We start from the raw sequence: 135,905 nt of genomic DNA on the forward strand, positions 1-135,905 counted from the left end.
TGAACAATGAGAACACTTGGACACAGGAAGGGGAACATCACACACCGGGGTCTGTTGTGGGGAGAGGGGAGGAATAGCATTAGGAGATATACTTAATGTAAATGACGAGTTAATGGGTACAGCACACCAATATGGCACATGTATACATATGTAACAAACCTGCATGTTGTGCACATGTACCCTAGAACTTAAAGTATAATAGAAAAAAAAAAAAGAGTCTCCAGGAGATCTCCAGGAGATCTTACTATGTTGGCCACTTTGGTCTCAAACTCCTGACCTCAAGCGAGCCTCCTGCCTCAGCCTCCCAAAGTGTTGACATTACAGGCATGAGCCACTGCACCCAGCCCCAGCTGCTTCACGTTTATGTTAATACTTGGTATTGTCTTTTTAATTTCCATTTGCTGGTGGGTATAAAATGCTATAATATTGGAGCTTTAGTTCACAGCTTCATGAGTTTTTTACTGGCCTCTTTGGCCCATATTGAATTATTATCTGTGAGTTCCCATGGCACTTATCATCTGTGCTACTGACTACTTTTAGTTGTATGTGATATTCTGATGCCATTGAATTATTTCAAGAGTATCTCCCACATCTCCAGATGGGCTGTACCTTCTAGAAGGGAATATTTGTCTCTTATTGTTTACTGTCTGGAGTGCTTAGCCAAGCACTGGGCCCAAATTGATTGCTTCAGACCAGAGCTAAAAACTGCAAGGTTAGACCTTCTGAATTAGAAGTGTACTCATTTTTGTTAAGTCCACAAAGATTAAAAAATTCCAAAATGTAGATGGGTGCATTCACATGACTTTATCGAAGATGAGCAAAAACATTCCCTAAATATCCTGCTGGCTTTTATTTTTTCTAGTGTAAAAAGATGAGTATTGTTGAAATACATCTCCTTGTCTTCATGGCTTTTGCAAAGTTTGACTCTATACATTGCATCAGTTATCCAGTGTACATGACCAAGGTTAAATGGTTCTTGGTGCTTTATTTGTCTTAGTTTTTGTGGCTAGCTTGTGTGGTGCTCCTTAAACTGGTCTTTGGTGAACATCTCTTATTTGTGATAAAGCAACAATGCCATCAATCAGTTCTTTAACAATTGTGTTGTGCCAAAACATTTCCTTGGTTCTGCAAAAAGAAAGCGATAGGTCAATTACATATTGATGGAAATGAAGTAAATTGATAAAGCATTTCTCTTTAATCAAAAGTAACACAGCTCTCTTACTGGGTGCTTATTAACTTTTCTACCTACTTTCAACAGTGAGAAAGATAGGCATATAAATCTCATTGATTTTAATCTTTGCTTTTCTAAAGCTTCACAAATTTGGAGTGATTTTGATAAAATTCAGTCAGAATTATAGTTAATACTTTATGTTAGCTACATGTTTGCATATATTTTTCCTTCTAGACTGTAAATTCTCCAAGACAGGGACCACATCTTTGTATCTCCAACACCTAATGCAGGTGTTTATTAAAGGCATAGCATGATCTACAACCACATCAGTAGCACAGATGAATTGCGCACACACCATGTTGAAAGAAGCCAGACATGAAAAAGAACATACGGCATGATTCAGGGTTTGAATCCTAACTCTTCCCAAGTTACTGTATAACTTGAGAAAATTATAGTGTCCTTATCTGTAAACTGGGGATAATAATAGTACTCACTTCATAAAGTGTTGAGAGGATGAGAAATGGGAATGAGATTATCACTTGGAATTTTGGAACTTCAAAGGGTTTGATCCTGGATCATTCTGTCCCAGATGAGCTTTGTGATCATGGGTGAGCTATTTAACCTCACTGAACTTCAGTTTCCTTATCTATGCAATGGGGATTATGCCCCATCTACAGAATTGCTGTAGGAATTATGTTTACATAGTGGGTGCTCCATAAATGGTAGTTGCCTTTGTTATCATTGTTATAATACACCAAGTCCTATGTAGAGAGGCATTGCAATGATATAGGCAAGAAAGTGGCATACGGTGAAATCATAGTGAAATTAGCTCAACAAACGATGAAGGGTTTGAATCCTTCTAGGAATGCCAATTAATTCTCAGACATAGAGAAGGAAGTGACATCAATAACAATAGCAAACAGATTCACAATCCTTCTCCCTCCCTCCCTCTCTTCCTCCCTCCCTCCCTCCCTCCTCTCTCTCTCTCTTTCTTCTTCCTTCCTTCCTTCCTTCCTTCCTTCCTTCCTTCCTTCCTTCCTTCCTTCCTTCCTTCCTTCCTTCCTTCTTTTCTTTCCTTTTCTTTCTTTCTTTCTTTCTTTCTTTCTTTCTTTCTTTCTTTCTTTCTTTCTTTCTTTCTTTCTTTCTTTCTTTCTTTCCTTCTTTCTTTCTTTCTTTCCTTCTTTCTTTCTTTCTTTTTTCTTTCTTCTTTCTTTCCTTCTCTCTCTCTCTCTCTCTCTCTCTCTCTCTCTCTCTTCTTTCAATGGAGTCTCGCTCTGTCACTCAGGCTGGAGTGCAGTGGTGTGATCTCAGCTCACTGCAACCTCCGCCTCCAGAGTTCAAATGATTTTCCTGCCTCAGCCTCCCGAATAGCTGGGATTACAGTTGTGCGCCACTATGCCCAGCTAGTTTTTGTATTTTTGATAGAGACGGGGTTTCACTATGTTGGTCAGGCTGGTCTCCAACTCCTGACCTCAGGTGATCCACTCACCTTGGCCTCCCAAAGTGTTGGGATTACAGGCATCAGCCACCACGCTTGGCCCACAATCCATTTCATACAATTAAGTTCAAGTAAAAACTGAAAGGAAAAATAAAGAAAACTCTATAGCAAAGGCCATAACCTTTCCTACTGCAAGCCATAAGAACAAAGGCATCATTTTACATCATGGCTCCAGTGCACCTATAATCCCAGCTGCTTGGGAGGCTGAGGCACGAGAATCGCTTGGACCTCAGAGGCAGTGGTTGTAGTGAGCAGAGATTGCACCACTGGGTGACAGAGTGAGACCCTGTCTCAAAAATACATATATACACACATACATACATACATACCACACACACACACACACACATACATAAATAAATGGATCACAGCCTGCAGCTTGAAAAACACTGCCTTAAACTAATCTACAAGTTGAAAACTTCTTGTTTAATTTTAACTTTTTGTCTTCAATCATGCATCTTTATTCAGTCTATCTCCTTTGCTTCTTCACCTCCTTTGACCTTTCAAGGAAAATATGGATTAAAATGTCTCTCCACATTTTGATTTTGAGGTGAACGATGTTGAAGGGAAGCCATTTAAATGTGATATAGCAATAGCTTCTAAGACATTTATTATTGTTTATTTAGGCGTAAGTTGAAAGAAAAAAATGACAGTGCTATTTTGATAAATGTCTCAGTAAAAGTATTCCACAACCAGAGTCTTGATTTTGTATGACTCTAACTGTTTAATACAAACATTGGAGTCATATAAAAACAACGCTTTTAGACTTTGGAATATGCTGTTCCTCTGAAGAAAATGAAATAGAATAATAGAAAACTTGTATTTAAAACTTATCCTTGATTTTATTTCCTCTTTTTGATCCAGTTTCAAACTTATGACTGACAAGAAAAATAGGATAGTCTTATACTCTGGTTTTGATTGCTGTAGGTATCGTAAAAATTGTAATATCTGAGATTTTTTTTAAAAAGCTCTATGTTGAAGTCATTGAATTTTAGCTTTTTCTGTGTTTTATTTGTTCTGTTTTTGAATTACACCACCCCAAATGACTATTTAGCATCTCATATGTTGGATATAATATACTTGTTTCCATAGGCGGTCTGGCAGAACAACAGTGCCGCCTAAATTTCAATTCAGGTGGGCAAACATTTGTGGAGCACCTTGTCGCCAGTAGTAATGCATGGACTGGGGCCTGGGTTCATAAACTGAGGCCTTGGTCAGTGCTTTCCTAGAGCTGGAATGGGACCTCGAAAATTGTCCTTACTGGTGGCTCACACCTGTAATCCCAGCACTTTGGGAGGCCAAGGCGGGTGGATCACTTGAGGTCAGGAGTTTGAGACCACCCTGGCCAACATGGTGGAACCCCGCCTCTACTAAAAATACAAAAAATCAGCTGGGTGTGGTAGTGTGCACCTTTGGTTCCAGCTACTTGGGAGGGACCCTACTTGGGAGGCTGAGGCACAAGAATCACTTGAACCCGGGAGGCAGAGGTTATAGTGAGCGGAGATCACACCACTGCACTCCAGCCTGGGTGACAGAGTAAGACTCTGTCTAAAAAAAATTAAAAAAAAAAATTATCCTTACTGAATGAACCCTGTTGAGGTAGTTCAGCCCTGGTTGTATGTCCTTGTTGTGGTTAAAAAGGTAAATAGGAGTCATTGAGACCTATACGTGCCCCAGTCCTAACCACTCTCCTTCTTTACCACATCCACAGCCTTTTGCACGCCAGTTTGCCCCGTGAGCAGGCAGTGGTTGGTCTCAGCTTCATTCTCCAGGCACGCCTTGACCTTCAGCAGCTGTGTTTAGCCTGGCTCTGGCCCTTGGTCTTGCGACGCCCTTGAAGGAGCTGGGTCTCCAGGCACTAACCTCTATCTGAGGCTGGCGCTTGGCCTTTGATTCAGTCAGCTTGGCTTTGAGGGCTGTTTTCTGAGAGTGGAGTGAAGTTTTCCCAAGAGAAGAGATGAAATAAAGAGTCATTTGGGTAGATTAGCATCAGAAAGTTTTCCTGTTCACTCTGCAGGAAGGGAATATACACTGGATGGATGTTACTGTCTCATCTTCTAACTTCTTCTCTTTCAGGTAAAACAGAGGTAATCTACACAGATGCCGTGTTTTAAGACGGTGAGGTTTTGATTGAACCAGAAGGAGAGTATCTCAGGCTGCCTGTCTTGTGTACCTAGTGCATCCCTATGGTGAAGGAAAATCCTCCTTTCTTAAGGTAGAACAGTGATTTTCAGGCAATTTTGTGCCTCCCTTCCACCCTCATTTGGCAATATCTGGAGACATTTTTGGCTGACATAATAAGAGGGAGGCATACTACTGGTACCTACTAGGGAGAGGCCATAAACTTCCTGCCACCCGCAGGACAGCTCTCCAGGAATTATCCAACCGAAAATGTCTATAGTGCCAAGGTTGAGACACTCTGCCTTAAAACCTGACATTTGGATGTTATGCATTTCAAAAGTTTCAGGAAACTGCTTGAATTAGGGTGAATCTGATCTAATTTTAATTCCCTGTAACATTAATTCTGCCACTCTGAATTTTTTTTTTTTTAAATTCAAACAATTTCTATTTGCAGAGTCATAGATTTTAGAGCTAGACGATAGGTACCTTAGTAATCACCAACTCCCCTGCTTTGCAGAAAAAAATGAGGCTTAGAGAGAGATACTTTTAGAGGAATGACTTATCTAAGGTTACACGGTGAGCTTTGAGACAACCCGAGACTGAGGCTCAGGCCTACCAGGTCAATGAAAAATACAGCAACTTCCTTATGTATGATTAGTTTAATCAAAGTTTCCCTATGGCTAAAGTGTAATTCTCAGAAGATAAAGACACTGCTGCTATCCACGTTCCTATTTTGCTGCTCCTGAAACATTGGACACTTAATACATTCTTATGAACGCTCCTATTTTTAAGTACAAGTGAAAAATTTATTTTAAAAGTGACACATTGTTATTCAAGTTTATTTATTTATTTATTCTTTGAGACAGAGTCTTGCTCTGTTGCCCAGGCTGGAGTGCATTGGCGCAATCTCAGTTCACTGCAACCTCCACCTCCTGGGTTCAAGCGATTTTCCTGCCTCAGCCTCCCGAGTAGCTGGGATTACAGGCATCACCACCATACCCAGGTCATTTTTGTGTTTTTAGTAGAGACAGGGTTTTGCCATGGTGGTCAGGCTGTTCTTGAACTCCCGACCTCAGGTGATCTGCCCGCCTCGGCCTCCCAAAGTGCTGGGATTATAGACGTGAGCCATAGCGCCCAGCCTGTTATTCACGTTTAAATGTATTAAATCTCCTTAAAAAGGAGCACATATACTTCTCGATATTTAATGAAATCCTAGCTGACCTACATGCAGGAATTTAATCTAGATTAATTCTTTTAAGCTTTCAGTCGGGAGCCCTGCCTAATCACCTACCTGCAGAGAGAAACAGTGATCTCATTCTGAACGTGGGCCAACATTTCCCTAACAGCAAGTTTATGCTGACATTTGCGGTATCTCAGCTAATTCAGTGGCTGTGGTGTTTGCAAAGTAGGGCCCGACATGTGCAGTTAATCATTTTGTTTCAGGTGTTTTTAATGGAAACATACATTAAATGGAAAATTTCCTGCCCAAGTTACTAATTGGAAAAGCCCAAGATTTTGGCTTTTTCTTAAGAGTCCTAAAAAAACCCCTTTATTAGGGAATATCATGTTTTGGAAACATATTGCTGAGAATTTATGTGAAATCGTGCAGTTGTTTGTGTGGGCAATTGGTTTATGGTGTTTTCACCCAGGGAAATATTTTTTTTTTTTTTTTTGAGATGGAGTTTTGCTCTTGTTGGCCAGGCTAGAGTGCAGTGGCGTGATCTTGGCTCACTGCAGCCTCTGCCTCCCAGGTTCAAGCAATTCTCCTGCCTCAGCCTCTCGAGTAGCTGGGATTACAGGTATGCACCACCATGTCCGGCTAATTTTGTATTTTTTTAGTAGAAATGGGGTGTCTCCATGTTGGTCAGGCTGGTCTCAAGCTCCTGACCTCAGGTGATCTGCCCGCCTCGGCTTCCCAAAGTGCTGGGATTAAAGGCGTGAGCCACCGCGCTGGGCCCCATCCAGCGAGAGATTTTCTTGTACCAAGTCTACTGTAGACTGTAGTTCAATCTCCAGGGCCTACAATGCTGGCTCCTGTACATTCGTCTCAGTCTTAGCCGAATTGGGTGCAGCAGCGGCAACCTGCTGTTGCCGCACTCTTCTCTGAAATACCAAAATAAAAACAGAGTCATTTATCAGCGAAGCGAAGTTGTCCTAGATTTCCTGACCTTGGCTGTGTTTTTTGTTTACTTCATTGTTGAATCTAATTTCAGCATCTTGGTGATCGTGGTTGGCCATGGCTTCATAGTGCATTCTCATGTCATGAGGAGCAGTGTTAGAACAGCTCCAGGTGGGCTGACCCGTTCCACCCGCAACTCGGAGCCTGCAACAGCTGGCCGGCCTTTAATTTCCGGAACTGGAAACAACCCTCGCTCAAGGAATTCAGCCATTATGGTAAGAGAATAACTTCATTTATTAGAATTTTCCTTCACCTCATCAGACTCAAATTGAAGGCAGGAATTATGTAAGAAAGAGGAAAGTTACGATGTGGTGTATGGGCACATACCTCTTCCTGGTTCTTTTTGAGATGAGTGAACTCCTCTGCCAGAGTTTCAATCTGCATTTCTAGATCATCTTGGACAAAGTCACGTCATTCCGGACTTGGTGCAGACTGTTGATGTCAGCCTGACGCTATAGTGCAGGGTCAGTTCCATCTCAAATCTGGAAAAAGTTTCTAATGCTTTCAGTGGTCATTAGGTTTGTATTATTAATATCCGGCTGCATTTTAAATATTTCATTAAATATTATTATAGAAATGCCAGTTTTTCTGTTCCTCACTTATTGTTAATATAATTTGCTATTAACTTTCCCCATTTTTGGCGGTATGATGGCACTCCATATAAAATGCTGCAAGCTTTGGGGAAGAACCTTTTTAGCATTTTTATTTCTTGGAACACAGTGACCATACGCTGTTGGCCTCTTGTGTGTTGGGGCCTTCTACACACACATAAAGTAGGGAGTTAAATTAAAGAATCCTGGTTTAATTTAACACATGCTGGTTCTTTTCAGAAACCTCACTTGAAATATACCTAACTAGAAATTCTTACTTATGAAACAAAATTAAGTAGTGGTTCCTTTGGACATAGAATCATCACAGCATTCTTGTAAATAATGTGCTTCCCTGAGGTTTTTAACTAAAATATTTTTCTATTTTTAGGATTCTATCATTTCTAAGAAGAAAAATATTCTTTTATAACTGTGATTCCAGTGTAAAAAGAAGCATGGCTTCACATAGTGTTTTATTTATTCATTTATTTATTTATTTGTTTGTTTATTTATTTATTTATTTATTTATTTATTGAGACGGAGTTTCGCTCTTGTTGCCCAGGCTAGAGTTCGATGGTGCGGTCTCAGGTGCAGTCTCAGCTCGCTGCAACCTCTGTCTTCCGGATTCAAGTGATTCTCCTGTCTCAGCCTCCCGAGTAGCTGGGATTACAGGTGTAGGCCACCATGCCCGGCTAAGTTTTGTATTTTCAGTAGAGATGGGGTTTCATCATATTGGTCAGTCTGGTCTCAAACTCCTGACCTCAGGTGATCCACGTGCCTCGGCCTCCCAAAGTGGGATTATAGGCGTGAGCCACCATGCCTGGCCTTACCTAGTGCTTATCTCCATAGCTTATGTTTTCCATCATGCTGCTAAGGGTAACTATATCACACTTTTGTCTGAAGTCCACAGCTGCTAGTTTTATGCTGATGGTCTGTAGCATGAGGTTGCATTGTCAGTGTTTGCATCTGAAATCTGGAAACACAGGACACAAAAAGTTGTGTTTGATACACTCGCATTCTGAACCTCTGTATGCTGGTGTTGAGGCATGTCAGTTTCAGGTCTTCCAAATAAATTTTATATGTATATGGTCCTTTAATGGAAAATAGCATATACCTCTGCTTTTGAGAATAAAAGAACTGTAAGAAATTTAGTTTACTTTTTCTTAAGTATTTTGGAAACTTTCTAGAATTGTTTCCATAAAATGAACTATACAAAAGTAAACAAATTAGGAAAAAAAATAGCTAAAAAGTATATTCTGTTACTTGTTAAATTTCTTCCTTAATCTGCCAAATTGAGAAAAGTACAGGTATATGTGGAGGATGTTGCCAATCTTTTCAAATTTTGTCATTTTTAGTGTGTTTTTTTTTTTTGTCTACAAAATGTCTTACCTTTTTTTTAAGTTCTGTAATTATCTGGTAATACTTCTTGTTGTCCTGTTTTTCTCCTTGATCATTAGCCCGGGCTCAAATTTCTTATTCCATGCTTTGATTTTATATTCAAGTGTACTCTCTGCCTGCACCACAGTTGAGACCTTGTCCAGGTAAACTGTGACATGGTCATCTAGATTTTACATTGTATCCTTCTTCTTACCAGAGAAGATCCCACCCACCTCCCCCCAAGTTGGTAGAAAATCTCCACCTGAGTCACATTTCTGCCTGTAATTCTTTCTTTCCAATGAGCAGTATCTAATTGCCATAGAGCAGATTTTGGGGCAGAGTATGTCTCGATGGAAGAAATTAACTCTACAAAGCCCAACAGAGAGAGTGGTAAGGGAGTCATCAATTAGTAATTCCTCTTATAGTTTATAATGTGGCTGTTTCATCTCTGATATAATTGTTTTAAATATTTTTAATGACATCTGTAATACTGTTATTATTTTGTTAATTATTTGTTAAACTCAATAGACTGTCTTTTTATTAAAAGGCACAGAAAATGCCTTTAGGTATTTATTTCATATTGGAGGGACAAAGCAGATAATATTTACATGATATCAGTCCAGTTAAACTTGTATTTTCCCTTATGGAATTTCTGCATAAAGGAAAATACCTTTTTATAGGCACAATGCTTATAACACAAAGTCCTTTGGAATGATATGATAAATATTACTTATTTTCAGATGAAGTTATTTGAAACCAATTTTAGGGAGAAACCAATTTCTGGAGAAGTAATAGAAACCAATTTCTGGAAGGGGCAGATCCTTAATTTCTGTATCCTCTATATTACATATTTGAAGTATTTAAGAATAAAATTTAGGAAAATAATATGAAAATAAATGACATTCTTCTATTTTTTTTCTTGAATTTGATTGATTCTAAGAAAATAAAAATTTAAATTTATTAAAGCCTGCTTGGAATTTTGAAATAACTAATTATATCTAACTTTTTCCCCTTATCTTATGAAAGTATATGACCTCTCCCCTGCCCAGGAGAGTTGAAGAGGAATGGAGGAACTAACATAATAGAGTTTTGTGGGTGGATTTAATATTAAATAGCAAACTTGTACGTTTCTCCAGGTTCTTGTATACCTCTGCAGTGGGTGTGTCTTGCTCCTTTTGCAGTTTCTTTTGTAATCATGGGGAAAAAAACCCCAAAAACATGATTTCTTTTCTTTTCTTTTTTTTTTTTTGAGACGGAATCTCGTGCTGTTGCCCAGGCTGGAGTGCAATGGAGCGATCTCGGCTCACTGTAACCTCTGCCTCCCAAGTTCTCCTGCCTCAGCCTTCCTAGTAGCTGGGCCAGCAGACGCCCGCCACCATGCCCGAGTAATTTTTGTATTTTTAGTAGAGGTGGAGTTTCAGCATGTTGGCCAGACTGGTCTCGAACTCCTGACCTCAGGTGATCCGCCCATCTTGGCCTCCCAAAGTGCTGGGTTACAGGAGTGGGCCACTGCACCTGGCCCCCCATGATTTCTATAGTACCAAATTCATTTTTCTTCATGTTTGTTGTCAGTGCAGTGAGATAAACCCAGAGGTTGATGGAGGATGTTTCTATCTATCTTTCATCAATCAATCAATCTTTAATGAAAGCTGTTAGACAATAGTTTTTGGTAAAAACAAACATGGTGTGAGTTGATGTTCTCTCTCTGAATGGCTTTTGCTTCATTTTACTTTAATAGAGAGTCTGAGTTTATCCCTATGGCTTCGGACATCCTAGTCATTAAGTAAGAAAACATTTTTTAACACTTCTGTTAAAATTGAAACAACTTAACACTTATTCTTAGAAAAAATATTCAAATGACAAATTTAGGAAACTTACATATCAAGCTGATATTGTTATCGGCAAGTGTGGGGCTATTGGTGGATGCTACTTGTATTTTAGTTCTGTTGCTTTTGTTTTTTTAATGATACAAAATATATTTAATATGTTAAATGAGAGAATAGGAAATGTATTTAAAGATCTTTCAGGCTGACATAATGACCTCAAATAAGTAAGATAGAAAAACTTTGGTAAAATAAGTGAATAAAAAAATGAAGTTCTGTGAATTAACAAAAGAAAACATCAGATGAAGAATAAAGTTTCTCTGCCAAAGTTCCAGCTCAACAGAGCTGTGGATGTGATGTGGCTGCTGCTGTTAGACAATATTAAAAAATTTACAAAGCCCAGAGGTCATCTTCCCCCAACTCTTGGCCCTTCTGTTTAGTTTTGCATGTCATATCCTAGAGGGAATATTTAATAGCAAATACGTTAACTACATCCAAAACACCTGGCCCATATAATGAAGAGTATGGAAACAATGCCAGATGAAGCATGGCTAAAGAAATTAGGATTTTTGTCTAGAAAAGAGGAGACATGATGATCATTTGAAAATAGCTCTAAAGGGCTACACCAGAATCAAAGAGCTGGAAGTTACACAGGGAGACAGATTTGGAAACGAAGACATTTCTAACATTACACCTGTTCTTAAATGAAATAGACTGCCTTACAAAGTCATGATCTTTCCAAGTTCCAGGCACCTTCAGCCAGAGACTGAAGACCAAGAATAATCTTTGAGGGATAATCTCTGTTCTGGGTGGGAGGCTGGTATAAAAGTCACCACCCAACTCTTTAAAATTCTGGGAATTTTATGTTGCTATGTTTGTAATAGAAATCATAAGCCATGATATTGAATCTTCACGGAAAATTTGGGTGTGGAACAACCAGTGGGGAAAGCAAAGTTACCTCATCTTGAATCGGTGTAACAAAGCCCTCATTTGCATAAAAACCATCATGGAGATTTAAAAGTCTAGTGTCTTGGTCTTAGGCAAACAAATAAAAAATCACATGAAGCAATTTATTTAAAATTAATAAAGATCATACGAAGCAATTTATTTACAGATAGCTGCAAGCTAAAAGCAGCGTGTGTGTCTAAAGATGAAAGTGTTAGAATTAATTAACAAAAGTTGTGATAGTTGTGATAAAACTCTTTCCACAGGTCAGTAAATTCTGGGCATTAATCATTTCAGTTTTGAATTGCACAAGTAGAGGTTTTTCAAGGATGAGAGATGATGAGAGATGATGCTTGGAAATGTGATTACATTTCTCCAAATACATGTGCTAACTTTTTAATAAAATTCTTTGCAGAGGATCACCTCCCCACCTTATTGTTATAAAAATTTTAGAATGGTTCTTGCTTAGAATTACATATCATATGTACTTTCTGCACATAAAAAGTTGGTTTTTGGCCAGGCATGGTGGCTCATGCCTGTGATGTTAGCACTTTGGGAGGCTGAGGTGGGAGGATCACTTCAGGCCAGGAGTTGGAGACCAGCCTGGGCAACATATTGAAACCCTGTCTCTATTTTTATTTTTTAAAAATTGGTTTTCAATGAAATAGTTTCCTCAATGAAATTGCTACCACTGTGAGATTATGAAGCTCATTTCGAGATGCTCCTGTCCTGCTTAGGAAGCTGGTCTTCCCCTGGTTTTGCCCTTAACTTGAAATCCAGTTTCAGTTTTAGTGACCACAGGGGCACGTGATAGCTTGCTTTCTATCTGAACTCAGACCAATAGGTATCTTTTTTGGTTCTTCTGGTCTCCAACATCAACAGATTTCTCCTGTAGACAGATAGAAAACTGTTCTGGAAATTTTTGAAGCCTCCCTGTTTACTTTAGTTGAGGGAGAAGCGGTTTTGGAAAAATGAAAAAAAAAAAAATAGCACTTTTGGGGGGTACTTCTCACAGAAATAGGCCTCTCCGTGAGTTTAGGATATGAAACTACAGAACTTCACTTATTTTGGTAGAGTAGAATTCTAGTTCATGGAATTAGGAGATGGGGCTTTAACTTATAACTTTTCCACTTGCTTGCCATGTGCCTTTAAATAAATGACCTCTCTCAGCTTCATTTTCTTCATCTGTAACATGAAAGCGGTAATACCTACATCAGAGAGTTTGTGGATTAAGTGAAATAAAATATAAACATAGATACAAAGTATTTATATACATAACATGTGCTTACGAAATATAAATTCCTTTTCCCCTCTTATTTTTTCTCATTTGGATTGCTCAAAAAATTATTATGCTTGACATCACTTATTATAGAAACATCTATATAGGTTAATTATAGACATTAATTTATTGTAATGCTTTTACATCACAAGTGGAACCACATACAGTACACTCTCTCTAATTTTTTTTTCTTTTTGAGACCAGGTCTCACTCTGTCACCCAGGCTGGAGTGCAGCCGTGCCATCACAGCTCACAGCAGCCTCAATCTCCTTGGCTCAAGTGATTCTCCTGCCTTAGCCTCCTGAGTAACTGGGACTACAGGCACATGCCACCAGTCCCAGCTAATTTTTGTATTTTTTTGTTGAGATGGGATCCCACTATGTTACTCAGGCTGGTCTCAAACTCCCGGGCTCAAGTGATCCGCCCACCTCAGCCTCCCAAAATGCTGAGATTATAGGTGTGAGCCATTCCTGTAATCCCAGCAAAACCCTATCTCTACAAAAAATGCAAAAATTAGCTGGGCATGGTGGAGCACACCTGTAGTCCCAGCTACTCAGGGGGCTCAGGTGGGAGGATCACTTGAGCTCAGGAGGTCTGGGCAGCAGTGAGCGGTGATCGCGCCACTGCACTGCAGCCTGGGTGACTGAGGCACGCCATGCACATCCTATCACAATTTTGTTATAAGCTCGCATGTACCTTCATGTTCCTTGTGGTTCTGTCAGCAAATCACTTCATCATGCCCCCTCTCTGGAAATCCAAGCTTTGTATGCAGGATACCTCCGGGCTTGTCCTTTACCTGCTATTTAAGTGCTAACTTTAAAAAAAAGTGGTTGAACTATTAACATTTGCTTCTTTCGTGCCTCATCATTTCATATTGACATTGATATTACAAATGAGTACTTTGTTTTCAGAAGGGCTTGATCAATATTTTCTGTTACCCAAGTGTCATATCTCAGCCACTGAAAAGTTTTTAAAGTGGTTTGTTACTTGCAGTATTTTGTTCCTTGAGGAGGTTGTGTGGATAATATTACTTGAGCTTCGTTTTGGGTGGTTTGTATTCACCAGTTTGTCTCCTCCTGGGTGAACACTGTCTAATTCCATGAAGTCGTCCAGCAAGTTTAGGCCACTTTTCTTAGAGTTTCAAATACTTTACTGGTTTCCTCTGAGCTGCCTGCTGTGAACCTTGTTTCTTGTTTCTAATCTCTGTGAGGATGGATGCCACATCGACCATTCTCATCATTCTTGTGTATACTTCCCTGAGGTCAGAAAGAAAAAACAACCTTGTGAATCTCTGGATCAAAAGTCAATGGGTGAAAACCCATGTGCGAGGCTGGGCGCAGTGGCTCACGCCCGCCCGTAATCCCAGCGCTTTGGGAGGCTGAGGTGCGCGGATTATGAGGTCAGGAGTTCGAGACCAGCCTGGCCAACATGGTGAAACCCCGTCTCTACTAAAAATACAAAAATTAGCCGGGCATGGTGGTGGGTGCCTGAAATCCCAGCTACTCAGGAGGCTGACGCAGGAGAACTGCTTGAACCTGGGAGGTGGAGGCAAGATCGCACCACTGCACTCCAGCTTGGGCAATCAGAGAGACTCTGTCTCAAAAAAAAAAAAAAAAAAAAGAAAAGAAAGAAAGACCACGTAAATGTGGGCATGAGCTCTCTCTTCTAACAGTAAATCCACTCTCAGAAAAAATAAACATGTTCCTCTCATTCAAAAGTTGAGGCTGGGTGCAGTCGCTCATGCCTATAACCCCAGCACTTTGAGGAAGGCCGAGGTGGGAGGACTGCTTGAGCCCAGGAATTTGAGAACAGCCTGGGCAACATAGTGAAACTCCATCTCTACAAAAAATAAACAAAATTAGCTGGGACTTGGTTGCCTGCAGCTACTCAGGAGGCTGAGGTGGGAGGATTGCTTGAGCCCAGGAGGTTGAGACTGCACGTGAACCAAGATGGCACCACTACACTCCAGCCTGGGCAACAGAGCGAGACCCTGTAACAAAACAAAACAAAAAATTGCCTCGAGAGCTGAACTTGAGGGTCTCACAATAAACATATTCCTATTATAGAGTTTCACAATGATTTTAAGGCAAGTAATAATATATGAACACCGTGTCCTTAACTTTTTATTCGGCACTCTAAATAAGTTTTATGATCCAAAATGGTTCAATAGTTTCAGTTTTCAAAATTGAACATGCCCTTAATAACACATTCTACTGTGTCTCAGTGTTCTGGTGTCTATGATGGGGCGTTTTCTATATTTGTGAACAATCATTCGGTACAAACGCAGCATCGTAACGCATGCCAAGGAAGAACAGAGTGAAGCTTTTCACCTCGAAATGATTTTCGGAGTAGCCCCATACTTTTGCCTTGACATGAAGATAATACTAGCCATGAACATAGGTCTCAGGTGGCCAAAATCCACAGCTCGAAGGTTAGGCTTGAGAAGACCCACAGAGAGCGGCTTCACTGATGGGGCCGGGATGGCTTAGCTTCTGCAGGCTGCTTACACCGGATTTCCATTTCTGCCCTTGAGCTATGAATCCAGGTTGGATGAACTGGTCCGTACTGTTAGTGTTTCAGTGGAGAAGAAGCGTTCAGGGTTTTATTTATTGTAATGATTTGATGGTGGAAAACGGCTTTGACTTGAGCAACTTAACATTGCTCTTTTTCTTTGAGTAGTGGTTTAATGTTTATTCTGTGGTTAGCTATGAACCTTATTCTGTGGTTAGCTATTTAAGCAGAAGTCATAACGTACCCAGAGGTTCATTTTATGTTTTATTCGATGCGCCCGGAAGATGAAAAACTACCTGTTTTGATGATAGGTTTGATATGCTCATACAGTTCTTAATTGGTTTTATATTGGAAGATACATGTTCAGGTTTGTCCTTTTATAACTTTACATTTGGCTTTTTAGGCCACATCCTATGTTCTTTCCTTGAGGACTGGCTTGTAGGGTTGATTCTCTAATTTGTGATATGGGCATTTAAATTCCTTGATTGAGAAAGCCCATAGCCATCCTGGGTTGGTGCTATGCCTGGTTCTTCCTGGGGCCCGTACCACCTCCCACACAATCTTAACAGGTTTCATCATCCCACACAAGACAAGACAAAGCCATGTGGCCCCAGGGATACTGTAGAAATGAAAGAATAGGACTATGACCACCAATGGGGTATAAGATCTTAGCAGCGGGGAGTGGGGAAAAGAAATACCAGCTTGGCGAAGTGGCCGGTTTTGGCTAAAGATGTGGCTAGATTTGGCAGGGGAACAAGTGCCTGAGGATCTCTTCTCTTTGGGGCTTTCAAGGTTTCAGCAAATCAGATGCCATATCACACAGCCAATCTTGTTTCCCAAGACTCTTTATTTGACCACTGTCCTAAATGTCCTGTAAACACACGTCTGATTCCTATGTCACTTCTGATGCAGATTGTGAAATCAAGTCTTTACTATTAACAGCTTTTTATTGCTTGCTGTCTTCTTCGTGTTTTAGCTTTTCTTCTCTGCTGAAATATGAGCTTTTTGAAGTAGGAGGGAGATTATGAGTTTCTTTTTTATCTTATAAAATATCGAGTTCAGTGATGGACATATATAAACTAGACATTAATTATAAGTTGATTATTAAAATAATCGCATCCTTCTTTGTGGGCTAAGCTGTTGACACTGTAGTCTAATTTCAGCTATTGTGCCACTGAGTTCTTGTGCAATACCATTAAAAAATGCCCACATTAAAAAAATGGCTATAATCTGAATTGCATAAAGAAGGTAATGTGATACCCTACCTTGTTTTAACCTGATTGTCTCTCTTAGCTGAGAGAGCTGGACAGACACCATTTTTGTTTTTTCACTTGCAGCCCCCCTCCCTTAAAGGCATAACTAGTGCAAACTGACTCCAAGCACATCCAGGAATGCACTTACTGATAAATATTGAGGCAAGCTAAATCAGCAGTTCCTGGGGACGTACTTGGGGGATGGTACCCAAAGCCCCTGCATTATCTCTTTGTGATAGTTTGAGCCTCTGCACCTGGAACTGTTTACTTTTCTGTAACTGTTTCTGTAACCAATTAATCTTTGTTAATTGGTTTGCCTGTTTCTGCTCCTGTAAAAATTGCTTCAGCTAAACTCCCCTCCCCTATTTAGACCACAGTATAAAAAGAAATCTAGCCCCTTCTTCGGGGCCGAGAGAATTTTGAGCTCCAGCCATCTCTCGGTCGCTGGCAATAAAAAGACTCCTGAATTAGTCTCAGAGTGTGGCTTTTCTCTATAACTCGCTTGGTTACAACAGGAAGATATAAACAATGAACTGATGTTAGTAATATAGTCATGCAGCTAGATCATCAATGATAGCTTCCTTCCTAGGTAAAATACTTTTTTAAAAAGTAAGTAATAATCAAATTAATTTGCAAAAGTAAATTTATTGAAGCAAAGAAACAATTAGAGCAAAGTTGTTAATTCAGCTATTTCAAGAGCATTCTAATGAGGAAAGAAGAAGATGCAGAAAAATTGGCTAGTCATCCATTTCTGGACTGAAGCTTTTCCTGAAATTATCCAGAAATATGCCTAGATTGATGCCATTTCTTCACTTGTGTCCTTGATTTTTTTTTTCTTTGAAAGACACTCTTGTTGATCTGGAAGTTCCTTATTTAACTTGCACCTCAGAAACACTGCTGACTTGAGACGAGACAACCTTGCCATCCACCAACTCCTCTATGATGGTCTTAGTCACTCTAGTCTTGCTTGAATCTGAAAATCATGGGATTGCAATGTCAGTCTGGCAACTATCACAGAAACACAGAGCAAGAGAAATGCAATCATATGCATTCAACGTGTTCTCTCTGGGTAAGATTATGTAAACAATAGCAGACACTTTTAATATGACAAGCAAAGTATGCCTTTACTTTTAAATTACAGAATTATCATCAACATTAAAAAAAATGTCTACCTCGTCCTTGACCAGAACAACTTCCAGATCTTGAGTCACCAGATACCAGATCCCTGGATCCCATGTTTGTGGATCCTGAGTTTCTACCATCAAATTCTGCAAAACTAGAACCACTGGAGAAAAAAAAAGAATTGTTTTCCTTTGCAGTTTGCAAAGGCAGGAGAAACCCTCCACCCCGGGGATTCCTCAAGATGAAGCTTTGGATGTGTTTTAATTGGATTGTGTCTGTTACTTTCTTGTTCAGTCTTGCACTCCTGGGCTCAAATGATCCTTCTGTCTCAGCCTCCCCAGTATCTGGGATTACAGGTGTGCACCACCATGCCCAGCTATTTTTTTTTTTTTGAGACAGGGTCTCGCTCTGTCACCCAGGCTAGAGTACAGTGGCATGATTACAGCTCACTGCGGCCTCAACCTCCTGGGTTCAAGTGATCCTCCCGCCTCAGTCCCCTGAGTAGCTGGGACTACAGGTGTGCACCACCACGCCTGGCTAATTTTTGTATTTTTAGTAGAGACAGGGTTTCACCATATTGGCCAGGCTGGTCTCGAACTCCTGACCTCATGTGATCTGCCTGCCTTGGCCTCCCAAAGTGCTGAGATTACAGGCACGAGCCACTGCGCCAGCCTTCAGCTAATTTTTTAAATATTATTTTTTGTAGAGACGGGGTTTTGCTTTGTTGCCCAAGCTGGTCTTGGACTCCTGGGCTCACGTGATTCTCCCACCTCAGCCTCCCAAAGTGCTGGGATTACAGGCCTGAGCCACTGCACCCAGCTTGTGTCTGTTATTTTATTGCTCTCTCTATATACAAGTCTACCCCCTGAGTCTCATTTTGGTTTTCTAAAATAAATTCACTAAGGTATGCATTTTAGTTTGTTCACGACTTTGGTTTACCCTCCCTCTCCATCGAGCAGGCGGCGGTAGGTCTCGATCTCCATCTCCAGGCGTGTCTTGATGTCCAGCAGTTGCTCGTACTCTGCGTTCTGGCATTTAGTCTCACCCCGGATCTGGCAGATCTCCTCCTCCAGGGCACTGACCTGTGTTTGAATTTCTGACAGCTGAGCCACGTAGCCAGCTTCTGTGTCAGCCAGGGTTCCTTCCAGGGAGCTTTTCTAAGAGAAAAAGCAAATAAAAAATTCATGATGAAAATAAATCATTGGATGATTTTTTAAAAATGCAATTTTATGTGGCACTAGAAGTGTAGCTTTGCCATATAACCTATATTGTTATATCATTGCTTCTTCAATTTTGGTTGGCACTTCTTTTTAAACTAAATCTTTTATGTGAAATAGAGTACATTAACTTTTAATGCTTTCTATAATCATAATGCAGTTCTCCTTAACACCGCCTTTTTTATGTGCCTAGTGAACCTCTTGGCAAAGAAAGAAAATTGCACTTGCCTAACTCCCTGTTGGAAAATGTGAAAAGCTATTTGCACATACCATGGCCAGTTGGGACTGAAGCTCAATTTCCAGGGCTTGCAGGGTACGTTTCAGTTCTGTTATCTCATTCTTGGCAGAACTGGCTGCCCCAGCATCAGTGGAGATTTGTGCTTGTAGTGATGCACTCTAAATACAAATATAATGCAGCTGTTGTAGGCTGGTGAACGGAGCAGAAGCGGCTTGTGTGTGGCTACTGGCTTGGGTTCTCAGCAGAGAGGATGTACCTGCTTATTGAACTGCTCCTCAGCTTCTCGGCGGTTTTGCTCAGCCAGCTCCTCGTACTGCGCCCTCATGTCATTCAGTAATTTGGTCAGGTCGGTCCCCGGAGCAGCATTCATTTCTACAGTCACCTCCCCTCCAGAGCTTCCTTGCATACTCTTCATTTCCTAGCATGAAGGAAAAAAGACCATCGTGATGCAAATAGAAAAGCGATGACTTCCCAGGCCGGGCGTGGTGGCTCACGCCTGTAATCCTAGCACTTTGGGAGGCCGAGGTGGGCGCATCACGAGGTCAGGAGATCGAGACCATCCTGGCTAACGCGGTGAAATCCCGTCTCTACTAAACATCCAAAAAAAAAAAAAAGAAAAGCGATGATTTCCTAAAATGTGCCTAGACAACAATTTGGAAATAGGACACTGAAAGGAAAAAAAAAAAATCAAATCTAGATAGAATTTACTCATGATTATTTTTGTTTCCTGGTCATAGTGTGTGGGAAATTCACTTAGATAAAATTGAGTTTATTTTCCTTTTTTTTTTTTTTTTGAGACGGAGTCTTGCTCTGTCGCCCAGGCTGGAGTGCAGTGGCTTGATCTCGGCTCACTGCAACCTCCGCCTCCCCAGTTCAAGCGATTCTCCTGCCTTAGCCTCCTGAGTAGCTAGGATTGCAGGCACAACAGCTGGGCATCATCACACCCCGCTAATTTTTGTATTTTTAGTAGAGACGGGGTTTCACCATTTTGGTCAGGCTGGTCTCAAACTCCTGACCTTGTGATCTGCCTGCCTTGGCCTCCCAAAGTGCTGGGATTACAGGCATGAGCCACTGTGCCCGGCCTATTTTACTTTTTTAGAGACACACTATCTCTCTGTTGCTCAGGCTGGAATCCAGTGGCATGATCATAGCTCACTGTGGCCTCCAACTCCTGGGCTCGAGGGATCCCCCTGCCTCAGCCTCCAGAGTAGCTGAGACTACAGGCATGAGCCACTGCACCCAGCCAATTTTATTTGTATAGAATGCATGTGGGGAGAAATATGTTAGCGGGAGTTATTCATTTATGTAGAACATGTTCCTACCTCCTCGTGGTTCTTCTTCAGGTAGGCCAGCTCCTCGGTGAGACTCTCAATCTGCATCTCCAGGTCAGAGCGGGTCATAGTCAGGTCATCCAGGACTTTCCGCAGGCCATTGATGTCAGCCTCCACGGTCTGCCGGAGACACAGCTCGTTCTCATACCTGGAAGGGACAGCAGTAAGGCAAAAAGTACTGTAAGCTCACCTGGCCGTGTTTCAAAGAGTACCTTCCGTTCTTACATATTGAAAAACTTCTCACCTGTGGGCATTTTCATAAATAAAGGTTACTAAGTTTTCTCTTGGGAAATTTTCCCTTATAAAGAAAAATACCAGTGTAATATTAATTCTAATCATGTCTAACTTTTTTTTTTTTTTTTTTTTTTTGAGACGGAGTCTCGCTCTGTCGCCCAGGCTGGAGTGCAGTGGCCGGATCTCAGCTCACTGCAAGCTCCGCCTCCCGGGTTCACGCCATTCTTCTGCCTCAGCCTCCTGAGTAGCTGGGACCACAGGCGCCCACCACCTCGCCCGGCTAGTTTTTTTTTTTTGTATTTTTTTAGTAGAGACGGGGTTTCACCGTATTAGCCAGGATGGTCTCGATCTCCTGACCTCGTGATCCGCCCGTCTCGGCCTCCCAAAGTGCTGGGATTACAGGCTTGAGCCACCGCGCCCGGCCAAACATTTTTTATAATAAAATTCTCGCTCTAAATTTGCCTCCTTCTTTTTTCTTTTTCTTTTTGATGAAATAATGGTCTAAAGTTTACCCTTGGGATGTTTGTAAATTTAGGTCATGATCTTCTAGTGTGTGTGTGTGTATATATATATGTATATTTATAAAATGAAATAAAATTTATTTTTTTCCCCATTACCCTTGTTTTCAAGTCTTTATGTTTCTTACTTCAATCTGAAGTCATCAGCAGCCAATCTGGCATTGTCAATCTGCAAAATGATCCCAGCATTTTCAACAGTGGCAGCAATGTTCTAAAAAAAGATGTTAATAGTAAGTGAATCACGAATGATTTTTACCTTGTGTCTGCATGCCTACCTGTAAGGGTAGATGTTGCCTGTGTTATTAGCTCTTTTTGTGTGTGTGTGTGTGTGTGTAGAGATAGAGTCTCGCTCTGTTGCCCAGGCTGGAGTGCAGTGGCGAGATCTCGGCTCAACTGCAATCTCTGCCTCCCAGGTTCAAGTGATTCTTGCGCCTCAGCCTCCTGATTAGCTGGGATTATAGGTGCGTGCCACTATGCCCAGCTAATTTTTTTTGTATGTGTATTTTTAGTAGACATGGGATTTCACCATGTTGGCCAGGCTGATCTCAAATTCCTGACCTCAAGTGATTTGCCGGCCTGAGCCTCCCAAAGTGCTAGGATTACAGGTGTGAGCCACAGTGCCTGGCCTGTGTTATTAGCTCTTAAAGGTGACTTGCTTTGCAAACTTACTTAGTAATGACACCTGTATATCTGGGGCTGGTATATTTAGGACTACAACTTTCTGCAAAAAATAACCGTTTGCACATTTATTGGACTAGGCATAGGAACCTGTTTTACAGGATATAGCCTTCTGCATATTTCTGCTACTTTGTTAGATTATCTCATGCACTTTTTCAGGAAATAGTGCAAAAATTGTATTTCGCTTCCAAAAAAGTCTTTAAAAATTTATTTCCCATACAAAAGGGGCTAAACATTTTAGATTCTACTACATTCTTATGTAATGTTTGCACCAGATTTTCTAGGAAGAAAAATCATCCTAAAGAATATTTAAATCTAGTAAGACAATAAAATATGTCAGTCTGTCAGAATTCATCATAAATAATTAAACTAATGTTGACTCACTGCTGTCATTCTTATATATAAATGATAATTAGCTGCCTGGTATTGTAGAAGTTTTCCTCTTATGTAGAAATACTGAAACTGAGATGGAAACAGAAAATTAATGTCACATAAAGTATTATAATAATTAAGACACATCAGGTCCCACTTTGCATGTGTAACAAGCAAATATGTTTTCAAATAATTTCTTAACTTAAAATTTTCATTATAGTACATGATCCGAAAAGAAGTGAAAGATCCACAAATACTAGAAACTCAGGCACAGATAGAGTCTCACCTGGTTTCTGAGCTCTTCAATTATTGAATAGTATTTGCTATAATCTCTTCCAGATCCACCATCTCCAGACCCAGGCCCGTATTTGTCATACCACTCCTTGATTTTGTTCTCCAGATCAGTGTTAGCCTCCTCCAGGGCTCTGACCTTGTCTAGGTAATTGGCCAAGCGGTCATTGAGGTTCTGCATGGTTTGCTTTTCCCCTCCAGAGAAAAGCCCCCCATTGCCAACACCACCTCCCATACCACCACCATAGCTGTAGAAGCCTCCACTGCTGAATCCAGAACTCCCACAGAATCCAGAACCCCTGCCAAATCCAGAGACCCCGCCAAAGCTAGAACCCCCACCAAATCCTGCCCCAGAGCCTGAAGCTCCCCCAAAACCACCCCCTACTGAGCAGCTACCAAAGCCCCCTCCAAAGCTGCCCCTGAAAGCACTGCTAGACCCCCCACTCAGGCCACAGCCGCCGGTTCCTCCTCGGAAGCCCCGGGCCGAGCTGCCCCCCAGACCACATCTGCTTCCACCACTGAAGCTGCTTCCAGCAGCAGACACCCTGGCTGAGCTGCTGCCTCCAGCCCTGGAGGAGGAGACACGAGTCGAGCGAGACATCGTGCTCCTGCAAACGTGAGCTTGTCCAGGCGAATAGGAGAGGTGATGACAAACGATGTATTCAAGGCTGCCTTTTTGGCCTATATATACACACTTTGAGGGTGTTCCTTTTCTCTGTCACTTCTTAATCCTTGTTACAGTTTTGGTAATCCGTAATTGGATAATTTCTTTTTCTTGAACACTTCTCTGAAGTTAGGTCAGAGCCCTGAGGCATTTACTATACCCATAAAAAAAAAGAATAAGGTGGAGCAAAACAAAAAAATTTTCAGAATTACAGTTTTAATCTTTCAGAGGTTTTGATGACTGGTAACTTTTCTCTGGAAGTGTAGTTCTATTAAATTTGCTTCATGATTTCACATTTGCAGAGAATATCTCCAGGTTAACAAATGTAATCGAAATACTTAATATGATGAGAATAAAAATTTCCCATCAATCATGTAACTTTTTTATTCGTATTGTTCTCAAAAGTTGAAATTAGCTTTCACATCAGCAATAATTTCAGATTTGATTAAGCATCCATCTCTTTGATTATTTCAATCAGCATGTTTTTTAAGGTTGTTGAAGTTTGTGATTTTAAGTTATTGCTTTCTTTTTTTTTGTATTTTGTACAACATACAAAAAGCATATAAGTTGTAAAAATTATGTTTTTATATAGTTCATAAGAAAAACATAAATAATGGTTTTCCAGGCAAGTATTATTAGATCTCAGCAACATGTTTATTCAAGTAGCTAACGTCTAAGAAAAACTGAAAAGTTTTTAGGCAGATCATTTAAATGTGCTTTTCTTTCTGATTGAATTCTAGTCTGATAAAAAGAGAGTAACTTCCTTTTTGAGTCACATTTCAAGAAATGAAGAGATGATGCTGATACTTCCTGCCTTCATTTTAAAGATAAAAGAGGATTTGTATCTACTTCTGATAACTAGTGTTACAATTGGAGTGATTTTATAGATTCTGAACCCTCCTGAGTTCCCTTTGTGCTTCATGGTTTTTTTGTCCCTTTGTACTTTAGACTGTTTCCATTCATGTCTTCCAGTCACTTCACTGGTTTAATAGTGTCTTTTTGAAAGACAGATACTGTATAATTCCAGTACTATGAGGTGCCTAGAGTAGTCAAATTCATAGAGACAGAAAGTAGAATGGGAGTTGCCAGTGGTTGAAGGGTTGGGGATAGACAGTTGTTGCTTACTGGGCATAGAATTTAGTTTTGCAATATGAAAAGAGTTTGGGACATTGGCTGCACAACAATGTCAGTGCATTCAAGACTACTGAACTGTAAACTTATAAATGATTAAGATGATGTTTATGTTATATGTATTTTACCACCATTTAAAAAAAGTCTTAAAAAACAGATGCTTCCAGAAATACTTGGTATCCTCCTTAGCTTCAAACTTAAGTAGCTGACTTTTGTTTATTTAAGAATTTTTTCCTTATTTTGCCAGTCTCTGTTAAACTATGTGCATACCTTAATCTTTATATTCAATCATTTGTTAAACAATGTTCTCCTTTTAATTCTTCCTTAAATTGTATTTGATTGGGACACGTGATTAAATAAGTGATGATTCCCTTTACCATGTAGCTCTTATGTGGCTTTTGTGCTCTCCCTGTACTGTTTTCACAGGAGTGTGATGTTACTCTTCTTCATATTTAAGGTGACATGTCTCCAAGGGGTACAAAGTGTACAAACTTTTAAATTGTTAAGCTGGGAGTAATTTTTATAACGCCCTTCTAAAGTAGCTAAAAAATGCACCACACATAATGTGTTGGTCATCCTGCCTCGCCCATCCCTAAAGCTATGAAACCAAAGAAACCTAAACCCTAATGATTAAATGGTATGCAAATACTGGCAATGGGAGGAACAGTCACAGAGTTTTTCTCCCTTTTAAAACTGTGAAATGTAATCTTTCCATTTTCATAAAGACTTGCATTTGGCTGAGAGCACGTTTAAATCCCAGTTCCTTGGGAGGCTGAAGCAGGAGAATTGCTTGAAGCCGTGATTGGGCCACTGCACTACAGCCTGGGCAACAGTGTGAGACTCCATCTCAAAAAAAAAAAAAAAAAAAAAAAAAAAAAGAGAGAGAGAGAGACAGATTGAATCTTAGGTGTGTCTGGGCTCCCAGTTCAAATTTTGAATAGTTTGTGATTAGAAGTTTATTTTTACCTGTAAAGAATCATATAAAAGCTATATTTCCTTATAGAATACGATTTCAGTAATAAGTGCAGAATGATTTGCAGATAATAACCATCAATTTGTGTGTGTGTGTGTGTGTGTGTGGGATAGATTACTAGTATTTAAATATTTTTCGGATTAATATATTGCGGGTTTTTAGACTAGTAGGAAAACCAAATACTGAAATGCATGGCCTATGGCTCCTGATGGATCTTTACAGACTTGAGAAGAGAACTTGGGGATTCTATCTTCTGTTCATTCGAGAAAATATTCTGTTGTGTGTTTTTCAGGTAGAAGCATCAGATCAGAGTAGTTAAGGGAAGTTGCTGGGTTTAGAGTATTTGTTGAATGTTGACAAAACTTTCTGTGGCAGACAGTAAAAAAGAAGGGAAAGTATATATTTAAAAAAATTTTAACTTTTAACTTTTGTGGGTGCATAGTAGGTATATAGATTTATGGGGTACATGAGATATTTTGATATAGGTGTACATATCCCATCAGGGTAAATGGGTACCCATCACCTCAAGCACTTATCCTTTGTGTTACAAACATTCCAATTATACTATTTTTTAGTTATTATAAATTATACAAGTAAATTATTATTGATTATAGTCACTCTGTTATGCTATGAGATACTAGGTCTTATTCATTTTTTCTAACTATTTTTTGTACCCATCAAGCGTCCTCACTTTCCCCTCCTCCCCCATTTCCCTTCCTAGCGTCTGATAATCATCATTCTACTCTCTATCTTCATGAGTTCAATTGTTTTAATTTTTAGCTCCCACAAGTAAGTGAGAATACGCAGTTTGTCTTTCTGTGCTTGGCTTATTTCACTTAACATAATGACCTCCGGTTTCATCTACGTTGTTGCAAATGACAGGATCTCATTCTTTTCATGCCTGAATAGTACTCCATTGTGTATATGTGCCACTTTTTTTTTTTTTTTTAGACAGGTTTCACTCTTGTCGCCCAGACTTGAGTGCAATGGCGCGATCTCAGCTCACTGCAACCTCCACCTCCCGTGTTCAAGCTGCCTCAGCTCCTGCCTCAGCTCCCCGAGTAGCTGGGATTATAGGCGCCCACCATCACTCCAAGCTAATTTTTGTATTTTTAGTAGAGACGGGGTTTCATCACATTGGCCAGGCTGATCTTGAACTCCTGACCTCATGATCCGCCTCCTTGGCTTCCCAAAGTGCTGGGATTACAGGCGTGAGCCACCGCGCCTCGACTGTGCCACTTTTTCTTTATCCATTCTACTGTCGACGGACGCTTAGGTTGCTTCTAAATCTTGGCTATTGTGAATAGTGCTGTAATAAGCATGGGAGTGCAGATATCTCTTTAATACACCAATTTTCTTTCTTTTGGACACATTGGAAAGTATAGATTTAATGTGTGAACAGTCTCTTTGCAATGCCTTTGCAATGACAGATAGTAGATAGACAGTAAATATTCCTTGAATTAGTAAGAACTAACATGGCCTGATTGTCTTCATGAACAACTTGGGTCACTGATTACTTTAGTTCTTTACTATGTGTTGTGTTTTGTTTTCTTAATCTTTATGCTCGGCTTCTGGGTTAGTGATTCTCAGCGTGTGCTGGTGGAGAGCGGGGCTTGGCAGTTAAGAGGATATGTTGTTTGGGAAGAGGGTAGAAAGATCAGGCAAGAGTCAACCGGGGACCTTGCTGTAGGGAATCATTGTTTGGGCCAGCTTCCAGCTGGTGCCTGCTGTAGGCACCGCCAGGCTCAACTACTTGGAAAAGAAAAAAGGTTTTGCAATAATAACATGACCAAGAACTCACTCCAGTAGATCTAGCACCACCCATGGATGGATTGGGTGTGCCATTGTCACACCCCAGAAATCCACCAATTCTGTGGCTGTTTCTCTTCCTGCACCACTTTCTCTCCTTCCCCATCACCCTCATCCATTCTTTCTCTTCCTGGTTTCACTTAAATGCGTCTATTTGAAGGCTTTCTCTTCTCCACCAGGAAGCATCTGCTTGGTCATGCCATTTTGCCAAATTTTCTTCTGGGAGAAAAATCACCTGGCTTTGTTCTTGTATGTGAGTGCTTTCAAATCTCTAAATAACTCAATTCTCTATGTTTCCTGAAGATCATTCTGTGAGTTTATGGAGAGTTAAGATAATGGGTGAGCGACTTAGTGGGGGTTGGGATGCTTTGTCCTCCAGGGTCCACAGTCAAGACAGTTTGAAGTAAGCACAGTTTTCAAGGATTGACTCTGCTTAAAAAGTCCTTTTGTGCCTTTCTTCATACCAGACAGACAGTAGTCATCTCTTCAGAGAATCCAAAAGCATGAACAACCCGGATCATAACTTGAGCAGTAGGGCCCAGCCCCCGTGCCTCTTGCCAATGCTAAGTCCATACACTGGGCCTTCCTGCTCTGTCTCTTCAAGCTTGACCCCTCAACCTCCTGCTGCCCTCTGATGTCAGAGAAGCTGCAAATCTTTGGTCAAGGAATCCAGGGCTTAAATAGTAGCTTCACAGCAAAAGAATGGCATGGTATTTTATATAAGATCATATTGTATATGATGGTATTTTATATGATAGGCTCAGAAGAGAGCTTCATCAGTCTCATGTCTCTTGTCCTCTCTCCACCAGAACTATAACACAACATTTGAGAACAGTTGATGTCTCTCGACCAAGCTACCGTGTCCTCATCTGTAAAATTATTATATTGGTCTATCCACTTTTCAGGTTCCCTTCCAGCTCTAATTTTTAGCAATCCAGTAATTAAATGTATTACTTCTCTGATTTAGAAAGTGTTTTATATTATAATTAGGAGGGATTTTCTTTTTTTCTCTTCTTTTCCATTTTTTTTTTTCTTTTTTTGAGACAGAGTTTCGCTCGTGTTGCCCAGGCTGGAGTACAATGGCATGATCTTGACTCACTGTAACCTCTGCCTCCTGGGTTCAAGTAATTCTCCTGTCTCAGCCTCCTGAGTAGCTGGGACTACAGGCATGCACCACCACGCCCGGCTAATTTTGTATTTTTAGTAGAGACGGGGTTTCTCCATGTTGGTCAGGCTGGTCTGGAACTCCCGACTTCAGGTGATCTGCCTGCCTCGGCCTCCCAAAATGCTGGGATTACAGGCGTGAGCCACTGCACCCAGCCAGGAGGGATTTTCTTTATTAGAGCATTAGCTGCAAAAGTTCACTGCTTATACTTGAGGACTGGGTAAAGTGGAAATTGTGCCTAGAGATCTCCTTAACTGGCCTGTATGTGTCTACTCCAAGGAAAGCTCTCATAAAGGCACCCAACTGAGGAAAGCGATACTCGCCTAGAAATTCTTTCAAGACAATGTTCTTGATCAGAGTTACAATTAGAACTAAACAATAAAAAAGACAACCAGAAAAATCTTTGTGTGTTGATACCTTCTCTTAGATAACTGTGGTATAAAGGGAAATATATATTAATGATGAGAGTGTCTTTTGAATACTGATGAAATGGCTTGTGGCCTCTCAATGGCTTCAGGATGAGGACTGGTCTCCAGAGGACCAAGGCTTGATTAGAAGCTTAGAACTTTCAGCCACATCTCCTAATCTTTGGGGAGGGAAGAGGGGCTGGGTATTGAGTTAATCACAAATAGCCAGACTCATGTCTATGTCATGAAACCTACATAACCCTTAAGTCAGGGGTCCCCAGTCCCTGGGAATTGTATGAAGGAACCGGGCCACACAGCCAGAGGTGAGTGGAGGCTGCGCAAGTATTTCCGTCTGAGCTCCACCTCCTGTCAGATCAGCAGTGGCATTAGATTCTCATAGGAGCATGAACCCTATTGTGAACCGCGCTTGTGAGGGATCTAGGTTGTGGGCTCCTTATGAGAATCTAAATGCCTGATAATCTGTCACTGTCTCCCATCACCCCCAGATGGGACTGTCTAGTTTCAGGAAAACAAACTCAGGGCTCCCACTGATTCTATGTTATGGTGAGTTGTATAATTATTTCATTTTATATTACAATGTAATAATGATAATAGAAATAAAGTACGTAATAAATGTAATGTGCTTGAATCGTCCCAAAACCATTCCGCCCACCTGGTCTATGGAAAAATTGTTTTCCACAAAACCAGAGCCTGGTGCCAAAAAGGTTGGGGACTACTGCTTTAAATAATGGGGCTTCGAAAGCTTCTGGGTTGATGAACATGTGGAGGTACTGGGAGTATGGCATGTGCAGAGAGGGCATGGAAGTTCTGTGCCTGTTCCTCCATATCCTGCCCTATTTATCCTTTCCATTTAACTGCTCTTGAGTTGGATCCTTTATAATAAACTGGTAATAGTAGGCAAAATGTTTTCCTGAATCCCATGAGCCATTCTAGAAATTATCCAAACTGAAGTGGGGAAAATTGTGGAAACCCCAAACTTTGTAGCAAATTAGAGGTGTGGGTAACCTGGTGTACAAATCTGTTCTTGCACTGCTATAAATAAATAAATAAATACCTGAAACTGGGTAATCTATAAAGAAATTGGCTCACAGTTCTGTAGGGCATACAGGAAGCATGATGCTGGCATCTGCTTTGCTTCTGGGGAGGCCTCAGGAAACTTATAATGATGGCAGAAGGCAAAGGAGAAGCAGACATGTCTTATATGGCCGGAGCAGGAGCAAGAGAGAGAGTGAGGAGATTCCACACACTTCTAAACAACCAGATCTCACAAAAACTCATTCACTGTCACAAACACAGTACCAAGGTGGGGATGGTGTTAAACCATGAGAAGTGGCCCCCATGATTCAATCACCTCCCACCAGGCCCCACTTCCAGCATTGGGGATTACATTTCAACATGATATTTGGTGGGGACACAGATCCAAACCACATCATCTGGAGACCTGATACTTGTGACTAGCATCTACAGTGAGAGCAGTCTTGTGAGACAGAGCTTTTCAACTTGCAGAGTCTAACACTAATTCCAGATAGTTAGTGTCAGAATTGAATTGAATGTTAGGATACACACCTGGGTATCACAGGAAAAAAAGAGGCCTTTTATGACTGTTGGACCAAATATGACAAACCAGAAAGTAGTGAAAAAGTCCAGGCATGGTGGCTCATGCCTGTAATCCCAGTCCTTTGGGAGGCCAAGGCAGGAGGATCGCTTGAGCCTATGAATTTGAAGCTGCAGTGAGCTATGATTGTGCCACCGCACTCCACTCTGGGTTACAGAGCAAGACCACATCTCTTAAAAAAAAAAAAAAAAAAAAAAAAACGTAAAAAGAAAAGCACTTCATACCTGGTCTTTTGGGATATAGCTAACTTTGAACAATAAAGAAAATTTATAGCTTCTAATGGCTGCATTGTTACAAAAGAAAGACCACAGATGAAGAAATTTAGTATAAAAATTTCTTTTAAAGAACAGCAAGATAAACTAAAAATTATAAAAATAAATTGTAAAAATAAATGCTGAAATTATTCAAACAGAAAAGAAAAAAATACATAAATACGTTGAAAAGCTGATCCTTTTAGAGATCGATTAAATAGACAACCTCTTCATGAGCCTGGTTAGGAAAAGAGAGAGAGGTCCAAAACACACAAGGTTGGAAGTGGGAAGGAGACATAACTGGGTATAGAACAGATTAAAATAATTATAAGAGAATACCACATATAAGGCAATGGCAACACTCTTGGAGACTTCTCTGGTAGTTAGTCAAATTATTACTACCCAGTGGGTCATCTCTGTGCTCATCAGACCAGTCCTGGCAAGACTCACCCCAGGCACAGTGACAGGGACAGGCTGGGGTGCTCAGCCTACCTGCAGTGGCCCTGGGGCTTGGTGGGAGAGAAGGGGCACAGGGCTTACCCTAGGAGGAGAGGGCCCTGGAGAAGCCATGGCAAAACTGTGACTGGGGTTGGGCAGAGCTGATCAGAGTCTGCGGATTTGAGCTGGGCATAAGAGGCTGTGGGATTAGGACACAGGGGACATCCATATTGTTACCAGAACGTGGAGAAGAGCCAGTAGGAATACTGTCTATGAAGCCAGATCCTTCCAGAAAGGGAGAAAAGGAACAGGACTCAGTTGTGATGTGGAGGCTGACTAGATGGAGTGAGGAGAAGGTCCCAGCAAGCAGTTGTGCTTCTCTTTTGGTGCCTGTACCCTAGAGGGAGACGGAGAAACCAGGTGCCCAGGAAACCTTGGTTGAAGGGTGCCAGGTAAGCCCGTGTCCTTCCCACAGTGGCATTCAACAGCAAGTCCAGGACCTACCATTACCTTTCTGTGTGTAGAGTGGACACAAGCACATATTTCTAACGAGGACTAATGGATGATCTTTAGGTACAAACTTGTGACCCATTCATTGGAGGTGACTAGATGTTTCTAGAAGTACTTTTGATGTGACTGATCTTGGAGCAAGGCCTCAAATCACACCTTATTCTGTTCTTTTTATGTATGCAAATTTTACCACTTTTCAAGGGCTATCTCTTCTGGAACACTCCAATCCTTAATTTACCAGTTTTTCCTTCTCCCCGCATAATTTTTTTTTCTTATTATTCTTACAGTTTCTACCACATTACTTATCGCTTGGTCCTTCTTGTATTTTTCTTTGACAATAAAAAAGGAGAGGCCGGGCGTGGTGGCTCGCGCCTGTAATCCCAGCACTTTGGGAGGCCGAGGTGGGTGGATCATGAGGTCAGGAGATCGAGACCATCCTGGCTAACACGGTGAAACCCCGTCTCTACTGAAAATACAAAAAATTAGCTTGGTGTGGTGTCACGTGCCTGTAGTCCCAGCTACTCGGGAGGCTGAGGCAGGAGAATTGCTTGAACTGGGGAGGTGGAGGTTGCAGTGAGCTGAGATCTTGCCACTGCACTCCAGCCTGGGCGACAGAGTGAGACACCATCTCAAACAAAACAAAACAAAACAAAACAAAACGGAGAGTATTCATTTAAAAAAATTTAAACATACAGATGGTTTATCTTTAAAGATTTTTAAATTTTACAAGTTCTACAGTTTATTTCAGAAAAATAAGAAAATGTATGTAAACAAGCAGCAGGAAATAAAGATCACTCATAATTTCACTATCCCAAAATAGTCACTGTTAACATTTGGATGTATATTGGTTTTGCTTTTTTTTAAAACAAAAAGAAAAGTAAGTACAGTGATATGGTTTGGGCCTGTGTCCCTATCCAAATCTCACGGTGAAATGTAATCCCTGATGCTGAAGGTGGGGCCTGGTAGAAGGTGATTGGATCATTGCGCGGGGGGCAGTTTCTCACAGTTTAACACCATCCCTCCCCCAGGTGCTGTTACTATGATAGTGAGTTCTTGTGAAATGTGATTGTTTAAAGGTGTGTGGCACCTCCCTGCCCCCTCTCCCTCCCATTCTGGTCATGTGAGACATACCAGCTTCCCCTCCACCTTCTGCCATGATTGTAAGTTTTCTGAGGATTCTCCAGAAGCAGGAGCTGCTATGCTTCCTGCACAGCCTGCAGAACCGTAAGCCAATTAAACCTTTTTTCTTTACAAATTAGCCAGTCTCGGATATTTCTTTACAGCAGTGTGAGAACAGACTAACACATACAGTGTTAATATACGTGTAATTATGTTCTTATAAAAGCGAATCATACTGTACATATTGTCTTAAAACTCTGGTTTTTATTTCTCAATAGACCATTGACATCTTTTTAGGTCAATACATGAACTTGAACATTCTTAGTGGCTGTGTGACCGTCCTTTGATGGACTTTGATGGGTGTTTCATAACTTAGCCTATTGATTCTTCATTGTTGAATATTTTATTATAGCTAACTTTTCACTATAATAAACAGCTGAGAGGAGTACACATATATTAATAATTAATTATGTAAGAATAAATTCCTAGAAATGAAACTGCTGGCTCTAAGGATATGCTCTTTTCTTAAAAAGGCTTTTGATACCTGTTGCTGAATTGTTTTCTTAAAGGTTTTGCTAGTTTACACTCCATCCAGCAAGGTATTAGTGACTTTTCCCTACACCCTGGCTAAAATAGGTATTTATTGTTATTAAACAAATTGGGCCTGTTTTGATGCTGAACATGGCATCTCATTATTTTAATTTGCCTTTCTTTGATTACAAGAGATGTTGGACATCATCACTTTTTAATGTTTGTTGGCGATTCGTATTTTATGAATTTCTTGTGTGTATCATGTATCCATTTCTTACTGATAGGGTTGTCTCTGTTCCTGAGTTTATATATTGGGGACATCAGCTCTTGGATGGCTGTATATGACAAGTGCAGTGAAAACCCTGGGTACCATGTGGCATTGCTGAAAATCTAGACTTAAAGTGATCGGCTGTTGGCTTCCATTCTACATGCAGCCCCAAAGAGGGTAGGCTAAAGTTCTTATCCTCTGGAGTGTTGGGGGGGATATATGGCAGGTGGGCAGGCGGATGGGGTGGCTAGGGAGAAGATGGGGGAATGGGGAGGCTGAGGATGAGTCAGGGCAACTGAACAGGCTGCCCATTCCTGGAACTGCTGCTTTCTTGGAAATCTGCAAATCCCCAAATCCTCTTGATTTTAGACAGATAAGACAGCAGACAGCAGGTGGTGCCAAACTGCAGCTAGGGCATAGTGATTTAAATCGTGCGGTCCACATCTGGACTCTGTGGTCTGGCTGCACAAGCTTTCCTTGGTGTTGGAGTAGGTTTTCACCATACTTCACTAAATTTATTTTTTCTTTTGCTTCTTATTTCACATTATTTTCTTGATATAAATCTGTCCTCCTTTCCCTTCACGATGTTTTTGTTTTTGATGAAACAAGCCATCACCCTTCCCCAAATACATAATTAAAAAAATTTAAAGTCTGTAACAGTTTATTTTCTTCTGCAATGTCTGTAGAATTTATTTTGGTGTGTGTGATATAACTATTCAACACCCTCCTTAGCCTCATCCCCATCCTGGCTTCCACCCCTTAGTTAGCTAGTTATTTCAGCAGCCTTTGTTGAATGATCTACTTGTCCACAACTGATGTGAAAATGTCATTCTTACATACAGATGGGCCTTTTTCTGGGGTGTTCATGCCTGTGTCAGTGGCACATTGTTGTAATCGCTGTAAATAATACTTTTTTTTTTTTTTAAACTTGTGTTTCCTGGAAACAGACTCTGAGACGGAGAGATGTGTGCAGAAGTTTGTTAGGGAGTTCTTTTGTAAGATACACCTGTCAGCAGATGGGGATGACTGGAATGGGCATAGAGAGGGGCCAATGCAATGCTGTTTTAATGAAGGCTTCTGCTGATCCTTTGGGGGGCCGTGGATGGGGCTGGTCCTTCAGAGTTGTTCTAATTTGAGACAGGGGGGCCAGAACTTTGTATCCCCTATGAGCCAGTTACGGTCCCACGGGCGCTCTCCTGAAGGGGCATAATCCTGGGGAAAGCACAACCCTGTGAAGGTAGCTGTTAGCAGCCCATACGCCAGCAGCTGGAGCTGGATGCATCTGCGCTGGGGAGTATCCACACTTCTTGAATGTTTTGCTATCTGAAAGCTCAAGTCATTCCTCATCATCCCTCTTGCATTTTTTTTATTTTTATTTTTTTGAGACAGGGTCTCACTCTGTTGCCCAGGCTGGCGTGCCGTGGTGCCATCTCAGCTCACTGCAGCCTCGACCTCCTGGGTTCAAGCGATTTCCCCACCTCAGCTTCCCAAGTAGCTGGAATCACAGGCATGCACCACTATGCCCAGTGCCTGGCTAATTTGCCCAGGCAGGTCTCAAACTTCTGGGCTCAAGTGATCTTCCCACCTTGGCCTTTCAAAGTGTTGAGATTTCAGGTGTGAGCCACCGCACCCAGCCCTGATTCCTCTTTTTGAAAACACATGAAGTCTTCATTTTCGTTTGTATTAACATTGTCTTTACAGGTAGACGGTAGGTTTTTAAGGCCCGGCACCATCTTAATATGTGTGTATTTTTGACACAAGAAAGCTGGAAAACTGCAACCCTATCAGGTATTTCATAATTTTTTTTGGGATGGTTTTGGACTACATGAAATAATGGATTTCAAGAGTCAGTGTGAAACTACAGTGAGATACCACTGAATATCCCCTAGGATTGCTGTAATTTAAAAAATAATTAACAAGTGTTGGTGAGGATGTGAAGAAATTGGAACCCTCCTACACTGCTGTTGGAAATGTAAAATAGTGCGGCCACTCTGGAAAATAGTCGGGTGGTTCCTCAAAAGTTAAACACAGGGCTAAGATATGACCCAACCGTTCCACTCTCAGGTATAGTCCCGGTAGACACGAAAACATACGTCTACACAAAAATTTGTGAGTGAATGTTCATAGCAGCATTATTCATAATAGCCAAATATCATAAATAACCTAAATGCTCATCATCCGGTGAATGGATAAGTAAAATATGGTATATCCATACACTGGAACATTATTCAGCAATAAAAAAGAATGAAGTACGGATATTGTAATATGGGTGAATGTTGAAGACATCTTGCCAAGTGAAAGAAGCCAAACACAAAGACCACGTATCATGTCATATGATTCCATTTATGTGAAAAGTCTAGAATAGGCAAATATATAGGAGAGAAGATGCATTACTGGTTGCCTAAGGCTGGGGGTGGGGGTTTGTTGGGCGAAAATGAGGACTGACTGCTCATGGATATGGGATTTCTTTTTGAGGTGGTAAAACTGTTCTAAAGTTGATTGAGGTGATAATTGTACCATCAGTGAATGTGCTGCAAACCATTGAATTGTGCACTTTAAATGTGTGAGTGGGGCTGGGTGTGGTGGCTTACGCCTGTAATCTCAGCACTTTGGGAGGCCAGGCAGGTGGATCACTTGAGGTCAGGAGTTCGAGACCAGCCTGGCCAACATGGCGAAACCCCGTCTGTTCTAACAATACAAAAAAAAATTAGCCGGGCGTGGTGGTGTGCTCCTGTAATCCCAGCTTTTTAGGAGGCTGAGGCAGGAGAATAGCTTGAACCCAGGAGGTGGAGGTTGCAGTGAGCTGAGATTGTGCCACTGCACTCTAGTCTGGGTGACACAGTGAGACTCCATCTCAAAAAAAAAAAAAAAAGTGTGAATGTGATGGTATAGGAATTGTATCTCAATAAAGCTGTTATAAAACAAATCAGTGTGAAACAAAAGGACAAAGATTCATGTAGTTGATTTGCAACAGGAAGAAAGTTTATTGACACAGAATGATTAAGAAGGAAAACACATTTTGCAGTTTAAAGACAAAACCAAACCAATAAGACAAAAGAATCTGAAAAACAATTACAGGAGCAGCTGCAGCTCTGTGGCTGTAGGTTTGCTGCAGTGCTTCACCACGCCTTTGTTAGGTGTCATCATTTACATCCTGGGGACAGGACTCAGCTGCCTGCATCTCACTCTTGAATTTTACATCAGAAACATTGTTGACTTGAGATGAAATTAGTTGGTCATTATCCGTCACCAGCCTGGTTCCTCTGCTTTTATGTGAATCTAAAAGAGAAACAGGGAGAGTTTTAGAACTGGAAATGTAAAGGTTGGTTCACAAGTCATGCTTTAAAGTGAATTATTGTAGCCCAGATTTCTGGGGGTAAGGAAAGCACACTTTATTCATGATGGATGCTCACTAAGTAAGCAGGAAGTATTACTTTAAAAAGCGACTCTTCCCCCTGATTGAGCTGTGCTGAGTCTTCCTCTGGAGTCCACAGAGAATGATCCTTTAGATGCAGCTTCTCTGGCCTCGGAACTATTGACAAATAAAAGAAATGGTTGTTATCAGTTACTTCTCTTTGGCCAAAAACTCTAAAGAAGCAGACATATTTTCTTTCTAAGTGGAACAAGTGTTGGTGAGGATGTGAAGAAGTTGGAACCCTCCTACACTGCTGGTAGGAATGCAAAATAGTGGAGCCACTGTGGAAAATAGTCTGGCAGGTCCTCAAAGGTTAAATACAGGGCTGACATATGACCCAGCCATTCCACTCTAAGGTATATACCCAGTAGAAATGGAAACATATGCCCACACAAAAGTTGTATGTGAATGCTGGCATTATTAACAATGCCAGCTGGGCATTATTAATAGCATGCTGGGTGAATGGCTCATATCTGCAATCCAAGCACTTTGGGAGGCTGAGGCAGGAGGATTACGTGAGACCGGGAGTTTGAGAACAGCCTGGGCACCATGGTAAGACTATGTCTGTACCAAAAGTAAAAAAAATTAGACCGGACACGGTGGCTCACGCCTGTAATCCCGGAACTTTGGGAGGCCGAGGTGGGTGGATCGTGAGGTCAAGAGATCGAGACCATCCTGGCCAACATGGTGAAACTCTGTCTCTACTAAAAATACAAAAATTAGCCAGGCATGGTGGCGGGTGCCTGTAGTCCCAGCTACTCAGGAGGCTAAGGCAGGAGAATCACTTGAACACAGGAGGAAGAGGTTGCAGTGAGCCGAGATTGCTCCACTGCACTCCAGCCTGGTGACAGAGCGAGACTCCGTCTCAAAAAAAAAAAAAAAAAAAAAAAACACACACACACAAAAATTAGCCAGGCATGGTGGTTCACGTTTGTAGTCCCCATACTCAGGAGGCTGATGTGGGAGGATCATTTGGGTCTAGGAGGTAGAAGCTGCAGTGAGCTGTAATCACACCACTGCACTCTAGCATGGGCAACAGAGTGAGACCCTGTCTCAGAAATGACTGCAGTTATCTAGGAGATACAAAAAAACTAATGAACACTTTAAAGAATAACATGTAATTTATTATTTGCATTTAATTATCAAGATATAGTTGCAGGAAAATTGTAAAGGAACTAACGCCCAGTGTGAATTACATTCTAAATAAATCTAGAGTGATACCATGGAAAGTTGTGTTTTTTTTCTTTTCTTTTTTCTACTAGCTTCTCAGATTGTACTTGATTTGAAACTTGCTAAGACTGTAAATCTCAGTCTCTGAATCAAATTTCTTCATTTTTAAGAAAGTGATTTTAACAACAAAATCAAGTTTATCGGTGACTCACCCTCCCTCTCCACCGAGCAAGCGGTGGTAGGTCTCGATCTCCACCTCCGGGTGTGTCTTGATGTCCAGCAGTTGCGCATAGTCTGTGTTCTGGTATTCAGTCTCGCCCCAGATCTGGCAGATCTGCTCCTCCAGGAGGCTGATATGCATCTTAGTTTCTGACAGCTGAGCCAAGTAGCCAACTTCTGTGTCAGCCAGGGTTCCTTCTAGGGAACTTTGCTACAAACACACATGAAAATTGAAGCTTTGTCAGAATAACTCCTCGGTATTCAACATAATGAATTCTGAAACATATATTTTGTATGGTGAGGGTGTCTCCAAATGAACCACTTAATAGAGATTTACCTTTGATAATTAATACCCAGTAATAGTAATGATAGCAAATATTAATCAGAGAGTGCTACTGTAACTATATAGCAGTTCCTACTCACTATTAGGCACCGTTCGAAGTATTTTATAAATATTGACTCATTTAATTCTCATAACAACCTTATGAGATAGGTACTATTATTTACAAAAGCCAGCGTTTTGCCAGCATGCTTCAGTGTCTGCGAAACTATTTTTTAAAACTATAGAAGAAAATTGAGTGAGTGCCCCCCTTTCCCACCTACCATGGCCAAGACAGACTGCAGTTCATGGTGGAGGCACTGGAGGACTCGTTTCAGCTCCATTATCTCACTCTTGGCCGAGCTAACTGCTTCAGCATCCGTGGAGATCTGTGTCTGCAGGGATGCACTTTGCAAGCATGAAATCAACAAAGTACAGTGAAATCAAAGAAGCTATAATTACTCTGCCTGACTTTCTATCTTCTCTCACTTTGCCAGGTTAAGGTTCGGGTTAGGATTAGGGTTGAGCTACCTGCTTGTTCAACCAGTCCTCGGCCTCCCTAAGGTTTTGCTCAGCCAGTTCCTCTTACTATTGCCTCATGCAGTCCAGCCGCTTGGTTAGATCTGCCCCTGGGGCCGAGTTCATTTCTACAGTCACGTCCCCACTGGACTGTCTCTGCAAAGTGCTCCTTTCTTGGTGGAGAGGAAACGCAAAAGTCACAGTAGCAAAGATCCTTTGAGGTTGGGGACCTTGCTGAATGGTGATGGGAAGTCCCTTGATGGGTTTCTTTCTCCCACCTCCTTGGGGTTGTTCTTGAGATAAGGCAGGTCTTCTGCTAGGCTTTCGGACTGTATTTTAAGGTCTCATGTGGTCACATTCAGCTCACTGAGTACTTTTTGCGGGCCATTTACATAGGCTTCAACCGACTGGCATAGACAGAGCTTGTTTTCATACGTTAGGAGATCTTTGGAATATGATAGATGAATTAGATTAACTACTTTGAGAAGCTTTATTTTAAAAAGGACTTGCCTACTGACATCCAGCTCAAGTTGAAATTCTTTCAAAATATTTAAACAAAGACTATGAAATCATTTTTATTTCTTAATTAATTCATTAATTAATTTCGAAAAGGAGTCTTGCTCTGTCCCCCAGGCTGGAGTGCAATGGCATGATCTCGGCTCACTGCAACCTCCACCTCCTGGGTTCAAGTGATTCTCCTGCCTCAGCCTCCCAGATAGCTGGGATTATAGGTGCCTGCCACCATGCCTGGCTAATTTTTTGTATTTTTAGTAGAGATGAGGTTTCGCCATGTTGGCCAGACTGGTCTCAGGTGACCTCCTGACCTCAGGTGATCCATCCTCCTCAGCCTCCCAAAGTGCTGGGATTACAGGTGTGAGCTACCCTGCCTGGCCTGAAATCATTTTTCAAAATTCCAATTTTGGAATCTCTTGTCATTAAATACACATTAAAATTGGCCTTTTTTCCTTCAGTGTAGATATTTTATACTAATATATTTATCTGATACTTGAATCTAATTGCCTTTGTATACATTTTATGTTAAAAGTAAAAACGTAAGTCTTATTTTTTGTCATGGTAACAATTGATATTTTGAAACAAACTCACTTCATTTTGAAGTCATCTGCTGCAAGTCCAGCTTTGTCAATTGGGGAAGTCACGCTGGCATTATTAATCGTGGCTGCAATGATCTAGGAGACGCAGTAAAACTAATGAACATTTTAATGAGTAACATGTCATTACTGATTTACCTTTGACTGTCAAGATATAGTTGCAGAAAAATTTTTTAGTAACTAATGTCCAGTGTGAATTACATTCTAAATAAATCTAGAGTGACATCATGGAACGTTTCTTGTTTCTTTTCTCTCTCTTTTTACCAAATATATATCTGAAACATTCTATGGAACAATTGAGCAAAAAATAAAAGAACAATTTCATATTGTCCTAAAATTTAATAAATAAGTACAAAAGAGGTACTGTCACTGAGTTTCTCACCTGGTTCCTGGGATCTTCAATTATTGGATAGTATTTACTGCAATCTCTTCTAGATCCACTGTCTCCAGACCCAGGCCCAAATTTGTCATACCACTCCTTGATTTTGTGTTGGCCTCCTCCAGGGCTCTGACATTGTCTAGGTAATTGGCTAGACCGTCACCGAGGTTCTGCATGGTTTGCTTTTCCCCTCCAGGGAAAAGCCCTCCATTGCCACCACCACCTCCCGTACGACCACCATACTGCAGAAGCCTCCACTAGCACCACCACCTAATCCAGAACTCCCGCAGAATCCAGAGATCCTGCTGAAGCTAGAACCACCTCCTACAGAGCGGTTATCAAATCCCCCACTAAAGCTACCTCCAAAGCCACTACTAGGCCTCCCCACTCAGGCCATAGCTGCCGGCTCCTCTTTGGAAGCCCTGGACAGTGCCGCCCCCCAGACCACATCTGCCTCTACTGCTGAAGCTGCTTCCACCAGCAGATAGTCTGGCCAAGCTGCTGCCTCCAGCCCTGGAGGAGCAGACACGGGGAGAGTAAGACATGATGCTCCTGCAAACGTTGAGCTTATCTAGGTGTGAGAGATGGAAGTGAAAAGTGTACTGATTTGGACTCCTTTGGTCTTTATGTACACAGTTTTTATGGCATTCATTTCATTTGGCTCTGTCCTTGTTTCACGTTTCCAACCCATTCTTGGTTAATTTATTTTGAGTTAACCTCTCCCTACTGGGCCAATTAATATTTGCAAAATTGGGTAAACATGGAGTAAGATTATATTTGTTATTATTTCATTAGAATTCATTAGTGCTACACAATCCATTATTTCCTGGCAATCATTTTTTCACCTCCCTAGACTTCTGTAGTTGGCAAATCGTACATTTCTCTAGGTCCCTTAAACTCATACATACTTCCTTTGTAATTCTGGGAAGATCATTAAACCAGGTTCTAATGTTAGTCACAATTCAAATACTCAGGAGTGATTTGTCAGGAAATATTTCTCTCTTTTTTAATCCAATAATAATGATGAGTAGCTTCATATTCCCTTCACAATTTTTGGGAACAAATTGAGTGTTGTAACTATTCTTGCAGAAAGAAAGCCTGACTTTCCAATTTATGAGGATTGGCTTGGAGAGCACACATTGTTGATAAGGGTGGGGTTGTTAGTAAAGTGTCATTGGATTATTCTACGCAAGACTTTTGCGCAATAATAATGTTTCTTTTTAGCCTCCTGATTCAACAGTCAAAGCAATTGTTCTTCTTACTTAAGTCCATTAGTTTTGGCCTATCCCTAAGGATTTTAAAAACATCATTCTGATCTTGTAGCCATAGTTTTCATTAAAAAAATTCAAAGATAAGAGCCCACTTTCCTCATTAATTATGGATGTCTACAATATTTTATTTTACTCTGAAGAGGTAAGCCTATAATACTTAACTCTGCCAGCTACATAGGTGAAAAGGTGATTTCAATGTTTTAAATGGAATACTATAGAAAACTGAATTTATTGAGGTGGATAGCAAGTGCCTACACTATGTGTGTCTTGGGCATTCCTGCATATAGTGATGGAGGGACCCAGCAACCCTGTGTGGTAGGCACGTCTTCTCTCCCTCTCTCTCTCTTTTTACATCTATTTTCAGTTTTTAGGTGGTCTTTTCCAATGTGTAGAGTTTAATATAATCCACATGCTGACAACTCCCACATGTATATCACCAGTCCAGATTTCTCCTGGAAATCCAGATTGGCAAATGCAGCTACCTACTTGACATTAACACTTGGGTTACGTAATCAGCATCTTAAACTCAACGTGTCCGATAATGAGCTCCTAAAATTTTGTCCCCTCCTCTTCAACTCAATAGCTCCTGTGGTCTTCCCCATCTGGGTTAATGACAGCTCTATCCTCTAGCTGCTTAGGCCAAAAACTTGGTGTTGTCATCGTCTCTGGTCAGGAGTACTGCAGTAGCCTCCTCCTTCTTCTTTTTTAGATGGAGTCTGGTTCTGTCGCCCAGGCTGGAGTACATGGAGTGATCTTGGCTCACTGCAATCTCTGCCTCCTGGGTTCAAGCGATTCTCCTGCCTCAGCCTCCCAAGTAGCTGGGATTACAGACATGTGCCACCATCCCCGGCTAATTTTTGTATTTTTGGTAGAGATGAGGTTTCACCACGTTGACCAGGCTGATCTTGAACGCTTGGCCTTGGGTGATCTGCCCGCCTTGGCCTCCCAAAGTGCTGGGATTATAGGCATGAGCCACTGCGCCTGGCTATAGTAGCCTTCTAACTTACCTGTCTGCCCTTGACCTTGCCCCCAAGCTCCTTTCAACACAGCAGAGTGAGCCCGCCTGAAAGCCATGCAACTCTGTAAAACTTACTAGAGGCTTCCCATCTCGCGCAGAATAAAAGCCCAAGTTCTCGCTATACGACATGTGTTGTCTGGCCTCCAGTGTCTCCGATATCAGCTCCTACCTCTCTTGCCCTCCTCGCTCATTCAACACTAGTTCCTCAAGCACTCCAGGTCTCGAGGCCTTTGTGTTTGCTTTGCCTGGAAAGCTCTTCCCTCAGATACCTGCAGGGTTTAGCTCCCTCATTTCCTTCGGGTCTTTACTCAAGTCCACTTTGGAATAGTAAGGGCTTTCCAAGAGAATGTATCTAAAATTCTGCCCTCAGTCTTCTGCTAGTTCACATCTCCCTGATATTTAACATTCCCCTTTCATACTTTTTCTCTTTGACATTTATCAGTAACCCACTATATCTTTCATTTATTTATCTTGTCCGTTGTCTTCCCCAGCCTACACTAGAATGTAAGCTCTAAGCACTTTTTGGGGTTCTGCTTTGTTTACCCAAGAATCCCCAGTACCAAGAACAGTGACTTGCATGTAGTAGGTGCTCAACATACATTTTTTTGAGTGAGTGAATGAATGATTAATTAAGTAGAAGCTGTGACAGACACAGAGATGACAGCCATACAGATGCTCAGATCTCCTTTCAAGAAAGGACTCACTGCCAGCTGCGAGGGTTATTCATTCCTGTGGGGTTCCCTGATCCCTATTCTTGCAACTGACCCTGGCTGATATGGTTTGGCTGTGTCCCCACCCAAATGTCATCTTGAATTATAGTTCCCATATTCCCCACGTGTCACGGGAGGGACTTAGTGGGAGGTGATTTAATCATGGGGGCTGTTACCCTCGTGCTGTTCTTGTGATGGTGAGTGAGTTCTCATGAGATCTGATGATTTTATGTGAGGCTTTCCCCCACTTTTGCTCAGCACTTCTTGCTGCCGCCATGTGAAGAAGGACATGTTTGCTTCCCATGCCACAAAGATTGTAAGTTTCCTGAGGTCTCCCCAGCCATGCTGAACTGTGAGTCAGTTAAATCTCTTTCCTTTATAAATTACCCAATCTCAGGTATGTCTTTATTAGCAGGGCGAGAGTGGACCAATACACTGGCTAATGACTCAGCAAGACAGTGGTAGCCAAGGGCATCCTCCTCTTGGGGTGGCCACCAGCCAGTGTCTGACTAAGGGGTTTGGACAGGGCCTAGCCATTTGTCCAACACAAGGCTTCACTAACACTTGATATATCATCAGGGGCCACTGGACCCAATTTAATTTTTGACTGTCTTTTTAAAGCAGTTCTAACTATTTGTAAGGACTGATATTTTGTGACTTATATTCTTATTAGTCTTCCAAAGAACAAAGAGAAAATTTACTTATTTTTTAAAAAATAGGATAAAGTTTATTGTATCTTATAATTGTCATAAAGATTCACTGGATCCTTTCATAAATATAAGACACATTTATGAGATCTTAATGGTTTTACTTTTTCTGTATCTTGAAACATTTTGCTATTTCATTATCCTAAAAGTTATTTCATCTTCACTAATCAGTTACTCCTAACTATGCTAAAAAAGGCTAAAATAAGAAAATGAAAGAATTATGGAATCACCTGGTAGGATGATACAACAATGAAATAAATAATCATTATTCCATCATCAGTTTTCTCAATGCATTGCCCAAAGTATTATATCACTTTTCAAGAAGGTATAAGGAAAGTATGGTGATACCAGCTTTGAGCCTCTGTCTTTTTTTTTTTAAATTATAATTGAACAATATTGAAAATTTAGTTTTAGATTTTCTGCCCATAATGGCAGAGAAGAAAACTGAGGAATATGTTTGACAATTATTAGAAAAATCAGAAAATGATGCAAAGGAGAAATAGCACTTTAGACTCTAAAGAGAATGGTGAAGTTGATTGCTTAAGCAGATCTTGGACTATGAATGTCCAGATGATGATATTCTAGAATGATTTTCTCTATATCAAGATTTGAAGAGTAATTTATTTATGGTTTGACTGTGTCCCCACCCAAATCCTTATCTTGAATTGTGGCTCCCATAATCCCCACATGTCATGGGAAGGACCTGGTAGGAGGTAATTGAATCATGGGGGCAATTTTTTCCCTTGCTGTTCTTGTGATGGTGAATAAATCTCATGAGATCTGAGGGTTTGATAAAGGGCAGTTCCTCTGTACACTCTCCCTTGTCTGCCTCCACTTAAGATGTGCCTTTTCTCCTCCTTCACCTTCCACCATGATTGTGAGGCTTCCCCAGCCATGAGGAACTGTGAGTCCATTAAACCTCTTTTTAAAAATAAATTACCCAGTCTCTGGTATGTCTTTATTAGCTTGAGAACAGACTCATACATCATCTATACTCATTCAACAGAAAGAATTTCATCATACAATATTTTTCCACAAGTTCCTGGGCCATTCCATTTTGCTGAAAGAAGGTGGGCAGCATTCTTTCATTTTTTATGATGTTTGTTACCAAAATGTATGAGGTATCGTTTGTAAGTGCACAGGTGATAAAGGCAGGTGTGTATACAAAGGTTGATTGAGAGGAAACAGGTAATGTAGAAATAAAAAATATATTGATTATACAATTGATGTTTATAAATATAAAAGTGAAAATGTTTTGCAATTATGGAGCAAAGAGGGTGGCTCATCTCTTAAAAAATCTTGTGAGCTATCAAAGTTCTCAAACTTATCGCATTTTGTTGCTGCTAGTGCAAGAGTTGAAAGTGATGATGAGCTAGAACCTATTACAGATGCATTTGAAATCTGGAATCCATAAATACAGAATCGGTATATTCCAGGGGCATGTGTGACATGCATTCAAAGGATGTTGCCTATTTTAGGTATATATACTTCCAAAACCACAAAATTATAGAATAAACATTTGGGTTTTCTATGTTTTAGTTTATATTAACATTTTAAATAAATTTGTTTTGTGCTATCTTTTAAATCTTCTGTATGTTATTTGTAAAAGTCACTTGAAATTATAAAAAAATAAAATGGGCCTATCTGATGCAGTTGATAAATGGTGATGACTTATTTCTGGGGCATGCAAGGGGCTAATGGGCAATCTTTGCTCCAGAACTCTCATGGGGCTGACGGAGACTTTGGTCTGCATCAGTCTGCTAACTATCCCCCAAAAGACTAAAAGCCTGCCCGGTCTTTGCTTTCTCCCTTTTCCTTTCTTAAGTATTACTTTCAGTCCTCAAACTCAGTCTCAGCATTTACTTCCTGAGAGCCAACCTGCAACAAAACTCCAAGAAATAAAGTGACTTCCCCAGGGCCAGATATCTGGGCCAGATTCCCTCCCCCTTCCCTTCTCTTCTTTCATTCTTTCTTTTTCTTTCTCCCTTTCTTTCTCTCTCTCTCTCTCTCTTCTTATGAGTCTATGCACTCGTACTATTTGCAGAAGTCTGCCCAGATTTGGGATCAGAACTAGTAGAGTCCTCTAGTGGTAGAACTCTACTAGTTACCATGAAGTCTTAAGCTAGAAACTTGGATTTCTTGAACCATAGTTTTTTCACCTGTAAAATTAAGGATACAAGTTCCTGCCCTACAAATGGCATAGGATTATCACATCAAACGTGAGAGCGCACAAGTGCTCTGTAAATTGTAATTCCATATTCACACATAAGGTTTGATCATTTTTATTGTGGTTTTCTTGCATTTGTACTGTATTATTTATTCCATAAGACCATATATTTCTAAACCAGGAGGTCAGCTTAACTTCATCTATTGAAAGGCCCGTCGTAGTCCTCACCATTTTTCTACGTACACTTGGTGTTCCATTTGATGTCTTTTCTAAGGGGTTTATCTTTGAAAATTTTATATATAATTATTTACAAAAGACGATGTAGACCCTATCTATGGCTCCTTTCTGATTTAAGTTTGAGGTTGTAATCAGCTGCTCTCACATACCTTAGCTATTAGGATTGTAGTTCAGTGTCATGGGTATGAAGAATGCATTTTTCAGTTTCAAGATCTCATATCTTGCTGCTTCAGTGGAGAACTGAGCTGGCCGTGACTCACTCTGAGCTATAACATCCTGGCAAAACAGAGCTCTGAAATATACCCCTACTTTATTTACATATATATATATACACACACACATATATATTTAGCCACTCTATTAATTGAACTATTCTTTAGCTTCTTTATAGTTTTGCTTGACAAAAATATCGTGTTATGGTTATCAACATTCAAATGTTAAGACTGGTCGGTGGCTGGGGCAGCATTCCTTACAGTAATTATACGACTACTAGACAATTCTTCAATCTCATTGCCTAATCAAAAGCAACAGAAAATATTACATTAAAACAGAAAAAATCTATACTTCTATTTTCTCTGATTTTTTTTTTTTCTGTTGTTAAAACAAACCCTGAAGAAAATGATTGTTTTGGAGGAGAGGTGGAAAAGCATTGAGGTGTGATTCCCTTCTGTGGTGATTCACTTTCTTCAGTTTGGTTTCATGTTCATTTCCAGGCCAGCAGTTGTGAAAGTTTTCAGGGCATTGCCTGTGTCATTGACCTCCATTTTGCACTTTAGATAAACCCTGTTTTGACGCTGGTGTTTTTGAAAAGTGGTTAAAATTGTTTAAAATAAAAATATTTTCCCAAATATTTTCTATTAAATTACATGTTTTTTTTCCCCTGATATCAAGTCGAGTAACTTCAAGCAAATTTAGTGAAGTTCTCTACCACCTAGAAAGGGATGAAGAACTTAAAGGAATTTAGATGAATTCCTTCCTTTTAAAATTCAAAAATCTTAATTTTAAAAAGTCTTAACTCAGAGTAGTGGTTTCTTTAAGAACTCAAACAAGTTAGTGATATTGCTTGAACAAAGATCCATGACACCTGCGCTTTTATTTGTTTACTGACAAGATGAAGATTATTCTTCCTTACATGGCTTTGTAGATTTTGTGTTGTATCCAAAGAGGAAGTTGTATTAAAATATCTGAATAAACTGGAATCACATCTTCCTGCTATAACATACAGATTTTAAAGATTAAAGATGGAAATGTTGATAGCTTCAGAATAATTTATTTTGGACAAGGATACATTTAATACCTATTTTCTTTATTGCTCACATTGTATATTGTGTAACAAGGTAATATGAATATTTCAAACTCACTGTGCTGTTTTTGATGAACATAGCAGTTAAAAGTTGGTGCTATTGCTTCATTCATTTACAGTTTGTCTATCACTCCATTATTCTGCTTATTTATTATTCTCTTATTATTCAATTTATTATTCTATTCATTTATCAATTATTCTATATAGTTATTTTATTATTGTTATTATATATTATATATAATATATATATATAATATATATATTTTGAGACAGGGTCTGGCTCTGTTACCCAGGCTAGAGTGTTGTGGAGTGATCTTGGTTTACTGCAACTCTGCCTCCTGGGCTCAAGAGATCCTCCCACTTTGTCCTCCCTAGTAGCTGGGACCACGGGCGTGCACCACCACACCTGGCTAATTTTTGTGTTTTCTGTAGAGATGGGGTTTCATCACCAGCCCAGGCTGGTTATTTATCTTCTATTTTACATATCAATAATAAATCAACTTTTATCAATTATTTAATATTTATCGAGCATCTTGCAAAAACGTTCTGCTAAGCCTTGGGAATAAAACTAACAAGTAATAGTCCCTGCTCTTAAAGAATTTCATATATAAGCCTGGTCAATATCGAGACCTTTTCTCTATAAAAAGAAATTTAAAAGTTAGCTGGGCATAGTGGTGCATACCTGTAATCCTGGCAACTCAGGAGGCTGAGGCGGGAGGATCACCTGTGTCCAGGAGTTTGAGGTTATGGTGAGGTGTGATTGTGCCACTACATTCTAGCCTGGGAGACAGAGCCAGGAGTGGGGAAAAACCCTTCATGTATAATTTTTGTTGTATTTTATATAATCACAGCAAGTCTTCTCTTACATATTCTTCACCATGTTCAGCAACTGTCTGAAAAATAATTTACATTTTTTTTTTTTTTTTGCCTACTGAGAAACAGTAGAGAGAGATTATTAATTGTCCAAGTGTTGACCTAGAGACAGACTCTGGGTTGCAGATGGCTGATTTATCATCTTCCCTTGTTGACAAATAGCTGCCCTAGTTACAGACCCAGTTTCCATGTGTCTTGGTACCAGAAACTCACTTTGCCGTTCACTACCTACTTCCACTCCACCTTCTGCCACAGGCTTGCAACCATATCCTGCTGCCCAGTAGAACCCAGATTCTCTCCCCAGCTTGCTGCTGAAGTTTTGTGCTGCTGCTTTGCTGCTAAAACCAAAACCCCATCTGTCATCTGCTGCTAAAAAGTTGTGTTATCTCCGTAAGGCCCAATCACCCAAATTCCTTTCCACCACCAAACCGTGGAGACCAGTGTAGGAGACGCTGTAGAGGAGCACATCTATGTTTCTGCCATTGACTGCTCCAATGTTCTAGAGTGTTAACATCATAAGTGGGGCACCTATTCCATCTTAAATTCGACAAATGCTATTAAGCACTTCCTCTCTGACAAGTACTGAGCTGGGAGCCAGGGATAGCACTTTGATAGATGAGTAGAATTTCAGCTACATGTGGTTTAAATAGGGTATTGTGGAATTTTATAACTATACCATTGCTTCTGTGGAGAACTATATCAGTTCTAAAAGGTCAGCATGGCATGGCAGCTAAAAAATCCTGGAGCCACATTTTTGTACTTCTAGCTCCCCACTAATTATTTGGCTATTTACTAGCTGTGTGACCTTCAGCACGTAACATAACATCTCTGTGCCTTCATTTTCTCATCTGTAAATTGAAGACAATAGCTCCTGCTTCATAAAATTATCACATGGATTAAATAAGTTATGTATGTAAAGGACCGGGAGTAATTCCTGGCATACAGGAAGTGTGAAATGTATTATTAAATGAAAACATTTATTAACAACTCTTGGAATACAGCCTTCTTTTAGATTGAGAACTGCTTTTGTTTTTAATGACAAATGGATGTAATCAATAACCATTATGGCTATTTATAAGATTTTAATCACTAGCAGCTGTTAACTTCAAAAATAGAAAGCAAGATTATGTATATGTTGCAATGCATTTTTTTTTTTTCAAATTTTAAAAGCCCCTCCAAACCATTGCATCTAATAAAGAGGCTGAAGAGTGTAGGTTTTTTTTGCTTGACTCGTCAATTCTTCAATTAGTGGATAATATTTGCTGTAATTTTTGGCCGGACCAAATCCCTGCTGACTTTGTTGAGTGAGCTGCTTGTTTAATACTGTACCCTGGTAAGAAAGGGTTTCCCAGACCATCTGTTCTTCATGTGGGAAAAGCCCACTGTTGTAGAAGTTGGCCTTTACATCTCGACATTACCTAAACTGCAGGTCTGTTCATCATCATGGAAACCTACACCACCTACACCACTATCCCTAATCTGCCTCAAGTGCCACTTTTCAAAAATATGTCCTAATGATTTATCAGATTAAACACGTTGGCTCCTTTAAATAAGACATCATTTTCTTGTCTAATCTCTTCTGCTATCAATGCTTTTGCATTTCTATATCACTTTTGCAGTTTTCAACTACATTTGTATGTGTCATTGTAACTGAATACTTATTAGAGCTGTGAGAGGCAGTGAGGGCATTTTACAGAGAAGGAAACTGAGGCTCAAAAGTGATGTTTTCCTCTATGCAATACAATCTGTTACTGCAAGAATTAGGATTAGAATCTGAGTCTCTTGATTCCCAGCCAACACTCATTTTCCTACCTAAAGTCCCCTGAGATCCTGAGCTTATGGTTGCCACCTTTGCTGTTAGTCTCTGAGGGTGTGTCATCGACCACCCATTTACCTTGAGGAGATGCTAGGCTGAAAGGTGTACACACCTGCAGAGATGAAGTTTATGGGAGAACACGGTTCTCCCAGTTTTTATGATTCCTTACATATGAAATTCAGTGTTCCCCCATAAGTTCTGTTCCTTTGTAGTGATTTAAAAGTTATCACCACATATTTTACATTTCATAATATTTCATTTTTGGGGGGAAAGAAAGAACCTCTTTGTGTGTGTTTGTGTGTTAACTGTGACACAGGCAGATATAGCAATTTGGTTTTATAACATTAAAATTTTAATCCTTTTTAATGAGGAATATTTTCTTACTTTTTACTCTAATTTCACCAACTTTGTTTCAGATCTTCCTTGTGAGACAAGTTTGGTGAATATTATAATTAAACAAAACTTCCCATGAAATCTACCAATTTTCCTGACTCTGAGAATCACACTTGTTTCAATAACCAAGAGGTATTCTGTCCTTGTCTTGGTGAATTCTCCTTAGTGAAGTGAATATATTTTATTTTCTCTTCATTGGCATTAACCAGTGGCATAAAATTAAACATTTGTGGTTTGCATTGAAGAAAAGACGTGACATCTGTTAGTTTGTTGCTATGCCTGCCCATGTGTTTTGAAAACATTTTCTATAAAAATTGCTTTTTGTGGAATAACTTTCAAGGGGTTCAGTTTTTTGAAATCCATGCCAAATTCCTGGGGTAGTGTGTTGAGTGGGAAAAACACTGGACTAGTAGTTTGTAGACCTGAGTTCAAATTCTGTACTTTCACTAAATTGCTTGTGACCCAGGACGAAACAGGTAACATCTCTCATCTGGATCTTGATCTATAAATGATCATCGTACTTCTTGTAAGCGTTTTGTGAAGATCAACTTGTACTTTTTGTCTGCATATTAAAATTCTAAAGTAATATATAAACATAAAGTATAATCACTATTAAATTAATTGCCAGTGTTTGTTTTCTTAAGTTCTATCTCTAGACTTTAAGAAAAATCTATATTGTAGGTGAAGAGGAAGCGAAGAGTGGGTTTTACATCTTGGAAGGTAAATTTTTATGTTAGATTTAAGGGAGTACCCATTTGTAATTTCTTCTTGCATTTCTGGGTCTAGAGACTTAATTGTGGCAACAGATTGAAAATCCTACCTTCTGATATGTTTGAAACATGCCTATTTGTATTGCTTGAATTTCCCACTTTTGCTTTAATCACCTGGAAAATGGTTTCAGTGAATGTAAGTTTTTTCTTAAGCTTGCCCTGATTCAATTATTTCTTACACAAAAACTTCATCCTTCTTCTATAGTCAAAGCTTCCGAACACTGTTAGATCCCTCTGAGCCTGAGTGGAGATTTAGGTACTCTCAGGGGTAATTGTCCTTATTTTCTGCTGAGGTGACATCTGTGGAAAGATCTCAAGTCTTTTCTGCAATTGGGCTTTGCATATATGCATGTGCTGAAGATTGGCAGGAACCCAGCAGATGCTAAACATTAAAGAAGGTCTGTAAGAGAGAGCTCTTTTTTTTTTTTTTTTTTTTTTCTTTTCTTTTGAGATGGAGTGTTGCTCTGTCACTCAGGCTGGAGTGCAGTGGTGCAATCTCGGCTCACTGCAGTATCCGCTCCCAGGTTCAAGCAATTCTCCTGCCTCAGCCTCCCCAGCAGCTGAGATTATAGGTACCTGCCACCAGGCCCAGCTAATTTTTGTATTTTTAGTAGAGACAGGGTTTCACTGTGTTGGCCAGGCTGGTCTCGATCTCCTGACCTTGTGATCCACCCTCCTCGGCCTCCCAAAGTGCTGGGATTACAGGCGTGAGCCACCATGTCCAGCTATTTTATTTATTTATTTATTTTTTTAGACTGAGTCATGCTCTGTTACCCAGGCTGGATGCAGTGGCATGATCTCAGCTCACTGCAACCTCTGCCTCCTTGGTTCAGGCAATTCTCCTGCCTCAGCCTCCTGAGTAACTGGGATTCCAGGTGCCTGCCACTGTGCCAACTAATTTTTGTGCTTTTAGTGGAGATGGGGTTTCACTATGTTGGCCGGGCTGGTCTTGAACCCCTGACCTCAGGTGATCTGCCTGCCTTGGCCTCCCAAAGTGCTGGGATTACAGGCATGAGTCACCACGCCCAGCCCGAGAGAACTCATTTTAAGGAAAGATGGACTCCATTATGAGCTCTATGTGATGACAGAGCCTAGATGTCCAAGGATGTGGAGGGATTTAGTGTGGGGTGATTATGCATGCTGGCAGTTGGGGGTAGGACTTGTAGGGGATGAATATGCTGAAGTGAAACTCTGTACTATCTTGGGGCTCTGCACAGGAGACCTCTTTTGCAGGAAAGGGTTAACTCGGCAGGCTTGGGGTGTTCAGGTCTTGCACATACCAAAGAAAGGCTTAGCCCTTACCCAGCTCTTGGGGAAAAAGCTCTCAGCTTTGGAATATTCTGCCCGATAGGAGTGTCTTTGTATACCTGGGGCTTTAGGCCACAGCAGAGAGTTTTGGCCAACAGTGTGACTTACAGTGGGGTACTTGGGCTACGCTGTATCAGTTTGACTTCTGGAGGGGCTGGAGACTGAGTCACTGAGGTGAATCAGGTGGGCGTCCCATGCCTAAGTGGCTGACCCCCAATAAAAACTCTGGACACCAAGGTTTGGGTGAGCCTGTCTGGTTGACATTACTATGTATGCATTGCCACCCATCATTTCTGGGAGAATGAAGTGCTGTTTTTACTGATTCCATGTGAAACAACAATTGGAAGCTTATGCCTCATCTCTCCTGGACATGGCCCTATGTGCCATGCCTTTGCTGATTTTAATGTGTATCCCTTCACTGTAATAAACCATAACCATGAGTATAACAGTTTTTCTGAGATCTGTGAGTCCTTCTAGTGAATCATTGAAATTGAGGATGGTCTTGGGGGCCCCAACACACCCCTACAGAGTGGAGCTCGGAGAAAAGGTAGAAGGGTGTTTCTGTTCTCCCTTTTTGGATAGAAACTTGCAAGTAATTGTAGCATATCGTGAGACTTGAGAGTATCAGTGGCCTAGTGCAGAGCATTACATTATAGTGGAAAAGGCTGGTAGCCAGAGGTTCTGTATGTAGTTTTTTATAGGTGGCAGTTGAATAACTAGAACAATTAAACTAGTGCATCAATGTTAAGAAGACTTCACAGATACCCGTAAATTGGTGGGGAGTGAGGACTTTTGGTTATGTTTCAGTTACTAAATCCTCTAGGTAATTTACAAATTATAGCCATGCTCTCTTAGGTATGTAAATATACCTCTTTCCATATTAAGCAGAATGCCCTCAAGAACCAAGGTGGTTACATTTTTCTTCCCTTTTTGGAAAGCTTTCAATTACTTCCTGCCTTTGACACTAGTTCAGGCATGTTAACCATCTTGCCACATAGAACCTCCCATCTGAGCAGGAAGGTTTAGGCTGCAATGAGCGCCATGTTCCTGCAGGTATAAATATCACAGAGGACAGGATTAGGAACAGTGCTCTCTGTGTGTTCTTTGTAGACTTGCCATTTTGGCACCACAGTCATTGGAACTAGGCCATTTTCTCCTTAATATATATTTTTTAATTGACTGATTTATTCAACACATTGTCTGAGTCTTACGGTAAAGTAGGGAGAATTGTCAGTCACCTTTAGGAGGATTGATGAGGCTGGGCGTGATGGCTCATGCCTGTCCCAGCACTTTGGGAAGTTAAGGAGGGAGGATTGCTTGAGCTCAGAGATTTGAGACCAGATAAGGCAACATAGTGAGACCCCATCTCTACAAAAATAAATAAATGAATAAATAAATAAGAGAATTGATAAGATGAAATCTCTCATTCTGCCTCTGAATCAACTGCTTCTCATGGGGCATTAGTTTCCTCAAGGGGAAATGACATGGACTAGTTTCTAAGCTCTCTTATAGCTTTAAAGTTCTCTGATAACATATAATTAATTTTTAAATTTTTATTTTTTCTTCGCCATAGTAGCTACCTTGACTGAGGGTTTAATATGAACCAGGCACTCTCCTAAGTGCATAGATTAGATATTTAATCATCACACCAACTCTCTGAATAGGTGTTACTATTATTATCACCATTTTACAGGTGAGGAAATTGAGAGACAGGGCAATTAGATAACTTGCCCGAGGAAACACAGCTAGAAAGGGATGAAAAAAGTTTTAAATCCAGAAAATTCGAGGCTTATTCCCTCAACCACTTTTCATTGTTAGCTTTCTCTGACAACTAAGGGACTATATTTTCTTTAGCTTGATATGTTCCTTTGATTCATTAATAAAATGAATTAGAGGAAAAGGTCCCAGCCATGGTGCTCTGACCTTCTCACCGAGGCTGGAACCACTCAGCTCTAGTCTGAATCCTCATAGGACTACCTAGGAACTGCTCCTGATCACGTTCTCATGCCCTGGAAACTGATCACCGGGAATGGTGGGAACAGTTCTATGTACAACCACTAGGCCATTCCTGAGGCTACAAATGGTTTGTAAGGTTTTCTAAGATGTGGATAAGAAAGATTTTCTAAGATGTGGATAAGAAAAAAACAAAGGAAAATGAATAAAACCAGGTGTGATATCCCAAATAGTTAACAATTATATGGCCTGGGCATGGATGAGTCAGAATGAATACCAGCAGCTGGTAAGTCTGGACTGGGGGGCGGGTCCTGGACCCCCTGCTGTGCCTGGCATGTTTGGTTATGGTGTGCAGCGGGTCATGGGCAAGCCCTGTGGCCATCATTGAGGCCATTCAGGGGGCCTCTGGGCAGTGGCTACTTATCAGCCCTATGAGCTATTTTGGTATTATATTATATTATATTACTTATTTATTTATTTAGAGACAGGGTCTCAATCTGTTGCCCAGGCTGGAGTGCTGTGCTCACTGCAACCTCGACCTCCCAGGTTCAAGCAATCCTCCTGCCTCAGCCCCTCACATAACTGGGAAGACAGGAGTGCACCACCACTCCTGGCTTATTTTCTGTACTTTTTGTAGAGACAGGATTTTGCCGTATTGCCCAGGTCGATCTCAAACTATTGAGCTCAAGCAATATGCCCACCTTGGTCTCCCAAAGTACTAGGATCACAGGCGTGAGCCACTGTGACTGGCCAATTTTGGCATTTTAATGACTTGTGCCGGCACCTTTGTGGCCCTTGTAACTTTGTAAAAATTAGAAGGACATACCTCCTTTCCTGGGCCCTCAACTTGGAGCATGGAGTGTAGGCTGGGCACCTTAGTGCAGGGAGTAACCTGCCAAACCTCACAGGAGACCTTTGTAATAAATATTCTCAGTTGAGAGTGGAAAGCGAAGTGCGTATCAGAGCTTCTGGTAGGGCTGGGATGCTGTTTCTACATTTACCCCAAAAAGCCATACATTCAGCTGAGCTGCTTTATATCATGATTGGCGATGGTCATTCTTTTTCAGTTTGGCCATGTCACTACAGAATGACTTCTTGTTATGATACAGATTATGGCTGAAAATTTTTGCCTATATTATCTCGGGAAAACTACTGTATAATCTGCCCCTTTTCCCTGATTGATTATCTGATTGTCTTTAATAGATGCCTTTGGATATTTATTAAGCTAGGCATGGTACAGGGTACAGTGGTCCTAGTTTATTTTGGTACTGAAGAGCTTAAATAATTAATTATTTAAATTCCTTTTAGCGTGAATCTGAATAAAGTCTGTAGTTTAGTTGATAGTACAGTACGAGTGTTAATTCTTAGTTTTGACAAAAGTGCTGTAGTTACATAAGATATTAATATTAGAAGATACTGGGTAAAGAATATGTAGTAATTCTCTACTGTCTTTGCAACTATTATGTAAATCTAAAATTATTTCAAAATAAAAGGTTTTAAGAAAAAACAAAACAAAAATTAAATTCCTTTTAGGCCTTAGGTGCTGCTTCAAATTAGTTTTGGTACAACTTGAGTCGTATCATTCATTCATTCAGCTCTGAGTCTAGTACTGTGCTAGGTGGTAAGGATTTGAAGATGATAGAAACAGCGCCTGTTTGCAAGAGCTTACATTGGGCCAAATCATGAGGGAATGGATAAACAGGCAATTCCAACACAGAGTGAAGATAGGGTCCATAGGTGCTATAGGATGGGTGTTCTGGGAGGAGCCCCCACAGGCGGATGAGCAGAAACCTTCACAAACAGCCCATGCTTCCACTGTATCATGCGTAGGTTACCACAAGAATCCCCTGCACCCACTCCAGCCTTCCTGCATTCTCTGCACCGCAAGTGGAGTGGTTTTTCCAGAATCATGGCACTCTGGGGTCTGAACATACCCATGGCTTCCCGTTGAACTTTGAATGAAGTCCAGGTTCCTCCACGGCCTCATCTGATCCTCCCTCTTCTTTGCTCGCTCTGCTCCGGCCACTCTGACCATGCTTCTGTTTGTGGGATGTGCCGGCCTTTTTCCTGCCATGCTGGGATCTGTGTGCAAGCTGCCTGCAGAGCTTCTTGTGATGGATTCTTTCGCATCATTTGGGCCTCATCTCAAACGTCACACCTCTGAGAAGTCTTCAGTGACCACCCTCTTCAAAGGAGCCACCCCACTCCTGTATTGGTCATGTTTTAAATTTTCTGTATTTTATGATGTTTGAATACCTTAAAAACTTGCTGACTGGGGACAGAATGCCCCTCCCTGTGCCCTCCCTGTGCTAGCCAATTTTTAGAGATAGCAAAGGGTTCAGTCAGGAGCACGTCTGTCTTACACAAACAAGCCAATCCTGAGTCTAGAGCTCCAGCCATCTCGTTACCTAATTCACACACCAAGCCATATTTCCCCTGCCCTACATCACCCCAGGGGCAGGTGCCAGGCACCTAATAGACCAAAGCACACTGGAGTTAATTCAAACCAACCCATCTTAAGCTGCCTACTGTACCCTGCCTTGGTGCTCCCATGGAAACCCCAATAAAGACTCTGGCCTAGGCTCTTCCTCCACATTCCTTTCTGCCTCCTGGCCCACACCGATGCTCCCCACATGGTCGTGCACAGAATGACATGCTTCCTCCTCTGGGAAACATAAGTAATACAAATCTTTAATGGCACCTGCCCCTCTGTGTTGTCACTCAGTTGTGCCTCTAAATTAATCCCTGGTATCATCTTAATACACAAGCTCCATGAAAGCAGGGGCCAGTTTGTCTGGATTCCCCTAGATTCACGCTCCCCTAGGATTGCAGTGGGAACTGTATTGATATCTGTTGACTGAGCTAATGGATAACAGACACCAGTCATCCTTTGCTCAAACTGACATGTCCACATTTTTCTTCAAAGATTAAAGGAGAAATGGAACTGCGTTGGAATTATTCCACACAAAAACTATGAATACACAGTTTTTAGTTAATATTTGTAAGTATTCTCCAAGAGGCAGAGTGATAGGTGTTTTAAAAGAACAAATCAGAAATGTTCACAGAGATAAAGGTGAAGACTATGAAATATCAATTTCAATGCTATCCTCTACCTTCTCTTAGATTATCCCTATAACTAAATATACATCCACCATTTGGGCAGTTTTATTACCTGTACAGGTAGGTCTATATGGATATAACTTTAAGCTTAAGTAAGGACAGATGCAATATTGTAAGATTTGGTTTCCCTATGAAGTAAGACTTTATCTGTTAAGACATTAATGTAAATACCTGAAAATCTCATAATTGCTGTGAACCGAGAATTAGCAATGACAGTAACTGCAGTGGCAGATGGAAGAGAAACAGCTTTGCTAGGGAGCCGTGAAGACACACTGGCTACACTGTGTTAGTAGAAGCTCTGGAAACATCTCAGGAAAGTTGTTTGCTTTCTGTAACAAAATAATTATTCTATTTCAAAAATCACATTCCAAATGAAGTAGTTCTATTACTGAGTAAGAGTCTTATTTTTGAGAACATTCTTGATTATTGTTATTAAATGGATGGGAACAGTGGCACAGAACCCAAGGGTGATGAAACCAACGAAGTGTTTTCTATTTGGCAGGGAATGTCTTTTATGCACACGTTTGTTGGGGCTGCATTGTTTTTTCTGGGAACTCAGGACAAACAATGCAAACAAAATCTCCTGACTTACCTTACCTCTGCTCCCTCCTGGGTTCCTCTGATCCTCTTTTTATTATTTTTTATTTTTTTTTGACAGGGTCTTGCTCTACCGCCCAAGCTGGAGTGCAGTGATGTGATCATAGCTCACTGCTCTGGGGCTCAAGTGGCCCTCCCACCCCACCTTCCCTAGTAGCTGGGACTATAGGCACTCCACACAATGCCTGGCTAATTTTTTTTTTTTTTTAAGTAGAAATGAGGTCTTGCTATGTGGCCCAGGCTCGTCTAGAACTCCTTAGTTCAAGCCATCCTTCCGCCTCAGCCTCTCAAAATGCTGGGATTACAGGTGTAAGCCACCGCTTCTGTCCTAACCCTATTTTCTAATTCATCTCTATCTGCATCCTTATCCACTGCTCAGTGTATTCCTGATCTCTGGCTTCCATCATCTGCAGAGCTCTTCATTCTGATAGACTTTCAAGGTATCAATGGTTACCTCTCTCCTATGCAATCCAAAACCTCCCCTCCTGCTCCAATTCTTTCTCTTAGAAAATTGACTGTTCTCACCTTCGCGCTTGTGTTCTAAGCAAAACTCACCACCTTTCCATTCCACTGACATCCCTTTTCAGTTTGCTACATCTCTCAATAGCGTCATTATTTTCTAGTCATTCAGTCATTTTCTTTACTTAAAATATTGTTATCATTTTTGTCATTTGTTTAAAAATTTTTCATTGTATAGTTTCCTGCATGCAAAAAATTTAGACATTGTGTAGTTTAAATAATAAATAATAGTAAAGCATACCAGTATCTTAGAGACCCTGCTGTTTCTCCCCAGTGATATCTCCCCTATTACTGCTCAGATGTCATTACTATCCTGAGTTTTCTTTATTACTTGCTGTGACATCGTAAGAAATATATAGTTGGTATTTGTCCCTATTTCCTGGCACAGAGCTTCTAAAATCCTTGTAATTTCCCGAGTGATGGAAGCATCTTTTCTTGTCCTGACACAGAGCTCCTAAATCCTTTGAAATTTCCTGTGTGCTAGGAGCATCTTTGGTTCTAATGAGATGACTCTTGGTGGGCCCCTAAGTGGTTTTAGGATGAGGGCTGGCTGTCAGAAAGGCCAAACCTTGATGAGAAGCCTAGACATTTCAGCCCTAACTCTTCCCCCCTGTCCAGAGAGGGGACAGAGATTGAAGACTGAGTTAATAATTGATTAAGCTTACATGATGAAACCTCAATAAAAGCTTCTAAATGAGGGGGTTCAGAGAGTTTCTGGATTGGTGAACACATTGAGGTGCTGGGAGGTGGCCCACCCGGAGAGGGCATGGAAGCTCCATGTTCCTCGTCCCCGACCTTGCCCTGGGCATCTCTTGCCTTCAGCTGTTCTTGAGTTGTATCCTTTATAGTAAACCCACAATAGTAAGTGAAGCACTTATTTGAGTTCTGTGAGTCATTCTAGAGAATTATTAAACTTTGCAGAGGGGGATGTTGTGAGAACCCTGAATTTGTAGCCATGTCAGACAGAAGTGTGGGTAACCTGGGGGCCTGATACTTGTGGCTGGTATCTGAAGTGAGGACAGTCTTGTGGGACTGAGCCTTTAGACATGTGGAGTCTGACACTAACTCCAGTGTGTTAGCGTTAGAATTGAATTGAATTGTAGGACACTGAGTTGGTGTCAGAAGGGAAGAAAACCTTTCAACTGCCTTTACAAAAAGTTTTGCTATCTACATATGCACCTCTATACAATGTCTTGTTTAGTTTTTGTATTTGGAACTTTATACAAGTGGAATCTGCCCTATGCACTATGCTGGGACTTGCTTCCTTTGTTTGGCTTTATGTTTCTGTAACTCATCATTGTTGATGTGTGTGGCAGTTGTAGGTTGGATTCTCTGGGAAGCAGAGTCAGAGCTGAGTTTAGTGTGCAGGGTGGTTATTAAAGATTGCCCTGGGATCAATACCTGTAGAAAGGGAGAAGGAAGCAGGATTGGGAACAGGTAGAAAGTGAGCTTCCATTAGGAGCTCTGGAGCTCAGTACTGTCCTGAGTGGGGCCAAGATGACCAGGCCTTTATACTGCTGTATCAATCATTCATTGGATGTAGGGTGTGAACTCAGGTGAGGTGACACTGCAGCTGAAGCAACCCCTGAGGGGCTGATGGCTGAGGACTGCCTGCCGCCAATACCTACGCAGCTGGGATAAAAAGCTCTCTATTGGAAGCCTGCTGGATCTGGGTAGCCAGTGGGATCACAGCATCACCACAGGGTTTATAGTCCATTATTTTCCACTGTTGGATAGCATTTTTTGGTATAGACTTCACTTTATTTATCCATCCTACCATTGATGGCTAGTATTTGGGTTTTTCCTAGTTTTTTACTACTATGAACAATGTTGTATGAACATTCTTGGACATGTCTCCTGGTGCACCTGTGTAAGGGTCTTTCCAAGTTCTAGACCTCCTTAATCTGTTTGGTCTGCTGTAACAAAATACCATACACTAGGTGCTTATAAACAACAGAGATTTATTTCCCACAGTTCTGGGGGCTGGGAAGTTCAAGATCAAAGTGCTGGCAACTTTGATGTCTGGTCAGAGTCTACTTCCTGGTTCATAGATGTCACCTTCTGTGCCATGTAACACTGTGTCCTCACAAGGTGGAAGGGCAAGGGAGTTCTCTGGGTCTCTTTTTTAAGGATGCCACTCTCAATCATGAGGGCTTCACCCTTATGACCTAATCACTTCCCAAAGACCCCACCTCCTCATGCCATCACCTAGACTTCCACATAGAAATTTTGGAAGATCGTAAATATTCAACCCACTGCACAGAATATGCACATATCCAAGTTGGTTAGGTGAAACCAAATTTTCAAAGTTCAGAGTTACAACCCTACAAGAGTATGAGTTTTCATTGCTCCACATACTCATCTATATTTGCTACAGGAAGACTTTTTGATACTTGCCAAATTGGACAGTGTGAAATGGAAGCTAGCTGTGATTTTTAATGTGCATTTCTCTGGTTACTAATAAGATTGAATATATTTCATGTTTATTGAATGTATGGATTTCCTCTTCGGTGAGGAGCTTGTTCAAATTTTTGTGCCATTTTTAATAGGGCTGTCTCCTTTTATCCTTTATCCTCTTTTACACTTCTCTTAATTTTATCTATGTATCTATCCATCTATCTACTTACCTACCTACCTAGTATTTTTCTCTCTGTGCTGAAGTCTGGATAATTTCCTCAGTCTACTTTGTAGTTTACTAATTCTCTCTCCCACTGTGTCTAATCTACTATTGGCTCTAAACATTGATATTTTAAATGTTATTTCTTACATTTGTTATATCTAGAAGTTTATATTTGGTTCTTTTCAAATATCCTTAACCATTCTTTATAGTGTTTTGGATTCTGCTCATATTTTTAAAGTTTTATTTTTAAAAGTATTTTGATCATTTTTATGCTCTGTATTTTAAAATTGTTTCTATTGGCTCTTGCTCATGGTATCTTGTTTAGCAATTTCTGATTATCAACAGTTAATTTCCCTTAAAATTTTTATTTATGAGAATCATTTGAGGCTTGGGTTGATAGTGGGTCTATCTAAAGAGAATTTGCATTTGCTTCTGTTAGGCCCCCAGGGAGGTACCAGTGGTTAGGAACCCTCTTAAAGTAAATTCCCAGCTTAAATTTATTTTCATGCAGCAAGATAGTGTGGATTTTGGCTATAACCCTATCCAAAGTTTGGCTTGTAACCATACATTCTCAGAGTTAATTTTCCCTCTTCCCTTTATGCCAGTGGTTGAGACAGGGAACTTTCTTTGCAATTCTCTGGCAGGGAGGTGAGTTTGTTTCTAGGTCATGCTTATATTACATGTGTGGCTTTTGGGGGCTAACACCTATCAGGAAGGGTCTCTGTTTATACTCCCCATCTTAGGCAGGTGCTACATTTTATCTCTTGTTCTTCATACTCTGTGGGGTCATAAACACTGAAGTCCAAGTTCACAGCTTCAACAAATGCCTCAAAGTGCAAGCCATCTTCAGATTTCTCCTTTTCTCTCTGGGTTCCTCCCTTCACATAGTGTTTGGTCAGGGTTTTCCTTGTTATTACAGCTCGTTAATTTGAAATCCTAATTAGGGAAAGGGAGTCAGGCTGGTGGGGGCAGGAAAAAGCAAAAAGATAAAGCAGATAAGCTACAAGTCTGCCTTTCTTCATGGTCCGGGACATACAGCCCTCCTGCAAAAAATAACTCACAATCTTCCTGCACCCAACTATCACCAGACATCTGCAAGTTAGCTCACTACAAGCTTTGCATTATCAATACTAAACAAAGCCCTCTTCAACAGACAGCATAAACACCATCCTATAAAATCTCCAGCAAGCCTTTCTTTCTTTGCAGTCAGCTTCTCTTCTTCTGATCCTGCTTGTTGCCTTCTCGCAATGTATTTTCCTACTTTCTCTAATAAATCTGCCTTTTTTTTTTGAGTTTTTTTTTGAAACAAACTCTTGCTCTGTCATCCATGGTGGAGTGTAGTGGTGTGATCTTGGCTCACTGAAAGCTCCACCTCTGGTTCAAGTGATTCTCCTGCCTCAGCCTCCTGAGTAGCTGGGACTACAGGCACTTGCCACCATGCCCGGCTAATTTTTGTATTTTTAGTAGAGATGGGGTTTTGCCATTTAGGCCAGGGTGATCTCAAACTCCTGACCTCCAGTAATCCATCTGCCTCAGCCTCCCAGGGGAGGGATTAAGGGCTTGAATCACCGTGCCCAGCCAAGTCTGCCTTTCTTTATCTACTACTCTCTTGGTAAATTCTTTTACCCCTGTGCCACCAGCCCCATCGTTGTTTCCTCATAAAAATTATTGTTATTTTTTAAAATTTTGAAACAGAGTCTCCTAGGTTCAAGCGATTCTCCTGCCTCAGCCTCCTGAGTAGCTGGGATTGCAGGCATGCACCACCATGCCCAGCTAATTTTTGTATTTTTAGTAGAGACAGGGTTTTGCCATGTTGGCCAGGCTGGTCTCGAACTCCTGACCTCAGGTGATCCACCCATCTTAGCCTCCCAAAGTGTTGGGATTACAGGCGTGAGCCACTGTGCCTGGCCAATTAATGCTTTAAAAAAGATTTTAAAAGGATTTTATCCAGCATTTTTAGTTGCTTCCAGTAGGAGAACCAGTTGAAACCAAGTGTCCTGTATCATCTCTTGATTCTCATTTTTACCCCTGTGACTATTCCTACTGATTGTTCTTCATAGATTTGCATTCCTCTACCTACTCCTTAAATGTTGATATTCCCATTTTAGAACATGACCCCACTTCTTTTTTATTTTACATATGTACATTTGTCACATTCATTCTCTTTAATATACTTTTTCCTTCAGTAAAGCTTACCAACTCTCTACTCTCTAATGGAGATAACTGGTAGTTCATCCCAAATGAAGACTGGCTTCTGGCGAGACATCCCAGGCCCCTCACCTTGGAGGACACAGGGACACAGGACTTTAGCCTTCCCAGCGAGCCTATTATGTTCCCTTTCTCCCTTCAGGGACCCGTCCATGTCTCTCTACTTTTCTCCTCTGCTGTCAGAGAAATACGAAAGGTCACTCAGGGGGCCCAGAGTCTCCTCATTCAGGCCAAGACTTTCACTCTTTAAAAACTCATCATAGGAACAATCACTGGGGACCAAGTTTGTGCAAGGCACAGGTTTTGCTGTATGATGAGAGGCTGGTCAAAGATGTGTAGCATAAGCTCTCCTTTCTTTAAAAAAAATAGCTTACAGACTAGTTAGGGAGAGGGAGACACCTGACTCATCGCAGCCGTGACCTTTTATAGTTTCAATTACCAACTTTAGTCTTACATGTTTCCAATATAAAATACTTCTTCTGGTTTTAGATGTGTATATTTATTCATTTATTGAGCATATATTTAATATGTACCTACCATATGCCAGAAACTGTCTGGTTACTGGGGATATGATGTTGAACAAAATGGGCCATATCCTTGCCTTAGAAAGCTTACATTCCAGTGCAGGGGAAGGAACAACAAATAAGAAATAAAATAAATAAACAAGATAATTTCAGGTGCTGATGAAGGTTCTGAAGGAAGTAAGTCAGTGTGAGGTACTAGTGACTTCTGCTGGAGTGGTCAGGGACAGCTCTTCTGACGGGAAAGATCAAAAGGAATTAGCCATGAGAAGATCTGGGGAAGAGCGTTTCAGGCAGGGGGCACAGCTAGTACAGAGGCTGTGAGGCAGGAATGAGCTTGCTGTATCCAAGGAATCAGAGGAGGGCAATATTGTTAGTGCTGCGGGGGAGGTGAAGACATAAGATATGAATAGAGAGATAAGCAGAACCAGGTCACATCGGGCTCTGGAGGCTATAGAAAAATATTTAAATTTAGTCCTAGGTACATCAGGAATCCACTGGAGTATGTTTTTTTTTTTTTTGAATCAGGGTCTCACTCTGTCACCCAGGCCCCAGGCTAAGGTGCAATCACTGTTCTCTGCAGCTTCAACCTCCTGGGCTCAAGCAATCCCACTGGAGGATTTTAAGAAAGGTAGTGATGTATTCATCTTTCTCTCTGTCTGTGTATATAAAGGGATTAACCATTGTGTGTGTGTGTGTGTGTGTGTTTTTAAAGTCATCTTTGTTAGAATACAATCAGTGATGTGCTGGCAAATGTGTAATAACCAGGTTTCAGAGGAGGAAGAATTTCTGATTTGTAGGGTTTGCCAATTTCTGCAAAAGTGTGAATACCTTCTCCATTGCTGACATCAAGCTACCAAGTGATATCACTAAATGGAGGGTCAGGAAGAGATGTGCAGAAGAGGCTGTCATGAGATGGTAACAGTTCTAGCACACAACAGGGTGTATTACAAACTTATATTAAAATTCACCTTTTTAAGTTGTTCAGGTCTATGAATTGTGACATACATAGCTGTGTAAGGATTTACATTGAGAATCGTTGCTCTAGTGAATAAGTGTATTAGTCCATTTTCATGCTGCTGATGAAGACTGGGAAGAAAAAGAGGTTTAACTGGACTTACAGTTCCACATAATTGGGAGGCCTCAAATCATGGCGGGAGACGAAAGGCACCTCTTACATGGCAAGAGAAAAATGAGGAATATGCAAAAGCGGAAACCGCTGATAAAACCATCAGATCTTGTGAGACTTATTCACTACCATGAGAACAGTATGGGGGAAAATGCCCCCGTGATTCCAATTATCTCCCACCGGGTCCCTCCCAGAACATGTGGGAATTATGGGAGTACAATTCAAAATGAGATTTCGGTGGGACACAGAGCCAAACCGTATCATTGAGGGAGGATTTGCTGATAGGTGGGGAAGAGTGGTATAAATTGCTTCAGCACTTAGACGATTACAACATATCTTTTTTTAAGTGGAATTTTCTCTGAGATTGTAATATTTTTGTTTCACATAATCTAATGGGGAACATAATTAGGCCTGTGGCTAAGATTGTATCAGAAGCAGGCAATACAAATAATTCAGGGATAATTACAACACACTTAAAAGACTCTTCTTTTCTGCTTTCTATTTTCACATAGAGGCTGAAACCCATTTTTTTGAATAGATTATAATATGGACAATCCATCCATACAGTATAGAGGGTCAACTAAATATCTAGAGGTAATATCTGATCTGAGGAAATTATGTTTTTAATTAATCTAATTTATTTCCCTTTAGTAGAGATAAATCTGTTGGTCAAGAGAGTTATCAACATCAGCTACAACTTTGTAGTAGAAGTGGATGGCTCTATTCCTATAATTTGGGTTCTAAACTAAAACTTTTGCTGTAACCTCTATTACATTTGGAATACTGTTTAAAATATATATCCAAAAGGAAAATGAGATTGAACATTAATCATTATAAATATTGAGTATTAAAAATACATATTAGCATCTATCAAATGCTTATCCCATAAGTGCACTTTGCAATAACTTATTTCTTTAATCTTTACAATAACCATTTGAAAGAACTACTTTTATTATCCCCATTTACAGATGAAGAACAGGAAATATATACATTTTAGTTATTATTAAAGGGAATAGGCTTCTTAGTATGTCAAAGTATGGCAGATTGGGGATTTAAATAAAAGTACTTTTATTCTTTCTGAATTTGTCTCAGTTTGAATGATAGGGCAAGCCTGATGAAAATCTATGAGGAAACCTATTATTTTAAAAGAGTTCTTATATAAATAAAAGCTGTTACGTGTTCACATATTTATACTGCACACATAAACATTCTAAAGACAATATCACCAATGATAACTTGCTAAAGAAGAGGTTTATTGAATACAAAGAATTGACAACAGATTTCTGTAGGATAATCAAATGAATCATCGGATTTGTGTGTGGCATTCTTCCAGATGAATGGGGAGATGCTGTTATTGATTGCCCAGAAAGAGAAAACAACAGAAAGACAACAGGACAGACGTTTTTCTTAGACATGCACATTTTTCTGGACAGATACAGAATGCCTTTTCTTCTCAGGGGGCATGTGGTGTACATTCTCTGCTGCATCTCAGATTAGTTGCTTTGAGATTTCTCTTCCAGGGAGTGGAGTCTGGTGGTCAGTATTTTGCTGCGTTGGTCTACCTCCTCAAGAACTTTCTTAACCACTATGGCTTTGGCTGAGTCTGAAAGTTAAAAATTAAAAGGAGATTTTATAGAGTTAAAAATGAATAAAACATTGTATCATTTAAAGGAATAACAGTATTTGCATATAGAATGAACTATGCACCAAACACAAATACTTAGACTCATGTTTGGTGAATAATTTTGATTATTTGGTTAGGAAAAAACATGGTGACATGTTATTTTGTTTAAAATTAGCACACATCACTGACATTAGATATCTAGCACATATGGTGTCTGCTACAAATCTTTATTGTGTGTATTCTTACCAAGCTATGGTAATATAAGAACAATCAAGCTATGCATTAAAAATGAAGTAGTTGGGTATATATACTCAAAGGAATAGAAAGCATTCTACCATAAAGACACATGCATGTGAATGTTTATCGCAGCACTATTCACAATAGCAAGGACAAAGAATCAACCTAAATGCCCGTCAGTGACAGAGTGGATAAAGCCATAAGCACCATGGAATATTATGCAGCCATGAAAAAGAAGAAGATCATGTCTTTTGCAGGAACATGGATAGAGCTGGAGGCTATCATTCTTAGCAAACTGACGCAGGAATAGAAAACCAAACACCACATGTTCTCACTTATAAGTGGGAGCTAAATGATAAGGACTTATGAACACAAAGAAGGAAACAACAGATACTTGGTTCTACTTGAGGGGGAAAGGTGGGAGGAGGAAGAAGAGCAGAGATGATAATTATTGGGTACTGGGCTTAATTTCTGGATGATCAAATAATATGTGCAACAAACCTCCATGACATGTGTGTACCTATGTAACAAACCTTTCAATGTACTCCCAAACCTAAAATAAAAGTTGAGAAAATTTAAAAAGTAGGATAGCATAACAACAGATTTCATTTTAATTACCTTTGACTTGGCTTCCCACATTTCCAGATCCATGATCTTTAGACTTGTAACCTCCAGACTTACAGGCTCTGTGAAAACATCACAAAAGAGGGTGATTTAGAGAGAACCCCATCAATTCTAGGTTCACCATATGGTTTTCTTTAGCTCTTTGGTAGTTTCAACTGTGTAACCCAGTATTTGATTTGTAGTGTTTGCCGATTTCTGTAGAGGTATGAATACCTTCTCCATTGCTGATATCAAGTTACCAAGTGACATCACTAAGTGAGGAGTTAGGAAGAGACGTGCGGAAGAGGCTGTCATGAGATGCTAACAGCAGTTCTGGCATGCCACTGGATGTGTTTATACAACTTAGGTTGAAATTCTCCCTTTTAAGTTTTGCAGGTTTATGAATTGTGACAAATGTATTTAGCTGTGTAACGATTTACATGTGGAAGCATCACTCTAGTCAATGAGGGAGGGTTTGATGATAGGTGGGGAATAGCGGTGTAGATCGCTTCAGCAGTTAGACAATTACAAGATACTTTTTCTAAGTGGGGTTTTCTCTGAGATTGTAATGTTTTTGTTCTACTTCAGTGTTAAGAAGTGATTTTTTTCTTGTATGATTCCTTTTATATTAACATCAAGAATGGATAAAATAGTAACTGCCAAGGGAAGTGGAGCACAGAAGAACTTTCTGGGGTGATGAAATGCTCTTCGTTGTGAATTCAGGAAGCTTCCTGTTCCTAACAACCCTGAGCTCTAGACTCCCAGACTTGTGCCCATGGGACTTCATCAGCGCTATGAAGACAGGATTCTGTGAGTGATGAGCTCCAGAAACCATTTCCAGAGTCAGAATCCTGGTCCACATATTGAAACTCCAATTAGTTTCCCGTTTATTCTTTTCACTCTAGAAGTGATATTTTCAATGTTCATACCTTAAACTTGGTGCCTGCCGCATATTGGTTTGTTAAGATGTTAATTTGTATTTTGGCAGTTGAGTATGTATTATATTTAATATTTGGTATTCATGATAATAAATGCATGCAGCCAAATTATGTCCACTTTTCCAGTGGAAAGTGGGATCTAACTTGCAAGCAGATTTCAGTATATTACGCCATCCATGCAAATTGTTTTACCTACCCATCATCTCCTCCTATAAGGAGACAGTAGGTCTCAATTTCTTTTTCCAGGTGGAGCTTGATGTCCAGGAGCTGCTCATACTCGAGCTTCTGGCCCTCGGTCTCGGTTCTGACCTGGTGCAGCTGCTCCTCCAGGGCCCCGATCTGAGCCTGGATCTGCGCCAGCTGCGCACAGTAATTGCTCTCGGTCTCCGTCAAGGAGCACTCCAGGGAGCGTTTCTGTCAGGAAGCAATAAAGAGAACCTGAGATGGATATGCAGATACGCAGGGATTTGTTTGATACATGATTTTCTCCTGTTGTTAACTTTACATATAATTGTTTTAGATTTCACATGGACACATAGTTAAGACTGTGATACTGCCTGAAAATGAGCAAATCCTTCTTTTTGGTAGAATAGACCTAAAGACATTCGTGTTGTTTTAGCTGTCAGCTATACAATCCTATTCTTTCCTTATGTTTTAAGACAATTATAAAAATATATATTTCAATATTGTTAAGGTTTTTAAAACCAGCTGGCAAGTATCTAACATGATGACCTGGGGGATGGTAAAAAATTGTTCTTTTCATACCGTGGCTAAGAGAGACTGAAGTTCAATCTCCAGGGTTTGAAGAGTGCGCTTCATTTCAGTCAGCTCGTTCCGGGCTGAGGTTGTGGCTCCGACATCCTCAGAAATCTGCTGCTGCAGGGAGGCGCTCTGAAATGACATAAGTGAAGGAGCAAATCTTAGTTTCGTGAATATCAGTAACAGGCAAAGGGATTGTTTTCCGGAGGAGAGTCACCTTCTCGTTGAACCAGGCCTCTGCATCCCTGCGGTTCTGCTCTGCAAGGGCTTCGTACTCAGCTCGCATGTTGTTCAGTAGAACTGTGAGGTCCACCCCGGGAGCTGCGTTCATCTCCACGTTCACGTTGCCTCCAGCTGCGCACTGCAGAACTTGCATTTCCTAGAGGCAGAAAAGTGTTCAGCTCAACTGCAGGGATCTCATGGAAGGTCTAGAAGCTTAGCTTTGGAAGGGCACTTAGAGTTTGTCTGGTTTTCCCCAGGCTGTGCATTGACCCCCTCCCACCACATTTGATATTTCCTGTCCTGTTGACCTAATTCTCAAAGACGGTGAACTCACTACCTCATGAACTAGGCTGTTTCATTCTGGAAGAGTTTTAATTGTTCCAGAGTTCTATATTATAGTGAGCCAAACTCCTGTTCTTATAACTTAAACTCATCAGTTTCAGTTCTGCTACTCAGAATGAGTCTTAATTCCTTTTCCAAATGAAAATTTTAAACATTTAAAATGAATGGTCCTCCGTTGCTTATTCTATTCTCCACCTTTGTGCACTGGTCTTCATTTCATTAGAGGCCAGCTTTGATGCAGTCTTAACTCAGCTACACCCTGAACACAGCCATGAACATGGTTGAAGGGCTGAGTTTGAATAATTCTGAACAATCGAAATGATGATAAGTAAATAAATGTGTGTGTGTGCATGTGTGTGTGTGTGTGTATGTGTGTACCCCTCAGGGACGAACATCATCCTCTAAAGAATCCCAGCTGTCTATTAAGTCTATACAGGGACATTACAGTATCATGTTGGACTTTGGAGTCACACAAATCTCTCTGTAAATTTTGGTTCTGCCCTATAGTGGCTGGTGAGTTTGGGAAAGTTGCTTAACCTCTTTAAGTTTCTATTTGCTTACCTGAAAATTGAGGGTAATTAAATATCCTTCCCGAGTTGTTAAAAGAAATCAAAGAACTAATAATAATAATGACTCTATGATACTACCTTGCACATAAATGCCAAATGAATGCTGGTTATTATGATTATTATCATCGTGGAAGCTGGAATTTATTTTGCAGCCAAAGTCTACATGTTACCCTGTCTGAACTGCAAGCTGTTAGAATGTGTGAGTCAGTTCTAAGATTGTGAATGGCAGGCATCACAGCGAAGACTGTGTGTGCTGGAATACCACCCATCAACTTCTGTCTCCTGCAGAAACTCTCCTCCCCATTCATGAATTGGTCTTAATGATGGTAACTAAGGCTTTCATTCCTTCCTGCAGTGAGCCCCTCAGCTAATCCAGCTTTCCTTCCTCCTGGTTGACCCTATGTCTTCCCGATCTACAGATGTGGCTTTTACTTCTGAGGATTTAGTGAAAACTTCCTGGTTCAAGCATGAAAAAAAAAGATTATATATATATATATATATTTGCCTATGTGCGTGTGTGTGTGTATATATATATCTATAGGGTTGCCTGTAAGTGAGGCACTACAAAAATCAAAAATCAATTGCTTTTAATTCATCAAAAATGGATTAAACACCATGGGCTGTAACTATACTTGAATCCACGTTGGCAAATCAATGTTATTCAAGTAGTTTTATTTATAAGACAGCCTCATGACTAATCAAGTAGGATTCTTAGCTTGATCTTCTGTTTTAAGCATTTGGCTTGACCATAGAAGTCTTTTGGCTATTTAAAATATCAAATTTATTTTCAAAGGATAAAGATTTTTTCCCTTTTGGAAAACAGCACCTCTGAAAGCAATCCCAAAGATGTAATTGCTGCAATATAAAATTTGGAACTTAACTTCCAACAGTGACCGCTTCGGAAGTTTATGATTAAGTATAAATTCTGGTGTAATAGCTTAATTTCATTCTCATTATTTTTACAGCCATACCTATAAAGAATACGTACTAGTGTTACGTTTGTATACTTAATGCATGTATGAAGTAAATGTTTTAGTGTTTTAAATCTGCCACTGTCATAGAGAAATTTAGATCTAGTTTTCCAGTTTAAGGATGTCCTTAAAGTACATTTATTTTATATTTATTTTATCTAATTCGATGTAATCTCCTAAGCAGATCATTTTAACTTAGCTATAATTACATAGCCAAACACTCCTCTTATAACCCTGATTGGTCTGGAAAACATGATTCCTTTATTTTTTCCCATAGGAAACTTGATGAGAGAGCAAGGGTGAATCTGTACAAAGAATTCGACTCTTGAAGAGACAGCTCAGCCCTCATGTCTGTCTGACAATGTGTCTTCAGCACCAACTTTTTATATGAGAGGTTGTGTACATCATTATCTCCTGTCAGGTACACAGTGTCTGCAAAGGGATAGCAAAATGTAGATGACCAGCTCTTACCTCTTTATGGTTCTTTTTGAGGTAAGTCATCTCCTCACTCAGGGTTTCGTACTGAATCTCCAGATCTGTTCTGCACAGGGTTATTTCATCCAAAACTCTTCGTAACCCATTGACATCAGCCTCTACACTCTGGTGAAGAGCCAGCTCATTTTCGTACCTTAAAGAGTGTTAATGATTTCCTAATTTGTCACATGGTTGGAGACATAGTCACCGATCAATGACAAATGCTAGAATTCCGGAATTTTGAAGATTTGGCCACAAGAGGCATTTTCAAAACTTGTTGCATAATAATAATTATTATTGTTTCTACTTTGCAGTATTTGACAGAAAAAGAACTAGTTTTAATAAAAGAACAGTTCACGCTTTGTATTTAATAGTCAAAGCATAAAAAGGTAATAACATCCTGTTTATGTGAAATTCAAGTGTGTTATAGTTTTGGAATAAGAGTTGCAAATTTGATGTAATGCTTTGCATGAATTGCCATGAATTCATTTCACTCTGGCAGTCTACTTACTTGAGTCTGAAATCATCGGCTGTAAGCCTGGCATTATCGATCTGCAGAACAGCATTAGCGTTGCTGGTGGTGGAAGCGATGATCTAGAAATGGGAATTTGACTTTTATCATGAACTAAACCAACTGAATCTACTTAATGCTTATTTCCAATGCTAAATTGGAATTCTCTTTAAGAAATCACAAGTAGGTGGGTGTGGTGGAAGGCGCCTGTAATCCCAGCTACTCGGGAGGCTGAGGCAGGAGAATCTCTTGAACCCAGGAGGTGGAGGTTGCAGTGAGCTGAGATCCTGCCATTGCACTCCAGCCTGGGCAGCAAGAGCAAAACTCCTTCTCAAAAAAAAAAAAAAAAAAAACACAAGTAGGAACGATAAATGTTTTTAGAATTTAATAAAGAAAGGAAAACAAAATTTAGAAATAAAGGTACATGAAAATGATTGTGAAGTATGATTTCTTACCTGGTTTTTAAGGTCATCAATTATCGGGAAATATCTGCTATAGTCATGATCAAGACCACGGCAAGAGCCGGGCCCAAATTTCTCATACCAGCCCTTGATCTTCTGCTCCAGGTCAGCGTTGGCCTCCTCCAGAGCACGCACGTTGTCCAGGTAGGATGCCAGGCGGTCATTGAGGTTCTGCATGGTCACTTTCTCATTGCCAGAAAGGAGCCCCCCCTCATTCACAGTGAAGCCAGCACAGGGATTGCCTCCCGCTGCATTTCCTCCCGATGAGCTGCCTCCGAGGGCACAAGAGAAGCTACTTCCAATCCCCGAAATGCCACAAGCATTTCCAGCCCCAAAGCTGGTTCCCCCACCAGAGAGTCTGAGTGATCCTGTGGTGGGATGAGGACAGGACCTCCTGGAGGCACTGGAAAGTCGAAGAGACATGGTATCAGGGCAGACACGTTGCAGAGCTGTATTCGTGAAAGCTAGAATGGAGTCCCTTCTTGTCTAAATGGTTCTGTTTGCCTTTTTATAGGCAAGTCCCAAGTGTGTTCTGAATGAGATTCTGCCTACATAGAGTAAAACATGGCTTGCCAGTCTCAGCAAGTTGGCATAATTGGGTGATTTTTTCTAATTAGTAACTCACTTTGCTGGGCTCATTCCTGTAGGAGGGCAGTTGCCCTCAGGTCGGTGGTAATCTGAGAAATGGGTCTGGGTGGAGCAATGTCAGGTTCATTATTACATTTTTAAATGTTGGGTGAGTCATTCTTCACTTCCATCCTTAGAAGATAAACCTCATCAGCTCATTACTGAATAGAAATTTGGCATCATGGTTTTGGGCTATTATGCCAAGGCAGGCTGTGATGTTTCTGAGACTTCTTCTGCTTTTATTGTCACAAGTTTTTCTACGTAAGTAGAGAATAGAACTGTAATCATTATTTCCCCAACCTGGTTCTTCAACCAATAGGTGTTTGCTTTTATTTTTAAATTCCTCTTGCCACTGTTTCCCATGGGAAGTTAACTTCCATTCTGGCTGACATGAGCATCATATTTTGTTGACACTTATGACTGGAGAGAGTTGCCTTATCTTATCCATTTTGGTAATTACGAGCACACCCCTAATTGGTGTTATGTTTTGTGGGAGTTTGGAAAGACATTAACTTATTTCCTGACCCTGCAAAATCTGAAGCAAACCTAGAAGGAACTATTTCTTCTGTCTTAATTTACTGTGGTTTAGCTCAGGTGAAAGTCATCAGTAAGGTATTTAGTGGGCGGGAATTCACATATATTTACTAAAAACTCTACCTATTATGGAAATATAAAATATTGACAAACAAGGCCGGGCGTGGTGGCTCACGACTGTAATCCCAGCACTTTGGGAGACTAAGGCAGGTGGATCACTTGAGGTCAGGCATTTGAGACCAGCCTCACCAACATGGTGAAACCCCGTTTCTACTAAAAAATACAAAAATTGGCCAGGCATCATGGCGAGGCACCTGCAATCCCAGCTACTTGGGAGGCCGAGGCAAGAGAATCTATTGAACCTGGGAGGCAGAGGTTACAGTGAGCTGAGATTGTGTCACTGCACTCCAGCTGGGGTGACAGAATGAGACTCTGTCTTAAAAATTTTTTTTGACAAATAAAAATTGTATATATTAATGGTGTACAACATGATTTTTTAATATATGAATATATTGTGTACCAAATCAAGCTAATTGACATATCTATTATCTCACATACCTATTTTGTGGTAAGAACATTTAAAATCTACTTTCTTATTGTTATTAACTATAGTCACCATATTGTAGAATAGTTATCCTCAACTTATTTCTCCTACTTAAATGAAATTTTGTATTCTTTGACCAAAATTTCCCTAGCGCACTTCCCTGATGATTAGTGATGTTGAGCACCTTTTCATAAACCTACTGGCTATTCGTATGTCTTTTGAGAAGTGTCTTCTTTTTTTCTTTTTTCTTTTTTTTTTTTTTTTTGAGACGAGTCTCGCTCTGTTGCCCAGGCTGGAGTGCAGTGGTGCGATCTGGGCTCACTGCAAGCTCCGCCTCCCGGGTTCATGCCGTTCTCCTGCCTCAGCCTCCCGAGTAGCTGGGACTACAGGCGCCTGCCACCAAGCCCGGCTAATTTCTTTTTGTATTTTTACTAGAGACAGGGTTTCACTGTGTTAGCCAGGATGGTCTCGATCTCCTGACCTTGTGATCCACCCGCCTCGGCCTCCCAAAGTGCTGGGATTACAGGCATGAGCCACTGCACCCAGCCGAGAAATGTCTGTTTAATCACATTCTTTTCTTGTTACTGAGTTGCTTGAATTACTTATATATTTTGGATATTAAGCCTTGATCAGATGTATGGTTCACAGCATTTCATCCAACAGGTTCATCTATGTTGTCACAAATGACAGAATTTCCCTTTGTAAAGGCTGAATAGTATTCCGTTGGGTATATATACTATATTTTCTTTATTACTTCTTTTGTTGATGGATGTTTAGGTTGAATCCCTGTCTTGGCTATTGTGAATCATGCTACAATGTGCATGGAATGCAGATATCTCCTTGACATACTGATTTCATTTCCTTTAAATACTCAGTAGTGGGATTTTTGGGTCACATGGTAGTTCCACTTTTAATTTTTTGAGGAATCGCTGTACTGCTTTCCATAATGGCTGCATTGATTTACATTTCCACTAACAGCGTACAAGGATTTTCTTTCTCCACTTTCTTACTAACACTTGTTATTCCTTGCCATTTTCATAATAGCCATTCTAGCAGGTGTGAGGTGATATCTCAGTGTGTTTTTCATTTGCATTTCATTCATGATTAGTAGTGTTGAGCATTTTTTCCATATACCTGTTGGCCATTTATATGTCTTCTTTTAAGAAATGCCTTTTAAATTGGATTGTTTTTGTTATTGTTGTTGAGTTGCTTGAGTTTCTTATATATTTTGGGTATTAGTCCTGTGTCACATGTGTGCTTCACAATATTTTCTCCCAATCCGAGAGTTATCTCTTCATTCTGTTAATTATTTCGTTTGCTATGTAGAAGCTTTTTAGTTTAATGTAATCCCATTTATGTAGTTTTTCTTTTGTTGCCTGTGTATTTAGGGTCATATGAAAAAATTTTTGCCCAGACTAATGTCAAGAAGTTTTCCCACTGTGTTTTCTTCTAGTAGTTTTACAGTTTCATGTGTTGTGCTTACCTGCTTAATACATTTTGAGTGGATTCTTGTATATAGGGTGAGATAAAGGTCCAATTTCATTTTTCTGAAATATAGTTTCCCCAGCACCATTTACTAAAAATACTGTTCTTTCCCCATTTTGTGTTCCTGGCACCTTTGTTTGAAAACCATTTTGCTGTAAATGCATAGATTTATTTCTGGGCTGTTTATTCTGTCTCATTGGTCTATATGTCACTTTTTGTGCCAGTGTTGTGATGTTTTGATTACTATGGATTTGTAGTAGATTTTGAGATCAGATAGTGTGATGCTTCCAACTGTTCTTTTTGCTCAAGATTGCTTTGGCTATTCAGGATCTTTTGTGGTTCTATATGAATTTTAGAATTCATGTTTTTTTCTCTTTTTGTGAAAATGCCATTGGAATTTTTATAGGAATTACATTGAATCTGTATATCACTTTGGGTAATATAAACATTTTAACAATATTAATTCTTCCAATCAATGAACATGGCATATCTTTCCATTTATTTTTGTCCTCATCAATTTATTTCATCAATGTTTTATAGTTTCACTTATTTCTCTTCTGATCCTTGGTATTTTCTCCTTCTACCAACTTTGGGCTTAGGTTGTTCTTCTTTTTTTCTAGTTCCTTCATGTGTAATGGTAGGTTATTTCTTTTTTTTTAATGTAGGTATTTATTGTTATAAACTGCCCTCTTAAAACTGCTTCTGCTACATCCCATAAATTTTGTCATATGTCTCCATCTTCATTTGTCTCTAGACAGTTTTTGATTTCCCTTTTGATTTCTTCTTTGTTCCACTGGTTGTTCAGGAACATATTGTTTAATTTTCACATATTTGTGAACTTTCCAAATTTCCTCCTGTTATTGATTTCTAATTTCATACTATTGTGGAGAAAAAATACTTGATGTAATTTTAATCTGAAGTTTGTTAAGACCTGTTTGTGACTTAACATGTAATCTGTCATGGAGACTGTTCTGTGTGTGCTTGAGAAGAATGTGTATTCTGCTCTTGTTTGATACAATGTTCTATATACGTCTGTTAGGTCCACTTGGTCTAAAGTGTAGTTTAAGTCTAATCTTTCCTCACTAATTTTCTGTCTGGACGATTGATCCATTGTTGAAACTGTAGTCCCGAAGTCCCCTACTATTGTTGTATTGTTGTCTATTGCTCCCTTCATATCTGTTAATAATTGCTTTATAAAGGTGCTCTGATGTTGGGTGCATATTTATTTACAATTGTTATATCCTCTTGATGAATTGTCTTCTTTATCATTACATAATGACTTTCTTTCTTTTTATAGTTTTTGACTTAAAGTCTATTTTTCTCTGATATAAATATAGGTACCTTTGCTCTTTTTTGTTTCTATTTGCGTGGAATATCTTTTTCCATCCCTCACTTTTAGTCTATGTGTGTCCTTAAAGCTGAAGTGAGTCTCTTGTAGACAGCATATAGATTTTGTGTATGTGTGTGTGTTTGTTTGCCTTTTTAATACCCTTAACTATTCTGTGTCATTTGATTGGAGAATGTAATCCATTTATATTCAAGGTAATTATTGATAGGTAAGGACTTACTACTACCATTTTGTTGTTTTCCAGTTGTTTTGTAGATCCTTTGTTTCTTTTTTCCTCTCTTGCTGTCTGCCTTTGTGATTTGACAACTTTCTGTAGTGGTATGCTTTGATTCCTTTCTCTTTCTTTTTTTGTGTATCTACTATAGATTTTTGCTTTGTGGTTATCATGAGACTTACACTGAACATGTTAGAACAGGTTATTTTAAGCTGATAACTTCAATCACATTAAAAAATTTACAGTTTTACTACTCCTCCATCTACTTTTTTGATGTCATAATTTATATCGTTTTATATGTATATTCCTTAACAAATTATTGTACCTACAGTTAGTTTTAATAGTTTGGTCTTTTAACCTTTATACCAGATAAAAGTGATTTGTACACCACCATTACAGTAGTATATTCTGAATTTGTATATTCACCTTTAACAGTGAGGTTTTTTTTTTTTACTTTCATATGTTTTCATGTTGTTAATTAGAGTTCCTTTGTTTCAACTCATTGACCTATCTTTATCATTTCTTATAAGGGAGGCAATGAACTCCCTGAGCTTTTGTTTGTCTGGGAATATCTCCTTAATTTCTGAAGCACAGACTTTTCTGGGTATGATATTCTTGGTTGGCAGGTTTTTTTCTTTCAGCACTTGAATGTATTATCCTACTCTCCTGACTTGCAAAGTTTCTATTGAGAAGTCTGTTGATAGCCTCATAGGGGTTCCATTGTATGTAATGAGTCTCTTATCTCTTGCTGCTTTCAAGATTCTTTCTGCCTTTTGACAATTTTTAAAAAATTTTACTTTAAGTTCTGGGATACATGTGCAGAATGTGCAGGTTTGTTACATAGGTATACATGTGCCATGGTGGTTTGCTGCACCTATCAACCTGTCATCTAGGTTTTAAGCCCTGCATGAATTAATGTGCCTCATAGTGTTTGTTTTTGGGTTGATCTTGCTTGGGATCCTTTGAATTTCATGAATCTATATGTCCATATCCCTCCCAAGATTTGGGATGTATTTCTTTACATAAGCTTTCTTTCCTTTTCTCTCTCTCTTTCCTCCTTCTGAAACCCTCATAATGTATATATTTGTATGCTTGGTGGGATAGAATAGATCCTTTATGCCTTCTTTACTCTTTTTTATTATTTAAACATTTTTGTTCCTCTAATTGGGTAATTTAAAATGCCCTGTCTTTCAGCTTGCTAATTCTTTCTTCTGCATGATAGAGTCTGCTTTTGAAGCTTTCTACTGAATTTTTCAGTTTTGTCATTGTATTCTTCAGGTCCAGGATTTCTGTTTGTTTTATTTATGGTTTCTATTTTTAAAATTAAACTTCTCATCTTGTTTATGCATTGTTTTCCTAATTTCATTTAGTTATTTATCTACATCTTTTGCATCTTATTAAGCTTCTTTAAGATAATTATTTTGAATTTTCTTTCAGGCAATTTGTAGATCTCCCTTTCTTTGGGGTCGGTTACCAGATCCTTATTAGTTTACTTTGGAGGTGTCATTCTTGCCTTATTCTTCATATTATTCATGGAGTCTTGCATTGGTATCTGTGCGTTTGAAGGTACAATACCTCTTACTCTGTCACCCAGGCTGGAGTGCAGTGGTATGATCTCAGCTCACTGCAATCTCTGGTTCCTAGGCTCAAGTGATCCTTCCACCTCAGCCTCCTGAGTAACTGGAATGATAGGCATGTGCCATCATGCCCAGCTAATTTTTATATGTTTCGTGGAGATGGGGTTTTGCCATATTACCCAGGCTGGTCTTGAACTCCTGAGCTCAAGCCATCCACCCACCTCAGCCTCCCAAAGTGCTGGGATTACAGGTGAAAGCCACCACACCTGGCCTTCTTTAAATCTTTATAGACTGTTTTTGGCAGTTTAAGGCCTTCTTCTATTAGGTTCCTGTGCTGATGGGATTGTGGTCAAATGGGGTTGGAGCTGGATCACATGGCTATTGCTGAGTCCACAGTGGGGTCTATAGTTGGTAGGTCTGTTACCAGGGGCTCTAGTAGCTGTGGATTCTGTGTAATCTCTGGGTTGACTGGACTGTCTGTAGAACCTTAGTCCATAGAGCTGGCACTGGAATGAGAGTCCATTTCAAGATCTGTAGATGATGGGCCTGTTACCAGGTGTGTGGGTGGGTGTGTCTTCTGTGTCTCTGGAAAGTTTCCCTGTGGATCACTGAGTGAGACCCTGGGTATGTAGTGCTGCTCAAGTCCATGGCTGAGACGAGTTAGAACTGAGTTTTGGGGCTGCTTTAGAGCCTGTAGCTGAGACTGAGCTCTTCAGACCTGTCTTTGGGGTCACAGATGGGTATGTTTTCTGGTGGGTCCCTGGGCAGGCAGGCTTGCTCTCAGACCACAATTGATAGAGGCTGGTGCTGAATTACAGGGCCATTTCAAGATCCACAGCAGGACCAAGGTCAGTGGGTTAGATTATAGGAGCACTGATGAGCTTGTCTATCTCCAGGTCTCATGTGGGCAGCACTGCTCTCAAGCCACAGATGAGAGGAGCTGGGACTGCTTTTCAGGGCCATTTCAGGATCTTCTGTGGGACCCAGGTCAGCTGGGCTGCCTGTGGATCTCAGATGAGAGTGCCTCCCTCTGGATTCCTGGGCAGGTAGAACTTCTATCTGGCCACAGCTGAGAAGGGCTAGGGCCCAGATTCAGGTTTGTTTTAGGGATGCTGTAAAATTGAGATTGGCAAGCCTGTCCTGAGGACACAGAAGGGTGTTTCTCCCAGCAGGTCTCTGACAAGGCAGAAGTGCCTAGTCTGCAGCTGAGAGGGGCTGGAGTTGAGATTTAGAGCTATTTAGGGATCTGTTGTGGGACCAAGATTGGCAAGCCTGCTCTGCACACTCAGATGGACATGTCTCCCTGTGGGTCCTTGTGGAAGCAGGACTCATCTCATGCTATAGCTGACAGGGGCAGGGGATGAGTTAGAGGATATTTTTAGGATGTATAGCTGAGACAGAGGTTGGTGGGCCTGTCTTCTGATGTACTAGTGTGCATGACTTCTCTTTGACAAATGGTTTTGGCAGCAGGACCAACACAAAATGGGGTTGTAGCCAAGCTTGCAAGGATATGGGGCAGTTTCTAGGCCTGGAGATGGGACCATGATCAGTAAGTACCAACTGGGTGTGGGTCTATCCTGTAAAAATGATACTCCTAGATCTTGGGCTCTACCAGGGCTTTATAAACTCCTACCTGAATCCCAAGGCTCCTATAAAGGTACTTTTGTCTGTTGATGACTCTTACAAAATTATTGTTGCTTTGGGACATATGAGCAGGGGATCTCCTATTCCACCATCTTGCTAATGTCATTTCTGTTTTATGACTCTTTTAAATACGTAGATCCATGGATCATTTAGAAGTATGTCATTTAATTTCTGAGTGTTGAGAGATTTTTCTTTTCACTTTGTGTTATTAATTTCTGATTTGATTCCATTATGATCAGAGAACATATTCTGTATAATTTCAATTCTTATAAATTTTTAAAGGTTTATTATATGACCTAAGACATGGTCTATGTTCCATTGGTGTATGAGAAAAATGTGTTTTCTGCTCTTATTGAGTGCAGTGTTCTATAAATGTCAATTAAATTCTGTGGTTTGGTGGTGGTGTTCAGTTCCTCTATTCATCATCATTAATTTTCTGCCTAGTAGTTCTATCAATTGCTGAGAATTGGGCATTGAATTTCCCAACTGTAATTTTGGATTTGCCTCTTTCTTCTTTCTACTCCATTAGTTTTTGCCTCATGTATTTGAAAGCTTAGTGGTTTAGCGTATTTAGAGTTGCTGTATCTTTTTAAGGACCTCTTTATTATTATATAATATCACTTTTTATCTCTAGTAACATTCTTTGCTTTAAAGTCCACTTTGAAATTAATTCGGTCACTCCTGATTTTTTTATTAATGTTTGCATAATATAGCTTTTTCTATCCTTTTACTTTCAGCCTACCTGTGTCACTATGTTTGAAGTGAATTTCTTGTAGATAGCATATTGTTAGGTTGTGTCCTAGAGAAACGCATGCAGTCATGTACTAGGTAACATGTAAGGGATATTTATAGTAGTAGTATTCATAATAGTTTCAGATTGTAAACCATTCCAGAATAGAATGCATAACATTGTGGCAAATATTTTAAAAGTGCTGCCAATCTGGTGGGTGTGTGATAGTATTTCATGTGGTTTTAATTTGTATTTTTTCTGGTTAATATGGGGCTGAGCACTTTTTAGAAATTTAATGACAATTTGAAATTTCTGTCAACATATTGAAGATATTGTTCTATTGTCTCCTGCCTTCCACTGTTCCTGTTGAGAAGTCACTGTGCATTCTCACTGTCACTCATTTGAAAGTAATCATTATTTTCCCTTATGGCTGATTTTTAAGATCTTTTGTTTGTGATTTTGTGGTTTTATTATGATTTTTCTACATGTGGGTTTCTTTTTATCTTTAGTTTCACAATTGGTAGCTCACAAATAAGGATGTCCCATAAAATTTTTGGGACTTGTCAAGTGTTGGTGACAGCTTTTCACCTTTTACATTTTTTTTTGCTAATACTATCTTTTTGGAAACAAAGCTAAGTACTCAAACTTTCCAGCCTTCATTTCAAGAAGTATGGTTGATTCATCAACAGCATGTATTTTGGAGTCATGAGTTATGCTTGTATTAGGTGCAAATCAGTCTTATGTAGATAGGCAAATCTATTTAAGTAGAAAGAGTGGATATAGAAAAATGGAAGTTAGCCCGGTTGTTCTTGGAAAGAATAGGACCTCTGTTGGGAATAAGAAAGAGCGAATATTACTGGCAGCACAAGAGAAAGAGAGTCAACACTGTGTTTGTAAAATGGTGAGTTAAGCAAGTGTCTTGAGAGAGCTGATAATGTGATTTTACTCCTTTAATTCCTGGGGGATAGAGCCTCTGAGTGACCTTACCAGTCAGAATGAGAGAGTAATGAAGCATAGTGACGGAAACTGTAGCAGAAGGGAGGGGGCATCTAGTAACCAGGACTTAATAAATATGGGGACAGAGAAGGGAGGTGCTGGGAGAGGAGCTGGAGGTGGGTAACTAGCAGATAGGAAAAGACTGTACACATACTGCAGGCATGCTGTAGGCTTTCTGTAGGGATGCTGTAGGTATCTGTAGGCATAATGTAGATATACTGCAGGCATACTGTAGGCATCTTTCAGCATACTGTAGGAATACTGTAGGCGTGCTATACACTGTAGAATGCAGCAGGCATACTGTAGGCATAGATACTTGAGGGATTTGTAGTCAGGTTACAAGCATGCTTGTTTCATGTTACAAGCAGGCCACTGCACTGAAAGCCATACTCCTGGCTTTCATTGTATCATTGATAGTCATGCACATAAAAGTCTGCCTGATTGTGGTCCCTCTTGGGTGGCAGTGGAATCTTAGTGTGAAAACAGTGAATTCCTATGCTTATTTTTGTTCTGATCAATGGAACTCAAATCACCATGGCAGAGAAGGAGATCTGGATTTGCATCTAAGCCCCGGTACACGTCAGCTGTGTAGCCCTGGAGAAATTCCTTAATCTCTGAGACTCTGCTGTCCTCATATATAATATAAAGATGATAAAACACCTACCTCATAAGCATTTATGAAAATTAAATTGGTTAATGCATGTAAAGTGAGTTAAAACACACTCAGTAAATTTAAGATATTGTCACTATAGTTCTGCAATTGAAAGTGCTTCTAAACAGACTTAATCTAACTCCATACCATTGAAATATAGCCTTTGTCATCATGGTTGGCACCATTCATCACAAGAAGACCCTGACAAAGGTAACTTTCAGCTGTATCTACCTCTCCAGAAAGCATCATTAGGCTAAGGTCAACTACCTTATGTGGAAGCAGGAAATAATGGTGACCAAGCTTATATCTGAGACTTGTAGAATGCAACCTCACAGGGTTTAGCACCCTGAAATGGTGCAGTTCAGTCTTCATGGGCCATTTTGAATCCCACATTGTCTGTATGCCAGTTGATTAAAACCCTTCAATGATGCTCTGCCATGCAAGTTGGAAATCTAGGTGGTTACAGAGGTCACTGCCTCATTCCACCCCAGCTAAAAAACACCTCTTTAGCCTAGAACTTTGCTGCTTTCCAATCCCAGCGGCACTTTCCAAAACAATTTAGTAAGGATGTCAGGCAGAATTTCGTGTGCAGGAGGATATGAGCAAGATTTAGAACCACCCCAGGCTTGAGTTCTAAATTTGCTTAGTCATCACCATGGTAGGGGCAGAGAGATGCATGTGCTGGAAAATGGAAAAATAGCTTTCCAGGTTCAGATTTTACAACAAACACTTGCTGATCACCCAGGCGAGGTATTGTAAGGGTAAACAAGTCCTAGTGATCAGTGGGTATTATCTCCTTATTTTATGTTCATAGACGCTCAAACCCAAAAAGATCAAGTTATTCACATGGTTAACCAGGGACAGATTTGGGACCAGACATTAGTGCTAGTGCTCTTGACACCTTATTCTGTTATTAATTGAGGTAACTGTGACTATGAAATGAAACACATTATTTTATTAGCAGGTCCTTAGTATTGTCACATTGGGATCAACTTTAGAAATTAATAAGAACCAGATATTTAAAAATAACTTGCAACAGAAGAATTTTTAATGAAATGTCAAAAAAGACCCCCAAAATAAAACAAAAATTAGGGACAGAGCAGGATTTTTCTTCTCTGGAAAAGGATTACATGCATAGAACGTGAGAAAAGGAAGAGAAGGAGAACAAATTCTAGCCCTTTTATCTTTAAGAACAGAAATGAATAATTCCCTTAGGTTATTTAATCAGTAGGGTTTTTGCAAAGGCAGGCTTTCTTTCTGTCTTTCTCTCCCTTTTTTTTTTTTTTAATAAGTTTTCCTCCTTATGGTGCTTTAGAAGGTACTCGTTGCTCTACTGTAATGTTGCTTATTTTAGAGGACTTTTCTTCAACTGAGTGAACTCTCAGTGAAAGGACACTGCCTATTTGATCCAGTTCCTCAACCACTGTTTTGACAATAGTTTCTTTTGCTGAGTCTGAAATAAAATAAATAAAACGTTAGTGGTCATTTTTTAACAGGTTGAAAAATATTTAGCCATAACAGGTATGCTTTTGTTTGTTTGTTTGTTTTTTGAGGAGTCTCACTCTGTCACCCAGGCTGGAGTGCAGTGACATGATCTTGGCTCACTGCAGCCTCTCCCTCCCAGGTTCAAGCGATTCTGCTGCCTCAGCCTCCCAAGTGGCTGGGATTACAGGCGCCTGCCACCACGCCTGGCTAATTTTTGTATTTTTAGTAGAGATGCAGTTTCACCCTGTTGACAAGGCTGGTCTCAAACTCCTGACCTCAAGTGATCCACCTGCCTTGGCCTCCCAAAATGCTGGGATTACAGGCATGAGCCACCGCACCTTTTAAAAAATGTTTGCTTTTTTAAAATGTTTTTTGCAAGTCTGCAGTAAATTGATATATAATACTGTGTTTGAAGTCAGTGTTTAGCAAGAACCAGGACTATCTCTCTTATATTTGCCACTGTTTTTAGAGCAATGGGTGTTTGAAAACATAAATTAAACATGAATTAAAACAATCTAAGTATCAGGCAGTAAAGGCTGGCTGCAAGTAATGTCTTCTTTTAAATACCAGCTTGCCCTATTTTTGTGGTTTAAGATAAGTAGCTCTTTTATCAAAGTATTGAAACTATGAAAGATAATACATTCCGGGTAAGAAATATGTTGTGGGATTAATTCCTCACTCAGTCATTTCATAATTTGACCACATCTGTTGTTCTACAGGAATATAAAATACAAATGTTAAGAACTATAATAATGACCCCTCATGCCTTTATTCACCACAAGTAAACTTAAAAACAAATTTTATTTAGTTAACAAATAAATAACTTAGTTAACACAATTGATGGAGTTTAAGGAGTTACACCAGGTAAGAAAACCATCTATACCTTTGCCTTGATTTCCAGAATTCACAGGCCTGCATCCTTTTGATTTGTAACATGTGGATTTGCTTTTTCTGTGAAGAGAAGAGTAAATTATTGCATTTTTTTCTTTCCTTAGTGAGCTTGTAAATACCTCTAAATTGGAAATAAGCATTTTGGAATTCTAGTTTCAACAAGATTCAAATTCCTCATATACTTAAGGGACACTAGTAAGCTTTTCATGACTTCAACATAGTGAAAGAAGAGATGAAATGGATGTTTATGAATAGAAATTTTCTCATGACCAGATATCACCTCTTTCATCTAGCAATGTTTCTCACTCTGACTTTTCAATCAGCTGGCCAATGAATGTGTTTGGAGTGCCTACCGTGAAGAAAGTGTTGCTGGGCTAGGTGCTGCAGAAAATATAGGACCAAAACACAGTTTTTACGGTTGGAAAAAATTATACACATGCTAAAAATTACCTATAACTTGAAAAGTGCTGTAAATTAAGTGAAAAGTGAGTGGTATAATGAGTGCTTTGTTCTGAGGAGGGAGCAATCACTGTTGGGTTCCTGTGAGAATAGGCTGCAGAAGGCTGATGGGCCTTGTAGTGTGCAAGACGTTACCTCCTCACTATGCGGCCATAGGCAAGCATTTAGTAATAGGCAGTGATTACCAGATACCTTTTCTGTGTATGCCACTGTCACAAATACCTTTTCTGTGTATGCTACGTAGGGAGACATTATGGTTAAGACTTGTTACAAGTATGGTTTTGGCGTTATCGCAATTTCACCAACGAGGAAACTGCATTTGAAAAGGTTAAACAATGCGCTTGTAATTCACCCAGTATTTGATTCACAGCTAGGGCTGCAATTCCAGGGCTGTTGCTATTGACTAAGAAACTATGGTGCTTCTCCAATTAATTCTTCCTATGTCTTCATCGCTCACCTTTAATACAAGGTACATGTGGGGTAACTAGTGAAGTGATAAGAAAAGAGAGTGAGTTATTTATAAGAAATGTGCTTACACACTAAATCACAGAAAGCAAGTTTCCCCTTGAATTGGAGTACTGGAATTGTTAAATATTCTATACTTAAATGACCTTTATATTATTATACATACAAATATTTTTACATACATAGAAATTTGATTTTCAAATTTCTGCATGTTTTTAATTTCACTTGGCTGCAATAATATACATTCCTGAGGATAAATATATGTGATCTCTAGGAAATTCTAGGATGCAATATTGGCATACCTATACTGTGAGAAAACCTAGTTGATGGGAGACTTTTTTTTTTTTTTCTGCAAGTTAATATTTACCTTTCTTCTCCATCTAGTAAGTTGCAATAAATTTCAATTTCTTTTTCTAAAAAGATTTTTACATCAAGAAGCTGTTCATACTCCAGCTTCTGGCCTTCTGTTTCTGTTCGAATCTGTTGCAGTTGTTCCTCCATCACCCCGATCTGATCCTGAATTTGCTGGAGTTGATTGCAGTAATTTTCTTCAGTCTCAGCCAAGGAGCATTCATAGGAATGTTTCTGAAAGACAAACAAAGCAAAGCTTCATTGTGTAAAAGAGAAATGGCATGGACATTTTACATTATTTTATTTACTTTTTTGAGATGGTATCTTGCTCTGTCACCCAGGCTGAGTGCAGTGGCACGATCTTGGCTCACTGCAACCTCTCTTCTTAGGTTCAAGTGATTCTCCTGCCTCAGCCTCCTGAGTATGTGGGATTACAGGTGCCCACCACCACACCCAGCTAATTTTAATATTTTTAGTAGAGATGGGGTTTCACCATGTTGGCCAGGCTGGTCTTGAACTCCTGACCTCAAGTGAGCCACCTGCCTTGGCCTCCCAAAGTGCTGGGATTACAGGCATGAGCCACTGTGCTTGACCAGCATGATCATATTTTAAATATTCTCAAGGTAGAAATAATTATTTGTATAAGGTCTGAATATTTTTAATTGAAAATCAACATTTGCAAGATTTTAAAAAAATTCCTCTATTGTAAAAAGGCATTTTTCAAGTTTTGGAATTGGTGAATTTAGGGACAGAATTCTTGATATTTAATATATTTTATACTTTTAGTCATATGTAAATGGTTATACGTACTTGGTGTTATATACATTTTTATATCTGTATTGACTTATACATATTCACACATAGATTCAATTCAATGGTGATTCCTACATACCACAGCCATGAGGGACTGAAGTTCTATTTCCAGGGTTTGCAGGTTGCGTTTCACTTCGGTCAGCTCATTTCTGGCTGCTGTGGCTGCTCCCTCATCATTGGAAATCTGTTGTTGCAGCGTTGCACTCTGAAGTGTAGTTGTCGAAAGGGTTAGTGACCGGCCTGATTGTCTCCTGAGCAAGCCCTTTGTAATTTGCCATAGACCTACCCTCTCGTTGAACCAGGCTTCAGCATCTTTGCAGTTCTGCTCAGCCAAGGCCTCATACTCAGCCCTCATGTTGTTTAACAGGAGAGTTAGGTCCACTCCTGGGGTTGCATTCATCTCCACGTTCACATTCCCCCCAGCTGTACACTGCAAGACTTCCATCTCCTAGAAAAGGGATTGGTATTCATCCTCAGTGGAGGATTTTGATTGATGTTCATGCCCTGCTATGAAATGAACAGTGGACTTGAAGAAGGAAATTAGACACTATATGAAGCCACTCTGCAGGCTTCCTTACCTCCTCGTGATTTTTTTTGAGGTAGGTCAATTCCTCACTGAGGGTCTCACATTGTATCTCCAGGTCGGTTGTACAGAGGGTCAGCTCATCCAACACTCTGCGAAGACCACTGGTGTCAGCCTCAACACTGTGGTGCAGAGCCAGCTCATTTTCATACCTGAAAGATTAGTAAGGCACCTGGGAGTTGTCATCATAGGCAGGTGCAAAGCACAACTTTTAAAGGCATTTCATATGCTGAAAGACATGATGTTCTCTACATGCTTCTGAAGCTTCTTGCAATGGCAAACTGCTAAAATGGTTTGAGATACCTAACAATTCATGAATTGTATTTTGGGGATGTTATTTCTTCAGAGTTGATTTTTGTCATCCAATGCGCTTAACAATTAAATACAATATTGCTAGATTTTAGATTTAAAAAAATGTAATAGCTCTTTTTTGTTGTTGTTTGCTTTTGAGATAGTCTCACTCTGTCACCCAGGCTGAAGTGCAGTGGCCCCATCTCAGCTCACTCAACCTCCGCCTTCCAGGTTCAAGTGGATTCTCATGTCTCAGCCTCCCGAGTAGCTGGGATTACAGGAGTGCGCCACCATGCCTGACTATGTTTTTGTGTGTATACTTTTAGTAGAGACGGGGTCTTCCCATGTTGGCCAGGCTGGTCTTGAACTCCTGACCTCAAGTGATCCGCCTGTCTTGGCCTCCCAAGGTGCTGGGGTTACAGGCATGAGCTACTGTATCCAACCATGATAGCTCTTTTTATAAGGGTGTATTTAATTCAATATCTTTATTTATCTAGTCTGGCTTTAGAAAAACATTTTGGTTTTCAAAGCAAAATATATATTCCTTAATCCAACTGTAATATTTTAACTTTTATTCATATAATTAATTAGTTTGTTTTCACCTACTTCAGCCTGAAGTCATCTGCGGTCAGTCTGGCATTGTCATTTTGTAGAACAATGCTGGCGTTGCAGGTGGTTGCAGAAATAATCTAAATAGGGAAGATTATGAAAAATGTTGATTACCAAAAGTCAAAGGAGGCTCCAGATTTCAGTGTGATTTTATATCTTCTTAATCTGTCAAACATCTGTTTTAGTATCTTTTTTCTATGTTAAAGAAATCTGGATTTTCTTCAGATAATAAGCATCCAGAGCTTAAGTGCCACATAGGTACTTTTATTACTTTTGATAAAAGTTTGTATGATGAAACTTAAGTGCCACATAGGTACTTTTATTACTTTTGATAAAAATGGTATGAGCTAAGATATATTTGTAGAAAAACAAAGTGATATATTTGTAGAAAAACAAAGTGAATATATCTGTTTTGAAATGATTTCTTTTTCATTATTTAATTCTACAAGATTTTATTGCCAGGTACTGCACTTAGCACTGGAAATACCGAGTGAACAAATCCTGTATCACATAAATTTGTTAAACACATTTTATATTTTCTCTTCTTTAAATTATCCAGACACAAAGTCTGTAGTAAAAGTATGCAAATCCCTATTTCTTACCTGCCTTTTAAGATCTTCAATGACTGAGAAGTATCTGCTATAGTCATGATTGTGTCCCCGGAAAGAGCCAGGCTCACATTTCTCATACCAGCCCTTGATCTTCTGCTCCAGGTCTGCGTTGGCCTCCTCCAGAGCACGCACATGGTCCAGGTAGGATGCCAGGCGGTCATTGAGATTCTGCATGGTCACCTTTTCATTCCCAGAGAGGAGGCTGTGCTCATTGCCAAGAAAACCAGTACAGGCACCACTTCCCAACCCTCCACCACTACTGCAGAAGCTTCCTCCAGAAGAGATGCCCCCAAGAGTACAAGAAAAGCTGCTTCCTGCTCCCGACCCAACACACACATTTCCAGCCACAAAGCCTGTTCCTCCACCGGACAGCCTACCAGACCCAGTTCGCGAGCAGATCCGCCTGGATCCACCAGAAAGTCGAAAAGACATGGCGGCAGCACAGACGGGCAACCCCTTGCCAAAGAGAGGAGCAAAGCCAGAGTTCACCTTCCACACACGTTAGCTCCCTTGGCCTTTTATAGGATTCACTGGGTCATTTCAGTCTTGACTATGCCAGTCTGTAATAAAATTTACTTGCATCCTAATTGTTGTTTTTCACAATTGGGTGATTTTTAACAGCGTCCAGTCTGTAGGTGGAAAGGTGCCCCAAGGATATTTTTTATATATAAAAATGGTGCCAGGTGAAGTAAAACTAAATCATAGCCTCAAAGGCCAAAATTAAATATGACTAAATATGCATCTTTTTGACCACTGGACTATTAATAGAATCTAGAGTCTCCCCGTCACATATAACAAAGAATTAATAATTCCAATGAGAAATGTCTCCTACTTTTGTCCTGTTAATGCTCATAGAGTATTTCTAGTATTCCCACTTCGTTGAGTGCCTCCTTTCTTCCTTTCTTTGTTTCTTTTATTTTTCTTTTTTCCTTTTTTTAAGAGATGTGGTCTCGCTATGTTTCCCAGGCTGGTCTTGAACTCCTGGCCTCCAGTGATCCTCAGCCTCGGATCCTCAGCCTCACCCAGCTCAGCCTCCTGTAGCCAGCATTACAGGTGTAAGCCACTGCACTGGGTGTCTGGGTGTGTGTTTTCTTTCTTCCTGACACCAGAGAATCTCAGCATCTATTGATCTTTTGGTAGTGGGAGATTTTAAAAGAAATCTACCATTTCTTGAATTGAGAACTGAAGTAACAGAAATCCTGCAGTCTTGCTTATTATTAATTTCAATATAATTCATGAATATGTCATCGTGGTGGAGAATTATTTTGATTGAGATTTCTTGGTTCAGTCCAGGCAGGAGTAGGATATCAATTCAACTAAGAGTCTCCAAATTGTTCACTTCCCTACCCCTAAATAGTGTTTACTGTCTTTTAGTTTAAATGTATGTATTTAAGACATTAGGAATTATTTTGAGAAGTGAGCATCATATTGATTAGCAAGGAGTAAAATATATAAGGAGGGAGGTATTTTCATCATTACCTAGAAAACCAGTACTTATGGTACCCTAGAGAGAAGATAAGTTATCACAGGGAAGTACTCTTTATTCTCTTGCCTTGATGCCCTGGAAAGTTATCCAGGGTTGGATCATTTCCCTACTGGGCAAATGAAAATAATAGTATCGAACAGTCTCAAATGAATGTTGAGCAGTTCCAATCATGAATGACTGTAAGACAGTTTGAAAGGCACAAACATTTTTAAATGTTAATTGTTTAAATTATTATAATAAAGTGGACATATCAGACAGGGTAAAGTCTCTATCACCCATAATGATACAAATTGATTGGTTAACTAATTATGGGTTTAGTTTTGAAACAGTAATTTTTTTCTGAATGATATTTTTCAATGTTGTGGATACTGAATACTTTGGAAAACATCCAACATTATTGTCACTAAAACGTATATAACATTTAGTGGACTGCATGGATTTTCTAAATCAAAAATATTTAAAAATAAATAATAAATACAAAGCTATAACTGGACCATCAGCTTAGGTTTAAAACAGTGCATAATAACCTAGATACAGTTCCTATTTAGAGACTTTTTACTGATTTTGTTGTGACCTGGTCAAATTTTTAATCTTTTGCTCATTTTTCCCAGAAATAAAACAAGAAAAACAGAGAACATTGTCAGTTTAATGGTTTATAAAGCTTGAGTTTCTTAGATGAGTTATTATGAGATTTCAAAGTATTATTAACATAATCTATTTATCTCTAGATACTTTACAAATACAAATTATCTTTTGTGAAATAAGTTAAACACATATTATTAGGACCATTTCGGAGATGAGTTGTCTCTGAAGCTAAGTGACCACAAAGCATTTCCGTATCAAAGCAGGACTGGAATGCATGATGCTTAACTCCCTCTTGAAACGTTGTCACCTATTTACTCATGTGAGTAGGTCCCTTAAGTTATTTTAATCATAGATTTTCCTCTAAACTAATACTTATTTTTAAAATGTAGGTATGCTCTAGTTCTTTCTGGAAGTGGAGGATAGATTTAACAAATTCTCTGGACCACTTCAGTCTATACATTTTTTCCCTGAGATGGATTATTTTATTCATGGCAAAAAAGTGGTATTTGGATGTATATAATTGATCATTTCTTAATAATCTACTAGGTAGTAGAACATTACATGATGTGCATACGTATTTTAGGTATTCAAAATGAATCGAATTAAGCTTTATGCAGTATTGCTGTCTCCTTATTTCAGGATAAAGTTTTTCATTACATTATCTTATTCTGATGATCATATGCTAATTTTCCCCCAATAGATTTATTGTTTAGTTTCAAGTACGCTGTTGTTTAAAATTCACATTCTATATTTCTGTTAGATAACCGTTTTTCTTGAACTTGAATGAGGTTTGTTTTGTCACTAGATTCCTAGTTTTTGGTTTTGTTTTGTTTTTGTTTTTTTTTCTGAGAATCAGATTCTGGTATACTAAGTCCTTCCACAAAATGGCTTCCCTCGTTTGGTTTGGGAAGAAGGAGATACTGATGTCTCTGCTAATGTCAGACCGACTGGAATGAGCATGCACGTAGTTTATCCCTTCTCTTGCTAGAAGGAAAGTAGAGTCATAAGGTTCTCACTAGCATGGTATTATGTCGTGGTGAGCACCAGACTCTGAGCCATTCTGTGTGGTTTACACATTTCAGCACTTCCTGTTATAAGCTGTGTGATCTTAGGCAAATTACTCAACCAGTCTCTGCCTCAGTTTCCTTATCTGTAAAACGAGGACGATAACAGTACCTACCTCATAGGGTTGTCGTGAGGAATAAATGATGCTTAGAACAGAGTCTAGCACCTAGTAAGTGCTGGTTATCAATTGTTATTGACTCTTCCTGGAAGTCATATTTAAAGGTCTTGAATATCGGCCTGGTTTTAGCAGAAAGAATTTATTCCCTGAGTTATGGTGAGTTGGTGGTCAGGCGTCTCAAATACTGTGAAATCTGAGCTAAGTATTCAGTGGCTGACGCCTGTAATCCCAGCACTTTGGGAGGCCGATGCAGGCGGATCACGAGGTCAGGGGATGGAGACCATCCTGGCTAACACAGTGAAACCCCGTCTCTACTGAAAATACAAAAAAATTAGCTGGGCCTGGTGGTGGACGCCTGTAACCCCAGCTACTCGGGAAGCTGAGGCAGGAGAATGGCGTGAACCGGAAGGCGGAGCTTGCAGTGAGCCAAGATGGCGCCACTGCACTCCAGCCTGGACAACAGAGTGAGACTAACTCAAAAAAAAAAATAAATTAATTAAAGACTTTTTAGTATTACGGTTTACTCTTAAGTGTTGTACATTCTACAGGTTTGGAAAATGTATAATGACATGTATCCATTCTTATGGTATTATCCAGAGTATTTTCACAGCCTTAAAAATCCTCTGTGTTCTGCCTGTTCATCCCTCTCCTTCAATTTCTAGCAGCCACTGATCTTTTTACTATCTCCATAGTTTCGCCTTGTACAGAATGTCATATAGTTGGGGTCATACAGTATGCAGCCTTTTCAGAGTGGCTTCTTTCACTTAGTAATATACATTTAAGTTTCCTCTGTGTCTTTTCATGGCTTGATAGCTCATCGCTTTTTAGCACTGAATAACATTCTATTGTCTAGTTGTACCACAGTTTATTTATCCATTCGCCTACTCAAGGACATCTTAGTTGCTTCCAAGTTTTGCCATTATGAATAAAGCTGCTCTAAACATCTGTGCGCAGGTTTTTGTATGAATGTAAGTTTTCAACTCTTACGTGGTAGGATGTTTCCTTTTCCTAATTTTGATATGAGTGTATATGATGCGAGGACTGGTTAATTAAAAAGTTAAGTGAGAGGGTATCTGCCTTACATTCACCTAGGTATTACTACATGATTGTGGGAAACAGAGGAGGAAAGACGGCTCGAAAGTGACTATGTTTCAACTGGACTGAACCAATTCTACAGAGTTCAGTAACAGGATACTGGTTCCAGAGAAAAACGGGCTGTTTTTGTTATGGGATTGGTGAGGGGGAGCCAAATCTCTCACCCACAAATAAACCTCTGGAGGGTTTTCTGCTGAGTTTAACCTCCTCCCACTCCCAGCCTTGAAATAGGTTCATTAATGGTAGGTGCTGAAATTATTGCACTAAAACTTACATTTGACTTGAGAGCCACATGGCTCTGCAGTCTTGGATGGCAAAAATGAAGTAGAGAACTTGTGAATTCCTACCCTTATGGTGGAGTGATCAAGATTATGAATTAGATACCCGCTGGAATTCTCCTCTTACCCTTATCCTCATAGCTCTCTTTTTCCCCTTCTACCTTCAAATATCACCACTTATAGCCTTTCCTTTATGTTTAAGGTTGTTTCTGATTCTTCGGTTTCTTATTTCTATGTCTATGAGCATATTGACCTCAGGGACTGGATCTTATTAACTGTTTTATCCTCGTTATCTGGCATATAGTGTGTGCTCAGTAAGTACTTTTCGTACTGAGACAAGGGAGACAAAATTTTACAGAGAAGTGAAAAAGACTCCAACTAGTTTTCATGTTAAACTTACTTCCAACTTGTGAAGACCATTGAATTAAACAGAAGAAATTAAAGACAAAATTCAGCTCCCATTGGAAGGTGTATCTAAAATGCAAAGATTGGCTAGAACCAGGGAAGATGACTTGCAACAGGAAGAACTTTTATTGAAACACCACCATAGAGAAAAAGCCAAAGAAATGGTACTATTCTAAAAATAACTTGTCTTAATTCATTGGAAGAAAAGCAGAAAAATAAGGGGACCCTTATTTAGGAAACGAGTTTCATTTTGGTATTTTAATTTGGGGGCCATTGTTTCTCAGAGGCGGGAGTTCAGGAAGGCACCCTCTGTTCATTCTTGTTGTTGACTTTGGTGGCTTTCTCTTCCACGGTGTGAACTCTGGATGAGAGAACTTTGCCACGAGGATCTATTTCTTCAACAACTGTTTTGACAATGGTGGTTTTAGATGAATCTAAAATGCCACATATAAACTGTTAGAATTTATCAAATTCATAAATAGGAAATAACTCATCATTTGAAACACATACAAAGGAACACTGAATGCCTAACGCAGCTTTTGTTTACCTTTTGTCTGATTTCCTGGGCCTCCATAGCCTTTTGATTTAGAACACGAGCTGTAAAAGTATAGAGCACTTATATGAATCATTTCATTCTGTTTTACTGAGGAAACTGAAAAATAATGATTTAAGGTGGGAATTCACTGCATTCTGAAATAACACTAAAAGAGTGTTATCTCCATGTGATCTAGCTCATTAGATATTTTGTAATTGATTTCAAATAATCTTTAGTAACCTTAGAAATGAATTGTTATCTCAATGACAGCAATACTGACCCATCTTCTCCATCTATCAGGAGGCAGTAGGTCTCAATTTCTTTTTCCAGGTGGACCTTGACGTCGAGGAGCTGCTCATACTCGAGCTTCTGGCCCTCGGTCTCGGTTCTGACCTGGTGCAGCTGCTCCTCCAGGGCCCCGATCTGAGCCTGGATCTGCGCCAGCTGCGCACAGTAATTGCTCTCGGTCTCCGTCAAGGAGCCCTCCAGGGAGTGTTTCTGTAGTTTGGTAAGACATGGTTTAATAGAAAAGGTCACAGTGTTTTAGAATAAGTCAAAGCATTTAAGAGATAATTAAGATAATTATCCTTACATCACACAAATAATTACATTTACCCAAAAGATTCTATTTGTTCAATATTAATTATTGCCTTTATTAAATGTCATATTACTTTTTGATTTGAGAATGACACAGCTGCTGCTGAATGCCCCTCAGATGCCCAGGTGTGCTAAAAAAAATGAAATTTTCTCTTCATAGGGCACAAACGAAAAGATCCCTCCCCTGCACCAATGTAGCCTGTGCTTGTAGAGTTTGGCACAATTTGCCACTTTCCACACAACTGGAAGTCCGCCTACACTTTGCTACTCATATCTAGCCATGTGACAGTCTTGGCTCATGAGGACTGTAGCTTTCTATTAAAAAGTCATCCTGCAGTGAACTGCATAAACGTTCCATGAGTAGAATAAACCACAGAAAAGAATTACCTTCTTAGGCTTTAAATAGAGTAGTTCAGTTCATTGGCTTGTGAATCTGAATGGGTTTATAGAGATACTCAGAGGGAACACTCACTGCAATTTTACATGGAATGAAGATGAGCGTGTCTTATCCTTTCACCTGCAAGTATTTTTTATATAAAGCCTTGATTTTATGTACATTCATAGCTTCATCTGTGGATAAACTCTGGTGGTTTACTAGCCATAGTGGGAAAAGTATCGACTTGGGAGCTAGAAAATTAGGAGAGAACTTCTGGATGCCTTCGTTACCCAACTGTGGGACTGTGGGAATTGCTTAACTTCGTCGAATCTCAGAGTCCTCTTTTGGAAATAATGACATGAGTTATAACATCTGCCCTGCCCTGTGCCCCGGGGTTGTTGTGGACTCACATGTGGGTGGAAGTGCTGGGTAAACGCTTAATGAAAGCAGTTATGATTATCATTACACATGTTTAGTTTTATAGTCAGTCTTCATGCCTCTACTTTGCCTCTGTTTATGCCGCTTAAAAGGAACTTGTAAGTGCTCTTGATTGAGTGGTCAGAAGGAATGCTAGATGAAGTTGGGAGTGGCGCAAATGTATTTTTACTCTCTTTAAGCAGTAGGATTTTTTCTTCTTTTTCTTTTTAAATGGACACATAAGAATTGTACATATTTACGGGGTTCCATAATTATATTTCAAAACACACATTGTGTAGTGATAGAATCAGGGCAATTAGCATATCCAAGGTCCCAAACATTTTTTTTTTGTGTGTGTTGGGAACATTCAAAATCCTCTCTTTGAACTATTTGAAATTATAGAATAAGTTATTCTTAACTATAGTCATCCTCAGTACTATAGAACACTTGAACTGATTCTTCCTATTCTGCTGTAATTTTGTATCCTTTAACCAACCTCTTCCTATCCCCCCATCCCCTTCCCAGGCTCTAGTAAGGATTATCCCACTCTCTAATTCTATGAGATCAACCTTTTTGGCTTCCACATATGAGAGTTTTTTGATATTTTGACTTAGGATAGAAGATTCAAAGTCAAAACTATTTTCTTTTTCCAGTATCTTGATTGTATTTGCTAATTTCTAATATTTCATAATTATTAGCATCCAGCTATACTTTGTAGGCAAAGAGGATTGTCATGTGCAAAATGCAAATGTGTCTTATGTCAAGCACTGTAATTAATGGCTAAAAACTAAAATATGTAATTATGTTGGAAGAAAATTACCTTCGATTTTTTTTTTCTCAATTTCTAAAGCAAATGTGTTTTGTAACTTTTCGCTTACCGTTGCTAAGAGGGACTGAAGTTCAATCTCAAGGGTTTGAAGAGTGCGTTTCATTTCGGTAAGCTCATTCCGGGCTGAGGTGGTGGCGCCAGCGTCGTCAGAGATCTGCTGCTGCAGCGAGGCGCTCTGGAACGGCAGGGGCGGCGTTAGGGTGCTGCTGGCTGCTTCTGCGCCCGGCGCCCACGGAGCGCACCCAAGCATGGTTTTACCTTCTCGTTGAACCAGGCCTCCGCGTCCCTGCGGTTCTGCTCGGCAAGGGCTTCGTACTCAGCTCGCATGTTGTTCAGCAGAACCGTGAGGTCTACCCCAGGGGCCGCGTTCATCTCCACGTTCACGTTGCCTCCAGCCGCGCACTGCAGAGCTTTCATTTCCTGAAAGATATTTGTTTAACGGAATTAGGATCTGAATATTTTATTTATTTTATTTTTTGAGTTAGGGTCTCGCTCTGATGCCTAGGCTGGAATGCAGTGGTGCGATTATGGCTCACGGCAGCCTCGAACTCCTGGCCTCAAGCGATCCTCCAGTCTGGGTCTCCTACAGTGTTGGGATTATAGGCGTGAGCCACCGCGTCCGGCCTGAATATTTTTAAAGGAGCCAGATGGACAAGATCTATAAGGTTAGAAACTTTTTGGGAGGTTTGTTTCTTTTGAGAGGATGAACAGAAGCATCTTAAACAATCTAAGCCTTATGGAGAAACTGACAGTTTCCTTCTTGAACGTTAATTTAATATATTCTATTTATCATCTGAAATTAATTTTAAAATTTGGGAGGGAGGAGATTGTGAGAGCCAGCCGGGTGGAGCTTCTACCTCCTCATGATTCTTCTTGAGGTAAGCGAGCTCCTCACTGAGAGTTTCCAGCTGGATCTCCAGGTCCGTTCTGCACAAGGTCAACTCATCCAGGACTCTGCGCAAACCGTTGATATCCGCCTCAACGCTCTGGTGAAGTGCCAGCTCATTTTCAAACCTTAGAAAAGTATTTGAAAGTTTCATGATTAGTCGTTAGACATGGCACATCACAACTCGAACTAAGCTTTGAGCTAAAACTACTAAGATAATACTTAAAACTTCAGTGAGGTCACCTATCACGCCACAAATACATTTCATTGAAGCAAGAGAATGGGAAGAGCCAAAATTCTTTCTCATATGACTTTGACATTCATTTTTTGTTAGTCCCCGAATTTCCCAGGTAAAATATGTTGCTCAGCTAGTTACTCATTCTAATATGCATTTTGTTTAAAACAAATACATGAATAAACAAGAACAAAGACTTGAGCCAACCTCAAATAACTTAGAAGAATAAAGGAGAAAAAATGCTTAGACAACTTTGTTTTTCCTATTTATCTTCAGCCCTACTTACTTTAGTCTGAAGTCATCAGCTGTTAGTCTTGCATTATCATTTTGCAGGACAACATGGGCATTACTGGTAGTTGCAGAAATTATCTGACAAAAGAAAAGTTAGTTAAGATTGAGGAAATATTTAAGACGCATTTCAAAGTTCCTTGAAATGAAATTACCTATGAAATTACAGTGATATTTTTGGCATCTGTCTCTAATAATCAGATGATTCTTTTGAAGATGGGTAGTTTAAGTATGGTCTCTCTCACTCTCTTTTTTTCTTGAGACCGAGTCTTGCTTTATTGCCCAGGCTGGACTGCAGTGGCATGATCTCGGCTCACTGCAACCTCCACCTCCCGGATTCAAGTGATTCTCCTGCCTCAGCCTCCCAGATAGCTGGGATTACAGGCACGTGCCACCACACTGGGCTAATTTTTGTCGTTTTAGTAGAAACAGGGTTTCACCATGTTGGCCAGGCATGACCACTGTGCCTGGCCAGGTGTGGTCTCTTTTATTCCCCACCCCAAGCATTAAAAAAAGCTCTTTCTGTGGGAAAGCCTATAAATATATAGCTGGAGACACTGGGCAGCTTTTGATATTTTAATATTACCAAAAGCATACACACTACACACATACCTAATACCACATGATGGATGTGCCATGTTCAAATATTAGAATTTACTAGAAATTATTTTTAGTATTGAAAATGAAGTCCTAAAATTTAGAAGCTGAGGGCAAAGCCCCGTTATTGTGATACGTTTGTGCATCTGTGAGTGGCTGAACACTCTCCGGAGTGCTAACACTCACGCCATGGCGTTTCTTACCTGGTTCTTAAGTTCGTCAATAATTGGGAAGTATCTGCTGTAATCATGATCAAGACCACGGCAAGAACCCGGTCCAAATTTCTCATACCACCCCTTGATCTTCTGCTCCAAGTCGGCGTTGGCCTCCTCTAAGGCTCGAACATTCTCCAGGTAGGAGGCCAAGCGGTCGTTGAGGTTCTGCATGGTCACCTTCTCATTGCCAGAGAGGAGGCCATGCTCATTCCCTGTGAAGGCAGCACAGGAAGCACTTCCCCCGCCCAGACCTCCGCCATAGCCTCCTGCAGATGAGCTGCCCCCAAAAGCACAAGAGAAGCCACTTCCAATGCCTGGCACACTGCATGTGTTTCCGGCCCCAAAGCCTGCTCCCCCACTAGAGAGCCTCACAGAGCCAGCGCCCCCGCAAGAGCCAAGTCTCCTCGAGGTAGAAGAAAAGCGCACAGACATGGTGTCCAGGCTGGAGTGTTTGTTTCTGCGGTGTTGCTCTGATGGTGAACGTCCTACTCAAACAGCTTGGTTTGCCTTTATATACACATTATTAGGGTGTTTCTTGATGAGCTTTGCTCATAGCCAAGTGATGTTTGCCAGCTCATTGTGAATTATCCATAATGGGGTGATTTTTTTTAATGAATGGCTTTACCGTACTGTGTCCATTTCTGTAGGTGGATAGTTATCGTGGAGTTATTTGTTATCTCTGGAGTTGGACAGGGTGGAGTATTATCAGGATTATTATAGTGATGCATTTCAAATGTAGTATGAGTAACCCTTCCTGTCTTCCGGGCTTCAGGAATGTATAATACCTATAAGAATAAACAAGTACGATAGACAGATTTCTCTTTCCCTTACCCAAATCAGCATTGTGCTTTCTTCAGCAATGAAGTATCATAGTCATAGTTTTCTATCAGATATGTTGAAAATAATTTCAAGACCGTGTGTCCATAGTACCAGAAGAAGGAGGGGAGGTCCTAAAGGAAAACAGAGGCATTAAAGGGAATCTTCTTTGGAGACCGAAAGTGTTCCTTTGATCCTTATCCTTCCTGAATTACCATTTCACCTGTACTGGTTTTCTGTCTAAGTTCCATTGCTAACCAGGTTAGGTAAAGGAATTGGTCCCCTCCTCGGGCCTCAGTTTCCACATCTGTAAAGTGAAGAGTCTAGACTGTGGCGTCTGTGTTCCCTTTCTATCTCTAGATCGCTCATATTTCTGCATTCCTTCTGTTGGCTGTCCGTTTCCATAGCACTTTTCTGCATTGCTTCTTGTACTTTTCACCTCTTACTTATTTCTGAATTGTGGTCCCACCATTTTACTGAAATTAACCTCTCAAACATCACTGCACATCTCTAATCATCATTTATTTTATTTATTCTCCTATACTCTCTTGGTTACATTCAGTACTGACAACCTCAGTCTGATGAGTCTGATCGAGTTTCAGACAGCTGCTTTCTGAGAATTTTTCTACATCTCATGTTGTTCCCCTTTTCTCTTCCACTTATGGCTCCTGCGCCCTGCCTTTGTCATTTCTTATAGTTTTGTGCTTGGTATTTACGACTCTCTCTCCTTTTTTTTTTTTTTTTCTAGACAGGGTCTCGCTTTGTCCCCCAGGCCGGAGTGCAATGACATGATCAGAGCTCACTGCAGCCTCAACCTCCCAGGCTCAAGTGATCCTCCCACCTCAGCCTACCAAATATCCGGGACTACAGGCACATGCCACCATGCCTGGCTGATCTGTGTATTTTTTTGTAGAGATGGGGTTTGCTGTGTTGTCTAGGCTGGTCTTGAGTGCCTGGGCTTGACAGATGCTCCCACCTTGGCCTCCCAAAGTACTGGGATTATAGGCAGGAGCCACCTCACTGTCTTAATGTAGATTTTCCCTCACTGACTTGTCCGTTCTGTTTTACTACTTCCCTCTTTCCCATCTCTTTCCCTTTGTTCATGTTTTTCTTTCCACCTGGTTTTCTTCTTCAGACTAAAAATTATAACAAATCATTTGAGATCTTGCATTTGCCAAGAATGATTGACATCACTTTCAATTACCTAGATTGAAAATCAAGTTGGCAAAAATTTAAATTTTCATGACTTAATAAATGAGCTTGCAGAAAAAAAGCCAGAAAGATTTGTCAATCAATTTAATACATTAATAAAGTATTATGGTTTATTGTTTTACATAAAACTAGGACACCAAAACATTATTTCTTTGCTGTTTATAGTTTATGCAGTTATAAATGTGTCCTCATTACCTCATTACATGTTATAAATAATAAGACATTTTTAAAAGAAAAAGATTTATATTTTAGTATTTCTTTTTTTTTTTTTTTTTTTGAGATGGAGTCTCGCTCTGTCACCCAGGCTGGAGTGGGCTAATTTTTGTATTTTTAGTAGAGATGGGTTTTCGTCATGTTGGCCAGGCTGGTCTCGAACTCCTGACCTCAGAACACCCACCTTGGTCTCCCAAAGTGTTGGGGTTATAGGCTTGAGTCACCATGCTGGGCCTGTTTTAATATTTCTAACTGAACTTTTTTCCTGACTTTTCAAGAGGAGACCTCACATTTTCATTTTGCACGGGGCCTTGAAATTATGTAGCCAGCCCGAATTGTTGGGTCTCTCTGAGGAAGCTGAAGAATCTTAGAGAAAATACCTCCAGATAGAAATGTTTGAGTGTTCTCCCCAAAAGGGAGCTCACCATACAACCACTCTGGAAGGATACTTCACGCAAAAGTTCCGAGTGTTTAAGGTCTTACTCAAAATGAACATATTTTAAAATATCACCATGTGTTAAAGAACACTTCAGCAAGAAAGACAGAGACTCAAACAAACAGAAAATAGTACTCAGGGGAAACAGAGATAATGAAGAACATTGAAGAAAACTTTAAAAAAGAAACTACCTATAATTATTACTTTCAGAAGTAACAAAAATACTGTATATTTCAAACATGGATAGAACATCATTATAATTGAACAGGAAGCACATAAAAGACCTCTTAGAATTAAAAACTAACTCCCAAAATAAAACTTCAATAGATGAATTGGAAAATAAATTTTTAAAAAACTCCCCAAAATTAGAACAAAAAGATAAAAAGATAAATATGTGAGCCTTGAAAGACCCAATCTCTCTCTTTCTCTTTTTTTTGTTTTGTTTTGAGACTAAGTCTTGCTCTGTCACCCAGGCTCGAGTGCAGTGGTACGATCTCAGCTCACTGGAAACTCGGCCTCCCGAGTTCAAGCAATTCTCCTACCTTAGCCTCCCAAGTAGCTGGGATTACAGGCACGTGCCACCATGCCTGGCTAATTTTTGTATTTTTAGTAGAGATGGGGTTTCACCATGTTGGTCAGGCTGGTCTTGAACGCCTGACCTCAAGTGATCCGCCCACCTCAGCCCCCCAAAGTGCTGGGATTACAGGTGTGAGCCACCGTGCCTGGTGTAAAGAGCCAGTCTCTTAAGATGAGTCCTGAGCAGCTAACTGGGCCTAAATTCAAATTAAAACCAAGCAACCTCCTGTTTATGCCACCTGAACCAAATAATAGACTGTAACCTACATGGATTAATCAGAAGTCTGCATGCCCTGACTAATAAGAGCTAAGTAAGCAAACATCGACCGATCAGAACTAAGTAAATTTCAATCCTGCATTTTGCATAAGCAGACCTAAGTGGGAACCTGGGTGGGAACTTTCTCTAAAAGACAAATTCCCTCCCTTTGTTCTCTGGAACACACCTTCATTTTATACCAAAGGCTGTGTCTCACCAGCTTACTAGCTGTTTGCTGGAATGAAGTCTCTGTCCTTGAATTTTCTGCTCAGAGAACTTTTGTTCACAGATGAAAGAAAAGATTAGAAAATGAGAGACTTGGTCAAAGAAGAACAACGTCAAATAGGTCTTCTGGAAAGAGACCTACTTATTATTTTATAATCATATTTTCTGAAATACTACTCAGAACTAAACAACTGAGCTTCTAAATTCGAAGAGACCACCAAGAAACATGAATGATAAATGAAAAACAACCACAGTGAGGCGCATCCACAGGATCTTTCAGAGAACCATGGCTGGGGGCAGGGGCGAAAAACAAACACTTAAAATGTCAGGAGCAAAGCCAACACATATTCAATTTTAGGAAAGCCATTGTTCCATTGAAGAATGCTTTCAAAATACGAACCCAGCCCAGGTGCAGTAGCTCACACCTGTAATCCCAGCACTCTGGGAGGCCGAGGGGGCTGGATCACTTGAGATCAGGAGTTCAAAACCAGCCTGGCCAACATGGTGAAACCCCGTCTCCACTAAAAATACAAAAATTACCTGGGTGTGGTGGTGCATGCCCGTAATCTCAGTTATTTGGGAGGCTGAGGCAGGAGAATCCTTGAACCCAGGAGGCGGAGGTTGCAGTGAGCTGTGATCATACCACTGTACTCCAGCCTGGCTGACAGAGCGAGACTCTGTCTCTTAAACGGAAAAAAAAAAAAAAAAAAAGTGAACCCAAAATGATATCCAACCTTTTATTTCTAATCCTTTCCTAAGGTTTGTCACCTCGTTTCTAAGTTTTTTTTTTTCTAATTGTGACTTATGTAGAGAAGCAAAATTCTCTACTTTCACAACCACAAGTGAGGGTGGAATAAAAATCTTTTCAGACGTGAAAGGTCTCAAAAAAGTTATCTCCTTTGCACATTTTGTTGGGAACCCGCGAGGGAGAAAAACATGAAAAAGGAAAACTTAGGTTCCTGGAAATGGAGCTCCAATGTGAGCGCACTGAGTGAGTGTTCCCACATGACAGCTGGGTAGCAGGCTTAAAAAACAGATAGCCCATATTGCGTAGGAGGACAGGAGAGTCTGAAAGTGAGGTCTTCATGGGAATAGATGAAAATGATTGCTTGGTAGTTTTAATTGCGTAAGAAAGTGGCATGAGAGATAAAGATACGGAGAAAACAGGGTTAAACTAGTTAGAAAATTGTTCTAACTTTAACTCTAAACTAGGGGTCCTCCATGAATTCAGAAGGGAATGGAACAGCCTACATCCTGTGAATTCTCAAAACTGACCAGCCATGGTTCCCTCCTGGGACAGCAACCCACGACGAGGAGAAACTGCTGGGGGAAGAATCAAAATTATTCAGGAGAGGGTCATAGACAGGAAGGAAAGAGAAGGTCTAGATACAAGTGGGGGAGGGAAAAAAAGATAGGAAATTTCAGAAATCAATCCAATGTATTTTTGAATCCTAGATAAAAGCAAGAGAAAAGGGAACTCTGTGAAGTTAGTAAAGCTATTTGGAATTATACTTTATTATTATTATTAATTTTTGAGATGAAGTCTCACTCTATTGCCCAGGCTGGAATGCAGTGGCACAGTCTTGGCTCACTGCAACCTCGCCTCCTAGTTTCAAGTGATTCTCCTGCCTCAGTCTCCCGAGTAACTGGGATTACAGGTGTGCACCACCACGCCTGGCTATTTTTGTATTTTTAGTGGAGAGGGATTTCACCATGTTGGCCAGGCTGGTCAACTCTTGACCTCAAATGATCCACCTGCTTCGGCTTCTGAAAGTGTTGGGATTACAGGTGTGAGCCACCATGCCCAGCCTAGAATGATACTTCAGTCTAGAAGTTAAGGAACATGAATTGGCAATAAAACCAAGCAAAAGAAAAGGATTGAAGTAAAATCCCAAGAAATGTGAATACAAGATAATAAGGGTGAGGAGTTGATAGTGTCCCCATAGAAAATGAAAGCATACCAGAAAGAAATGCCTACAAAACTGAGTAAGATACAACCCACCATTTCAAAGTGACTTAAAATCGCTAAAAATGACAAAAGAAAAAAAATCCCCATAAACCAGAATTAGAAAATCTTAGAAATGAGATGACAAACCTTAGCAAATGATTAGAAATAAAAGGAAAAAAAACTAATTAAGGTACAATCACAGAAAATGAGAAATTTAGGGGAATCAGTCCCCAGAAGAAAGACATAGTCTGGAAATAATCTTAAATAAAATATTAGCAAATATAATTCAATAATATATTAAATAGCGTAAAATATCTCAAGGAAGTTATTTACCAGAAATGAGAATGACTCAATATTATGTGGAGCAGATAAAAGTGTCCTATGACAGAAACCATATGATCACCTTAAAAGTACTAGAAGAAAACGTGGGTCCCAGCAATTGTAAAACTCAGAACCTAAGATGGAAATTTTTATAAATATGACAATGAATTATACATTCCTATATGATGACAAAAATCAAAAGAAAAATAGAAATGTCAAAACATTTGCTACAGCCAGTAACAAGTGGCAATTTATTTCCCTTGCAAAAAGCTCCCATAAATCTTGGGGTTTTGTTAAAAGAAGGAATAGCAGCATGTAGTTTTTGCTTTAACAACCACTCAAGCACAGTGGTTGCTTTCCTTTTCCTTCAGATGGAGACTGATTTTTGGGAAGTACTTTCAGTGTAGAAACCCACTTCAGCAAAAAGCAAGGTGAAGCTTCAAGGACTGGAGAAGAACAGGTAACCATTAGCAGAATGCGTAAAGAACTCAGGAGCCCTAGAATTCTGCCCAGCAAAGGAAAACAGTGAACCAAAGACCATAGTCAATTTTTACACGCCTAGGAAGGAAGGACAGATTTAAGACCCAAAAGACTGAGGGCAGGATGTTTCCTTCCATTCTGTGGACTCAACAGAACTTAAAGCAGGCTTATCCGGAATTTAATTTTACTCCCATTCCTTTGCTGAATAGATGCACAGGGAATTCTGGTTTATTTTTTTCAACAAGAAGCGGTGAATTTATAGTTATCTTTTCAAGTCAACAGTCCCCTCACCACAAAGTGTAGTGTGCACTTTCTGTGCTGTAATGGGCCTTGCCTTGGAAAGCAGGCCACCATGAAGACAGTTAAAAAGAAAAATCAATGTGTCATGAGCATACGTGATAAGCAGATCTGGCGTCATGGGCACAAAGCCTGTGCAGTTGCACAAGGCCTCATGTTCAGAAAGGCCCCACATTTGGATTAATGCTCTCCCATTACCATCTTGAAAATCTTAGTTTCAAGATGGTAGCAGAACTTTGTCTTTTTAGCCTGTCTCTTGTTAGTGAATTCTGATGGGACTATGGGGCATACAAGTGAGCAGAGAAGTACACCAAATATGTTTGCCTGCAGGTGCTCCTTACTGTCTCAGGGGCATATGCCCGTGTGCCCAACATTCTGGTGGATCCACAATGTGCAGGAGTCTAACAAAACCCAAAGCAACTACAAGGTGAGTATATTGTGTCTATGACTGAGTAATCGCAATTTCTATCGAACCCAAGAAACCAGGCTTTCCATTCAAACCAGAACTTGCTCTCTGAGTATAGAAAGAAGACACTGGTCTTCTAAAAAAATGTGAATGACCAAGGAACTCTATCATGTGCTTTTTTTTTTTGAAACAGCATCTTGCTGTGTCATCCAGTCTGAAGTGCAGTGGCGCCATCTTGGCTCACTGCAGCTGCCACCTCCTGGGTTCAAGTGATTCTCGTGCCTCAGCCTCCTGAGTAGCTGGGATTACAGGCATGTGCCACCAAGCCCTGGTAATTTTTGTATTTTTAGTAGAAATGGGGTTTCTCCATGTTGACCTTGCTGGTCTCGAACTCCTGACCTCAGGTAATCCACCCGCCTTGGACTCCCAGGGATTACAAGAGTGAGCCACCACGCCTGGACTATCATATAGTTTTTTGTGCTGCTTTCCTGCTTGCCTGTGTTGCCGACTGCTTAAGTGGAAAATGATGATATAGAAAGGTCAAACAACCTGTAGTTCCTTTTCCTTTTAGTCTTCTTACTCATTGGTAAACCAAAGGTAGAGAATGCTGGTAGAAGGTGGGTATATACAGAAGTGAAATAAAAACACTTTGAGTTTGTTTTGTGCAGTGTTTCCACTGTTTTGGTAGGAACAATATACATATACATGTATGAGCTACAAATTATGAATTGTGTGACCTTGGGGATTCTGTATACAAGTTAAATGTTCTTATGCTTGGATTTCAATATAAAACGAATGGTAACATTTATGCCAATAACTTAAAATTTTAATTTTTCTTTATGATATGGTTTGGCTCTGTGCCCCCACCCAAATCTCACCTTGAATTGTAATCCCCACGTGTCAAGAGAGGAAAGTGATTGGATTATGGGGGTGGTTTCCCCATGGTGTTCTCTGAGATAGTGTGAATTCTCACGACATCTGATGGTTTTATAAATGGTAGTTTTTCTTGCGCCCTCATACACTCTCTGTTTCCTGCCGCTATGTGAAGAAGGTCTTTGCTTCCCTTCACCTTCTGCCATGACTGTAAGTTTACTGAGGCCTCCCCAGCCATATGGAACTATGAGTCAATTAAACCTCTTTTCTTTATAAATTACCCAGTCTCAGGTAGTTTCTTTATAGCAGTGTGAGAACGGACTAATATACTTTACTTAGAAGAAAACTAAATAGCAAAAAAAAAAAAAAGAGAGGAAAGAAAACAACAACAGAAAACCCCAAATCAAAACAACAAAATCCAGGACAAGTTGAAAACATAAATGTGGATGCAAGGAAACAGCTTGATATTTTAGTGCCTTTGGGTGATACATTTTGCCTGATTGTTGAATAAGGAATCCCATAATTTCCTTTGGCACTAGGTCCTGAAAATTATGTAGCTGGCCCTGAACATTGTACATTTGGAAATTATTTCTCTGTGAATTTCTAGTATTTGCTTCATTTGATGGCTTTTGGCTGAAGATTTTGTGAATATCTCATTTTTCACCACTTCTCTGAATCCCATGTGACTGGAGGGTTATGAGACAGAATTCCTTCTCTTGCTGGAGATTTTCACTGGAATCAGGCCATATACCAGAGAAATAAAGGAGCTGCTTTCCATTTAGGCAGTTTAATACTTGTTGGGAATTCCTACCATACATTTTGATCCAGAAAGGTATAAATAGTCATAATCACAAGAATCATGATGTTCATCAGCCTCACGGGGCTTCACGTTTGAGAACAGGTGTTGGTGGGTTAAATTTGGCCTGCTATGTGTTTTTGTACAGACTGTGAGCTAGGAATGGTTTTACATTTTTAAATGGTTGAAAAAAGTTAAGAATAATATTCCATGACAGGTAAAAATATTTACAGTTCAAATTTCAGTGTTAATAAATTAAGTTTTGTTGGAACACAGTCATGTTCATTCATTCATTTATTGTCTATGGCTGAGGTTTGTAGTTGAAATAGAGACTGTATGGCCTGCCATGCCTAAAATATTTACTATCTGAGTCTTCACAAAAAAAGCTTCTGACCCCTGTTCTAGGAAAAGTGTCACTGACACAAGCCGTATTGCTGTGGAGTTTTCTGGAGATTATCCTGTTTAGACGAGGAATGATATCCTGGGTATTGTGAAAAGAAGAGTTTGAGAGAGGCTCTTGGTAAAATACCAGGAATGCGTCATCTAGTGGTGAGACTTTTCAGTCACAGGAGAATTTCTGAATTTTTTGATTATTTGCCCACATAGACATGGTGTGATTTAAAGATTATGCCTAGTGAATGTTTAATATTCAAATGCCATGTGGCGGTATTGACTATTATTTAAAACAACAGTGAAAGGCAATTAAAATATATTCCACAAATGTTTCTCTATGAATTAGACAGAGAAAAAAATCACAAATAATTATTTATTAGTCATCAGTGAATGGAAATGAATGCACATCAACTTTTTTATTTATTGGAAACAAACACCCAACATCCTGTAAAACTAAGAAAACAGATATTTTTGCTAAGTAACTTATCTTTAAAAGTAAAAAGTGTGTATATTCTCTCTGATATTTAGAATAACACAATTGTATAGGATCCTTTCCCAAATTATTCTTTTATCTAAAATGACAGCTAGAAAGGAACCCTTTGTTCTGTCTTGCCATTGGTCATTTTAGATGTCTTTTCTTCAATGGAGTGAATCCTTGATGAAAGAACTTTACCACGCTGATCTATCTCTTCAACCACTGTCTTTACCAGTGTGGTTTTGGATAAATCTAGAAATAAAACATAAGAATACATATATTCAACCAAAAAGATTACGTGACAATTCCACTGCTAGTTCAATATAATATATTATGCATATTTTTGATTGAGGGAGTAAGTGTATATTTATAATAATAGCTTGGGATAGTTTTAGGCACTTAATACTTCCCATTCAGAACAGTTTAGTTAAAGTTACTTAAATATTGACTACGGTTGTAGTGTGTGACTACCATTAACGTAAAAGTATTGCTCTGATAGAAATAGAACTAGAGGGCTGGTGTGGAGGCTCACGCCTGTAATCCTAGCACTTTGGGAGGCCAAGGTGGGCAGATCACTTGAGGTCAGGAGTTTGAGACCAGCCTGGCCAACATGGTGAAACTCTGTCTCTATTAAATATGTAAAAAACTAGCCGGGCATGGTGGTGGGTGCTTGTAATCCCAGCTGCTCAGGAGGCTAAGGCAGGAGAATCGCTTGAACCCAGGAGGTGGAGGTTGCAGTGAGCTGAGTTCGCACCATTGCCCTCCAGCCTGGGCAACAGAACGAGACTCTGTCTCAAAAAAAAAAAAAAAAAAAAAAAAAAGTAGAACTAGATTTTATTACCTTTAGATGAATTCCCAGAGCTTCCTGATCCAAAGCCCTTTGATTTGGAGCATGAACTGTAAAAGAAATATAATTTATTCTTTTATATTTCTGCTTACTATCAGTTAAGAAATATTCATTGGCTCAATGAACTCAAGTGAAATTTGTATGCCAAAAACAGGTCTTAGTTTTCTATAGAGGAAACTCTTAAGATTTTTATGAGTAGGAGTTGAAAGTAATTAAATGTTATCTAAAGAGAGAGTATAAATAAATCTTGTTTCCATCTGATTTTTTTTTTTACACCCAAAAATTTAAAACTTAAGGACATACATACATATATATGGATCCAGGTGGTTTGTTCAGAGTACATTTATTTCAGGGCAGCAGTGATATTAGGTATGCACTGAAAGAAGGATAAAGCCTGCTAGTGAGAGGTGGAGAGAATCTTGAAACCCACAGTGATTAACATGGACAACAGATGGAAATGGCTACAGGAACAGTTCCAGTCATCTAAGGCAGAGGAGAACACTGTGATGTACAAGATTTGGAAGAGATGACTCTCTTTGGAAAAAGCAAGAGATGGACATGCTTTTCTGCAGTGGGAATGAAAAAGAAAGGGCTTGGAAGCATGGAAGGCTAATGGGCAGCCCATGTTTGTAGCTTAAAAGAAGTAAAAACTGGATTTTCAAATGACTTGACTTACTTTCCGTCTCCATCTATCAGGCGGCAGTAGGTCTCAATTTCTTTTTCCAAGTGGACCTTGACGTCGAGGAGCTGCTCATACTCCAGCTTCTGGCCCTCGGTCTCGGTTCTGACCTGGTGCAGCTGCTCCTCCAGGGCCCCGATCTGAGCCTGGATCTGCGCCAGCTGCGCACAGTAGTTGCTCTCGGTCTCCGTCAAGGAGCCCTCCAGGGAGTGTTTCTGAGGATATCAAAGAAGCCATGGCAAGGGATGAAAACACTCTGAGGACCGGTAGAACAGTGTTTCTCAGAAACCAGCAGGGTTGCTTCCTAGGCAGTTGTGGAAATTTGCGAGGCATGTCACAATCAAATGGGGAAGAAAGGAGGCTGGCATTTATGAAGTGAGGGCCAGGCATGATGGACGTGGGATCCCAATGTGGGATAAATGGCCCTTTTCCCACAAGACTTTTGATGTTCCACTGGACATAGGTGACATATAGGTTATATTTCTACTAACACCGACTGATATATTAAAGCACCTTTTAAGGATTGCAGAATAAAAACTCGGTATGGGAACACTTGTATTTTGAAATTATATATTTATTTCTGAGTTTACCTGTTGTTTCCGTGTTACTCTGCTACTGTCCCCGCAGATCCACCCTGCCAGTGTTCCACGGCCTTTTGTGCTACTGCTTTTTTTTTTTTTCTAATCCATCTTTGATTTTCTGGCCTCTATCAAAGGTCTTTTATTAAGGTACCTGAGACTGAATGAGTGCCTTAACAGATGTGAGATTTCAAGGCAAGAGCTATATCTCATAACACAATACAGGTCATTATTTCCACACTACTCTTACGAATATCATACTTCCTCTTTGCTACTTCTACAGTCTGTAATTTGTCTTGGCATCTGCTCCCTACTTTAATGAAGGTAATTTTCCTCTTTCCTTTATTATAGATAAATATGTCTGGGCAAGTATTACTTCTCTTGATATTAGTCATTATCCAAGTGTCCATCCCAACTTCCACTCTTTCATTTCCCTTTTCTTGTGTGGAGGAACTTCTGATCTTACGTGGTTGAAAATGAAAGATTTATTAAGAGAAGATGCAAGGCTCTGCCTCTTTCATTACATTTTCTAGAGTAGTCGGGCCCATGTATTTACCTAGTAAATTCATTTTATCTTAAAATACTTGCCTTTTTATTGCATTTATGGTATTATACTTTAAAAAATAATTTTGTGTATTTCTAAATCTATTACCTAGTGACTTCATTCTAGCATTGCAAAGAGGGAATTACACAATATTTGTCATCACAGGCAGACATTGGATCTAATGGGCTGAGAACCTAACACTGACTTAGAGCTACTGACTTAGGCAAACAGGTGTGTTACATAGAGGGTGCTGGGCTCTCCAGGAGCACCTAAGTGGAAGGAGATCAGGATGGTAATGGGGAGAGTGAGGCATCAGGTAGCAAGACGCCAGTGAGGTGTGTGCTCGGCAGCTCAAAACTTTAATATCCCTGGTAATGCATCCTCCTAGGGTATTCCTTTTTATGATTGCTAATACACTCATAAGTCAGAGGGGACAGCATCTCTACTTCACAGTCTTCCACTGTGAAGGCTGGCTTGTCAAAGAGGGAGGAGAACAGGATGAACTTGAAAGTTTGTACATCACAGGAAGCAAACGTGAACATTTATGTATTTAGACAACTCTCAACTTGCCAATGACTCGTGTTCTAGCTGTAGGAGATTGAGCTTAGAATTCATCATAAGACAACAGGGCCTCAGGGGTGTAAGTTAGGTACCATGCTCCCATTATTCTAGAATTCAGTTGTGTCCTGTGTTAAGTGGGCTTTTTGTGTGTGGATTATCCTATGAGCCCAAATTATAGTACCACTGGCTGCACAGACTCTAACTACTTTATAACATCCTTGTTTTTATGTGAAAATGCTCACAATTCTGGTCTGGGGACTCGAAAATGTATTTCCATCAATGTAGCTCAGAAATAGAGGGAGGATTCACTCACACAGCTCCTGCACCAGGAACAGAGTCCTCGGGGATCTAGTTCAGGGAAGAAGGGAAATGGAGAAGAAACGAAGGCTCCAGGAGCCCACAGTGGCAGGGGGGTCTAGGGTACCCGCTAGCAGCAGTGATGAGGGAGAGGAGAAGAGGGCCATCCTGGTTAAGTTAGGGGCCAGTCAGTGTAAAAACAAGTCTCCCATCTAAATCCGACATAGGGAGAAAGCACACACCTTTAGAGGGCAGCTAAATCAAGAGTCTCCCAATGTTTTGAGTCATCTTTTCCTTCTTGGCTCACTGCACTCACTTGGGTAATAGCTGCTCTATTCTTTGTGTTACAGCCTGGTGTCCTCAGGGGGCACGAAACCTCTTATGACGAAGGGAGTCCTTAGGCCACGTGCATGCCGTAATTCTCAAAGTCAAGCCTTTTGAGCGCTGCCAGCTCACACTCTAGAAGGGAAGCCATTTTTAATCCTGGCTGGCTTTAATCCATTTTGACTCCAAGCTGATGTTTGAAGTAAGCCAGGAGCTGGTGGTATGTGCCCAAATGGCTGAAGGCTTGGCTCCCAGGTGTGCCCTCCAGGATCTGACCTCCACCCTGGACTCTGTGGCGATGAAGAGCCTGACAGTGCCCATGTGGCATTCAGGTGTGTACCCTCTCTTCCTCTGCCTGGCGAAACCACATGTGGCTTCTAATATGGCTTCATCAGTATCAGGAGATGCTGGTGTGATACTAGCTCCCCGCCCTGTGTGGCACTAGCCCCACGCCCCTGATCATAGACCTGTGGCTAATTTTCAGGTGGAGCAATACTGCTACTGTTTGTTCTGCAGGCCTAAACTGAATTACCCTGAGAAAGGATCTATGTGAAATGTCTATTTTCATGAAATGAGCATTAAGCATCAGCCAGGAAGGAAACCCCCAGTGATGTCAAGGAGGAAGAAAAAGCTCTATTTTGAGGGTCTACCGATCTGTTTTTCCTGCTCTCCTCCACTCTCTGCTAAGTATTTGCAGGCAAAGGTGTAATAGAAAAAAGAGGGAAGGGCAGAGGGAGGTGCTTCTCGGAGGCTTTCTAGAATCACAGGATCCAGGCTGAACTTTGCCGTCACCTACCGTGGCCATCAGGGACTGCAGCTGGATCTCCAGGGTCTGCAGGGTGCGCCTCAACTCGGTGAGCTGGCTCCGGGCGGAGGTGGCTGCGCCTGCGTCGTGGGAGATCTGCTGCTGCAGCGAGGCGCTCTGCAGGGCCGGGCAAAAGGGTCACACGGAGTCCCCACCCGCCCGGGAGGTGTGGGCACGGGGAGGGGGCCCACCTCACCTTCTCATTGAACCAGGCCTCCGCGTCCTTGCGGTTCTGCTCTGCAAGGGCTTCGTACTCCGCTCGCATGTTGTTCAACAAAACCGTGAGGTCTACCCCGGGGGCCGCGTTCATCTCCACGTTCACGTTGCCCCCAGCCGCGCACTGCAAAGCCTTCATCTCCTGGAAGGAAGCAAGAGCGTGGTTTTAGGGGCATTGCAGGTTCACACTCAGTCTGAGAAGTTTTCAAACGTGTTACTTTATGTCTCAAAGTTTGTGGTCAGGTGTATAATTTATGGCACACAATTTTTTAATTGACATATTCGGTCCATATTCATGCCAATCATCTATTTAATTAGTGACCTGTTGGCTGGGTGCGGTGGCTCACTCCTGTAATCCCAGCACTTTGGGAGGCTGAGGCGGGCAGATCACTTGAAGTCAAGAGTTCCAGACCAGCCTGGCTAACATGGCGAAAACCCTTCTCTACTACAAATGCAAAAATTAGCCAGGCGTGATGGTGTGCGCCTGTAGTCCCAGCTACTCCAGAGGCTGAGGCAGGAGAATTGCTTGAACCTGGCAGGTGGAGGTTACAGTGAGCCGAGACTGCGCCACTGCACTCCAGCCTGGCGACGGAGTGGGACTCTGTCTCAAAACAAAAGAAAACAAACAACAAAAAAAATTAGGGACCTGTTAATTAAAATCACCACCATCACCAAAAGCAGTCATAGCACCCCAAGAGAGGTTAGTTATTCTTTTAAATGAGAAAGGGATTTAAAGACCAGAGAGTTACTCAACATATGGTTACTGACTAAATGTCAGGTTGATGGGAATAGAACAGTGGAAAAAATCCTGAAATCCTGGCCCTCATAGGCATTCGTCCTAGGGGTGACCGCTGTCATTTACTGAGTGATTACTATATGCCAGGCACTGTTCTGAGCGTGTGACATGTATTAACTCACTGAAGCCTTTTAACATTCCCTCGTAGTAGGTAGTATTATTAGACTAATCTGTCTATATCCATTGGCAAATGTTAACAATTAACCTGAATTACTATTGCGATTTTTAACCCCCCAACCCCTGCCCAGTTTAAAATGTACAGAATTGTGATTGGACTACAGGTAAAGCTTCTCCTACCTCTTCATGGTTCTTCTTGAGATATGTCATCTCCTCACTCAGAGACTCATATTGCAGCTCCTGGTCAGTCCTGCAGAGTGTCAGCTCGTCCAGGACTCGCCGTAATCCGTTGATGTCAGCCTCTACGTTTTGGTGAAGGGTGAGCTCATTTTCATACCTTGGGGGGGCATTTAAGTAAATTTCAGTGCCAGTAAGACTACCTCAAGAAACAGAAATATTCAATCCCAATTGCTTTAAACTGAAAATTAGAAATTGAATTAGGACTCTAAGTAGTATAAAAATATATGAAGAAAGCCCTCCTCCATTACCCCCACCCAATTCTGTACTGGATAATTGGCTGTTATTTCGTCACACAAATTCCAATAGCATAACCTAGTTAAATAAAAATACACCGTTTTGGAATTTTATTTTAGTTAATGTTTTTCCTTAGTTGACTAATGATTTACTGAGCATCGACTTTGTGCTTGGCAGTATTCTAGGCAGGCAGAGAAATATATTGATATTTTGTCCCAGGAATATAATAACTATGTATAAGTTGATTGTAACATTATAATACAAATCCTTTGCTTCCTTTTATCTTTTAGTTGATAGTTCATTCTACTTGGGATGAAATTGAAATTTTATTTAACGAATTAAATAAATAGAAACTTTTTTCTAGAGCAGGATTTTTTCTGTCACTTACTTTAGCCTGAAATCGTCAGCAGCCAGTCTGGCATTATCAATCTGCAGAATGACATTAGCATTAGTGGTAGTGGAGGAGATAATCTAGAATAAACCAAAACAGAGAACACAACAAGTAAGTATGCTTTTATGTAATTCATTATTTCAGGAAATGAAAAAGGTACTCAAGGTTTTGCATAAAAATCTTACCTCCTTATGTAATAATCAAAATGTTTCAAATGTAACTTTTAAAAATTAAACACATGGTTTTATTTATTCTCATGTATTCGCCTAACTTTAGAACTACAATACTTTTTTATTCATATGTCTATGAATGTACTTCAACATAAACAATGGAACTAATAGCATTTTAACTACATTAAAACTCATGAATCAAAGGGCCCATTTTTGAATAATAGGAAGAATTGTTTAAATAAATAAATACAAGTTACAGATAACAGTCACAAAACATTTCTTATTGTATGTCTTTTGCTAGGTATTTCTTAGTTTTAAATACTTGGGATAGTTCCAAATCTGTGATTTCTCACCTTATTCTTAAGATCCTCAATTGTTAGGTGATATCTGCTATAGTCATGATCAAGTCCACGGCAAGATCCGGGTCCGTATTTTTCATACCAACCCTTGATTTTTCTCTCTAATTCAGCATTTGCCTCCTCCAGAGCTCGCACGTTATCCAGGTAGGATGCCAAGCGGTCATTAAGATTTTGCATGGTCACCTTCTCATTTCCAGAGAGGAGTCCCCCTTCGCTTCCAGCAAAGCCAATACAAGCAGCATTTCCAAGGGCACCACCAGCATGGCTCCCACCAGGAACGCTGCCCAAGCCCCCTCCCAAGGCACAGGAAAATTCGCTTCCAGCAACAGAGCTGCCACATGCACTGCTGCCCGCAAAGCCTGCACCTCCATTGGGTGGTCTGACAGATCCAGCTCCAGACCTTAAGCAAACATGTCTGGATCCATTAGAAAATCGGAGAGACATGGTGTTTTGAGAAATGTTCACCTTGTCTGTGTGAAACTGTAATGTCCCAGGAGAACAAAATATCATGCACTGATTATTTCTTTGGGCTTTTATATACAATTATTGGGGCGTTCCTATTTGAGTTATATATGCCAAAAGAAAAATGGCATACTTAGATTAGCATAAAATTATGTATAATTGAGTGATTTTAAAAATAATTAATGTCTAACATCCCTAGGTGTTGCTTTGGGCTATTTGTTATCTTAAATATAAAAGGGTTTGTTCTATATTAAGTTTATTAATTTAACTTCTAATTTTGAGTGAGTAATCCTTTACTTTCATCTAGACCCTAGGCATGTACTATCATTATCTGGCGCCAGGTATTATCAAAGTTTTTATAAAGTTAAGTAAGATTATGATAGAGTTCTGTGAGGTACAGTAGGGTCTCAATTACCACTGAGGGGTATAAAGGACTGCTAACTACAGAAACAAATATTTTATCCCACCAGAAAAAATGTGTTATTTAGAAAACAGAGACTAGCAACATCTCTGTTCCTACCATAATTGTAACATCTGTTTATTATCTTGGACAATGACACAAATATTGACCTGTTATTTTGTTTAAAATAGCATGGTTATGATGTCTGGTGCTCTATGCTAAGTGCTAAAATGAAAGACGTAGTGTTAACTAAATGCAGAAATGAAAAATGCACGATTACCATCTTTAAGAAATCTATTGCCAGGTTCAGACAGGGGCTGGCTCATGGTTAGTCTTCTGTGCTGGTCTAAAGAGTTTGTAATGAATCCTAAGTAAAAAGCAGAGGGCAACATGATCATGTTGAAATGAAACAAGGTGGACAATTGCAAGGTTGGAACAATGGTCCAGGTGAGAAGAATGAAGGCAGTGGGGATGCAGAGAAGATGGCTTTGAGAGCATATGGTAATATGATTGAATTTGGAGAGTAGGGAATAAGGCAGAATTGGGGATAACTCTTAGGTAATTAATTTTAGATTCTGGGAATTCATAATATTCACTGAGATGGGGAATAGAGGAAGAGGAAGACACTGAGTTTAGGTTTGGACCAACTGGATTTGAGGGGTTGCTAGAATGTTCCAGATGAAGGTGGCTGATAGAAAGAATGACTGTTTAGAATATGTACACTGAACTGGAAAAATACTTGACTAGCAATGAGTAAAAGAAAATTGGAGGTCCAGCTCTCATTTGTAATGACGTTCAACTGCATGTTTGGAAGTAATCCTGGTGCAGGAATAGAAAGGATGATGATCAGACTGATGTGGGTTTTGGGATTTAAAGACAGGTCCAGAAGAAGGAAACAGTGGCAAAGAAGTTTCTGTTGTTCTTGAGAAAACGGTTGAGGCGATTGACTCTATGATCATATAGCAAGAAGAAAGCAAAACCAGAGGGACAGATGGACTGAAGAAAAGGGCAGAGGGTGAGTCATTGGGCATCCTTATGAGGTCATGGAGCAGGCAGAGTGTGAGGGGGAGATTGATAAAGGTGAAGGATGACAGGCTAAAGTTGGATAGTGGAAACCAGAATTTAGAATTTTAAAGTAAGCACAACTCCAGGTGTCACCAAAGTCCAGCGAGTAGTCATGGGACTGGACCAACAGTCACTGGAACAAGAAGTCAGAAGTGGATTGGACCTGAAAGGCAAGAGAGTAGGAGGTCAGGAACTATCTGTCTATGACGTTAAATGGACCATCTATAAAGGCATGAACTTTCTCATGATGGCAGGAGACGAGAGGGAAGTGGGCTGTGAGCCAGTGTCAAGGTTTTTGGACAGTGAGGCAGAGGGTAGTGTGTGTGGTGAGGGGCCGTTGAATTGCATTTGCCTCAAAAGAGGAGTCTTAGCATAAGAATTAAGTGGCACAAAGCTAGATGTGGCGTTGGAAATCTAGAGAACACAGACTCTGCCTTGAAGTCCTTATGTTAGGTGTGTGGAAGTGGGAGCAGAAGAGGAGATGGAGGTGAAGAAGGTGGATGGAGAGGAAAAGACGTGGGAGAAAATGAGAGGAAGGGGAGAGAGATGGGAATGCAGATGGAGGATGAAGGATACGTTTCTGATAGAAAAAGTTGTTAGGACAATTCACCAGAAAGTGGTTAATGCTATTAAAAAATCATTTCAATTGAACTATTTTGCAGAGAGGTCTGCAGAAAATGTTCATGTAATTGTCAAAATATGGATAAAAAGAGTTTCCACCTCATAAACCTGTTGAAAAACTAAATGAGATTATGCTTAGTGCAGTGCCTGGCAAATGGAAAACTGTCAATGAATGGCAGCCATTATTATTACTGTTGTTGTTGTTCCTTGCTGGGTGTGTGAATGTGGAGGGCTGGGATATCAGGCTGGAAGAGAAGGAGACGTGTGCAAGGAGAGGCCTCCTTCCTCTTGAGGCCATGGCTGTAGAGGGTGGGGATGAAGAGGGTTGGCAGGGCAGGAAAAAGGAGGGACAAGGGACAGGAGGCACTTGGTTGGATGTGACTGGTTTTGAGTCCACTTGGTTGGATTTGACTGGGTTCAGGGAGTGATGACAAGTATAAAATTGTTTTGCCACCAGAATAGTCAGGGGTAGTCTCCTGGAAGTGCCTTGGCCTAAGCAGTCTGGAGCCTAATTAGCTGGTGCTGAGGGCGGCTCGCGTGTGGCCTCTAAGATGCATTTTCTGGACAAAGTTGTAGGATATTTTTAGAGTTGCAAAGAGCCTTAGACATCACCTAATTCAGCCCCTTATTTGGCAGTTGAGGGCAAGTGAGACCCAGAAATGTTGAACAATTTGCTCAGAGTCGTGAGGGATAGGCCAGGTGAAAACCTGGCATATGTTCAAGTTGACCTTGGTATTCTGGCACCGTGAACATATTTAGACATAAATAATTATTGTATGATGCATGCTCATACAAATACTTTATATGTTGCCATTTGTAGTCTATTTTTTAAACATTGGCAACCTCTTTAATATCTGGAGACTAGATATTACAAAATTAGGACTCATTTGTCCAGTATGTACACAATATTCACAGTATAACAAAGTTAAATAAAATGCACGTAACATATAGGGAAATATATAAGCTGAAATTTTCTAGTACACACCATCTATAGTCTTAACATGCATGAGTTGTAAAATGATTCTAACTGAATTGTTGAGATTTAAATATAACGAATTAGAATATCAAAATATATAAAGAATTGTAAATCTCTCATTTATCACTAAACTCCAAATAATAATTAGACAAGTCATTGGTGAAACGTGTCTGCATCCTTTATAAGTAAATAAAATGTTTCCAAAGGCCATTTTACAACAAGAAAAGAAACAACAATGCATTGCGTACTTGAAAATTGCTAAGAGAGTAGATTTTAAGTGTTTTCACCACAAAAAATGATACAGATATGGCGTAATGCATGTGTTAATTACTTTGAGCCATTCCACAATGTACACATTTTTTGTCTTTTTTAAAAACTTTTCTTCATCAAAAGAAAGCTGGTTTTTTTTTTCTTTAAAAATGTATACATATTTTACAGCATCATGCTGGGTTTTTTTGTTTTCTTTAAAAAGTACACATATTTTAAAACATCATGTTGTACAACATAAATATATACATTTAATTTGTTAATTTAAAAACAAATGAAAACAACAAAAAGAAAAAATGACAAACTATTTCTTTAAAAAGTATATGCTTAAATAAGTGGATTCTCCTTTTCAGCCAGCATCTGTCATTAGGACCCCGGCCATCCCACGTTGCCAGCCACACTCACCCCATCTCCTTCCACCAGGGGGCAGGGCTCGTCTACATATGGATCTCACCGCCCAGGGGCGGAACCTCCTCTCCAGCCTGGGTCCCTGCTGTCCTCAGGTGGAAACGATTAAACCTCTGCAAACAAGCAGCTTCAGCATTTATTTTTGTGAAGTTACAGAGTGTGATTAGTACAAAGACATGATGGCCTTACATTGATATGCTGCTTTACAGCTTCCAAAGGGATTTCTTGTATATGATCTCATTTGAACCTTACAATGAAGCTGGGAATTAGGAAGAGAGAGGTTTCCTTTCCCTGTTTTAAAGATAAGGAAACAGAGGAACAGTTCAAGGATACACAGTGTGAAACTGGATGGACAAGGCCCAGAACGCACCTTGCATCTCAGTGCGGTGGTCCTTTCAGTACATAGTTATCTTAAGGTCAGGTAGAGAAATGAAAACCAAACAATGCAAAATCTGTCTTTAATGTCTTTGTCTTCCTACAAATTCTTTGCAGAATTTCGAATTAATAGCAAAATAAAATTTTGGCCACAGTTCTGCTATCAGGTGTCATTCATTCATTCACTCATTTGTTCAGTCAAGAAAAATTTAACGAGTACCTATTTTTTAAAACGTTTATTTTAGGTTCAGGGATACATGTGCAGGTTTGTTATATAGGTAAACTTGTATCACAGGGGTTTGCTGTGCAGATTATTTTGTCACCCAGGTTCTAAGCCTAGTGCCCAACACTTTTTTTTTTTTGGATCCAATGAACACCTATAATGTGCCAGGCATTGCGTTAGTGGCAGGTGGTACCAAGGGGAAGAAAATAGATGCCTTCTCAACTCTCATGGAACTTATTGTTTATTGGGGAGTTGAGCTTTAAGCAAATAAGCATAAAATTATAAATCGTGTTAAAAATTAAGGAAGGAAGGAACAGGAAGCTATTAGGTGAGGACCTAGTTTAGATTAAGGCAATTCTTTTGAAGAAATGACATTAAGCTGATACTGGAAAGATGAGAAAGAGATTGCTAGGCAAGGGAGTAGGGGTTGGGCGAAGAGGCATTTTGGGAGGGGAAGAAAATACAAATAATTTTCTTTTTCTTTTAGCTTGAGAAGGGAAGGGTATCGTGCCGTCAAGGAACTGGAAGAAAACCAGTATTGCTGGTGGTGAGTGTGCAGGGAGACAGGACTGCAGAGGGCGGCCCATGAAGAGATTTATTGGACCAGGCTAGGGATTTTGAATTTGAACCCAAGCATAAAGGGAAGCCATTGAGAAGTTTAAGTAGAGGAGTGATGGAGAATGGATGGGAGGGGAGTGAGAGTGTGTGTGGGGAAACCATTACAAAGCCAGTTGCAGTAATTCAGATGAGCCAGGGTAGTTAAGATAGAAGTGGATGGAATTGGGATAATTTTGGAGAATGTCTTTATTGCATCTGATACTAAATAGCTGTGGTAAGGATGGGGAGGACAGAAAGAGAGAAGAATTAAAGATGATTCTTGAGACAGGCAAAATAATGCCCCTACCAAAGATGTCCACGTCCTAACCCCCCAGAACCTGTGAATACATTACCTTCCATGGCAAAAGAAACGTTACAGATGTGATTAAATTACAGATGTTAAGATGGGAAGATTATCCTGGATTATCTGGGTGGACCCAATATAATCATAAGGGTCCTTAGAAGGAGTAAGGAGTGTCAGAATCAGAAAAGGCAATGGGACAATGGAAGCAGAGACAGAGATTGGAAGATGCTACGCTGCTGGCTTTGAAGATGAAGGATGGGGCCATGAGACAAGACATGCATGTGGCTTCTAGAAGCTAGAAAAGGCAAAGAAATGGATTGTTTCCAAATGGTGAGTGATGGTGCTAGCATTTGCAGCTGTGGTTTTTTCACTGTGTTGTGCTGTCTTCTGGGATTATATCATCAACCATCAATACCCTACTATCGAAGGTGATCAGAAATAAAGATTCTGGGCTGGGTCCTATGGCTCATGCCTGTAATCCCAGCACTTTGGGAGGCTGAGGTGAGTGGATCACTTGAGGTCAGGAGTTTGAGACTAGCCTGGCCAGCATGGCAAAACCCCTTCTTTACCAAAACTACAAAAATGAGTTGGGGGTGGTCACGTGTACCTGTGATCCCAGCTACTGGAGAGGCTGAGGCTGAACCCAGGAGTTGGAGGTTGTAGTGTGCCAAGATCATGCCACTACACTCCAGCCTGGGCGATAGAGTGAGTCTATCATCTCAAAAAACAAACAACAAAAAATTAGCAAGGCATGGTGGCATGCATCTGTGGTGTCATTCGGGAGATGAGACAGGAGGATTTCTTGAGCACAGAAGGTAGAGGCTGCAGTGAGCCGTGGCAACAGAGTGAGACTTTATCTCAAAAACAAACAGCAACAACAACAAACAAAGATTCTGTAGAGATATTTTATGGATCATAGTTTTGAAGTTGGGTACCTCAGTGTAGCATTTGTAACTATGCCCTCAGTTGTTCTATAGTGCTCTTCCCAACCGTTAAAAATATTTAATTTCTACTATCCACCAAGGCTCAGTTCAAGAGCCACATCTTCTAGCAAACCTTCTCTGACATTCCTTTCTGATTTGGATGCCATGGTGCCTTTTCCATGGTCCTTAGCCCCTGACATGTACATTTACTATGGCTATGTATCACAGGGAATGGCTATGTCTTAACTTATTATTTCCATGGCCTAGCACATTGTCTGCCTCAATGATGCTTGTTGAATGAATGAATGAATGAATGTATTTCACCCACTGAATTAAAGTCTCAGGAACTCCAAATCCCTACCTTCCTCCTGGCAAGGTCCTGGGGATGATTGTTCTGAAAAGGGCTGGTGCACCAAGCCCTTGATGTAGTTCAGCTGCTTCATCCGTTGTTGGACACAGCTGTTTCTGCTACATCATTCCTCTGCTCTGTTCGTGGTGGGGAGGGTTTTCTTTGCCCCAGCGTTTGCAGTTTTTATGAAGCTCCCATAGGTTACTGTTTATTTCAGTCCTTCTCTTGGTCCCTTAGAAAGAGGGGAACAAATAGCCCCAGTGAGTGAATTGGAAGGCATTTGAGTGACATTACCCAGATTTGCACTTAGAAGTGTCCTCACTGGTTATGATCCAGTGTCTCAAGCCCCTAAATTACCTGCTGTGGGGGAAGTTGCTATTATTGGGGGGCAGTCTTTAACCAAGTTTAGGTATTTACCATGAAGGAAGTCATGAAGATGGAGAGCTAGAAAAGTTCTTAGCATTTGGGAGAGCCTGGATGGCATGAATTATTTTTTCCATGTTTTTAAACCCCAGCATCCCTGGATTTGCCTTGGGAGGTCTTGTAGTCCATGTACTCACTTGTAGATGACTCACTGATTTTGTCACTGGCTTAACCGATATTTATTGAGCCTCAACTGTGTGTTGAGAATTGTGCTAGGTGTGGGGTTACAGCTACCTATGAGTAGGGCAGACAGACCTAACCTCGCTGAGATTAAAATCTAGTTTACAAAAGGACTACCCAAGGTGTTTCCAGGGACATGCTGACAAGATTTTTTCCTACGCTGTGTCTCCCAGGCTGGAGTACAGTGGCACGATCTCGGCTCAATGCAACCTCCACCTCCCAGGTTCAAGGGATTCTCATGCCTCATCCTCCTGAGTAGCTGGGATTACAGGTACCTGCCACTACGCCTAGCTAATTTTTGTATTTTTTAGTAGAGATGGGGTTTCACTATGTTGCCCAGGCTGGTCTTGAACTCCTGGCCTCATGTGATCTGCCCACCTTGGCCTCCCAAAGTGCTGGGATTACAGACGTGAACCACTGCATCTGGCCTCTCTGGAGACTCTTGACACACCAGCAGTGAAGCCTAGTCTTCAATCTCTGTGCAAGGGGTACTGCTGCTGAGGGCATATTTTGGAAGTGTGTGTGTGTGTGTGTGTGTGTGTGTGTCTGTGTGTGTCTATGTGTGAATGTGTGCACATGTGGTCATCATAATGATAGGGGTTGTTGCTGGCATTTGGGGTCGGGGAGGGATGCCAGACATACTGAAATGCATGATACAGTGCTGGACATCAAGGAATTGTCCTGTGTTCCACATGACTTTTGAACCATGAGCTATTCATAAAGGTGAAAAACCTGTTTATAATTACCTGAATCTGGAAACAAATTCTAATTTATGTAAAAACAAAAAGTTTTTTTTTTTCAAAGTTGTAACTGAATTTTTCAGGAATGTTATTGCTTTATAAATCAAGGAAGATTGTACTTGAGCTTATTTTGCCCAGAATTTGGTCAAGAGTTGTTTAAAAAATCCTGTCACCAACAACATTGCTACTCATTGTATTTAAGTCAGTGATGTGCCCATGTTTTATCAGTCTCTTCATTTGTACCTTTTTGCATTCACATTGATTTTGCATATAGATGCAATCATTTGACTACTTCATTACATCTTCTGGTACAATCACACTCGAACATTTCCATATTGAAATGCAAATAATTTTATTACAAGTAACTTTCCTTCCATTTTTCTTTTATATCTATCATTAACCTTTCTACACATGATAGATTATAATCATAGATAATATAACCTTCCCATGCACAGTTTATTTTTCTTTTCTTTTCTTTTCTCCTTTTTGAGATGAGTCTTGCTCTTGTTGCCCAGGCTGGAGTGCAGTGGTGCGCTCTCGGCTCACTGAAACCTCCACCTCCCAGGTTCAAGCAATTCTCCTGCCTCAGCCTCCTGAGTAGCTGGGATTACAGACGTGTGCCACCACACCTGGCTAAGTTTTGTATTTTTAGTGGCAACGGGGTTTCACCATGTTGGCCAGGCTGGTCTTGAACTCGTGACCTCGTGATCCACCCGCCTCAGCTTTCCAAAGTGCGAGGATTACAGGCATGAGCCACCATGCCAGGCCAGTTTCTATATTTTTTATATATATATATGAAACACAGAAATGATAAATATGTGTTTTATACATGTGATAGTTATGTTTTATATATGTTAATATATGTTTTATACATGTGATATAGTACCCACCCCTGCTCCTCCTCCATATACTAGGATAAACTGTGTGTTGGAAGGATATATTACTTATGAATTTCATTTCTCAATAGTAAAGGGGGTGAATTAAGATATTTGCTTTAAAAAAAGAATGTAAGTCAGAACTACTGGCAAAATATAGGAAGGAGCAGGGCTGAGCACTACAGAGCACTGGTCTCCAAGTATGTACTTTTAGGAGATGCAGGCAACCCATTGGGTGGGAGGAAGAGGTTGTCAGAACTTCTATTGAAGTTTTTATATTAGAAAGTAAGAATTAAACTAAACTTTTTCATATTTAATATAAGAATGACACTGGGATTCTGATTTTATCTTTACATCAATCTCTCTTCTCAATCAGCTCAAAAGATATTCTGAGAAAAGAATGGTCACTCCACAATGTAGAGAAGTGGATAGTGACATCTTCATTTGCTTGCAATGCACTGCGACCTTGCAGTTTATGTCCCTTGTATTTCAGGATTGTATTTGCTGCTTTTGATGGAGCGAATCCCCCCTCCCCACCAAAACAGATAAGTGCAAAGAAATGGCAACTGGAAGATAACAGAATCATGAAAGCATGATTGAAGAACAAAAAAATGGGAGAGCTGATACTTCCACTTCTGTTAAGAGTTCTTTGTCAGCCACATTATTGGGTAATATACAATACAATCATCATCATAATGGTGGTATTATATTCCACAAGAAATCAGCTGATAAAATTTGGAGTTCTCAAAAAAATTATTTAAAGTAAGGATTTGGGTCTACAATCTTTGTGCTAAATACATGTTGTGCATTGAGCTATCTGATAGTGTGTGTATATATATATATACACACATACACACACATATATTTTATATAATTTTAAAATAAATATGGACATCTTGGGGGTGCATACTCAAGTGTTTTTACTGTAATAAGAAATGTCTAGTAATCACTGCTGTAGAGGAAGGAGCTGTAGGCTTGAAATCAGAAATCCCAGATATAAGACCTAGCTCTGCCACCTGCTATCCATGAGACCTTGGGGAAATCATTACATATTTCTGGACCCTGCATATGTCCCAGGGTTGTTCTGAAGATGATTTCTACATAGAGGTGTAAGTATATTGAGAATTGCAAAGATCTGTGCACATACACAGTGTCACACTGTTCTTCCGTATTACTTCTTGACATACTTTGGTATGTCCTTACCACATAACACAGTATTCCGCACATGGAGATAATTATAATTCTAAATAGTATTTATGAACAATAGAGTCTTATTACTGTTTAAATGGCTTTCCATAATTAGAACAGAGTGGAAATTACATTGTGCTTATTTCATTTTTCCCCTCTTAACACAGTTTCCACAAATAAGTACTGTAAAGCATGGTATTCCTGCCGAGATGTGATATCGTAGTCTTTGTCCCCATTTTTGCAGAAGGTAATCAGCTCTACTGACAGGGCAGATGAAAAAACAGTGAAATAATAGAAAGTTTAATTTGAAAGTGTATGTAGATTACCTGTAGACATTTTGGAAGGCATAGGTTGCTAGAGACCATCTGAATTGTACAGGGAGGACTATTGCATTGTCAAGCTCCCATGGCAACCTGGGCTTACTTCTGTGTAGTGCTTTCTACCATGTCTGTGTAGTGGTACATCTATTTCTACTTCTGAGTTCTTTGAAGGCAAGGATTGTGTTTCGTTCATTATTTTGAATCCCTGTTGCCTGGCACAGAGCTTGACACTGCTGAGTGAATGATCAACCAATACATATTTTAATGCATACTGTGAACCAAGGTCTATGATAGGCGTTGGGTTGATTTATATCAATTCCAGTTATTTTTTAAAGGCAGAAAATGATACGTGGGTTTGGGGAGATGTCGGTGAAAGGGAATGGGTGATGGGCAGTAGCGAGATTGTTACTCATTCTTTTTCCAAAGAGAAAGTGGCAGATGGACTTTTGACTGGAGAAAAATCTTGACAGGGAGATCACCATGGAGTATAGAAGGGTGAGGATACACCTAAATGAGAGGAGACATTGCTGTGAGTTTCTACATTTCTTTTGGCTTGGCATCAAGTAGTGATTACATACCAACTCCTTTTATCTCTCTCCACCATAAGCAATCCAGTTGTCCAAACATTACTCATTCACATTCCCAAACCAACTACCAAAACAACATTCCAGGAGAAGCAGGAGTTTTAAAGGTTGTGCGTTATGACACCTCCATCTTTTCTTTCTAATAACAGGCTGCACAAATATAAACATGTGTGATTATAGGCAGGCTATGGTTCAACTTTAATTAATCCCTTGGTTCTATAGATTAAGAATATGATTCATAAAATTTGATCATTAAAAAATCCATTATAAGGAAATTATTTACCTGTGCTTTTTTTTTTTTTTTTTTTGCCATAAAGAAATTTTCATGCTCTTTAGTACTCAGAGTACAAGCTTTATTTTCTTGGAGCTGAAAATACGGCAGAAACTGACCACACTAGAAAAATAAAAAGCTAAATGTTCAATTGCTGTTTTTAATTTTCGTTTTTTTTTAAAGTCAGGTTTTTTGAGGTTTAATGTGCATACAGTAAACTTTACCCTTTTTTGGTGTATAGTTCTATTAATTTTGACAAACAAATTCAGTTGTACAATGGCCACCATAAACAAGATAGAGAATATGAGAATACTTCCACCATTCCAAAAAATTCTCTTATGCCTCTTTGTGGTAAACACACTCCCTTTGCCCTCTGACAATCTCTGATCTGTTTTTAGCCCTCCAGTTTGACTTTTTCTTGAATGTGGTATCAATGAGCTATAGCATGTAGCCTTCTGAGTCTAGCGTCTTTCACTTAGCATAGTGCTTTTGAATTTCAAGATGTAATGTGGTCTGTTTCTTTTGTAGCATTTCACATATGGGTGTACCATATATTTTTCCATTCACTAGTTTATGGGCATCTGGGCTATTTTCAGATCTCATGATTATGAATAAAGCTGCTCTAAATTTTCCTCGTAGGTCTTTATGTAGATATTTTTGTTTTTCTTGGATAAATGTCTATGAGTGAGATTGCTAGATTGTATATTAAGTCTATGTTTAACATGATGAGAAACTGCCAAACTATAATTTTGCATTCCCACTAGCAATCTATGAGGGTTCCAGTTGCTCAGAATCCCTACTTGCACTTGGTATTGTCCATCAGAAAAATTTCTTTGAGTCATTCTAATAGTCGTATAGTGGTACGTTTAGAATGTGTATTTCCCTAATGACTAATGATGTCGAGCATCTTCTTTGTGTGCTTATTTGCCATTTGTATCTCTTGTTTGATAAAGTATCAGTTCAAATCTTTTGTCCATTTTTAAATTGGTTTGTGGTTTTTTTTTCTTGTTATTGAGTTGTAGTTTTTTATGTTTATATTCTATATGGCAGTCCTTTATAAGATTCGTATTTTGTGAATTTTTCTCCCAGTTTCTGGCTTTTTAAAATTGTTTTGATGGTTACTTTCAATAGATGACACAAACAAATGGAAAAAACATCCTGTGCTCATGGATTGGGTGAATAATGAGATTGGGTCAATATTGTTAAACTGACCATACGCCCACAGTGATCTACAGGTTCAATGCTATTCCTATCAAATCACCAATGTAATTTTTCACAGAATTAGAAGAAACTATTCCAACATTCATATGGAACCAATGAAGATCATGAATAGCCAAAGTAATCCTAAGCAAAAAGAACACAGTGAGATACAAATGGGCTATATAATGGTCAAAATACATGAACAATGTTTCACCAAAGAGAGATACAGATGGTAAATAGCCACATGAAAAGCTATTCAGGCCAGATGCAGTGGCTCACGCCTGTAATCCCAAGACTTTGGGAGGCTGAAGCGGGTGGATCACCTGAGGTCAGGAGTTCGAGACCAGCCTGGCCAACATGGTGAGCTCCCATCTCTACTAAAAATACAAAAATTAGCTGGGCATGGTGGTGCGTGCCTGTAATCCCAGCTACTCAGGAGGCTGAGGCAGGAAAATCGCTTGAACTTGGGAGGCAGAGATTGCGGTGAGTCGAGATCGTGCCACTGCACTCCAGCCTGGGTGACAGAGCAAGACTCTGTCTCAAAAAAAGAAAAAATAAAAAAAAGAAAAGCTATTCAACATCATTTTCCATTAGGGAAATGCAAATTAAAACTTTAGTGAGCTATAACTACATACCTATTAGAAAAATACTGATAATGCCAAATACTGGTGAGGATGCAGAAAAAATGGCTCTCTCATTTATTGCTGGTGGCAATATAAAGTGGTACAGCTTCTCTGGACAACAGTTCGGCAGTTTCTTACAAAACTGAACATGCACCTACCATATGACCTAGCAATTATGTGCTCGGACATATATCCCAGAGAAATGAAAACGTATGTTCACACAAAAACGTGTACATAGATGTTCAGTCTCAAAAGGTTACCTACTGTGTGATTACACTTACATAGCATTCTCTAAATGGTAAAACTATAGAGATGGAGATTAGTAGTTGCCAGGGGCCAGGAACTGGGAAGGGAGTGTTGAAATATACATGTGAATACAAAAAGGTAACATTAAGGAGTTCTTTTGTGCTTATGGAATGGTTCTGTATCTTGATTTGGGTGGTGGTTACAAAAATTGTAACCATACATGGGGTACAATTGCATAGACACACACGCACACATGCAGGTCAGGAAAAACAAAAACTGAGCAAGCTCTGTAGTTAAACAGTGATGTACCAATGCCAATTTTTAAATTTTAGATATTATACCCTAGCCTATAGAAGATGTCTCTATTTGGGGAAGGTGAGTCAAGAGTACACTGGACTCTACTATTTTTGCAACTTCCAATGAGTCTATAATTATTTCAAAATTTAAAAATGTGATTACACATTTTTTCTGCTTTTCTTTTACTACTTATATGGATGTTTAAAACATTCATTTGGATTATTTCTGGTATGTATGTTATGGGTTTAATAGTTTATCATTTAGTGAATAAACCTTACTTTCTTAGTGTTTTAGATTCTTCCTTTATCATATACTAATGTCCATTTATATATAATCATTTCCTACACTCTTAGTTCCAGTGATGAATTAAATTGTGCTTCAGTTTCTTCATCTGTAAAATGTACATAATAGTAGTATATATGTCATAGAGTTCATTCCTTCGAAAACTCTATTTTTGGTACCTAACCTGTGTTAGTCACTGTTCTAGTGCCTCAGGATACATGAATGGACAAAGTAGACGAAGATCAATCGTTGTCTTTCTGGAGTGTACTGTCTAGCAGGGGAAAAGGATGACTAATAATAAATACATTGTATAGTAAGTTGGAAACAGTGCTGCGAAAAAAAGAAAATGTGGAAAACCTAGGCAATACCATTCAGGACACAGGCATGGGCAAAGACTTCATGACTAAAACATCAAAAGCAATGGCAACAAAAGCGAAAATAGACAAATGGGATCCAATTAAACTAAAGAACTTCTGCACAGCAAAAGAAACTTTCTTCAGAGTGAACAGGCAACCTACAGAATGGGAGAAAATTTTTGCAATCGACCCATCTGACAAAGGACTAATATCCAGAATCTACAAAGAACTTAAACAAATTTACAAGAAAAAAACAAACAACCCCATCAAAAAGGTGGGTAAAGGATATGAACAGACACTTCTCAAAAGAAGATGTTTATGCAACCAACAGACATATGAAAAAATGCTCATCATCACTAGTCATCAGAGAAATGCAAATTGAAACCACAATGAGACACCATCTCACCCCAGTTAGAATGGCGATCATTAAAAAGTCAGGAAACAACAAATGCTGGAGAGGACGTGGAGAAATAGGAACACTTTTACATTGTTGGTGGGAGTGTAAATTAGTTAAACCATTGTGGAAGACAGGGTGGGAATTCTTCAAGGATCTAGAACTAGAAATACCATTTGACCCAGCGATCCCATTACTGGGTGTATACGCAAAGGATTATAAATCGTGCTACTACAAAGACACATGCACACGTATGTTTATTGCGGCACTATTCACAATAGCAAGTCTTGGAACCAACCCAAATGTCCATCAATGATAGACTGGATTAAGAAACTGTGGCACATGTACACCATGCAATACTATGCAGCCATAAAAATGGATGAGTTCATTCCTTTTCAGGGACATGATAAAGCTGGAAAGCATCATTCTCAGCAAACTATCACAAGGACAGAAAACCACAGACGACATGTTCTCACTCATAGGTGGGAGTTGAACACTGAGAACACATGGACACAGGGCGGGGAATATCACACACCGGGGCCTGTCATGGGGTGGGAGGCTGGGAGAGGGATAGAATTAGGGGAAATACCTAATGTAAATGATGAGTTGATGGGTGCAGCAAACCAACATGGCACACGTATAACTGTGTAACAAACCTGCACGTTCTGCACATGTACCCTAGAACTTAAAGTATAATAATAATAAAAAAAAGTGGAGCAGATAGGAGAGTTGGGAGATTGGGAGGTAAAATTTTAAGCAGAAAATCCGGATAGGTCTCAAAGAGAAGTTGACAACTGTGCAAAGGCTTGAAGGAGGTAAGGAAGACCATCTTGTTGAAGAATATTAACCAAGGTAACATCAAAAGAGAAATGGAGAGACATCAAAGAACTTTGATCAAATATAACTAGACTTACAATTTGATTGAATATAATTAGACTTACATTTTAAAAGGATAACTATGGTTCTGTGTTGAAAATAAACTGTAGGGTAGTTAAGCTTAAATGAGCTCATGTAAATATTACATGTACTGCATCTACCTACCTATCTTTATCTATCTATCTATCTATCTATCTATCTATCTATCTATCTATCCATCCATCCATCCATCCATCCACCCACTTACCCACCTACCTACTTATCTATCCATCCATCATTAAATTACTCAGAACAATGCCTGGTGTGATTTAAAGGCTATTATTACCATCATTATTTTCATTGTCAAGCTTAGTGTAGCCACAACTACCTCATATAAGGTAGCTATCTTTATTGTATAGATAAGTAAACAGACTCAGAAGGGTTGAAGTAACTTGTCCAAAAGTTACATAATTTGTAAATGCCAGTGCCAGGATAGGAAGTCCAGGGATTACTGTGTTTCAGATGCATGCTCATAACCATGAATAAGCTCTTTCCCTAATTCCCATTCTCAAGATGCAATATAGATGAGAAATATTAGATGCACTCTATTTCATTAACCTTAATCGAGCTACTTCCCTGATAAAGATGACCCTAACAAAGCTATTTCTTCACTCCTAAGCAAAATATGAAGCCATCATGGGCACCAAGGTTAGGGTACAAAGCTTTTCGGCCTTTAGCATCATGAGAGAACATCTTTGGAGAAACAAGCTTTTATTGTGTATTATTTTTCCACATAGGTGCCAAATTGGCTCTGCCAATCTAATTGGGCACTACCCTGCTTAAATAGCAGGATTCTGTAATGACTTTAGCATCTGTAAGAATGCATACAGAATTTTTTGATTAATGGGTACATGCAAATTTATTTGGTAAAAATAGTGCCCTGTGCTATTTAATAATTTTTTAAAAAATTCTGTAATTTTTTTTACTATAAATACCAATGTGCTTATTAAAGTCAAGTTGCTTGTTTAGACAGATTATTGTTATTAAACCATAGTGTTGGGCACTGTAGCATGTGCCTATAATCCCAGCTACTCAGAGACTGAGGTGGTAGGTTTGCTTGAGCCCAGTTCAAGACCAGCATGGGCAACACAGTGAGATTCTGTCTCAATTAAAAAAAAAAAAAGCAAACAAACAAACAAAAAACAAACCGTAGTTATCCAAGTCCTGTCAAGAAAGCAGCTGTTTATCAGAGATAAAGTACTTACTTTATCAGAGAGAATATAAATAATTGTTTAAGGAGGTATTGCAAGATTGAAATGGTAAGAAGACAGGATCGCGATGTATGCAGACTTTTCAGGAATGAAAGTTTGGGTCACCATCCAACCACATAGAGGACTCTGACTGCTAAGATTGTGGCTTGGGGGAGGAGGGCAGAATGGGTAGAAGAGACAAACTTAATAGCGAGCACAGCTATCTCATAGTACCATATGTGTACTTGCCTCGTATCAGTGATATTGAATATAAAAAATCTATTTCTTCAGAATAAGGAGAATGGTAATCTCAGATTATAAATAAAATAGGTCCCAGGGATTTGGTTAACCTTATAATACATATTTTAAAAGATGATGTTTTCTGAACAGCAGGCAGTATAGCACTATTTACACAGTAAGAGTTCAGAGTCCTTACACAGCAACGTAAGGACTTCAGTGTTTCAGGGCTTTACGCAACGTGGCTTGTTGGGACTTCAATAGTGGACCTGAGAAGACAGGCCCCCAAGAAGGTTGGCTGGTACAAATACCCAGAGGCATGTGAGCATTTAGACATTTAGAGGCACGGGAACTAAAATGGAGAGCCTCTGGGCTGTGCTAATATTTGGTGCTAAGTAGGTTATGAAGCCTTGACTATAGGGAAATCCATCCCAGTGAAACAAGGCTCCTGCCATCAATTTGGGTTACAGATGGTAGTGTCTATACAGTGGAGTGCCAACAAATGGCAAGCGGATCAGGGCTCAGATCTGGAGCTCAAATCAAGGATACTGAGGAAAGCTGCTACTTGGTGGACATGAGTAATCCCAGAACTCACCAGAGGACACAACGTAGTCTAAGGGACATGCCAGCTCATTCACTTCATAGGATCCTCAGTAGAGTACTAAGTAATGTTGGTTGGGTTCTTGTTGGCTGAGGAATGTAATTGGACTGACTATGAAAGTACAAGGTCTTTAGTCCTGATCACTGGGCACAGTTGGGGAAGACAAAGACCTAGTGGTATCCTTTTGGTTACACTGGCATCACTACTTCCTGATAGTGTTTCTCATGTTCATCTGATAGACATCAAATAATTCTGCTGCGGGTGATATGATTTTACTTGGCTGGTATCAGAAGGTATGTCAAGCTATATAACAATTGGGAAGAAGTAATATAGTAACTGGAAGAAAGAACAGGCAAATGTGAGAAGTTAGGTAGTTAGAAAATATAAAATTTCCAATTACTGTTATTTTGGGGGTTTTATTTGAGATATTCCAGAATTTCCAGGATTGAAATAATTTAAAGCCAGAGAGCTAGCAGTCTTCCCCATAT

General features: G+C 40.0%; 5 protein-coding genes, 2 long non-coding RNA genes and 1 pseudogene across 8 annotated transcripts; 2 read left to right on the forward strand and 6 right to left on the reverse strand.

Annotated features, from left to right (window-relative positions):
* The first annotated feature begins 7,026 nt into the window (after positions 1-7,026).
* On the forward strand, positions 7,027-90,816 carry LOC139359368 (uncharacterized). Its single transcript, XR_011615284.1, has 3 exons — positions 7,027-7,184; positions 72,560-72,774; positions 90,740-90,816. It is a non-coding gene; the product is annotated as an uncharacterized lncRNA (long non-coding RNA).
* Positions 17,370-23,399, reverse strand: LOC105472208 (keratin, type I cytoskeletal 24). The gene is made up of 8 exons (XM_011725233.2): positions 22,741-23,399; positions 21,533-21,615; positions 20,644-20,800; positions 19,578-19,739; positions 19,354-19,479; positions 18,806-19,023; positions 17,917-18,029; positions 17,370-17,717 (listed from the first exon to the last, which is right to left on the reverse strand). The coding sequence occupies exons 1-8, from the start codon at positions 23,344-23,346 to the stop codon at positions 17,614-17,616; spliced, it is 1,569 nt and encodes a 522-aa protein (XP_011723535.2). The 5' UTR covers positions 23,347-23,399; the 3' UTR covers positions 17,370-17,613.
* LOC105472209 (keratin, type I cytoskeletal 24-like) lies at positions 38,441-41,322 on the reverse strand (annotated as a pseudogene).
* On the reverse strand, positions 67,250-74,161 carry LOC105472210 (keratin 25). Its single transcript, XM_011725236.2, has 8 exons — positions 73,723-74,161; positions 73,268-73,350; positions 72,754-72,910; positions 70,396-70,557; positions 70,185-70,310; positions 69,616-69,833; positions 68,497-68,564; positions 67,250-67,620 (listed from the first exon to the last, which is right to left on the reverse strand). The coding sequence occupies exons 1-8, from the start codon at positions 74,149-74,151 to the stop codon at positions 67,511-67,513; spliced, it is 1,353 nt and encodes a 450-aa protein (XP_011723538.2). The 5' UTR covers positions 74,152-74,161; the 3' UTR covers positions 67,250-67,510.
* On the reverse strand, positions 85,127-91,280 carry LOC105472211 (keratin 26). The gene is made up of 8 exons (XM_071081968.1): positions 90,629-91,280; positions 90,024-90,106; positions 89,122-89,278; positions 88,830-88,991; positions 88,623-88,748; positions 87,747-87,964; positions 86,448-86,515; positions 85,127-85,532 (listed from the first exon to the last, which is right to left on the reverse strand). Exons 1-8 carry the CDS (start codon positions 91,067-91,069, stop codon positions 85,381-85,383), a joined length of 1,407 nt encoding a protein of 468 aa, XP_070938069.1. The 5' UTR covers positions 91,070-91,280; the 3' UTR covers positions 85,127-85,380.
* A 4,492-nt stretch (positions 91,281-95,772) lies between these two features.
* Positions 95,773-101,076, reverse strand: LOC105472212 (keratin 27). Its single transcript, XM_011725238.2, has 8 exons — positions 100,633-101,076; positions 99,831-99,913; positions 99,281-99,437; positions 98,682-98,843; positions 98,473-98,598; positions 96,485-96,702; positions 96,217-96,266; positions 95,773-96,103 (listed from the first exon to the last, which is right to left on the reverse strand). The coding sequence occupies exons 1-8, from the start codon at positions 101,074-101,076 to the stop codon at positions 95,964-95,966; spliced, it is 1,380 nt and encodes a 459-aa protein (XP_011723540.1). The 3' UTR covers positions 95,773-95,963.
* On the forward strand, positions 98,560-114,977 carry LOC139359638 (uncharacterized). 2 transcript variants are annotated; one of them, XR_011615836.1, is made up of 3 exons: positions 98,560-100,782; positions 107,755-107,851; positions 114,224-114,977. It is a non-coding gene; the product is annotated as an uncharacterized lncRNA (long non-coding RNA). The 2 variants fall into 2 exon arrangements; XR_011615835.1 differs by lacking the exon at positions 114,224-114,977 and adding an exon at positions 111,567-111,794.
* LOC105472213 (keratin 28) lies at positions 110,252-117,984 on the reverse strand. Its single transcript, XM_011725239.3, has 8 exons — positions 117,520-117,984; positions 116,994-117,076; positions 116,312-116,468; positions 115,199-115,360; positions 114,994-115,119; positions 111,891-112,108; positions 111,209-111,264; positions 110,252-110,619 (listed from the first exon to the last, which is right to left on the reverse strand). The coding sequence occupies exons 1-8, from the start codon at positions 117,967-117,969 to the stop codon at positions 110,477-110,479; spliced, it is 1,395 nt and encodes a 464-aa protein (XP_011723541.2). The 5' UTR covers positions 117,970-117,984; the 3' UTR covers positions 110,252-110,476.
* Positions 117,985-135,905: the final 17,921 nt, after the last annotated feature.

This window comes from Macaca nemestrina, chromosome 17, assembly GCF_043159975.1.
Source record: "Macaca nemestrina isolate mMacNem1 chromosome 17, mMacNem.hap1, whole genome shotgun sequence".
Lineage (NCBI taxonomy): Eukaryota > Metazoa > Chordata > Mammalia > Primates > Cercopithecidae > Macaca > Macaca nemestrina.

Coding starts and splice junctions, on each gene's coding strand:
- LOC105472212 (XM_011725238.2), bottom strand. CDS start 101,076: ATGTCTGTGCGCTTTTCTTCTACCTCGAGGAGACTTGGCTCTTGCGGG. Junction 99,438..99,830: donor GCTGATGACTTCAGACTAAA/GTAAGTAGGGCT, acceptor TACTTTTCTAAG/GTTTGAAAATGAGCTGGCAC. Junction 96,267..96,484: donor CTGATAGATGGAGAAGATGG/GTCAGTATTGCT, acceptor ATACTTTTACAG/CTCGTGTTCTAAATCAAAAG.
- LOC105472210 (XM_011725236.2), bottom strand. CDS start 74,151: ATGTCTCTTCGACTTTCCAGTGCCTCCAGGAGGTCCTGTCCTCATCCC. Junction 73,351..73,722: donor TTGATGACCTTAAAAACCAG/GTAAGAAATCAT, acceptor TCCCATTTCTAG/ATCATCGCTTCCACCACCAG. Junction 69,834..70,184: donor TTCAGTCTCTCTTAGCCACG/GTATGAAAAGAA, acceptor GCTTCCTGACAG/AAACGCTCCCTGGAGTGCTC.
- LOC105472213 (XM_011725239.3), bottom strand. CDS start 117,969: ATGTCTCTCCGATTTTCTAATGGATCCAGACATGTTTGCTTAAGGTCT. Junction 116,469..116,993: donor GCTGACGATTTCAGGCTAAA/GTAAGTGACAGA, acceptor TGCCCCCCCAAG/GTATGAAAATGAGCTCACCC. Junction 112,109..114,993: donor TGCAGTCCCTGATGGCCACG/GTAGGTGACGGC, acceptor TGATATCCTCAG/AAACACTCCCTGGAGGGCTC.
- LOC105472208 (XM_011725233.2), bottom strand. CDS start 23,346: ATGTCTCGCTCGACTCGTGTCTCCTCCTCCAGGGCTGGAGGCAGCAGC. Junction 20,801..21,532: donor GCTGATGACTTCAGATTGAA/GTAAGAAACATA, acceptor TGTCCCTTCCAG/GTATGAGAACGAGCTGTGTC. Junction 17,718..17,916: donor TTGTTCTGGTCAAGGACGAG/GTAGACATTTTT, acceptor CATGATTTTCAG/ATTCAAGCAAGACTAGAGTG.
- LOC105472211 (XM_071081968.1), bottom strand. CDS start 91,069: ATGTCTTTTCGACTTTCTGGTGGATCCAGGCGGATCTGCTCGCGAACT. Junction 87,965..88,622: donor TTCAGTCCCTCATGGCTGTG/GTATGTAGGAAT, acceptor TTTGTCTTTCAG/AAACATTCCTATGAATGCTC. Junction 86,516..87,746: donor TTACTAGATGGAGAAGAAAG/GTAAATATTAAC, acceptor TTCTCTTCACAG/AAAAAGCAAATCCACATGTT.